Source organism: Chionomys nivalis, chromosome 9, assembly GCF_950005125.1.
Source record: "Chionomys nivalis chromosome 9, mChiNiv1.1, whole genome shotgun sequence".
Taxonomy (NCBI): Eukaryota; Metazoa; Chordata; class Mammalia; order Rodentia; family Cricetidae; genus Chionomys; species Chionomys nivalis.
Genome location: NC_080094.1, coordinates 44,717,198 through 44,859,015, shown reverse-complemented (window position 1 = coordinate 44,859,015; position 141,818 = coordinate 44,717,198). Strand labels below are relative to the sequence as shown.

The 141,818-nt window shown below is 45.2% G+C and overlaps 6 protein-coding genes, 5 non-coding genes and 1 pseudogene across 12 annotated transcripts in view; 9 read left to right on the top strand and 3 right to left on the bottom strand.

Annotated features, from left to right (window-relative positions):
* The window catches only part of Tgm6 (transglutaminase 6), a 14,815-nt gene extending 7,121 nt beyond the window's left edge, over positions 1–7,694 (top strand). Inside the window, exons 7-10 of the mRNA XM_057781525.1 lie at positions 359–700; positions 4,863–5,017; positions 5,264–5,397; positions 6,560–7,694. Coding sequence (XP_057637508.1) covers positions 359–700; positions 4,863–5,017; positions 5,264–5,397; positions 6,560–6,713 — 785 coding nt within the window. The 3' untranslated portion in view covers positions 6,714–7,694. The remainder of the gene's footprint in view (positions 1–358; positions 701–4,862; positions 5,018–5,263; positions 5,398–6,559) is intronic.
* Positions 7,695–21,842: 14,148 nt separating this feature from the next.
* Snrpb (small nuclear ribonucleoprotein polypeptides B and B1) lies at positions 21,843–29,931 on the bottom strand. The gene is made up of 7 exons (XM_057781924.1): positions 29,791–29,931; positions 27,930–28,081; positions 26,118–26,229; positions 24,009–24,161; positions 23,224–23,362; positions 22,799–22,924; positions 21,843–22,145 (listed from the first exon to the last, which is right to left on the bottom strand). The coding sequence occupies exons 1-7, from the start codon at positions 29,791–29,793 to the stop codon at positions 22,135–22,137; spliced, it is 696 nt and encodes a 231-aa protein (XP_057637907.1). The 5' UTR covers positions 29,794–29,931; the 3' UTR covers positions 21,843–22,134.
* A 13,822-nt stretch (positions 29,932–43,753) lies between these two features.
* On the top strand, positions 43,754–96,848 carry Tmc2 (transmembrane channel like 2). Its single transcript, XM_057781771.1, has 19 exons — positions 43,754–43,787; positions 51,301–51,607; positions 58,195–58,347; positions 59,996–60,086; positions 63,516–63,597; positions 63,932–64,038; positions 66,487–66,585; positions 68,522–68,664; positions 71,026–71,173; positions 74,108–74,296; positions 75,532–75,711; positions 77,119–77,268; positions 78,877–79,005; positions 83,597–83,664; positions 84,579–84,818; positions 90,217–90,342; positions 94,446–94,524; positions 95,400–95,517; positions 96,643–96,848. The coding sequence occupies exons 1-19, from the start codon at positions 43,754–43,756 to the stop codon at positions 96,846–96,848; spliced, it is 2,649 nt and encodes an 882-aa protein (XP_057637754.1).
* A 10,611-nt stretch (positions 96,849–107,459) lies between these two features.
* On the top strand, positions 107,460–112,079 carry LOC130880979 (golgin subfamily B member 1-like). The gene is given in 7 exon segments (XM_057780166.1): positions 107,460–107,555; positions 107,753–108,386; positions 108,389–108,685; positions 108,688–108,723; positions 108,726–110,130; positions 110,910–111,058; positions 111,061–112,079. Coding segments are annotated over 7 exon segments (3,636 nt in total).
* A 2,198-nt stretch (positions 112,080–114,277) lies between these two features.
* On the bottom strand, positions 114,278–115,966 carry LOC130880978 (U3 small nucleolar RNA-associated protein 18 homolog; annotated as a pseudogene).
* Positions 115,967–126,355: 10,389 nt separating this feature from the next.
* Nop56 (NOP56 ribonucleoprotein) lies at positions 126,356–131,204 on the top strand. Its single transcript, XM_057780958.1, has 12 exons — positions 126,356–126,410; positions 126,573–126,662; positions 126,976–127,090; positions 127,444–127,605; positions 127,795–127,993; positions 128,329–128,516; positions 128,600–128,751; positions 128,924–129,024; positions 129,369–129,517; positions 129,735–129,856; positions 130,034–130,168; positions 130,776–131,204. Exons 1-12 carry the CDS (start codon positions 126,408–126,410, stop codon positions 131,124–131,126), a joined length of 1,767 nt encoding a protein of 588 aa, XP_057636941.1. The 5' UTR covers positions 126,356–126,407; the 3' UTR covers positions 131,127–131,204.
* Positions 127,261–127,330, top strand: LOC130882131 (small nucleolar RNA SNORD110). The gene has a single exon (XR_009057771.1). It is a non-coding gene; the product is annotated as a small nucleolar RNA SNORD110 (small nucleolar RNA).
* Positions 128,123–128,255, top strand: LOC130882176 (small nucleolar RNA SNORA51). The gene has a single exon (XR_009057805.1). It is a non-coding gene; the product is annotated as a small nucleolar RNA SNORA51 (small nucleolar RNA).
* Positions 129,087–129,172, top strand: LOC130882185 (small nucleolar RNA SNORD86). The gene has a single exon (XR_009057813.1). It is a non-coding gene; the product is annotated as a small nucleolar RNA SNORD86 (small nucleolar RNA).
* Positions 129,584–129,653, top strand: LOC130882172 (small nucleolar RNA SNORD56). Its single transcript, XR_009057801.1, has one exon. It is a non-coding gene; the product is annotated as a small nucleolar RNA SNORD56 (small nucleolar RNA).
* On the top strand, positions 129,899–129,968 carry LOC130882171 (small nucleolar RNA SNORD57). The gene has a single exon (XR_009057800.1). It is a non-coding gene; the product is annotated as a small nucleolar RNA SNORD57 (small nucleolar RNA).
* Positions 131,205–131,213: 9 nt separating the features above from the next.
* Idh3b (isocitrate dehydrogenase (NAD(+)) 3 non-catalytic subunit beta) lies at positions 131,214–136,090 on the bottom strand. Of its 2 annotated transcripts, none has more exons than XM_057780960.1 (12): positions 136,015–136,090; positions 135,801–135,881; positions 135,579–135,677; positions 135,348–135,468; positions 133,689–133,749; positions 133,484–133,616; positions 133,240–133,373; positions 133,048–133,150; positions 132,817–132,963; positions 132,323–132,417; positions 132,150–132,210; positions 131,214–131,332 (listed from the first exon to the last, which is right to left on the bottom strand). In XM_057780960.1, exons 1-12 carry the CDS (start codon positions 136,048–136,050, stop codon positions 131,258–131,260), a joined length of 1,146 nt encoding a protein of 381 aa, XP_057636943.1. In that variant the 5' UTR covers positions 136,051–136,090; the 3' UTR covers positions 131,214–131,257. The 2 variants fall into 2 exon arrangements, with proteins under 2 accessions (XP_057636943.1, XP_057636942.1); XM_057780959.1 differs by lacking the exon at positions 131,214–131,332 and adding an exon at positions 131,339–131,628.
* Positions 136,091–141,818: the final 5,728 nt, after the last annotated feature.

Here is a 141,818-nt window from a genome sequence, read left to right as displayed (position 1 = left end):
GGAATTCAGAATGTGGAGTCTTGGGATGTTTTTTGGCCCAAGAAGAAGTCAGCCAAAAATGATGGCAATAATGAGTTTCTTTTCCCTCAGTTGTCAGAGATGCTGAAAACCTGCATTTTTATGTGAAATTTCCTGACCTAATGTGTTAGCAACTGTTGTAGAGGATATTAAAAGAGAGAAGCGAACACCGGCATTTGGCAAAGGGCTCCCTATGATTCTCGGGCTTCCAGTTTGAGCCCTCCAAGAGCCACGGGAATACAAAGTGGTGACAAGCAGTTGGTTTGCCCAGAGCAGCAGAGTCTGGACCTGGGTTGAGGGAGTACATACTGCCTGTGTCTGATGTAAGGATGCCCTGCAGGATCCCGGAAGGAGAGGCAGGTGTACAGCAAAGCTATGAAGAAACTGCTCAGCGTGGAACCCTGGGGGAGGAGGAGGCGGATCCGCAGGGCCGGTTTGCGTGCTGTCTGGCGCGATGACCTCCTGGAACCGGCCACCAAACCCAGCATCACTGGCAAGTTCAAAGTGCTGGAACCACCAGTGCTTGGCCAGGATCTGAAGCTAGCTCTGTGCTTGACCAGCCTCACCGCCAGAGCCCAGCGGGTCCGAGTCAATCTGAGTGGCGCCACCATCCTCTATACCCGCAAGCCAGTGGCAGAGATCCTGCGTGAATCTCACACAGTGAAGCTGGGGCCACAAGAAGGTAAGATCAGGTGGCCTCGTGGGATCTGGTCAATAGCCTTCTTTTCCAGGTTGACTGGGGATGAGCAGCAGGGAGATTCCCAGATTGACATTCATCCCCAGGAAGGATAGCTCTAAGCTGTGATGTCAGTGCCCGTCCGTCCCCACCCCCCCGTACACCCCCCCCCCCCCCCGTCTACAGATAAGAAAATTGCAGGAAAGGGAAGAAATCATGACCCTGTGGTTCACTTTACTAGAATGGCAATTCAAGTCCACAGTCATCTGGTGGCAAAATGGCCTTGAGGGTGAGATGACTTATCACCTAGTCATCACAAGCAATGTGATTATTTACAGACCAAATTAGCACATGCTGGGAGCATGTCACCAGATACAGGACATGCTCTGTGTCACTCTCCTGAAGTCCACAGACATCCCAGATACCAGCAATGGCTCCATCCTTCAGAGAAGGAGACCCACGCCCAGAGTTCAAATTCACACCTGGTGCATGTGGAGGCAGGACCCAAACGCAGCAACCAGGCTTAGAGGAACTCCTTACCCAGGGTGGAGAGGGGCTAGGGTTCCACACCCAGAGCACTGCAGCGCCCAGCACCTTGTCACTCCGTCGTTTATCTCCAGGCTGCACAGTGATGGCTCATCCCATGTGGGGCATGTGCCCAAAATCCATCCTTGGCACTTCACTGTGAAATAGCCTGTAGAAATTTTTTTTTAATAATTTTAACTGGCCTTGTTGTTTTTCTGTTAATCAGTCAGGGATGCTTTTCATGAGCCTTGAACACGTCACGCTTCATGTGTGAATTCCCAGATGGACCCTAGCTGTTTGTTCTTCCTTCCTTTTCCTAATTTGTCTCTCTCCTCGGTCTGTCTCCACCTCACTCTTCACACTCTTTCTGTCTCCCTAGCTGTGTGTCACTGTTCTCTCTGTCTCTGTCTGTCTCCCATTTCTGTCTTTCCCTAATTCTCTAAACACATGTGTGCATTGTGTGTGTCTGTGTGTGGCATCTGTCTGTCTCTGTCACTTCTCCCACACTGTCTGAATTCTAAGGATACAGCTGGACCAAGTTTAACCACCATCATCCCTTTGGACCAGTTCCTTGCACAGACACCTTGAGGACTTAGGCAGAGAAACGCACGGAGGAGGCACTGCGCGATTTTAGCTCTTTGTCATTTTCCTGTCACAAACTCTAAATCACAGAGTGACACTTTGTAATAGAATAAATTAACATCTTCTGGCTCGTAGCATTTTTTCATGTTCAAAATAATGCATATTCATTACAGAACTCAAAAAGCAAAAGAGAAAACTCGCCTCTTATCTCACCACCTACCTACAAACTGTTGACAGGTTTTCCTTCTAAATGCGCACTGCCTGTTTGCCTTTTGAAAAGCAGAGCCCTAATTAAATATTGCCATGCTGCGTGCCCTTCATACACAGCATATTACAGATCGTTTTAAAAGCTCCTCTTAGGTATCCTTTTACTTGGTTTAAATTTTTAAATAAATTTTTCCCCCCAAAGACCAGCTTAAGATTTGGTGGATTCTCAATACTGATTTTTTTTCTTTTTTGCTTTAGCTTTTATTGATTTCTATTCTAATTAGTGCTATTCCCTTTATCTTTCTTTTGTGTTGTGCCTTTTGTATGATTCCTTCCTTCTTTTCTTTTTCTGGCTGGTGGTTGCTGTTATGCTGTTGAAGGAGTATGTAGTTTTATGCTTTGAAGGCTCTTCACTAAGTACCATCCCTGCCCCCTCCCCATTTTTATTTTATTTTGAGACAGTCTCACCAGTTTTCCCAGGCTAACCTCGACTCACCCTGTAGGCTCAGCAGGCTTTGAATTTGTGATCCTTCTACTTCAGCCTCCCAAGTAGCTATGATTATATGCTACCAGGCCCAGCTCTTCTCTGGTATATGATGGCTTTAATTTTTTCTTTTTCCTGTGGACACCTAGATTAATAATTTTAAACCTGCCATTATATATATAATTATTTATATATATTTATATATATATAATAAAAATTTCCTTCTAAGCTCTATTTATGACATTCCTCACAAAGTATTTTTATTTTCATTTTGTTCAAAATATTTAAACTTTTGTCTTGACATTTCTGCTTTGGCTCATATGCTTTTATAAGTGTATTGATCTAGGCACAGCGGAACATCTAATCCTAGTGGTCAGAGAATTAAGCGGGCAGAGCCAGAGTTCAAGGCCAGCCTGAGTTAAGTAGCAGGTCTATCTTTTTATTTAAAACATTATATCCTTTTATCGCCAGCATTTTTGATTTTCCAGTTCTCTTTGTTATTGTTTTCTGTTAGATTCCCCGTGGTCTGAGGGCACACCCTGCATTAGTTCTGTATTTTACAGTTATTGATATGTTATTTGTGGCACAGAATATACTGTCTTGGTGAATGTTTCATGTAAGCTTGAGAAGAAAGTGTGTCTGCTGTGTTGGGTAGATAGTCGGTCATTGTCTATCTCTCCTGTCTGACGGAGGTGCTGTGGAGAATCACTGCCTGGGGGGAAGGGGCTCGGAGTTCTTAATGGAGAATGAGATCCATGACTCGGGATCTGCACTTTACGAGGGGCCACCTTTCTCAGGGCTCTGAACTGGTGCCAACGCTCTGCCCAAGCGTTTAACTGGTAGCGTACTCTGGTTTTCCAAGATGGAACTCGGGAATTTGCATTCCAATGAGTTTCCCAGGACCACTCTTGGAGAACCATGGTCTATGACCATGAAGGAAGTAAAGGATAAATATAAAGTATTTTTATGAATATACTATAGTGGTATATTATTTGTATTTTAATAAATAAATCTTGCCTGAAGACCAGGCAAAGCTAAAGCCACTAGAGGTCGGGTAATGGTGACACACACCTTTAATCCCAGGATTTGGGAGACAGAGTCAAATGGATCTCTGTGAGTTCAAGGCTACCCTGGGCTACACAAGATCAATGCAGAAACAAATCCACAGGTGGCGGTGGCCTACTCCTTTAACTCCAGTACAAGGGAGTCATGCCTTTAATCCCAGCACGAGAGGGAAGGCCCTTTAAGGCAGCCAGCTGGAATTCCCAATCAAGAGAGTCAGGACAGAGTAATGTCCCCTCTGATGAGGTGTCTAACACATAGCAACAGCTAGAGCTATACCACTGCCAATTCTGGTGTTCACAACACCCAACAGAAACTAAAGGGGAAGTTGAGGCTGACAGCTGGAAGTCCCAGTTGAGTTTTCTTTCCACGGTTGAGTGCACTGTGGCTGAGCTTGTAGAGCCTCTTCCCACTCCAGGCTCCTTCAGAATGTGTGATAAACACTGGTAATGTCTGCTGGAAGTGGTTTATTTGCCTTCCAGCTCTTCTCAAGGACAGACTGTCTTACTCTGGGGATATTTTGCTGTTCTCTCCCCTCCCTGTCACAGATCGGGGTAGGGCACTCTATACCCAGACCTTGGAGGACACTTTGAAACAAACCTGTTTGTGTCTGAAATGGGGACAGGGACAACCACATTTCTAGAGCCAGCTTCTCAGTGAGCTGAACAACACATGACAATTTGCCAATATGATGTGTGGGCCAAGCAAAAGAGGACTCCTTGCATATGTGTGTGGTTACACACATAAGATGTATTCGAACAGAACCAAGACCTAGCTATGGCTTTAGGGAGCTACATAAGAAGACAGTGCCTAGGTGTTGTGTGTGTAGTTGGTCAGAGAGAGAGAGACACAGAAGATCTGGACCATGGGAATTCAAGTATGAGTGTAGGCAAGGAATAGCAGTGAAGCCTGCCCACAGTTGGTGGAGCTGACTGAAGCCAACCCTTCATGGCCAAGCCATATTTGGAGGCATTACAAGGAAGTTGCCCCCATAAGCTTGGAAGTTGAAGGCCATTGTTTGTTCTCGCTCCTCTGGACCTGAAATATCATAAATACTCAGTAAGCAGTAAACAAATTTCAGGTGCTGCGGGCAGATGGTGCAGCAGACATTTCCAGCTTGCGTAATTATGAGGAGTTTGTGCAGATGTCTGGGCTCCTTGGAGAAACAGCCTGGTGTCCTGGTACTCACTGGCCTAGGTTTGAACCCAGTTGTATGTGGATTCTTCGGTGTACTTGCTGTGTGACTTTGGGTCGGGAAATACCCTCTTTGAGCCTTGGGTTTAGCTTCCTGTGTGCTCCGCCTTTCAGAGAAGAAGATCCCAGTCACAATATCTTACTCTCAGTACAAAGAAGATCTGACGGAGGACAAGAAGATCCTGTTGGCTGCCATGTGTCTTGTCAGTAAAGGGGAGAAGCTCCTGGTGGAGAAGGACATTACTCTGGAGGACTTCATCACCATCAAGGTGACGCCTGTCCACATCTACCACCCTGTCTCTGACAGGGCTGAGGCAGGGTATCCAAAACTGGGGTCTGAGCCTCGGGCCCCAGCTCCATCTCTCAAGAGTAGGGAAGCCTGTGCTAATCTCACAGGCATGTGGGGACAGAGGTGGGTGACTAGTGCCACACTCTTTGGCCCAGTCAGAACCGTGGGCTTCAAGGAAGTGGGGATGCAGAGGATGCTGGGTGACTCATGGATGCTGCCTCTCCAGGTGCTGGGCCCAGCAGTGGTAGGAGTGGCGGTCGCTGTGGAGGTGATGGTGATCAACCCCCTCTCGGAGAGCGTAAAGGACTGTACTCTGATGGTAGAGGGCAGTGGCCTTCTCCAAGGGCAGCTCAGTATCGAGTAAGTGCTGTACTGTTGATTGACAAGGACAGGGCCAAGAAGAAGGTACTGAGAAGGCAGCAGGAGAGACTCTGTGCTTCGGGGACACACCTACTGCCCGTAACATCAGCCTTTATCCATTTAATCATTACTTCGCTTGCCTAGCAGGTCCTTCTGGACAGTTCACCCATATCGCTCATTTTCATTCAATTTCCCACTTATTTAACAAGCACTTGCCATCTAATCTTTCGTATTTATGTATAAGCGTGTTGTGCTACCCGCATGCCTGTGTGCCATGTGTGACCCTGATCCCCACTGAGTCCACAAGAAGGCATTAGGATCCCATGGATCTGGAGTTACACTTGGCTATGAGCCACCATGAGGGTGCTGGGAATCAAACCCAGGTCCTCTAGAGAGCAGCCAGTGTTCTTCGCCTCTGAGCCACCTCCCTTGGCCTCATTGTCCGTCTTTAATTCATTCATTATCCACTCTTTCATTCATAGTTCGCGCATCAGTTATTCAGCGGCTCAGCTCAGTTTGGACCGGTTCGCTCACCTAGCCCTCCATTGTTTAATTTGCTCTCTCATTTGCCCACCTTCATTCATGCGTTCATTGACTCTCTGTGCATTTAGTCCTTGGCCATGCTAGTCTGTGCTCTGAGCCACATGGATGTTATTGGGGATATTAAAATGGCTCTTGGATGAGAAGAGTGTGAGGGATGAATTCTCACACTCTAGGGGACCAGAGGCAGTCCTTGAGAGAAGGTGGGGTGGGGTTAGGGAGAAGCTTTGGTACCACTGGCATCTGGGCTGGTCCCTAAATGATAAGGATAACATGAGGCATTTTCCGGCGTAGAGAAGGAAGATGGGGTTCCCAGGCAGAGGCCTCTGATGCAAAGGGAAGGGCTCTTTAGGGAGATAATCTGGTTCTGGGTTCCTGGTGTGTTAGGAAAGAAAAGGGGCAGTAAGGTGGAAGAAATTCTAGATCCAGAGCCAAGGAGGGAAGCGTAAGGCATGCTCACGGCCAGAACCGGCAAGGGAGGGGACTAACATGGCCAAAGTGGAGAAATGTGAACCATAGATGAGGGTAAAGCTGTTGACCCCGAGGGTCGAGACAAGCCAGGCGAGCTAGACTCAAGGAGAGAGGATTAACTATCTGCCTTTTTCCCTGCTCTTGCCTCCAGGGTGCCCAGCTTGCAGCCTCAAGAGAGGGCCTTGATCCAGTTCAACATTACCCCCTCCAAGAGTGGCCCAAGGCAGCTGCAGGTGGACCTTGTCAGCCCGCAGTTCCCAGACATCAAGGGCTTTGTGGTCATCCACGTGGCTACAGCCAAGTGAGGGACCATGAGTGACTTTGGGAGGATTCTGTCCCTTTGCTTGTTTCCCCCATATAAGATGCAGGAGTCCTAGGTTAGCTTCTGTCTTTGCCCTACTTCGCAAGTTTAGGCAAGATCCTCCCCAGTGCATTGAGGTGCTGGACTCAGTAATCCTTCCCCTTCAGGACAAGTGGGTGATGTGAGCGCCGAGGGATCCTCCAACTTTCTACTGGGAGAATGGCATGTCCCAGCCTCCTGAGAGCCCTGGCCTCGATAGTTCTGCCAGTTCATCCTAGGCAACTGCTCCTTGCTTTTCTTTCATTTTTTTCAAATGTCCTGGACACATTTGGGCCCAAGAATTCTCTAGGCCAAAACACTGCCATGATAGAGGAACCCTCCTGAAAGCATAAAGCAAAGTAGAAGCAGAACTGAGAACCACGCCACTCACCCAACTGTTACCCCAAACTCATGGTCTTAATAAAAAGCATTGGACCTTCAGCAACAGATTTTCCCCTCAGTGGAGACACTGGCCCTGGATTTGAGGGGCTAAAGCTGCCTGGGAGCAGTTGAAGAAGGCAAAGGCGCTCTCCCCTAAACTCGGCAGCACGGATATGCTCTGGGTCTGGCCATCCTGGAGTTCACAGGATCACCCTGGATCAATCAGTCACCCTTTCTTGGAACCAGGATGGCTCCCAATTGTGCAGACCCTACACTTGGAATCGAAGCGGGACCTGGATACCCGGGGTAAGAACCAGAGTCACCATGGGGCCACGAAGAATATGACACTGGATATGAAATTTAGCACTGAAATTTCCTGGACAGCCCAAGAAATTAAAATCAAGCTACATTTGAAGAACTTTGGAGAACGCAGCAGGTGCATCAGCAATGTGGTGCCTCCTGGGTACAAATGAAGATGAGGGAGCTGGAGAGATGGCTCAGCGGTTAAGAGCACTTTCTGCTCTAGTTCTAGAGGGTCTGAGTGTGGTTCCCAGGCACCATGTCAGACAGCTCACAACTTCCTGTAGCTCCGGCTCCAGAAGAGACACTTCTGGTCTCTGTGGGCAACTACATTTATGTACATACACCCTCCCCCCAAACGCCTGCAACTGCAATAAAATAAAACCTTTTTTAAAGTACAGATGAGAATAATTTGTGTTGAGAGTCAAGCAAATACACACTATTTGCTAGATGATTCCTGAGGTGCCCCCACACAAGTACTGACAAGTCTATAAAATGTGAGATGTGGTGGCCAGATAAATAGATGTGTCAGAGGCTTGAAGCAGGAGGATTGCCATGAGTTCAAGGCCAACCTGGGCTACATAATGAGTTCAGGCCAGCCTGAGCCACAGTATGTTGGCAACAAGGAACCTGGGATCAGCACTGACAGAGGTCGAGGGAGCAGAAGTAAACAGGGGGAGCGGCCTTTCCCTGCTGAAGGCCCTGTGGCAGCCAGGAGGGTGGGGGCTTGCACAATTCTGCAACTAAATTCAGGGGGACAGTGTTTGTGTTTGGGGGACAAGGATAGCCTGCCAGGCAGCTCTTTCCCATGGTGTGTCCCGGCTGACCCGAGACAGGACTTTAATAGAACCAAACTGACCTCACGCGATGTTCTCGCCCTGACTGGCAACGCTGAGGCTTTATGTGTGATTCTGATTTTCTGTTTCTTTTAAGTCATTCCAGCTTTCAGGAAAGACCACCTGTTTTCTAGAAAGTTCTGAACACCGAGAAGTGAGGGATCTGGTCTTCTACAGTCAAGTCCATCCCTTCCCAAGGGTTTGTAAGGCAGTGTAAGGCCCAGCATAAGTTTTTCAGACTTTGCAAACCAGGAGGCCTCTGTTGTAACTGCTCAACTTTGATTCTACAGCACTGAAGTTAGCACAGATGGCGCACAACCAGATATGTGGCATGATAAACATTATCTAAAACAGGCTGAGGGCCAAGTCCACCCTGGGTTGGAGTTGTCCAACCATTCCGCAGAACAGCAGGCTAACTCAAATGCTAGCATCCAGCTCAAACCAGGGCTAAGGCAAGCTTTGAAAATCTCCAGAGTGAAAGGAGATAAACTCTCAGCTTGGGACAGCGATTCTAGATTGAGTAGTGATTCAGATCCGGGGCTGGATCATTAACTCCGACACTAAACCAGATCCGAATCCTTGTCCTCAAATCAAGACCTAGCTAGTACCAAACAGAATCCATGCTAACACTGCCCCTGGACCAACTCCACAGCAACTCTGAGGCCAGACTATAGTTCCCACCTGACACAAGGATCTAAATCTAACCTCTTTATTGACTCCTGACCCTAGACCAATCCCTAGCCTCGGTAAGACCTGGCTCTAGGCCTTGGCTTTAGCTGTTCTCTCCAAAGCTGGGCTTCTAAAATGGGATCCAAATCTGCTGTCCCAGTGATGAGCGCAAATGACTGTCTGCCTGGGCCAGGTCTCTAAGCATCACCCTTCTTTCTCTTCAAGGATATGGGGCAGAAATACTGATGTCTGATGTGCCCCCACCCCACCCACCCCAGTCCTCACTGAAAGAAGCCATATCCAGTGTGGTCCCCCACAGTGTCTTAGTCGGGATTTCTACTGCTGTAATAAACACCATGACCAAAGCATCATGGCGACGAAAGGATTTATTTCAGCTTACAGTTCTACATCACAGTCCGTCGCTAAGGGAAGTCAAGGCTGAAACTGAAGGAGAACATGGAGGGCTGTGCTTTCTTGTTCTCCATGGCTTGCTCAGCCCAAGACCACTGACCCAAAAGTGGAACTGTCCACAGTGAGCTGGGCTCTTCCACATCTGCCATTATCATGAAAATGCCCCACAGACTTCTCACAGAACAATCTGATGGAGGCAACTCCTCAAGAGTCTCTCTCTTCCAGGTAATGGCGCATGACTTTTAATTCCAGCACTCTGGAGGCAGAGGCAGCCTGGTCTACAAACTCTGTGAGTTTGAGGCCAGCCTGGTCTAGATAGAGAGTTCCAGGGCAGTGAGAGCTGTTACACAGAGAAACCCTATCTTGAAAAATAAAAAAAAAAAAAAAACAAAACCTCTCTTCCAAGGTTTGTTTAGGTTTGTATCAAGTTGACAAAAATCACCGGCTCACAGAACATCTGATCAGAACTTCTGATGCTTGTCCCCCAAAGAGAGAGAGATCGACAATGCCAGCTCAGGACAGAGAGTCACCTGCTGCTACTACTGGGGATGCTTCTCTCCACAGCAGGAGTCATAGCAGAGCAGTGGAAAGGGGCTCCTGGATCCTCCAACAAATCATCCTCAAGTTCAAGGTTGGGCTTCCCGGGAAGCCCCTTGAAGGTGGAGTTCAGAGTACAGCTATTGACTGAGTAGAACCTGGGTTCCAGCACCCACGGTCAGGCTTGGGAGAGCTGGTATGAGCAGAGGGAGGAGTTGAGCCATGGTGGAGGCCCAGGGACAGCCTTGGGCAATGTGTCCCCCTCTGCTCACCTCAGTAGCTCCAGAGCTACAATGGCCTGTCAGAGTGTCCAGGCTGACGCTCAGGGCTGTGCTTCTCTGATGGAAGCCATCGCTGATTTGCCTAGGAACACAATGCTCTACAGCTGGGATGTCGCTACATGGACAATAACTCTACCGGCAGTGCTCTCTACCAGTGAGCAGTTACCACCACCGAAGGGGGGTTGGGCTGTGTCCGGTCCCCACATGAATGCTACCTAAGTCCAAGGACAAGACTGTGTCAGATGTCCCTCACACACTCTCTAGTCAGTGAAGACGGGTGTCCACTGGGACATTTTCCAGCATGACACACAGAGGGAGAAGCAAAAGTCAACACATAAGTGGATTATTGAATACATCAACTAATTGAATTCAGTGTTGAGTGCCAAAAAGAAAACAGAAGTGACAACCCCTCCCTAAAAGTGATGGCCCTATTTTTAGAGAGAAAGACTCTCTGAGAAGAAGGGGTTTTAATGACAATAAAAATAGTGCTCAAACTAGTGTTTATGTTGGGAGCGGCTTCAGGATCCTTACAAATGCTCATCTTTCCTTCACAGCAGCTCCGTAAGAAGGCTCTCTCATGTCCCCTCGTTGCAACTGAGAAAAAACACAGGGTCACTCGCACACAATCACACAGCACCTGTGATGGCTTACATTATGTATTAAGTTTAAATGACTGTGCTTAAGAGAGCTATAAAACAAAAATGCCGCTAACCTGTGAGCCCCACTTGCCCAAGGACAGAGAACTGGAATGCTGGGGGCTGCTGTTCATGTGGGATAACAAGCCAGGATTTTTGCATCTGTAAACAAGTCTGGTTGCCCCAAAGGCACAGGATGTGTGCTTGATCGTACATAGGCAGGGAGTACGTCAGGATGTGTGCTTGTCTCTGCACAAAGTCAGGAAATACGTAGTCTTGTGGTTTTGCCTTTATAAGCTCCTGACTTAATGTCATTGGGCACCATATTCTGTGCATGAGCATGAGACTCAGGTATGGACCCGGCCAATTCTCATAGTCCTAGCCAGTATTTAATAAAACCTGAGGGAAAAAAAATCTTAATTGTCAGACTGGTGAATCTCTGAGCAATCCCAGACTCTTAACACACCTAAGTGGTGGTCTGTGGTATCTGAAGTTTGTTTCATGTGAAGAGCCAGCTGTACAAAGATCAAAGAAACCCTGTTCCAGTCAGAGGAAAGTTTAGGGTTTGCCTTAGCTTTCTGTTACCATAACAAAATACCAGAGCTAAGCAATATATGAATATGGAAATGTTTGGGAGCTGGACAGATAGCCCAGTGGTTAAGCACTGGCTAGGTTCAATTCCCAGCAACCACACAGTGGCTCAAAAATATCTGTAACTCCAGTTCCAGGGGATCAGTGCCCTCTTCTGGCCTCCACAGGGAAGAGGCACACACATGGTAAACAGGCATATGTGCGGTCAAGACACCCATACACATAAAGAAAATAAATAAGGAATGGAAATGCACACCTTGGCTCATGTGTTTGGAGATTCATTTTGTGGTTATTTGGCCTTGCTGCTCTTGGGTCCATGTTGAGGCAGTGCATCATGGGAAAGAGCCCATGGTGAAGCAAAATTCCTTATCCATGGTAACCAAGAAATGAAAAGGGCTAAGAGGAGAGACCAGGGTCTCCCTTATGTGACCAGATTTCCAGCAAGGCCTCTTAAAAGCTCCAGTATCCACTGAGGTACCACAGCAGGGACCACACGGGCCCATGGGACACCTATCAAAAGCATAGCAGGGTTCCCTGATAGCAAGGACATCTTTTCCAAAGTGACTCTTGGCTTCCATCTCAACAGCCTCTTCCTCTTCAAAGCACTAAGCCTTCTGTAGTATCCCCCAGCACAGGTCAAGCTGAGTACCCTGCCCCAGACAGCCATGTCCTGGAACTTTGCCCTTAGAGATTAGGACAGAGGAAATATGCAAAGGTGTTTCTGGTGATGGCAGAACCCTCAGTAATGACCTGGCTAGTTGACTTCTACCACGACTCATTTGCTGTGTTCAGGTACCAACTGCTGTGTAACGAACCAGCCCACAATTTAAAGCTTAAGATAATGACAAATTGCTCATACGTCTGCAGTCTGGATGGAGTTTGGAGGGGAGAGTTGCTCTCGGCAACCAGGAGCAGGTCAGACTCCCCGGATTGAACACCTGGGCTGAACACACACCCACAATCCCTCCCCCTGTCCTGGGCTTCCTCACCACATGGCATCTGGCTGCCCAAAGGCGCTCTTTCAAGAAGATACCCTCTTATTCATTCAGCCCCAAGAATCCCTCAGACTTAAAGCACTTCCGGATAAGGCTGGTTTCTTAACTCCTGCTTACTAGGACAAGGCCAAGGGGCACAGCCCAGTCTGCAATGTCCCTTTGCACTCTCTCCTCCCTCGGGAGTTGTCAGGAAGGTGCCTGTGGGATTGGCTGCTGTCTGTGAGCTGTCCGAGCCTTGAGATGCTAACCTGGGACTCAAACCTTTTCATTTAATGTAGGCCTTTCATTGCACAGGCCTGAGCTAGTCCAACGACAGTGGGACTGGGATGCATTTCTGTTTACATTCTCGGGTGCCCAGTGTGGTTGAAACCAAGGGGAACCTGGGCATTATCATACCGCTCTCCTGCTTTGTACCGCAGTCCCTAGGGCAGTAAAGTAAGAAAACACATCAGCTTCCCAAAGTTGGAGTTCAACAAAAATCAGAGTGGAGATCTAGAAAGAGGAAAGATGGAAACTATCTGGTCATAGGGGACTTCGATGTGCTCCAACATGGGCCTAGGATCTAGGGAGCCTGCCCAGCCATTGCACATAAGCCCAGAACTTGGCAGGACTGGGCACTGCACACAAGCCCAGGGCTGGGCACTGCCTAGGAAAGACTGGGAGTCCTAAGCAATCACCCCACCTCTAGATGACTTTGCAGGTGTGCACAAACAGGAAGTAGAGGACAATGAGGAGTGGCAAACTTCCTGCCAAAGAATGAAGGTGTGCCCCAGCACAGAGAACCTTGGTAGAGCCTAGGAGTCTCCCATTTAAGGCACTTACCAGCTAGTACACCAAGGTTCCAGTTTCTACACACAGCTCTACAGAATTAGGTCAAGAAAGTCACTAACAAACAACAAAAACCCAAAGCAATACCCACTGGGGAGACAGGGAGCTTGCTTCCAGATTCACCATGCTATATTAGCTAAGGTTCTGGGGCAGAGATGAGGTTACATACAAGAAACAACACGATCCGGCACAGGTCCAAAACAACAACCTCTGAAACAGGCTGTCCCTGGGGAAGCCCGGACAATGAGCCTACAAAAATCAGCTGTTTGAAATGTTCCAAGAGCTACAAGATGACAGAGGGACAGCGCAGTCAGTGAAGCACTGTGCAAGCAGGAGGACTGGGAAGCAGAAGCCTGTAATGTGAGCTCTAGGCCTGCGGTTCCCTGAAAGCTCAGGGCCAGTCTAGACAACCCGGTGATCCCCAGGCTCAGTGAGAGACCCTGGCTCAAAAACAAGGCAGAGAATCAACCTTTGGCTTTCATACACACACATATATGCATACACCATACACACACTGGAGAAATATATAAAAAGCTAAAAGATGATGAAAATAGCATCTTAAGCTAAAGACTATCACCAAGGAGTAGATGTTCTATATAAGAATTAAACAGAAATTCTGGAGTTGAAGCGTACTAACATAATGCAAACTTTGCTCCAGGGCCTCAACAATAGATCTGGGTTGCAGAGGAGAGATCCAGATTCTCTACATTTTTGTTTCCTGGCGAACACCTTCTAAAGTTATGTCTTTGGGGGTGGGATTAATTCTCAGGTCCAGCCAAGACCCTAGAAAAAGTCCCAACTTTACATATAGAGCCCATCAACTGTGATTCTGTTTATTTAACCCAGAGAAATGGTGTTCATACAAAAACCTGTGTGTAGATGCTTGCAGCAGCTTTGTTCATCATAATCCCAAAGTGGAACACATCTGTCCTTCAACTGGCACTTAAACATCTTGTAATATACCCATGTTGTGGAATACTACTCAGTCTTGAAAAGAGAAGAACTGTTGACATCAATAACACCTGGAAGAATGTCTCAGAATTATGTCAATTTTTGTTTTAAAAGTCAACCGTGGGGCTCGGGATGTCACTCCGTTGGTAGAGTTCTCACCTAGTATACACAAATCCCTAAGCTTACTCTCTAGCCCTGCATAAACTCGGTATGGTGATCCTAGCATTTGGAAAATGAGAAATTCAAGATTATTCTTGACTAAATAGTAAATTCAAGGCCACCTTGGGTATTTGAGATCCTGCCTAAAAAAAAAAAAATTCTAGCCGGGCGGTGGTGGCGCACTCCTTTAATCCCAGCACTCGGGAGGCAGAGGCAGGTGGATCTCTGTGAGTTCGAGGCCAGCCTGGTCTAGAAGAGCTAGTTCCGGGACAGGAACCAAAAAGCTACGGAGAAACCCTGTCTCGAAAATCAAAAAAAAAAATTCTAAAAGGTCACATCCTTTGTGATTCCACTTAAAAGTCTTAAACTGAGAAAATGATAGGAAAGAAGAACAGATTTCTAGTTGCCCAAAGTCTAGGATATAGCGAAAAGAGTGTGAGAATGGGTATAAGGAATCACACACAAGTCTCCTGGGATGGACCACCCTGCCATGATCACATCAAGGCTAACACCCTAGCTACAATATTGCCCTACAGCTTTCCAAGATGTTAGCACTGGGCCAACATTCCTGAAGGATACGAGGGACTTAGCTGAACTGGTTTTTCAGTTGCATACAAATCTAGTCATTTTAAAATAATAGACTTAATTTTAAAAAGTAATTGGGATTTATTTTACAGCCTAGAATGATGTATCCTTAAGAATGTCCCATGTGAGCTGGGCAGTGGTGGCGCACACTTTTAATCCCAGCACTCAGAAGGCAGAGACAGGCAGATCTCTGTGAGTTCAAGTCTAGCCTGGTCTACAGAGCGAGTTCCAGAACAGCCAAGAATGTGTCACAGAAAAACCCTGTCTCAAAAAAAAAAAATCTATTTCTGTTTTTCCTTCAATAATCACCCAGAATATGCTTCCCATCATCACCAACTCCACCCCAACCCATGCTGTCACCTTGCTGGGGATTCTGCAGCGCCTGCCCCATCCCTCCTCCAGGAAACTTCCCCTCTTTAGGTCCCGTTTCACCCAGAGTGAAAGCAAGTGTCCTTTGGGATTCCCTGACTCCTCTGAATTCAGCTTCGATTATATTTTAACTCTTGTGGAATTGGGCGTCTATATCAGTCAGGTCTCCTCGGAAGGCAGAAGCTCTGTAAAGATGTTAGTAAGAAACAGAGCATCAAAGAGCAGAAGCACAGGTGTCTAGAGCAGATACCACTTCAATGGCTGAGACAGAGTGTCCGAGGAAAGGCATAATCCCCTGTCCACCTCTAACAGGCCTGAGAGCCAGGCCTTGCTGGGTAGGGAGGCTGTGGAGCAATGGAGAAGCTCCTGTGACATCTTAGCAGAACTTGCAGTAAATCTGCAGGGGAAAGCCTTGCTGAGGAACTGCCCACAGGCCCTGTGGTACCACCACCCAAGAATGCCAGCGAGGGTGCTAAGTACCAGTGCCTACTGTGCATTACAAAAGCCATCTTCCTGCAGAATCTTGGTGCCAGAGAAATACCCCACCTGGGCTGCAAGAGAAAAGAAAGGCCTCCTGATTGCTTACCCAGATTTCTAATTTCCAGGATTCCCTTAGTTTGTGTTTTCTTTATTGCCTCCACAAGGATGACCCCAGCTAAGAATCTAAGCAATAGAGGAGAAAGTTCCTAAAATGACCTCACCTTGTACTCAGATTGATCTCATCATCATAGAACCTTCATCCAGTAACTGATGGAAGCAGATGCAGAGATCCACAGCTAAGCACTGGGCTGAACTCCTGGAGTCCAGTCATAGAGAGAGAGGAGCAATATTATGGGCAAAGGGGCCAAGACCATGATGGGGAAACCCACAGAAACAGCTGACCTGAGCTAGCAAGACTGACAGCTGAGGAGCCTGCCTGCATAATGCCAAATTAGGCCCTCTGAATGTGGGTGACAGTTGTGTGACCTGGGCAGTTTGTGGGGCCACTGACAGTATTTATCCCTAGTGCACGAACTGAGTCTTTGGAGCCCATTCCATATGGAGGGATACCGTGCTCAGCCTAGATACAGCGGGGAGGGCCTTAGTACTGCCTCAAGTGACAGATTTTGTTGACTCCTCATGGGAGGCCTCACCCTCTCTGCGGAGAGGATGGGAGGTGGGGTGTAGGGAAAGTGAGGGGAGTGGGAGGAAGAGAGGGAGAGGCAACTGGAATTGGTAAGTAAAAAAGGTTGTTTTTAAAATAAAAAATTCATGTTTTCAAAGAGAGAGAGAGAGAGAGAGAGAGAGAGAAAGCCTTGTTTGACAATGTCTCTCCAGCACCCTCTACTGACAAACCTGAAAATCTGCCCCTGACCACAAAAACAAACCAAGGTGTATGATGGAGATGGAGCTGCCTTGACAGAAAACCTTCCTGATGTTCTCTGGAAAACCAAGCAAGACCAGCCAGCGCCTTCTGCACTAACACTCTATAGAAGGCTCTCTCAGCTCACCTCATACCCGCATGAACTGTCCCCTTGCTTTGCTTCCTACAGACTTCTGGTTCCAGTCACTAAGGAAACAGAACCACATTCCAGACAGTCCATCTCCCCCACCAGAAATTCTCACCGCTCGGCATCATTCCTTTACATAGCCCTTCAGTTTCTACCTTCCCCTCTAAGATGCAAGCTCCTCAGGCACAGGCAATCAGATTTTACTTACTCTTCAGAGCTTAAGAGAAAAGAATGGTGTCTAGCACTCACAGTAGGTGCACAATGAAAATGATGGATAAATGAATTATGTTAGGATCATATAGCAAGAGGACAAATACCAGCCAGCCATCCAACAGCTCCCACACTTCCAATGCCTCTTTAGACTGCCTCCAAGAGCTCTTGGTTTTCTGCTCTTCTATCCTTTCAGGGTTTATTCACACTCTGAACTTTAGTCAAGAATGTGCAGAACTGGGGAGGCTGGAGCTGGAAGATCATGAGTTTAAGGCCAGCCTCAGCTACATAGCAAAGCAACCAATGAAAACAGGTACAGGACACTGAATTTTGTCACAAGCTAGGACTCAGATAAAAAAGAAAGCGTCGCCGGGTAGTGGTGGTGCACGCCTTTAATCCCAGCACTCGGGAGGCAGAGGCAGGCGGATCTCTGTGAGTTCGAGGCCAGCCTGGTCTACAAAAGCTAGTTCCAGGACAGGAACCAAAAGCTACGGAGAAACCCTGTCTCGAAAAATAAAAAAAAAAGAAAGAAAAAAAGAAAGAAAGAAAGAAAGAAAGAAAGAAAGAAAGAAAGAAAGAAAGCATCCCAGCCCCCACCTGTGCCGTCTATGTGACCCCGTGTGGGTCAAGCTGAGCTACAACAGTTAATTCTTACACTTTGTGAATGGAATTACATTGTTCAGATGTTTTGAGTTTGGGCTTTGACGTCCTCTACTTGCCAACCTGTATAGAAGAGTCAAGCTGCCATGCATTGCTGCAGACCCACTGTGCATCTCCTTGGGTGTGAGATGCTCCACTGTATAAAATACAAGCTGTCTAATTTACTACTGGTATGTATTTAGGTAATGTCCAATCTGTGAGTACAGCTTTGTATATAGACAGCTTTGTGTATATTTTTATACATGGCTTTTTGTGAATGTCAGCATTTCTACTGGGTGCATGTTTTAGTATTGAAAATGCTAAATCATAGGAATCAACTTTACTAAAAAAAAAAAAAATCCCCACCTAAGACTGACTCGTGTTCTGTCAGTTCATGCTCTCGGGTCCACTTTAAGTGAAGCACCCAGCAATGTTCACAGCCCTTAAAAAGGAATTCTGGCAATGGGTGTGTTTTTCATGACACCTAACTAAACACTGGTTTACCAGACAGAAAGAGACAAAAATACAACAAGCACAAGAAAACCAAACTCTGTAGCAAGTCCACAGCTACAGACTCACTCCTGAAAAAAAGAAAAGAATGCTGTAAGGGAAGGAGGGAGGGAGACGAGGGAAAGAGAAATGGAGACAGCGAAGACACAAACCCCAGTCCTCGTACCAGGTACAAGAGCCCACACATGCTGTCCCAATCCTCACCGCAGAGCAATGCTGCCTCCTGGTGGATGTGGAACTTGCAAAGATCATCGTTTTAAATATGTCTGATTTTCAAAGCGAGGTGATAAACATATTTATCAGGCTCCCCATGATATTCAGTGTAGACTTTCCCTTCCGTTCTTGTTCCTCTCAAAGCAGGTTCTCCCCATAAGCAACTCTACCGGCCAGTTCCTTAGATGCAGTGACTAGTAATATAGGCATCTGGACCCCAACATTTGCCTTCTTTCTAACTTTTGCCTTTAAATCATAAATATAGCGCCTAAAAACTGGAAAATCAAAAGAAAAGTATTTCCCCACAATCTAATTCATTACTGTCTGATTTGTGGTCATTAAAAAAAATCAGAGATATGATTGTCAATGTGGGAGGAATGACCAAATGAGTGTGCCTATTCGCAATCATTATGAAGTCACATGTCAGCATGGTGATTGTCCCCACAATCCTTTCCTCAACACAATAGATGAAATTAACTTCACACTGTGAAATAAGAATACATATATAAATGGCAAACCATCTTTTGATTGTCAGAGTAGATTGTTTTTTCTTGGTAATCACCAATTCTAAGGCACACCTAGTAAACTGTCAAGTGTGTCTAATGTGAAACAGGGCAAATAAACTCAAACTTTCAAGATAATTAACTTTAATCAACTTTCTTGATAATTAAAATGTTTACCTCCTTTAACTCAGAAATCCCAATTAGCTAAATATAGAATATTTATGCAAAATACAGCCATCATATTGTTAATGAAAAAATAAGTTAACTGTCCAATCACAGAGAAGGATCAATAGTGGTTTATGTTTTTAAGATTTGAGGATGTTTTTGATAGCACAAGTCTGTAATCCCAGCTATGCAAGAAGTGCAAAAGAGATTAAATTTAAGGCCTATCTGGATTTGAGTAAGTTCAAAGACAAAGCGGGCAACTTAGACATTATCTCAAAATAAAGAGGACTGAAGATTGGCTTCAGCAGAACAATTGCCCAGTATGGTCAGGGTCCTTAAAGAGTCAATCCCCAGGACAACAAAAAAAAAAAAAATTCTTTATGGGCTGTTAAAATGGTTCAACAGGTAAAAGTGCTTGCATGGTGACTCTTTGTTCTCTTTTGTTCTCTGGGACCCACAAGGAGTGAAATGACTTCAAGTTGTCCTCTGACACCTTAGTCCATACACCTTAATATATACACACTAAATTTAGTAATAATTGGAGAGGCTGGGCTAGAGATGGCACAGTGGTTAACAGTTCTGGCTGCTCTTGAAGAGTTGGGCTCCATCTCTAGTATCCATGTGGTGACTTACCACAGGATCTGGCAACTTCTGGCCGGAGGACACTGAACAGACAAGAGTGTACTTAGGTGCACGCAGCCAAAATACTCAATATGTATCTTTAAAAATGGGAAAACTTATTTTTGAGTTTATAATAAGACAAACAACAAAAAGAAGCAACCAACGCACAAACAAAAGGCGAACATTAACCACTAGGACTCATTGTCTTCCAAGTCATCCTACTGCGTTAAGCTGCTTCCTTCGATGCTGGCTTCACAATTCTGATGTTGCTTGTGCTTTCAGTGCCAAATCTAAAGCCCATCACCATAGATTCAGTGAACGGTTTGTATTTCCTTCTAATTAGTCTATAGTTACTTTTCTAGATTGAGTGAGGTAGAGGTCTGTGGTTGTCTCAGCATTACGTGTTCTAGGTTCTCTTTAATGACTGTCAACCTTACGTCCCTCAAAGGCTTCTCAATTCCACTCTCTACTCACAGGTTTGTACCTAGATGCCATTAATGAACTATTATAGCTTTGTCAGCTAACTATACCTTAAACATCCTACTTTCAAGATTTGGGCTATTCAGAACAGCACACAAAATTAACATGTTTCTTCTGCCTATACCACTAGAATTTTTAAGAGTACTGAAATTCAATGAGCTGGTGCAACTAATGTATTATCAAGCTCCAACTCGTAAACAGGTCTTTCCTCTTTCACTTTCAGAGTGGAACCGTAGACCTCTTTGATTCTTTTTCTTTGCTATCTGTGATTCCATGTGGAATCAACTAAACCAAAGCAGCTGAGTATACCTAAGAGGGAATTTTTTTTCTTAATTAAATCATTTGAAGCAGAAGACCCACTTTTAATCTGGATCTTTTGAGGTGGAAAGATCCATATTTAATCTAAGCCCCACCTGCTGGCAGCATATATATATATATATAGTCTACTCTGCTTGCTCTTGCTGGCAAGTCCATTCCTTCAGAGCCTACTTCTCCAGGACTTCGGCAAACACTAAAGAACTACGACATCCAGCCTTGTGGACTGAACTTCTGGATTCCTGATCTTCCAATGGTAGATAATCATTGTTGGACTACTTGGCCTGCAGGCTGTAAGATGTTCTAATACACACATTCTGTTCTAGAGAACTCTAATACACTATTTCCAAGTACAATTAATTTCCTTTTCAGACTGACCTCTACCCTACAACTTTGCTTTATTCATTCACTACTAACTGGCCTCATGAATTGTTTGCAACTTCTTGAACACATGAAGTGTGTTCACGTGCAGATAATTTACTTCACTAACTCTACATTTTCTTCACAACTGCCCTAGCTTACGCTTCCAGCACCAAATGGAAGGAGTAAGAGAATAAGCAGGAACTTATGTTGTTGCCTGTACAGCTACCCCACAACCTTCTGACAGCACTAGCAATCCAATCCTGCTTTGCAGACACTGGGCAAATATTTATTCCATCACTAAGCGACAGACCACTGCCCCACCAGGCCCTAGCTGAGGGAGTTTTGTTTAGAATTTCCTTTTGTTCCCAGTTCGATCATGAAAAGGATTTAATCAAATGTTCTGTGTTTTTGAGATAACCCTGACCTTCACCTCTGCTATTGTTTTGATTTCCTGGAGCTGCCATGGCCTGCAAAAAACCCCAACACTTCCACGGCTCACCACTAGCCTTGCTGTGCTAAGTACCAGAGTGCTGCTCATTACCTTATCATCCAAAGCGGGTAGAAGAAATCATGACAAGTCCATTTAAAAGTCAGGTGACAGTTTGTGTATGTGTGACCCAAGACAATGTTCTAACAGTACCCCATCCCACAAGGTTCTCTCCTTTAGTGTTTGCTTCATAAAGACCTGCCTAGCCCAGGGTGTAACACTCAACAGCATATATTTCCTCAAACTCATCTTTAAACCTGATGAACAAAAAGCCTCATTGTAGGTCAGTTTTGTAAAATACTATCAGAAAGCAGCTAAGAGTAGAGTTAATTTTTCTTTTTTGTTTTGTTTTTCGAGACAGGGTTTCTCTGTGGCTTTGGAGCCTGTCCTGGAACTAGCTCTGTAAACCAGGCTGGTCTCGGAATCACAGAGACCCGCCTGCCTCTGCCTCCCGAGTGCTGGGAATAAAGGCATGCGCCACCATCGCCCGGCTAGAGTTAATTTTTCTAAGGTAACCATTAGGCACTCAACAAATCAAAGACTTTTCTAAAGACAAACAGATATATCGAGTGCATGTATAACAGTCTCTTAAGAGTTTATTATAAACCAGCTTCAAAGGTCACAGTGGGAAAAAAAGGACTATGTACAGCCTTTTGGGAAACAGGCAAGGAGCTGAGGAGGACCAAGATGAGCCTAGAGCCTTGGAGGGCATATTCCCCAGGGAGGGGGGCCCTGAAAGGGAAACCAGACGATCCAGGGAGACTCCATGAACAGCATACAAACAAACAGGTGTGTGGTAACTCGGCTCCGGGGAATAGGACCCACACCTCAGTGGAACTACTGCCACAATGCTGTGCGAGGATCAAAGCAGACCTGAATGAAGCAAGAGAAAGTTCAGTCACAACCTCATCTGTACCAAGCCCCAGCTCCCCATACTCTGCAAGTGACAACACGGGTGGGTTAACTAGGTTATGCCCAGAAAAAACACAAATGCAAAATCAAAGAGAAATAAGATGGTCATGAAATTTGAACATTGTTCATCTTAAGATCTACCATGACTTCATAGAAAGAACACAGGGCTGGTAGTCAGGATGCTCTCTGGGCTTTTGTTTGTTTTGACAAAGAGACTCACTATGTAGACCTGGCTGTCCTCAAACTCAGAAATCCACCTGCCTCTGGAATGCTGGGATTAAAGGCATGAGCCACCATACCCAGCAAAAGAGAGACTCTCTAATTAAATAGTCAAGGGCATCGGACAGTCTCTATTGTGATCTCAGAGACTCTCATCTTGCATCCAGGGCTGATGGACTGGACACGGAACATACCTCTGTCCCACTCAGGAGACAAGGCCAACCTGCTAATGCTTACTCCCTCCTCTCTACTTTCTGGACACAGCTGTCCTCCAAGAGCTCACTTCCCTAAATCTGAGGTCCAAAACCAGATCTGGTCTAAAGCCAATCTTCAGTTTCCAACCCAGTAAACTCTAGGAAAGGAAGGAAGCCAAAGCCACTATTGTAGGCACTTACCTCGCATCCCTGGAGGAGGAGGCCGCATCCCAGGAGGAGGCATGCCCATTGGAGTTCCTCGGCCAGGAGGGATCCCCATTGGGGGACCCATAGGAGGCCTCATGCCAGGAGGAGGGCCCATCATACCTGAAGAAAAAAAGCCCAAGAGACTTCTTAAAAGCTGGAAGGAAGCATATGAAGCTGTTTATCAAGTCAGCCCAATCCATCCTTGCAGCCTCTAAAGCAAAGGGGCCCTTGAGCCAGAGTGGGGCTCCTAATTGCCCTCGTCCAGCTAGTTTCCAACTCAGTCAGCCAGGCTGGATCTCAGAGTAATCCTGCTTAACTACGCAAACTCATCATCAGTTTCAGTCAAGGATCTATGTCATCACGAATCCAGCTAAGGCATTTGTGATCGATTAGTACTGGTCTCCTGTGAAGATACTCACCTGGAGGAGGCGCCCCTCGGCCCATAGGTGGAGGAGGACCCCCACGACCAGGTGGGTATTGAGTTGGGGCTCCTGCAATACTGGCTGTGGCTGCAGCTGCAGCAGCAGCAACAGTGCCTCTTCCTTGTGGAGTCATCACCTAAAATAACAAAGAGGAATTAAACAAAACACTAACTCAAGTACACTGAGCCTGAAGTCTCCTAATGCTACAGCTCATGCCACCAGACTTTCCATGTAAAAGTCAGCTATCAGGAAGCCCAAATGCCCGATTTCTAGCCTCTTAGCCTGACATTAAATATTCCCAATCCACCTGGGAAAAAGCACTTGTACTTTTAGTTAATACTGGTGACATGTTTGCTCAGACTTGGTGGGGGAGGGGGCGCTGGCTTGATCCTGCCTCAACAAGGTGAGATAGTACAGACTTAGTTGACTTCCCAGGGGAGACATTCCCAAGAGAGGGAGTAGAGTGGGGGAAAAGGGAAGAAGTGGGAGGAGAGGAGGGGGAACTGGGATTGACATGTAAAAGTAAGTAAATAAATAAAATATTTTTGAAAAAGATCTTATCCAAAAAAAGACTGGTGACATGGAAAGAGAAATTATACGTAATGTTACTAAACATTTTGCTCAATTCAGTTGGCTGGAATATCTTTTGTCCACCTCTTCACACAAACACTGTTAGTCTGACAATCTGGACTCATCATGAGATTGGTCACTCATGTCAAGCTATGGATTCTGCCCTATCCTTTTAGCTACCAGAAACCAGTAGTCCTCTTCCAGTGCCTCACCTGCTGTGATGGTCCTCCAACCCCACGGACTGGCCCAGCAAGTCCTGCAGGAGCCTGGGGCATGGGAACACCAGCCGGGATTCCTCTGCCAGCAGCTCTGCCAATACCTGGTCCCCCCGCAGCTCCAGCAAGTGGCACTCTGGCAATACCAGTCTAAAAGGAAAAAAAAAATACTGTTGTAGAATATTATTTTAACTAGGCAAAGATGTGTTGCATTTGTTTATGCTGTAGAATATTACTTTAACTGTGTAAAGGTGTGTCACTTTTTTATGCTGTATTTGACAATGTAGGGATGCATGTTTAATTATGTAGAGATGTGTTACATCTGTTTCACCTTGCTTAGCTAATGTATGTGATAGGTCTAACAGTGAGCTGAAAAACCAATAGCTAAGCAGAAAAAGGATAGGTAGGGCAAACAGGCAAAGAGATAATAGAACTCTAGGCTCAAGAGGAGGAGAAAGATGGGGGATATGCGCAGGGCCAGAAGCCAGGGAGCCATTGCAATAGGGACAGCAAGAAAGAAAAGGTTAAAAAGCCCCAAGGCAAAATATAGATGAAAAGAAATGGATTAAGTTAAAAGGCTAAGTAAAACTAGTAAGTCTGTGTCATGATTTGGGAGCTGGTTGGTGGCCCCAAAGGGTTTGGTACAAAAAAGATGGTTAAAGGCTTGGTGGCCTAAAAAATTCTAAGTACACCTTGGAACAGCACTAAGAGCCTCTCAGATTTATAAGGCACCTAATCAGCACTAATTATATACACTAACATAGATACACACACACACACACACACACACACACACACACACACACCATTCTTCCATGAAAGACTAAGAACTCCCCTATCACCCCTTAAAGAGACTATAACTTAAGTCTAAAGAAGCATGTCCCTCAATACCTACACACATTCCTATGAAAATAAAATAGCACTTGACCTTTCAACAGAAACAAGATCCGCTGCCTCTCTGACTCTCCCTTGCTAAGTGACAGTGGCCAAATAATACCTCTGATACATATTCACAAACAAGAAAGCCTGTAGAGTCCAAAATAAGGAAAGGAATGAGATAAACTACTCTCTACTCACTACAGCAACTATCTCTAAGTCATTAGCAGGACTTAAATCAAGAGGGTGACTGAAAGATGTTTACAAACTGGAAAGGCAGAACAAGCTTTTACATGAGTCACAAAGAAGCATGTGTGTGGATAAAAATAAACAAGGAGAGCTGAAGAGGCAGCTTAGAGGCAGAATGATTGCCCAACATACATGACATCCTGGGTACAAACCAGGCTCTGCAAAAATTAAAACAGACACATATATACAAATACAAGTTAAGCACATTCTCCTGATTCACAAAATCTTGAAATAAAGAGAAAACAAATTCAGTTAGGTTCTTTTAGACAGCTCTATTTATAAACATACATTGGTGTTTGCAGAACCAAGATCATCTGGGATCAAATGGCTGGTTTGCCATTTACTAGTTGTGACATCTTAGGCAAGCTACTAAACTTAGTTTATTTCATCCCTAAGGTGGAAATAATTTTTCAAGAGCAAACTAAAATTCTTATAATGACTAAATAAAACACTGGCAAAACCAAAAAAAACAAAAAACAAAACACTGATGTCCTTGATGAACAGATTAACAACAAATACTATTATTCTGTAACCACCAAAACCTTCATAAATTCTAAGATTTGGAGCTGTTTTTGTTTTCTTGAGACAGGGTCTTACTATGTACCCCTAGCTAGCTCTGAACTCAGATCCATTTGCCTCTGCTGGGATTAAAGGTGTGTGCCATCAAACCCAGCAGAAGCTACTATTTATCTTAAATTATTATCTTTTTGAGATTAGTTTCTCCCTCCCCTTTCCTCCATCCAAACCCTCCATCTTTTTTCACTGTTACTGCATAAATCTATGGAGCTGTTAATTCTAGTGACTAAATGGCCTCAGGTAGCTCCCCTGCTGATTAGAGTTTCCCTGAGGAGAAAGTTAAAGTCACAAATTCTAGCTCCCTCTACTCATTTACTACCTGTAAAGGAGTCCACAGCCAGAGTACCTAACAGAGCCTGGCTCCCATGAGGACCTTCCTTCCAGAGGTATTCAGGAGGGACTTACATCTTTGGGAGGAGGTCCTTCTACTGTCATGGAGACCAGGTTCTCCCCTCGAAGCAACACCAGACCGAGAACTCGCTTCTCTTCCCTTTCTGCTTGTTTGGCATTCTTTGGCCTAAAATTGAATTTTTAAAAGAAAAAGTATTAGAAGGTAGGAAACATTTAGGTTTACCTATCTAGGAACCACCGAGGTTTGCTTTATATTACACCACCTTGACAAACAGTATATAAAAACTTTTTTAACAGGTCCTCTAGACAGAATCCCAGGCTAAATGACCTCATATGGAAAGATGGTGGGCTGCTTTCTACTAAATCAAGAAGATGCACAGACAAGGAGACAGGACAAGCAGCAAGAATGCCCAGTCCTGGAGAAGATGCAAACGCCTTTCCTGGTTTTCTTTGATATTACCTTGTTCCCCGCCTTCAGCTTAAGATTTCGTAGACAAGAGGCAGGCTAAGCAATCCCTTAACAGTGAATCCTACCCACTCTACATCCATGTAGTGGCGTACCAGCAACAATTCAACCTCAAGACTACAATCCACCCTTCACCCTACGTGAGCACTCAAGGGATGGAAGGGCAAGAGAAATTTAGCATACAAAGGATCCCCCCTTCTAGCTCATATTGTCTTACTTGTTAAATAAGCCTGTATTTTTACAAGAGTCACATAGAAATTTCACATGAGTAACCTCAAACAAGAACCCACCCCAAACAGCACAACTGGAAAAGATGAAAGAAATAAAATGTAAACTAGAAAAAGGAACTGCAAGATGAGAACAGGGAGCCAAAGCCATAGTCTTTAAAATAAAGAAATAATGTCCTGAATTTAAAAAAACAAACTTAGGTTTTCTTTCTTCCATTTTAGCTCATACTGTCTTAGATGTTAAATAAGCTTATATTAGCTTTTTATAATTAAAAAAGCAGGTATTTAAATTTTCTCTCATTAATTTTATTTGAAAAAAATATTTCCCAACAGTTTTTAAATCTGAAAATCAGTTTCATTTTTAAAGTGGGAATTCCACACTGATCTGCTGGCCCCACTCTAACACGCACCCAGCACCCAGGCGTCTCTGCATTTTTATTCTATACTTGACCTTGAGCCACAAAAGAAAACAATCTCAAAAAAAAAAAAAAAAAAAAACTTAAGGGAATTCGGTCAGAACACGTAAGTGCTGCATGTCAGGAGTGCACATATGACCAAAGTCACACCACTTGTTGAGCCTCAGGATGTCTTCAATATACAAAGCAGGACTGAAACAGACCACACTGTTCAACGGTCCTGAAAGGAATTAGCTAATCAACTTACAGAATTGCAGCAAATGAGAAAATTTTTTTTTTTTTTTTTTTTTTTTAGAAAATGCCAACAAAAATGACTGGCCCCAAACCCACATGGGGAGCAGAGCACTTACCCTGAAGAGGGTCAGAAGCTTCTTAAAGCAGTTTCAGACCAGGCTGCAATAGGAGAGCCCTTTAGGCTACAGCTTTACAAATAGGTAATGAGGCCAGAAAATCAAGTTCTCCCCCCTCACACCTGTGGGGAGAACATGAGAGCCCTTTACCCCAGTACCCAGGGGCATGCAAAATCAGAGAAATAAAAGCCTAGCACCCTCCTCACCAAGTTCCACTCTGCTAGAATCAGAGAGCAAGGTTTTCTGGGTTAAGGAAGAGATTCCTTAGCAGCCAATGTCCCCACTAAAGTGTCTCCCTTCACAAGCAGGTAGGCAAACCTAGCTGAATGGCCATCCCACACCTGGCCCGCCACCCATCCATCCACCCCCAGTTCCTTCGCCCTCCCAACAGCCAGCCCTCTCCTTACTTGATCTTCCTGAATTCATCACAGTCACAGAGGATCAAGTTCATATGCTTGTCAAAAGCCTTGAAGGTCCCGATGAAGATCCGGCCATCTTGCAGGATGCATCTCATCCTGTAGTCAATGTGCTGCAGCATCTTGCTGCTCTTACCCACCGTCTGCAAGAAGGAAGCAGGGATCAGTGAGGCTCAGTTCTTCTGGACTCGCACACTTCTTGCCCTCCCCCAAATCTTCCACCACAGCCTATTTTTCTGGGTGCAACTTTCTCAACAATGTTTCAGCTAGTCCAAACAAGGTCTGTTTCTGGGAATCTTATCACCCAGCTTTCAACCTTGACTTCTGTCCTTAAAATAGGCAACCAGCCTCCGATTTTAACTGACTTTGTCTATTTGTATCTGTCTCAGCAAAGTGTAGTGTCCACAAACTAATCAAATCCATCCAGACTAGACATTAAGCCATCAACCACTGTGTATGCTCAGTGCTACGAACATCTAAATCCAGCTAAACTAAGAACTGGAATTCAGCAGGCACTAAAACTCCCATAAGTCTAACTGGTATTGACACTTCTGCCTACTCAAGTGCCCTTCTTCTCTGTACCACCAACTGCAATTGCTGTTCGCCCCTGTGAGCATCACCCAGCCCTAACATGAAAACCCAGATAATATGTTTTCTGCTTAAGCAATCATCTCAAAGAGCTGCTCACGAGGATCAGCGTACATCGGTCCATTTTCCAGGTAATAGCTAATATTTTATTAAGTACTCTCCGTATAACCAGGCCCTTGAAAGGGATTGTATTAATCCTCAAAACTGGGCTCACTTTTTACTGATAAAATAGACGACCCAAGTGGAAGGCTAAAGTAAGGACTTGTCTCAGTCAACTCTCAAAACGATTGCCTATCTTCGCTACCTTGGATTTCTTCAGCTTCGCAACCAGAGTAATCTTTCTGGAGGTATTCGAGATTATTTGTTACGTTTGCTCTGCAGCCAAAACCGGCCTCAAAACTCAGGCGCCTCTGCCTACTCAGGCACAGAAATTACAAACTGACATTTCAAGCAGCGGCCACTTTCCCCGGCTGACCTTTCTAAGCCCAACTTAAGTTCATTACGCCAGTGAAAACATCTTTCAGCGACGTCCTGCCACCAACAGGATAAGGAAGGTGCAAAGACCTGATTCCTGACCGTGTCTGGCCAGCGACCTCTTCGCTCTCACGGTTCTCCGCAGTTCTAAGCCTCCCTCCCACCGGGCGGCCGGGCGCTCCTAACCAACCACTCGGGAGTCCTGCTGGGGACCCACGAACTGGAGAAGGCGTCCCTGCCCCTCCCCCTGCCGTTCCTTTAGCCGAAAGCCGAACTACCGCCGAGAATTCCATTAGGCCTGCCCAGAGCCAGAAACCCACCGAAGACAGAACTTATTTCGGGGCGCCGTCCCAGCGCCTGGCACACCCCCACATAAAAACACGCCGAGTAGGGTCGCGCTCCGCGGGCAAACACCCTCCCGCCCCGTCCGCCACTAGACTCCACTTCCCGGCGGAGACGTCCGCTACTCCTCCGTCTGGTCCGGAGTCCGCTAGTCGACCGGAGGCTCGCGTCTGCTCCAGAAGCCCGGGCACTCATGGGCCCCGCACAAGTTCCCAGCTACCGAGGCCGCGGGACGGTAACCACCGCGCGGTCGTCCCGTGGCCCCCGGCGCGGCCTTCCCTTCCACCCGGGCCCGGCCGCGTCGCCACAGCCCAGGCCTTTGGCGCCCGGAGAGAGCGGCTTCGGCCCCGACTTTCCCCGCCACGGGCGGCTCCAACCCACAGACGCCGTCAGCCACGGCCCCACTCCGCAGCCCCGAGCGCCCTGCGGCCAGCCCGTGCCTTCTCACCATGGTGGCGGCTCCGATGGCTCAGATTCCCGCCGGATTCGCTTCCACAGAGGCCTAGTGGGCAGCCAGCAGCAATATTCCCGCCGCCGCTAACGGAAATGCAGCCTGCAAAATGTCTCGGCTTGTGAAGCTACTTCCGGTCCGGCCTCCGCTCGGTAGTTCCGGCCTCTGGGAGGAGATTAGGGCGTGGAAAGGAGGTGTCCGCGTGCGGCTTGTAAAGGGTTTTGTTTTTGTTTTGATTTTTGGTGTTGTTTTCCTTCGTTTTGCTTTTACTGAGTTCCTCCTCTCGTTTTGTTTTGGACAGGGTCTCACACGTCTCCCAAGCTGGTCTTGAACTTCCGATCCTTCTACCTGTAGTGTCCTTAGTGCAGGTGCAGGCGTGCACCGTCGGTGTTTGGTCGCAAACATCAAACTGACCGCCCTTGAAAGCCTTGGATCCTCATTGGATGTACACCTTCCCAGTTTAGTCTCCACTAGGGTGGCTTGCTTCTCAAGCCGCTGCCCAGAAACGCCCCTTCTACCCGGGTTCTTACCCAGCCCTCTCCTGAACTCACTCCAGGAAGCCACTGTTCTTGCTTTTCTCTTAGGGCTTGGAATGTTCTTCCTCTGCATCTTTGCGTTTGCTTTTGTCTCATCAGAAGTGCTAGAATATGTTCATGTCACACCCTTACCTTCATGGTTTAGACTGCAAGAACACTAGTCTGGTGAGGACTTCCCTGACCATCCTTTCTTACGTTAAAAAAATAATAATAATAAAATAAACTGCAACCTTCCCGGGCACCTCACGCCTACATTTTTGCTTGCTTTTTATCTTTAATATTGATTACTATCTGACATGCTAAACTTTAGTTCCCTTAAGTCACAGTACCAAAACTATATATGCTATATTTTTTCTACGTATGTCTTAATGGTAAACCTTTACTCTTTCACTTAAAGAAGGCATATTTTGGTACCCGTGATTGCCAGCTTCGTTAATCAAGTGCTTTAGGACTAAGCAACAAGGACTTCTGGAACACGAGCACTGTGATGCAGGTCGGCTCACCTGATGATCCCTATGACTACTGAGTGGGTAGCATACACAGTGTGGACACCTACACAAGGGGACGATTTGTGGTTAAGGCAAAAACATGGTATTTCCTCATGCTACTCAGAATGGTGCACGACTTAGAGCATTAATTGCTTATTTCTGGAATTTTCATTTAATATTTTCAGACTGATAGACCAAAGATAACTGAAACTGAGCTAAGAGATGATTACTGTATATATATATATATTTAAGTTATTGTATTACCCCATTAGAATGTAATAAACAGTATAGCATTTTTTACTTAGATCACCGCTTAGCATAAGGGGCTCAATAAATGTTTGTTGAATGAATCAATCTCATTCAATTCCAGGACTTTTAATTATTGCCTACATGCCCAAGACTTTCTAATTTATTCCTCTAACCTTGTTTTTGTTTTTTTGTTTCTCTCTAACTTTTGGTCTTTTATATAAAACCACTTGCTTAATTGCTGCCCAGCAGATATACTAAATTTAACTGAATTCTTGGCCTTATTACTTACTCTTTTTCCAAACCACTTCTCCATTTCAAAAGTTTTGTTAAGAAAACAAGGACTGGTGGTAGGAATATATCATGTTTGGTAAAGTACTTGGGTAGCACACATGAAGCTCCGGGTTCAGTCTCCAACACCACATAAATGGGACATGGTAACATACAATATAATCCTAGCACTCAGACAGTGAGGAGGGTACACATAGAGCTGGAAACCAGCCTGGGTCAAACAGGCACCCGTCTCAAAGCAAGACAAACAAAGCAAAACACACACACACACACACCTCAAAAATCAAGTAAGCCTCTACTAGTAACTGCTTACTAGGCTTAAAGTTCAGCCCTCTACTTTACCCTAGCTTATAAAAAGAATAACAATGTCTCCTTTTAAGTGGTGTTAAAATTCCCAAAGAAGTAGAAAGTGGGGAAAGGATATGAACCGTGGCTACTAGAATGAGCATCTGCTGAGCCAGTGGTGTTATCGCTAGGAAGCAGGGTGGCTTAGGAGCTGGACTGTGGTCTGCATGAGTGTGTACCAGAGTGTAACCTGTCATAACCAGGCTTCGCAGACCTTGCCAGTCCTTAGATGTGCCCAACACTCAAATCAAAGATGCCTTACCCTTTCAAGAATGCTAGTAGATGACACTCTAGAAATTAGGGGGCTTTGTTTAGCTTGTTTCTTTGTTAAGAATTCGAGATTCTCATGTTTCAACCTGTCTGGAACTTCTCTTTAATTAAAGAGCAATTCATATTTAGCTGTTCTTTCAATTTCTGTATCTAAATTCACGAGCAAGACACGGGTCTATATACAGAACGAGAATATGGAGTTAATCACTTGTATACTTCATGCATATCTGAAGGACAAATAAACGGATAATAGGACCCTTAGTAATGAATGGTAGTGATTAACAACGAGAGTCTCTCGGCTTGCTAAGAGTCATTTACCAACTCTTCTAGAAAGAAATTAATTTTTAAAAACTATGAAGAGACAGAAGGCTGGGGGGTCAGTGGGCACTGTGAGATGCGGAGAAGGCTGGGGGGTCAGTGGGCACTATTGGGTGGGAGCAAGAAGTTCTGATAGGAGCCAATGAGATGGTTCAGTAGGTAAAGGCACTTATATCAAACCTGACAGCCTATGTTAAATCCCTACTACCAGAACCCACATAGCGGAAGAAGAGAACTCCAGTCCAAGGGATTTGACACTCTCCTCAGGCTTCTGTGGGCACCAAGCATACATGTTTTTCACAAACATACATGCAGGCAAAATACCCATACATAAAGAATAAACTGAAATTTTAAAAAAATTAGAGATAATACTAATGGTCATAAACTTATTCTTGGGGAGGTCTGGGGAGATGGCTCAGAGGTTAAGAGCATTGCCTGCTCTTCCAAAGGTCCTGAGTTCAGTTCCCAGCAAACACATGGTGGCTCACAACCATCTGTAATGGGGTCTGGTGCCCTCTTCTGACCTGCAGGCATGCACACAGACAGAATATTGTATACATAATAAATAAATAAATATTAAAAAAATTAAAAAGAAGCTATTAAAGGAAAAAAAGGCTAAAAAAATAAAAAATAAACTCATTCTCAGATGCAAAGTACTTCATACATGAAATGACAAAATATTATTGTCTAGTCAAATTATTTATTATATATAAATTTACATATTATATAGACACATATAACACACACGAATATATATATATATATATATATATATATATATTCCAAGATTTTAAAGAAGATTATCAAAATGGTGCGGATGATATTTTATTTTGTTTTGCCCATTTGACATCGATGAAAAATATTAGAAATGTCAAAAGAATTTCAGTTTAAAGAAACTAAGCTAAGGCTGGAGAGATGGCTCAGAGGTTAAGAGCACTGGCCGCTCTTTCAGAGGTGCTGAGTTCAATTCCCGGCAACCACACGGTGGCTCACAACCATCTGTAATGAGATCTGGTGCCCTCTTCTGGTGTGCAAGGACACATGCAGGAAGAACACTAAAGAAATCTACAAACGGAAGGAAGGAAGGAAGGAAGGAAGGAAGGAAGGAAGGACAGACGGATGGAAGGAAGAGGGAAAAGTAAGAAAGAAACTAAGCTAGTCTCAGGGAAAAGGATACTTTCCTGCTGTCATTCTGGCTCATCAGGACATTGCATTTGGGAGTGCCACAGGAATATGGTCCTCCCCTGGAATCTTACCTGCAAAGTAGGTGACCACTGGAAGTAGGGTGTCCCTCTCTCCTTTGTGAGGGAAGGCCAACCTCCCTCCCAGGAACCCAGGATCAGGTCAAGTTTCAAAAAGGACAAATACCCTGACTGTCCCTGGACTATGAGAAGCTCAATAAGAAATGAGTCCCCTCCCTTGAGGACTGCTGAGGCCCCTCCTCTTGAGGACTGCTGAGACCAAAACACCCCAGCAGTAAGTAGTGTCCTAACCAGGCCTGCTGGAGTGAAATTTATGATATTGCAATATAAATGTTTGTTCACCAGACTCAGCAGCCACTGGATCCATCCCCAAAGAACATGCCTCTAGCAGGCAGCTCAAGGGGGCAGCGCAGGGTTACCATCAATGTCGAATCTTGGCCTGCCGTAAAGCCTCCAGTCTTCTTGAGAAAAGTATAATCCTGACCAATGGGCAAGCTGACCCCTGTTTGAAAAGAACAACACTGGTGTACTTAAGAAGTAACCCTAGCACAGACTTTGCTGTGTAAATCTCCCGTCTGCCCAAGTGGCCAAACTTGCCGTCTCCGGTACGGTTAAGTTGTTCAGTGTGTAACCTGGGGCCAGGTCCTGAAGAGGAGAGTGAAGGCCGACAGCATATGTGGAATGCACAAGCCTAAGGTGTACATAAGTTGGTAAATCTTCTAGTCAAGGCTGGCTTCTCTTTTAGCACTATAGCCTGAGCAGGACAAACACTGTGAAAGAGCTTTTCCTTCACTGGTCTCTGTGCAGAGTCATTCTGCGCTGTGAAGGCATATTATTTCTATACCATTACAAGCCTGTCTTTCTTCAATTCCCATATGGCAGCTCACAACCATCTGCAACTCTAGCGCTGGGGCATATGATGCCCTCTTCTGGCCTCTAAAGGCACTGCAAGTGCATGGGTACAGCTTTACAGACAGGCAAACTCCTATACACAAGAAGTAAAAATAAGTAACAAACAAACATGGTCCATAGTTGTCACCTGGACATGAGTTTCATTGTGAGTTTTGTAAACTTTGCCTCTTGGTTTGCTTGGCTTTTATCAGGTGACATGTCTCCTAGTTTGGGAACTCTGTATGATCCCCAGGTTCAGATTCTTGATGTGTGTTTAACGTTCTAAGAGCCTGAAAATGGCAGCGACTACCCTACAAGTCTGTACCAGGATTCTTGTTCCCCACCTTCAGGGCTAATCGAGAAAGACTAAGAGATCAACACTACTACAACAAGCCTCAGAACCTGTTCACCTTCACACCCCAAAATATGTGAGTGCGTGCTGCTTTCACACAGGTTTTCCTGGTCTCTCTCTCCCTCTGACGCACCACAATGCACCCAGCGATGAGCTCTGGTGTGGGTTAGCAGATGCAAAGCAACAACCTCACGATAGCAGCGGATCGTGTTGTCCGGGGACAGCGTCACCTGCGTGCAACCGGATCCCTCCGCTGTGCTGCTTTACAAGGTTCCGTGAGTGGATGTTTAGTAAGCAGACACCCACGGCTAATTATATATATATACACTTTTAATTGGAGAGATAAACTAACAAGACAACGCAAGAAGCTTCAGTTGATAAAGGGTTTTGTGACACCTGAAACATTCAGCTGATGCCACACTGTTATTGTGGTTGCTCTTCTTGGGCATTCAGCTTCCTCGGACCACACAATGAAAGGAGCTATTGTAGAACTCATCATCCTTAGCTCTGGTAGCACACCAAAGAGGAGACCCCTCCAGCAAGATTACTTACCGTGGCAATGTTTATTTCCATCAAGTTGGATTTGCAGTCAGCATAAGTGAAATATTAATTAGCTAAAGCTTTGTGTTAAGGGGTGGGGAGGACAAAGGAAGCTTCTGGAAGGATGAAAGGTATGTCTTCGTGGTAGCTCATTTTGGTTTGCTCTTCTCGAGTGGGATTATTTTTTCTTACTTGCAACTGTGTGAACTCAAGAACTTACAATTAATTCATGCTGAAATCACCAAAAATTAAATAGCAAAACTCGATGAGGTGTAACTAACGATTCTGGCCAGAGAAAGAGAGACTTTAAAGGGAGACACGTGTATTCTCAGACCAATGAAACAATGCTCTTTAGAGAATGAATTCTTCCCCAGGAATCTCATGCTTGAAGGGGGGGGAAGCTAAAACCAAGTGCCAGCCAGAGGAGGACCTTACCTCCTCTCCATCAGGAGACTGACACAATTCCAACCCACTCCTCAGACCACTACATAGGATAGAACAAAGTTGAAACAACAAGGGGTCAGTGGTGAGCCGGACTACACCTGGATCAGAACCGCTTGGCTCTGGACACCTCTAGCCCTCTGTTTATACCTAAACGTTATGTTAGTGCTCCAAATATAGATTCGGGGGCTCACTGGATCCCTTTTTTGTCCCTCTTCCCAACGTGACCACACTGGATAGGTATGTCTCCGGTTCTCAGTAATAGCGTCTCTATAACTGGTGTACTGGGCATGAATAACCACGCTTAGCTTACTGGGATTGCCAGAGCCTGTGATCTTCGACCCTAAAATTCCCAACAGTAATTTTGGAATGTTGGGCTGGAGAGATTTCTCCCTAGATCACAGCACTGGCTATGTGAGCAAGGGACCTGAGTTCAAATCCTCCCCACCCATATAAAAGTCAATGAGGACAGAGGTAGGGGGATCTCTTACTGGCTGCCAGCCTAGTCCAGGTTCAGCTAGAGGGCCTGTCTCAGAAGGATAAGGTAGAGAGAGAGCAGGGCACCATGCACAGATGTTCACAAGCTTGTTTATACACCCCACACACTAACTGCATGCACACATGCACACACATCCCTCCCTAAACACACACACAACTGTTTTGGATCATCAAACCACAAAAAGACATTTGCACTCTGGATTACTTTCAGCAAGTCAGTCCTGAATGGACCAGATGGAGAAAGAAGATGGAACTAACCCACACAACTTCCAAGGTCATTTAAACATTTTTTTCTCTCCATTTCAGCCTTCATCTCTTTTCGGTGATGCAGAGAAATGGGTGCCTGAGCTGTATAGACCCTGAAGTCTGGTGCTTGGTAAGTCAGGGCACCTCAGGATTGTTCTTCCTTTTCCTTGTCCGTTTTGGCGTCTTTTGAGTTGTTTGGGTTCTATTAAGCCCTTTGGCCAACTGCCATTTTGTGACTAGCCTTGTCCAGGGTTCCTTTTTTGAACCATCTGGGTGACCACTATTTATGTGACAGGCTTGAGCAGTTGGAAAGCTCTTTGAGAAAATTTGGGGTTCTGATGAACTATTTGGGGTCTGTCAGTATTGGCAAGGAAGCTAGAATTGTGTTGGAAACTAGCTGTGAGGGGCGCCGAGAAACAAAGAGTTAAAGACACCTCTATTGTGGTTGTGTAACGATGAAGAATGTTACATTTATATTATCTTGCTGCATTTAAGGAGAATTACAGCTGACTAGTCTTTTTAAAATAATGTTTTCATTTAGTCTTTGAGAATTTCATATTTGAATAATACATTTTGGTTGCATTTATTCTTCACTCTCTCTTCCACCTTCAACTTCTCCAGGATTAACCCCCTACCTATTTATTTATTTATTTATTTATTGGTTTTTTTGAGACAGGGTTTCTCTGTAGCTTTGGAGCCTGTCCTGGAACTAGCGAAGAACCTACTGAGTCTGCTTGTGCTGTGCACATCCCCTAGAGCATCGCCAGCACACCTAGGGCCACACCTTAAAGAAAATTGACTTTCCCTCCCATAGTGGCTACCAACTGTCAATATCTTCTCAGCTGGGGATAGGGGCTAACAAACCCCTCACTCGCCCACGCTGGAAGGCTGACCAGCTCGATCTTGTGCAGGTCTTGTGGTGGTAACCACACGTGCTGTGAGCTCATGCATGCAAGAGTCCTGTCACGTCCAGGAGACACTATTTGATCATAGTCTTCCCCGAGTCCTAGCTCTTCTCATCTTTCTTGCCACCCCCTCCTTCACTGCGTTCCACAAACTTTGGTGCGGAGAGAATGTGACAGAGATGTGCTGTTTATGGCGGAGCATTCCACAAACCCTTTTCTTCACTGTGACCAGTTTGTATCTCTGTATTAATTGCCATCTACTACACAAAGAAGTTTCTCTAATGAAGACTGAGAACTGTATGTATAATGTGTGTATAACTTCATACTATGTTCATGTAGCAAAGCAATAGTGGCAAGTTCACTGCTGGGCTTATGAGCTCCCCAGAACCAAATTCTTGGGCAGATTTAGAGTATCTGGCATGAGTCTCTTTCTGTGGAGTGAGCCTTATAATCATAAAACAATTGATAACCCCCATAACATTAATGTCATCATTTTCCCCATGGCATACTTTGCCAGGTTGGTCAGCTATTATTGTAGCCCACAGGGTTCGTAGCTGGATAAGACTGTCAATGACGTTTCTTCCCCAGCAGTTTGGAGAGCATCTCCCAGCACCCTGAGGAATGGCCAGCAGGATGGAAGCTTCCAGATCAGTGCCTGCTTGACTTCTCCATGTCCTGTGGCCAAAATTATGTGATATATTCATCATCTTACCATCAGATTTTGATGGACAGCATAGAGCAAGAGACCCCTCTGACCAACATCATGGAGAGAGGTACCCCAAACCTGGCCCTAGGCTTTTTCTTTGGCAACCTATGGCATCTGGGAGGAGCATTTTCCCCTTGGCCATTTTTATTTCTTCTTCTTAAAGCTCTCTGTATAGTCCCATAGCCCATTTTTTAATTGGACCATGTTTTGTTTGTTTTGGCTTCGATGGTTAATTTTAAGTTCTTGCTAGATTTTAGACATTGAATAATCCTCTGTCAGATGTACAGCTGGCAAAAGATTTGTTTCTCATTTTGCAGGCTGCCTCTTTAGTAGATTAATGGTTTCCTTTGCAGTACAGAAGCGGGCCAACACAGCAAGCTCCAGGTCACCCAGGATTACATAGCGAGACGCTGCCCCAGAGACAGAAGGGGTGAGACCACATGTTAAAAGCCTTACAAAACAAAACAAAAACAGTTGAGATAGTATACGATGTTTCCTTTTCCTGCAAGGGAAAAAGTCTGTAAATGAATTTATTAAGTCAGGTGAGATTTTTCATAGGGAAACAGCGTGAAGCCATGAAAATCAATTCCTGGATGAACCAAGCCTCAACAATGAATGCTGTACAGTGGGAAAGGCTTCTCCTCACACACATCATCCCTGCTGTTGTGTACACTGGAGTCTGCTGAGAAGAGCCTCTCCTCAAACACAAGACCTTCAGGATCAAACTCAACTGAAAGAGAATCTGGAGCCTGGATGAGGAGTCACCAGGCGATACCTTACAACTGTCGTTTCTCCACACACCAGCGCTGAGAACCCTGCAAAGGCTGCTCACGTTTATCCTCTCTGAATGGTGCAGCTGGCGGAGCCCACATCAGCTAAGCTGGAGAACAGAAGGCTGTCTCGACAGCTCCCTTGCAGCAGTTTGCCTGAATCTCACTGTGGAAGGAAGGAAGCCTCTTCCAGGGGTGCTTCCAGATGCCAAACCAAGCCAGATCTGGATTAGGAGCTGGAGCCAGAACCAGTCAGAGCCAGGGCCTGAACTAGACTCTGATGGAGAACAGTCCTCAGAAAAGTGATCCAGGATAAGGTCAGTGGTCAAGAGAGCAAGGTGCTCCTGCAGAGGACCAGAGTTCAGTCCCCAATACCCACTTGTGGTGATTCCCAACCACCTCTAACATCAGCTACAGGAGATCTGATACCCTCTCCTGGCCTCTGTGAACATTGCAGTCTGTACACACACACAGAAGCAGAGAGAGAGAGAGAGAGAGAGAGAGAAAAACAAAACAGAAGACCACAGTTGCCTGTTGTTAAGCAAATTACTATACACAACACCCATCAAAACTCTGTCATAACTCACGGGGAGAAAAAAAACATTTCATGAGAAAAGCCGGCTAAAGGCAGTTATGATCACTAGGCCAGCTCTATCTCTAGAGGATAAGCAATTCTTCAGACTGAAGAGAGCAATTAACATATCAAAGAAACTCTGGAGGAAAAACATGATAATTGAACAGTTATTAAACATAACAATTAGGAAAATACCAACATTACAAAAATTTTATTTAAGGCGAGTGGGCTGGAGAGATCACTTGTGATTAAGAGCATATACTGTTCTGGCAGAGGGCCTGAGTTTGATTACCAGCACCCACGCTGGGCTGTTGCTAGCCACCTGTAATTCCAACTCCAGGGGAATCTGATGCCTCTGGCCTTCACAGTCACACACACACACACACACACACACACACACACTTCAAAAAAAACTGAATATGAATGGTCTCAGTTTCCCAACCAAAAGGAAGGAAGAGACTTAGACACACTAGACCTGGCTTGAGCTCTGAAACCTCAAAGCCCCTAGTAACACACTTCCTCCAACAATGCAACACCTACCCCAACAAGGCCACACCTCCTAATAGTGCCACTCTCTAGCGACCAAAGATTCAGATATGTGAGTCTATAGGAGGCATTCCTATTCAAAACACCACACTGATTAATGGAAAAATCTGGCATTACAATTCTAAACATATATGCACCAAACACAAGCACACCCAATTTCATGAAACATATACTGCTAGAAAAAAATGAACTTAACAGACATCTTCAGAACATTCCACCCAAACATCGCAAAATACACATTTTTCTCAGAAGTCCATAGAGCTTTCTCTAAAGCAGACACTATATTAGTTTTAACAAGTACAGGAAAATTAAAATAACTTTTGCCATTCCGAGTACAATAGAACCAAGCTAGAAATGAGCAGCTAGAGAAACTACAAAAATAAACAAACTCATGAAGATTAAACAACACACTACTGAATGAATAATGGATCAATCAATGGATTAATGAATAAATCAAGAAGAAAATTTAAATTTTCCTAGAACTGATAAAAATGGCCTGGGCATGGTGGTGCATGCCTTTAATTCTAGCTCTCGGGAGGTAGAGGTAGGTGGATCTCTATTTAAAGCCTCATCTACATATTGAGTTGTAGGCCACCAGCCAAGGCTACACAGCGAGACATCTTTAAACAAATAAATAAATAAAAGAAAATGAACACATAGAATACCAAAAATATGGGTCAAAATGAAAGCTATTCTAAGAGAGATGTTTATATCTATAAGCGCCTACATGAAAAACAAGATCAGATCTCAAACAAATAGTTTAATGATGTATTTTAGGACCTTGGATAAACAGAAACAAGCCTAACACAAAAGCAATAGATGTAAAAAAAAAAAAACACAATTAAGATCAAGGCAGAAATTAATAAGTTAGGAACAAAAAGACAATGAAATAAAAATCTGGTTCTTTAAAAAGATAAAGATTGATAAATCCCTGACCAAACTAAGAAAAAAAGAGATGACTTTCAAAAAATTAGAAAGAAAAGGGAGGAAATAGAGAGCAAATCCCAAGGACACATCTTAAAAACTTATTTCACTAAATGGGGAAAAAAATCTAGATGCATTTGATTTGCCGAAGTTAAACCAATATAAGGTAAATAAGGTAATAGAGCTATAAAAAAATAAGACTGATCCACAGGCTTTAATGCTACCACTTGGGAGGCAGAGGCAGGCAGATCTCTGTGAGTTCAAGACCAGCCTGGTCTGTATGGTATAAATGGACTCAAGGACCAACATCATATGATAAACTCAATAATATATAAAAGGCCTTTAACAAAAATCCAACATCCCGTAATAAAAGCTCTGAAGATACTGGCAATGTATGGCAATGAGGAAATATACCGCAGCATGATACAGACTGTATGTGACAAACCCATGGCCAACAAGTCTTTCTTTGGATTTCCAGCTCTTTTAAATTATGAAATCTTGACTTTAGCTTAGGATTGTTCCCAACTAGCTCTTAAAGCTTAAATTCACCCATTTATATTAATATACATCCTGTCATGTGGCTCGTTACCCCTGCCCTCAGTACCATACATCCGACTTCCTCTACTTCTGACTGGTGAATCTTCTGCTTCTCAGATTCTTCCCAGAGTTCCCATCTCTGCTCAGAAGTCTCACCTATCCTCTCCTGCCTAGACATCGGCCATTCAGTTTTTTATTAAACCAATCAGAAGGTGCCTTAGGCCGATGAGGGAATACACAGACACATCTTCATACAGTGTGATCAAATATCTCACAACACACATGCTAAATGGATAAAAACACAAAGCATTCCCACTAAGTCAAGAATAAGAGAAGGTTCCCACTCTTTTCACCTTTATCCACTATAGTGCTTAGCCAGCAATAAGAAAAGAGATGTAAATAAAAAGAGATAACAAATACAAAAGAAGTTGAAGTCAAAATATTCCCGTTTCCAGATGATACACTTCTATAAATATAAGATTCCAAATCCCCACAGAAAACTCATAGATCAGCAAAGTGGCAGTATAGGAAGTCTTTGTCTGTCCTGCCTGCCAGCTCCCAAATAATCGGATGGAGACTTCTTATTAAATATGAAGCTCAGCTGATAGATAGCTTAGGCTTTTTTTAAACTAGTTCTCATAATTTAAATTAACCCATTTCTATTAATTTATGTGCTGGTCACATGGCTCATGGCTTGTTAAGTCATCTCTTACATGTCACGCTTTCTCTGTGTCTAGCTGACATCTCCACGTTCTTTCCAGCATTCTCTCTCCCCCAAATCCTGCCTAGCTTTGGCCATTTAGCTTCTCATTAAACTAATCACATTAACATATCTTCACTATGTAAAGGAATATTCCACACATTTCACCCTTCTGTCTAAATAAAAAGGAAAGGTTTTAACTCTAACGTAATAAAACTATAAACAACAAGAATAATATCAAGTAAGAATTGCATTCACATTGTCCAGTCCATTTGGCAAATTCGGAGAAAATACTCTATTAACTATCCTCTCTTGATGAGTCCAGAGCTTTGTACCTAATTTACTTTCTATCAGGATCACAACTAAGGAAAACTCTATCTCTACTTATCTAGTCTTCAACTTCATCAAAGACCCCAGTAGGATATAATATTATCTGGGTAAACAGGAAGTGCAGAGCAAGTTAGCACAAATCAAAGACTGGAAATTATCCCTATGCAGCTGACTGAAACCAGCTCACACTTCTGGCGTGGGCAGAGAGGCACTCCAGAGTGTCTAAGGGTAGCCTGTGGCCCACGGTGATACCACTGGATAGAGATATAGAATGCTGAGGAGACAGGAAGTTGTATACAGGACTGCATGTAACAGAACATGTAGGAAAAAGCTTCCCTATGCCAATGACCCCAAAAGCCCACACTAAGGTAACAGAAAACCCGAGTTCTGCAGCACTGTTGAGCTGCTGAGCCTCCCTGGCCCAGTAGGATTCCTCCCTTGGAAATGTATGTTTTCCTAATATTGTTTCTGCTACAACTCTGTATCTCTGGCCAATTCCTTGCTAAGGGATTAGAAGAACCTGGAATCCCTCTAGCAATACGCTCTAAATTCCAATATCAGTTGATACCAACAAGAATCTTGGTACCATTCTGGTTCTGCAGCCTTGCTCTTACATGATAACAGTGGTTTTCAAAGCAGCCAAATGAATGTTCCCTAAAGGCAGGCAACACTAGAGAAAGCTGCTGAATGAATAAGCAGGCGACTTCAGTGGGGACAGTCACTGGTGTTGGCTCAGGTCCATAGCGTAGATTCCAGTACTCAGAAACACTTGCCTACCATGCACAAAGCTCTTGGATTGATGCTGAGCACTGCGGGGGGGGGGGGGGGGGGGCGGGCAGCAAAGAGATCCACTTGTCCACCTTGCATGATTTGCATTTTAAACAGAAGCCCAGACAATAACTTATGCCTTTGTCCCAATCAGGGACTTAAGACACTGGGAAAGAGCCATGCGATACAGCTCACACCTTCCCTGGCTGGATGCAAGCGGTATCGTTGTCAGGAGATGAGCCTGCAGGTCCTACCCCTCCAGGGCCCTCATGTATAAGTGATGCCTGAAACGTGAGGCCACGCTGCTCCTTGGCAGAGAAACCAGAGCAGAGGAATGTGTGGATGGATTGATGGGCTGAAAACTCATTGCTCCCTTCCCCATCTTTCTCCCCCACAAAAACTACCTCTACCTTCATCTCAGAGACGCTCCGACTGCTTCCAGTCCCAGGAAGAGAGGCCAGTGACCATGAGAGCACCCCAGGCTGGGGGGACATGAAGATGTGAGCCAGTGTGAGGACCTTGATATTCTGATGACTATGAGCCACCAGTTAAAGAGCCTGGAGGAGGAAGGTGAGTCCTCGTCTGGATACCAAGGGTCCTACCTACTAGGTCTCTTGGCACAGCGGGTATTGGGGAAGCCGTCTCAAGAGGCCTGGGAAGGGCCTTGCATTTGAGTTCAGGTCCTGCAACTTGAGCTGAGCAACCTCGGGGAGGCTACTTAGCCTCTTCCTACCCACCAGTGGCACAAGGGTCGTTGTCACTTTCTTGCAGGACTCCTAGAGGAGCTGAAAATGTCCTGTGCAGAGAGTTATGCAGAGCCCAGGTTAATGAACTTTCTGGAACTGGCCACCCATCTGTATGATCTTAGGAGCTTACCATTTACAGACGTCTCTCTGCAACAATTCTCATTCACCACGTCTGTCTTTCTGTCTGTTGTTCAGAGGGAGATAGGAGAGAGTTCTAAACTTAGGACTTTTCCGAGGTATTGGGGAAATGTTGGACTCGGAGCTTTTTGAATAAAGTAACTGGAGCCCCGTTCCAGTCCGCACCTCTCACGGTGAAACGAGCTGCTGCCAGGAGACTTTCCAGAGGGCGACCACTGCCTTCTCCTGGCCTTGGGCACATGGTGAAGTGAGAAAGTTCTCAGAGCAACTCTCCTGCATGGAGGATGAGGATGGAGGGGTGAGGCGGTGTGGAGGGTGCTGGGTGCTGGGTAGTGTGCCAGGCTCATGTTAGCCCTGCATTCAACCATCCCGCATTCTCTTTCCTCTCCCCATCCCCACCCCCACTCCCTCTTTCCTTGCTCAACAACAAGCATTGAGTCTTTCCTGGAGAGCAGCTGGTTTAACTGGGGAGGAGGCCTTATGCCAAGCAGAGATGGTCTTCTGCTCAGTCTCTGCTGCAACAGGGACACTCCCAGAGTTAGAGACACTCTGAGCTTTGCCTTGGTAAACTGTAAATAGTCATTCATAGGGACTTGCAGCACCTTGCAGGTGGTACAGCCCAGACCCACACCCAAAGGCCTCCTTCCCACCAAAGGGCACCCTCTCATCTCTGAGCAGTCTTTTGTATCTGGGACTCAAGCAGATCCCCCTGGGAATATGATTATAGCATTTCTGGGAGCCTGTGAGGAAGCCAGTCAGTCCCTAGGAGACAGGAGAAGCTGAAGAGGCCCTAGAAGCTACAAAGAGTGAGATTCTCCTCCATTGCCATGATTCCAACTTCTCCTATTAATTAACATACCCTAAACACAGAAGACTGTGCTAACGAATGCTAACGTCCTGCAGGCCACTGGCACTTCCTGGTTTCCTTATACATGTGATTGCTTCCCAAGTGACTGGATTACAGCCATGTGCCACCAGGCCCAGCTCCTTAGGAATATTTTGAAATACTTAATTTATATGATCATTTATTTTTGTGTTATAAGCCAATTCCATAATCTCCTTTAATCTTTCTTAATTTGAGTTTTTCATACACTATTATCTTGATCATTTCCCCTCCCCCAACTCCTCTCAGATACTCCATCTCCCTACACACCCAACTTGATGTTTTTTCTTTCTCAATCTTTCTCTTAAAAAAAAAAAACCTCACAAAATGAAAATCATAACAAGCAGAAGACCAATAAGACAGAAAATGCCAAAACAAAACAAAACGAAATGAAATAAATCCATATGCAAAAACAAAACTAAAAAACGTGGAGTTCATTTTTGCCAGCTACTCCTGAACATGGAGTGTGGTTGATACACTCACTGACACTCCACCAGAGAAAACTAATTTTCCCTTTCCCAGCAGGTTGCAAATAGCTTCTTAGTTAGGGGGTGAGACCTCATGTCCACTTCCCCTCTCAATACTGGGACCCTGTCCATCTTGACCCCTGGCAGCTCTTGTGTGTGCTGTCATTGTCTCTTTGAGTTCAAATGTGCCTAGAAGAACGTGTTGTGCTTAGAAGACACTGTTTCCTTGGAATTCTCCATCCCCCTGGCTCCTCTTCCTCATTGATCCCTTAGCCTTAAGAGGAGGGGTTTGATGAAGGCATTCCGTTTAGGACTGAGTACTCCAAAGCTCTCACTGTCTACACATTGTCCAGATGTTGGTCTCTGCATTGACCCCCATCTACCAAAAGAAGAATCTTCTCTGATGTGGGCTAAGTGACGCACTAATCTCTGGGTGTAGCAATGTCATTAGGAGTCATTTTATTGTTATATTACTTTATCAGAATAATAGCATTTAGTTTTTCCCTAAGCCATGACCTATCTAACCTCAGGTTCTTGGCCACTTTAGCAGTGTTAGGTATGTGTTCCATCTCATGGAATGGGCCTTAAATACAATTTTTAAAAGTTGTTAATTGTTTCCATAACACTCATGCCACTATTGCACCAACATATCTTGCAGGAAGGCTGCTGTTGTAGGTCACAGGGTTTGTATCTGGGGGAATTTGATGATAACCTTTCACCTCTGGTAGTGCAAAAGTTCCTTACGCTACCATGAACTCTATTCAGTAGGGTTGTGGCTTCCAGTTAGGCACCAGCTCCACTTCTCCGTGTCGAACGACGTAAGTAAGGGTTGTCTTCAGCAATAGGGCCTTACCGCCAGGTTGTGGGGAGCACCCAATAGCCTGTAATGTTTGGGAGGTCCCATGGTGTCCTTTTGGCCAATAGCTCAAAAGGCCTTTAGTGTTAGTTGCCCTCCCTTTATTTCCTCCCTAACCCCACCTCTCCCATGCATGCCTGGTGCTCACAGAGGCCAGAAACAGGCACCAGATTCCCTGGAACTGGAGTTACAGATGGTTGTGGGGAATTGAACCCAGTCCTCTGGAAGAGCAGCCAGTGACTTTAACCATTGAGCCATCTCTCTAACCCCAATATTATAATTTTCTTTTACAGAAATTTTAGACTTATAGAAAAACTTGGCATAAATTACTTTCCTTTAACTTGCATTAGTTCACTGCATGTTATGATCAATATTGATACATTCTTTTCAAAGTTCAGGATTAACACTAGGATTCATTCTTTCTGTTGTATCTTCTATAGCTTTGAAAATGCATAATGTCGAGGTGCCACATTGGACAGCCATCTGTCAAAGACCAGCTTCAACCAAAATAAAATAAAATAAATAAATAAAGCTCATACACTCTAGGGTAGGAACATGAGATTTAGAATTAAGCAAAAAGAACAAAGCTATAAGAGAAACAAGAGACAGAAACACAGAAGAGCATTGGGAGGGACATTTGGTGAATACCTCCTCGTTTATTTTCCACCTGCTTATACATTCCACCCCAAAAGGGGAGTGGGGGAGGCAACAGACTTCATTAATATGATATAAGGAATACACTTGAATTCTCTGACCTTTGGTCCAGGTGGATCGGATCCACCTCTATATCCAAAATACTAATTAACCACGCCCTTGGTCAGAATCTCTCGTTTGTAACCACGCTTATTGTCAACATCTTTGAGAGAACAAACATAAGCTCAAACTCTCTGACCTCCAGTCAAGGTGGAGGTGGAACAGGCTCACAACTGTGGGTCCCCACAGCACAGTGATTACAGCATCCTTATTAAAGTATGCTGTCACAATACGGTACAGAACTGCATGTTCCCAATGCCCTGTGGCCCACCTAGTCAATCCCCTCCTCCCACTCAGTCCTGGCATCCGCTGATGGTTTCATAGTCTCTGCAGTTCAGCTTCCTAGAGCATCGCGGAGCCACAATCGGACAGAATGAAGTTTTCACGGGGGCCAACTTTCACTTAGAAATGTGCCCTCGAGATCTCCCAACACCCTCTCCACATAGCTTGACAGTTCATCTCTTCTTCTCACTTAGTAGCGCCCCATCATTATGTCTCAATCTTGTAGTGAACTTGGGCCACTAGGTGTGTGGCCTTCACATACAGCAAATCTCTTTTACCCTTAAAGAGACAGACTGGAAGCGGATGGAGTCAGACATTTCTTTGACCTTGGGGCCCTTAGTTTCATTCTAACAAATGGCCCTGTTAAGGGCTACATGTGGTAAGAGCAGTGTCTTAGTTAGGGTTACTACGGCTGTGATGAGACACCGTGACCTGAAACAACTTGGGGGGACTTATTTGGCTTATCCTTCCGCACTGTAGTCCATCACTGGAGGAAGTCAGGACAGAAACTCAAGCAGGGCTGAAACCCAGAGGCAGGAACTGATGCAGAGGCCACGGAGGGGTGCTGCCTACTGGTTTGTTCCTTATGACATGTTTATCCCCACCAGGGCAGGGATGGCACCACCCACAATAGGCTAGGTCCACCATCGATCACTATTTAAGAAAATGGTGTACAGCTGGATCTTATGGAGTTATTTTCCTCGATTGAGGGTCCCTCCTTTCAGATGACTCTAGCGTGTATCAAGTTGACATAAAACTAGCCAGGACAGACAGCATAATGTTCTGAGCATGCTTCAAAATGTACTGGTTCCTCCTTCCCTAATGGAGGCTCGTCTTCAGTGTGAACTGCTGGGGTTCCTGGCGGAAAACCTCATGAAAATGTTGAGGTAACGAGGAAATGAGGAAAATGGAGAGGACATTGGGAGGGGACAGAGCCTCCTCCTCCTGAGATCAGGTTTTCCACTGCGTGCTGGTTAAACATCAAGAAACTACAACACAACTGGTAGGGTCAAAATTATCCACGGAGATAATAATGATCAGTTTCCAAAAGCCCTCCCAAGCAAGGATGTTTGAAACAGGAAAATAAGCAAAAGGTGTTTATTTAAGGTAAGAATATTTGTAACGTTAGATTTAAACATTAGCACCTCTCATCTTTAAACCCAAATAATACACATCCTAAGACCACTTTACAGTTTCATTTCCAAATGAGACCATGCTAAGAAAATCAGTAACCCAGCTTTTTGTTCTTGTTTACTGTCCGGCTGCCGAGATAAACACCGAACCATAACCGAAAGCAACTTGTAGAAGGAAAGATTCACTTGGCTTCCACTTCCAGGTCACAGTGTATCACTGAGGGAGGAACTCGGGGCAGGAACTGAAGCAGAAACCATGAGGAGTGCTGCTTGCTGGCTTGCTCTCTGCCTGGACTCTGGCTGGCTTGCTTTTATATAAGCCAGGACCATTTTCCTGAGGAATAGTTTCCCACAGTGGGCTGGGCTTTCCTGTGTCAGTAAATAATCAAGACTGTCCCCACGGATGTGGTAACAAGCCAATTTGATTGGGGAAATCCCTCAATTTAGGTTCCTACTTCCTAGGTGACTCTAGATTGTGTAGACTCTAGACTGAACTGGCAATAAAAACTAACTATATTTTACTTCCATTTAAATTTTTATTTGTTTTTTAAATTTTATGTGTATGAGCGTTTTGTCCGCGTGTAAGTCTGTGCACCACATGTGTGCAGTGCCTGCAGAAGCCAGAAAAGGGCACCAGACCCCCTGGAACTGGAGTGACAGACACTTAATGATCCTCTATGTGGGTACTGGGAATGGAACGCAGGTCCTCTAGAAGAGCAGCCAGTGCTCCTCACTGCTAAGTCATCTCCCCAGTCCTAGTTTTCACTTAAATTTTAAACTTTGCTTAATGTTTAAATCTTGTTGTAAATTATACCTTTTGAAGGTACAACTCAAAAAGCCGTGGGATCATAAATATAGACATTGAAAAGACACTTGAGTGCAGGTTTTCTCTCTCTCGAGAAGCTCATGTCTTGACTGCATTCCCAACCTCCTAAAATACAATTTTTCTTTTTGAGACAGTCTTTCTATATAGCCAAGCACTGATTTGCTTCCACTCTTTAAAAATTTTAAATTTATAGAAGCTGGAGAGATGACTCAGAGGTTAAGAGCACTGGCTGCTCTTCCAGAGGTCCTGAGTTCAATTCCCAGCAACCATATGATGGCCCACAGCCATCTATAATGAGATCCAGTGCCTTCTTATGGCATGTGCATATATAATAAATAAATAAACTTTAAGAAAAAATTTATATGCTTACTTACTTGTGTGTGTGTTTACTTGTGTGTCTCTGTGTGTGTGCATGTGTATTTGCTTGTGTGTCTGTACATATGAGTGCAAGTGTCTGTGGAAGCCTGAAGATGGTGTCTGATCCCCTGGAGCCAGAGTTATAGACAGTTAGTTGTTAGTCTCTTGACATGGGTACTGGGAGATGCACTTAGATCCCCTATAATAGCAGTATATGCTCTTAACCATCGACTTCTCTCTCCAGATATGCTCCTGCCCTTTTTGAGACAAGATTTTATGTACCCCAGACCAGTCTGGAATTCAGTGTGTATCTGAGGTTGACCTTGAACTTCTCACCCCTCTGTCTTTGCCTTCTAGGTGCTGAGACTACAGATGTGAATGTCCAGGCCCATTTTAATGGGCTGGGGAAGCAGTTCAGAGGTTGAGAGTACTGCTGTTCTTGCACAGTACCTGAATTTGGTTCCCAGCAACCATGTTGTTTGAATCACAAGAGCCTGTAACTCCAGCGCCAGGGGATCTTAACATCCTTTTCTGGCCTCTTGCTGGTATACACACCCACATGCATACACACAGAAAGACACACACAAAATAAAAGTAAAAGTAAATCCTTTAAAAAAAATTGTTCTATCATAAAATTGAGATCAAAGGACAAAGGCTTGCATGGAAGTTCTCCTATGCTCTAAAGAGCATCTGGGACTTACTTAATCGGTTGTGGCCGTGGTCATGGTTTCTCTTCACAGCAGTAGAAACCCTAACTAGGACAGGGGCCATTCTCATTCAAACTGCCACAGCATTGGAAGTTTGCACATGAATCTACCTTGATCCAAAGAACCACAAAACAGGAGGAAGGAAAACACCAATATAGATGGATATTCAAGGTTTAGGTAAGATCAGGGGGAAGCCAGCAGGTTAGAGAAAGACAGTAACTGTCTCAAACTAGAAGCTTCCATAATAGGTCATTGGGGTTGTGGGGTGTACAGGTTCATGGTTGAGATTTCTATAGCAAGACAGATTAACAAGAGACATGTGTACAAATCCACTTAAGTTTTATGAGACCCAAGAGCTTCAGAAACAAAGACCTAAAACTCTAGGGAGAATTGGACTTTTTTAAAACTTTATTTTATGTACATTGGCATGAAGGTATCAGATCTCCTGGAACTGGAGTTACAGACAGTTGTGAACTGCCCTGTGGGTACCGGGAATTGAACCCAGGTCCCCTGGAAGAGCAGCCTGTGCTCTTAACCACTGAGCCACGTCTCCAGCCCCCAAGAATTGTACTTTTATGAACTATGTTGAAGAATAATATAGCATGAGCTAATATTGGTCAGCCATGAGGAAGTTCTGTCTGCTTAGCTTCTCTTTTACTGATAGTGTAGTACAGGACCTCTCTCTATCAGAGTTGGTCTCCAGGGATATGAGGGAGGGTCAAGAGAATGATCATTTGTGATTTCTCAATTTTCTTCAGCATAAAGCTCTCAATATATCAAGGTGCTATATTTGAGGGCATCTTGTTCAGAGCTCAACAGAGCTCGTAGGCTCTAGGAAGCACGTTGGATTTTTGTTGCTCAACCCTTACAAGGGAGTGATGCTTTCTTGGGCTGAGGCTTGTAGTGCCACCACTGTACATTTTCTGCTTTTGCAGGTGACAAGTCAACAAGGAGACCCTCAAGGAAACAAGCTTCCACAGCTGCACGGCCCCAAGACAGGCACCAAGCCCAGTCTAGCCGGAAGGAGCCAACTAAGGGTAGCCCCAGGCCAGGGTCTTCCCGGAAGAGGCAGGTGGAACATGGAAACAAGGGGCTTAGGGGACAAAAACCTGTCAAGGTGGAGAGACCTTCCCAGGGGAGGAAGAAGGACCGGAGGACTTCCCTCAAGGATAGGAGAACACCTCCAAAGAAGGAAAGGGAGGCTCGGCAGAAGGAGACAGACAAGCAGCTGAGGAAAGCCAGGTGGGTTGTAGCTCACTCACACTGGGACAATCTCCCTCGACTCAGCTATCCTCTTCCATGCCCTGGCACGGGGTGGTTTTCACTTTTGGGGAGAAGTAGCTACTGCTCTTGCTCCTACTTTCCCAAGCCATCATATGTAGATGGGGCCCCAATACACTGTTTATTATAGTAGCTCGTATTGTAAGTGAAGCTGTGGGTGTGAGGAGGTGGCCCGGGGCCGAGTGGAGATAACGTCTCAAGGTTCCTGACTTTCAACTGGAGACTCACTATCACTCCAGCTGAAAACAATGAATGCCATTGGATTTGGAAGTCGTACAGGGATCATGCACACTCCTACCCCTTGTGTGTATGTACCCTTCTCACTTCTAGAAATATGACCGTCTAGAACTTCAAGAGTTCTGCCAGCTCTGGGGCTATGGGCATTTGGGTAATTGACCCGGAGTCCTTTGTTTCGCTAGTGTATGGGGCAGTATACAGGCAACTGATGGAATCTACAGGTCGTGTTCCTTCCATTTTGTGACTTTTGGTGACTTGTCTTTGTCACTCATTAGAAATAGTCTATGACTTACTCGCTTCTGGGGATATTTGAAGAATCCCTTATGACGCTGATGGGGGAGACTTTTGAAGTAGGCATGGAAATCAGGGTAATGCCCAACACTTGATGTTCCTTCTGGGTTCCAGCAAGCTTTCTTTGCCCATATTGCTGACAGAGTTAGTTAGGGCCAAAACCCAGACCCTGACATGTTCAATAAGAGATAAGAAGAGAAAAGGGGTTTATAAAATTTAACCACTTTGGGAAGAGGAACAAAGAGGTCCGGTAGCCACTATCCCTTCCACCCCAAGTCTATCTGGAGGCCCTGACATGAAGTTTAAGGACAGGGGGTAAGTATAACTAGGCAGTCCTGGTTAAGGCTTGGTACTTTCCATCATTGGTTCAGGTTTGATAATCTCTCCTGTAAGGTGGTCTGATGAACTCTGAGAACGATGTGAAATCTTTTCCTGTTCCTTCCTCGGGCTGGCACCAGGATTCAGTCTTTTGCTTCTCCCAGAATGAGATTCCTTGAAAATTCTAATTCCTGGGGTCCATGGTTTCAATAATATCATAACCAAATGGAAAGGCACAAGTGTTTCTTTGGAATATCTTCATTCCAGCTCCAGGAGAGGTGGCTTAGTGGTTAAGAGCACATACTGCTTGCTCTTCCAGAGGGCCCAAGGTCAGTTGCCAGCACCTGTGTTGGACAGTTCACCAAAGCCTGTAACTCCAGTTCCAGGGATCCAGTGCTCCCTTCTGGCCTCCTGTGCATCATACTCAGATGCACACACTGCATACTGACAACACATTTGTCTGTGTTCAGGGGTTGTGCCTCTGCACAGGATTAACAGGTGTTGGTTCCCCAGTGCTGGGATTGTAATCACATGCCACCATGCTTCGAGTTTTCTTTTGGTTGGTTGGTTGTTGTGCCCGAGCATTGAACCCAGGTTCTTTCGCATTATAAGCACATGTCCTATCATTAAGCTACACCTCCAGCTGGCTTAAATGCATTGTTGATTGCCCTTGAGCATCTTAAATTTTACAAGAAACCCATACCCTAAATGACATGCGCAATAGAAGGACTTACAGACAAGAACTCAACAGTGCCATTTTTAGCTGGCTGCCATGACGGGGATGAAAATACTCAGCCCTGGTTCCCCAGATGCTGATTGCCCAGGAGGAAAGATGAGCCTCAATTAAGACAAGGCAGAGAGCAATGTGCACACAAGACAAGATTTGATAGTGTTGTACCGCTGGGGCCCTGGGGCATTGTGTTTCCTCGACAGAGAAGGTGAGCATTTCAGTAAGTATCTGGAGAACAGATAGAATTTACACAAACAATGACAACTCCCTCCAATGGAGAAAACATCATTCAAAGACCCAGTGACAACGATCACTGGGAATGTGTGAGGTATGACCTACCGTGCCTATGGCTAGGCTTTCTACATCCAAATTTCCAAGAGTTAAGAAGCTAAAATTCATAGAGATTTCTGTAATGTGATCTCCGAAACCTGAAGTAGTAGTAGTTCTGGTTAATCTTTTTATGAGCCTTATTAAGGTTTTCCAAACATAATGTCTTAGTTCATATTCTACTGCTACAAAGAGACACCATGACCAAGGAAACTCTTACAGAAGAGAGAGTTTAACTGGAAGCTTACAGCTTCAGAAGGTGAGTCCATGATCGTCACAGTGGGAAGCAGACAAGCATGGCTCTAGGGCAGTAGCTGAGAACTTTACATCCTGTTCCACAGACAGCAGAGAGAGGCAATGGGCCTGGCTTAAACTTTTGAAAAGTCAAAGCCCACCCCCAATGACACACCTCCTCCAGCCTCCTAATCCTTCTCAAATAGTTCCACTGACTGGGAACCAAGAATATATGAGCCTATGGAGGGTGTTCTCATTCCAATGGCCACACGAAATCTTTCTCCACACTCTTTTCGCCTGCCCTGTTAGCTATTGTGTTTTTATCACAGAGAATGTACTGAGCACACACAGTAATTTGGATCCTGTATTAGTGAACAGCCAGTATTACCAGGGCACGGGGAGGGGCATAGCATGGGCATTCTCTGCAGAAGTTCTCTGTGGCTGTGCTCGCCAGTGCAATAACCACTAGGCACCGAGCACTTGGAATGTGACCAGGGAGACCGAAGAAATGAGTTTCCTACTTGATTTAATGTATAATCTGAATTTGACATTCATGCAACTAAGTTAGTAAATTTATCTAACTTGGACCAACAAATAGAGTTTTGAAACTGACCTTAACTGACTTTGGAATCAAAATATTTTATAATGATATAAACATCAAAGAAAAATAACTGTATATCACTTGATTTGGAAGAATTCTGGAACTAGCTCTTGTAGGCTAGGCTGGCATCGAACTCACAGAGATCCACCTGCCCCCAAGTGCTGGGATTAAAGGCATGTGCCACCACTGCCCAGCTCAGAAGAAATTTTTTAAAGCTTGTCTAAAGCAGTTTGTGTACGAGTATCTACTTTTTCTTTTTTTTTTATAAATTGTTTTTTGGGTTTTTTTTTGGTTATTTATTTATTATGTATACAATATTCTGTCTGTGTGCATGTATGCAGGCCAGAAGAAGCACCAGACCTTTTTACAGATGGTTGTGAGCCACCATGTGGTTGCCGGGAATTGAACTCAGGACCTTTGGAAGAGCAGGCAATGCTCTTAACCACTGACCCATCTCTCCAGCCCACGTGTATCTACTTTTTCAATTACTATTCTACAAACTACAAATCCAGAGCAAACATTTAAGATGAAATTTGATATCTGAATTGACATGTACTGTAAATGAAGAGTGTAATGCTATTAGAGTGTGAAGACAGTACAAAAAGACTATTAATAGAATATTTGGGCAAGGCAGTGGTGGTGCACGGCTTTAATCCCAGCAGTAGGAAGGCAGAAACAGATGGATCTCTGTGAGTTCATGGCCAGCCTAATCTACAGAGTGAGCTCCAGGACAGGCTCCAAAGCTACAGAGAAACCCTGTCTCAAAAAACAAAAACAAACAAACAAAAACACCCCCTCCAAAAAACTTTAATTAAAACTTGCCAATTTTGTGAGCTTTTGGGCTGAGGTTTGCAGCCATAGGAAGTCTCTGGTGTGTCAGAGGGCTCCTCAGGCTCTTGTGTCAATTCATGTTCTTGCTGATTTATCTGTAACCCGGCTCTGAGTTGGAGTGAGATAAGTGTCCCCAACCTAGGACACACCTGCTCTGGGCCCTTCACTGAACAGGACTTCTCAGAGTTTCCCTGACCGGTGCCCAGGCTCATGAATAGCTATTCTGATCAAAGTTCAACGTCACATGACTGGTGCACTTAGATTTCATTGATCATTCTCAGTAGTATGTTACATTCAACAAAGGTTTCTACCAAACTGTTGATACAGGGAAAATCAAGGCCCCTCCTTGGGATTCTTAGTCTCATTATTAAAAGAATTAAAGAATAAACTCAAATGGAAACTCAAGGACAATGTTATTAAGGTTTAAAATAACCCCCAGAATGGGCCAGCTATACACCGCAGCTGCTACCCAGAGAATGGAGAGGAAGGGGAAAGCCATGCCACTGAAGATGGTCAGGGAGGCAGACACATGGACGAGGAGTCCCATGGTGTCGGGAGAGACTTCAGAGAAGGCATAAGGAAGTCCAAATGTTTGGTAAGTTCAAAGTGCTAGGAGAAACACAGTTGGAAAAGAGGAAGAAGAAAAGCAAACAAACAAACAAACAACAACAACAAAAAAAAAACCCAAGCAGACTAATAAGGTACATGACTCTAGCCAGGTAAGCTACTGCACTGGAGACCTGGAAGAGTGGATGAAAGGGGCAGGCTGTTGAATTGAAGGAATAATTAATTATTCTACTCATCTCCAGCATGGTGTATGGTAAGCCCACTTTCCTAAGGGTGGTCCCTAGGTCAAGAGATTGACCCTATCCAACTGGAATGTTAAGTTGGTCATAAATTCCATTCTCTTAACCAGAAGGAGTTGTTGTTTAATGAACTTTTATTGTAGTTATAACACTATGATTAAAAAAAACAACAACACAAGAAAGTAGGTGAATTTAAAAAGAAAATTAGAGAAACAAATACTCATTATGTGCATTTGAATACTTAGGAATCCAGGGAAAATCATTATTTAAGGACAAGTTACCCTTGTTGAAGCATAAAAATATTATTTCTTCCATTTAGTATAGGGATTAAGCTCTAAATTCTGAATGGTGCAATAATCTTATAACGCCAGCATGCACAGTGCTTGAGAACATCACTGCCCCTTAGAAGTGGGACTAATACCTGTGATCACATTTTACCGTTTTTAATGGGAACTTCTCAAATGAAAGATGTGCCACGTTGTTCATATTTATGAATGACTGAGGACAATAAGGGGTTTTCTTGGAATTTAAATTTGTAATGAAAGTATTTTAAATGAAGTTTTCAGATAAAAAAAATTGCTAGTGTGTGTCTTGGTTAGGGTTTCTATTTCTGTGAGGAAACACCATGACCAAAAATCAAACTGGGGAGAGAATGGTTTATTCTGCTTGCGCTTCCATAGCAATGTTCATCCTGAAGGAAGTCAGGACAGGAACTCAAACAGGGCCGGAATCTGGAGACAGGAGCTTATGCAGTAGCCATGGAGGGGTGCTGTTTTCTGGATTGCTCCTCATGACTTTGTCAGCTCCATCCTCTCAGACAACACTAGCTTGTGTCAAGCTGGCATTAAATTAGCCAGCACAGTGTGTTGGGGGTTAGTCAATGCCCCTGTGCATATTTGAAGTTCATGGGACAAGTTTGTGCCTTTATGTGGGTTCCAGAGATCAAACTCCATCAGGATTTCATGGCAAGTGTTTTGCCATGTAAGACATCTTGTCAGCCCTGAAATCCTTACAAGAAATAAAGAAGGAACAAATGAATAAATGAATGAGCAAAGAAAAATTTTAAACTATAAATGGCTTACCTGTCAGAGACCAACTTTGATAAAAAAAAATACCACTTCTAGGGATCAGAAAATAAGTGAAGAATACAATGATGCTAGTGCAAATAACAAAACAGAAACACAGCAGAGTATTGGGAGGGAGTTCTGCTGAATAATGAAATCTGCATTTAATTTTCAATTTCTTTTCTTTTTTTTTTTTTTTTTTTTTTGGTTGTTCGAGACAAGGTTTCTCTGTGGTTTTGGAGCCTGTCCTGGAACTAGCTCTTGTAGACCAGGCTGGTCTCGAACTCACAGAGATCCGCCTGCCTCTGCCTCCCAAGTGCTGGGATTAAAGGCATGCGCCACCACCACCCGGCCCTAATTTTCAATTTCTTAAAATACCCCTGACCCTAAAGATAGGAGCAAGATTTAAAAAAAAACTGCATTGACATGATTCAAGGAAATGAACAGACCAGTTGAAGGTTGCAGGCTACATTCATAGTTAAACATCTGTTGCTAGAACAAGACAAGTAGCGCTCATATCTTAGGCCAAAACATTTTGTAGGCAAACCACTCCCTAAGTGGAATCCATTGTTATTCCCCTAAGGGAGCTGGAACTTAGTTGGATCCTTAGACTTTTGTTTGGGGCTTATAAACAGATTTACTTCTCTATTCCTAAAATACAAGGTCTGGATATTATCCACATCTGTTGACAATAACTTTGAGAGAGCAGAACTCTGATCTAAATCTAGGTGGGCCTTTTGTTTGAGGTAGAAACAGACAATAACCTTGAAGAAATAGAAGTTCCAACTCTCTAACCTTCGGTCAATGTGGAAATAGGCTCACATTTTTGGGCCTCCACACTCACCTTTTGTTTCTATTGGACACCACTGTGCTAGAGAGTGTATGGATGGAGAACTCAGAGAAATCAAGTTTGAGAAGGCAACCTATGGCTACAGGATACAAGTCTGGCCTCCTCTAGCTGGCAGTGGGAGGAGCCACTGCCTGTTTCTGATAGGGACAAGCTCCATCAACTATGAATGTCAAAGATCTTGCTCATCTTTCCTATGAAATCCTCCCCTGTCCAGAGCCCTTCTAACTGTCACCTGAATTTGACATGGTTCTGCTCCTAGGTCTACTTCCTTAGCCTCCAGTGCTTCTACTGGAGAGTCCCTGTCTGAGGAGGAGCTGGCTCAGATCCTGGAGCAGGTGGAAGAAAAGAAGAAGCTCATCTCCACCATGAGGAACAAACCCTGGCCCATGGCAAAGAAGCTGAGGGAGCTCAGGTGAGAAGCATAGGGACATCATTAACAATGGGACAAGGTAGGAGGTGTCATTGGCATAAGAATGTCTGATGCCCAGGAGTTGAGGTTGTTACTTTAATCCCAGTCTCGTGGTTTGCGCTTTGCCAGAAGACTGGTCTTAGCAAATGACCTGAAAGAGGGGGCAAGAGGGAGTCTGAGAGTGTAGCATGATAGTAAATAGCTGACCTACCATGAAGATCAGTTCTAGAACCTCGGCTCCCAGGATCAATCTTCAGCAGATGGGGGATTGGTTATAGAAGCAATTACTTCAAAGAAGGTTTAGTTCGACTCACAGAGGCATCGGTATATCATAGCAGAAAAGGCGGAGGAGAATTCATGATGACAGGAGCAGTCTTAAATCAAAGAGGAAACAGAGAAAGCCAGCTGGAACCAGGGACTGGATACAACACTCAAAGCAGAAAACAGAGAAAGCAAGCTGGTACCGGGGATTGGATAGAACACTCAAAGCCTGCCCCTCCAGACCTACTTCCACCAACAAGCCTTCATCTCTCTCTCTCTCTCTCTCTTTTTTTTTTTGTTTTTTGATTTTCGAGACAGGGTTTCTCCGTAGCTTTTTGGTTCCTGTCCTGGAACTAGCTCTGTAGACCAAGCTGGCCTCAAACTCCCAGAGATCCGCCTGCCTCTGCCTCCCGAGTGCTGGGATTAAAGGCGTGCGCCACCACCCTTCATCTCTTAAAGACTCGACAATTTCCCATACCAGCACCAGTAGCTTGGGAATAAGCACTTAAAATGTGAACTTGAAGGGGTCATTTCAGATTCAAAGCACAATATTCCCACAATAGTTAAAACTCACTGGGGTGGTAGGATGTCTCTGCTGGCAAAAAAAAAAAAAAAAAAAAAAAAAAAAAGTGCTTGCCACACGACCCTGTCACCCTGGACTAGATCCCAGAACCTATAGCAGACGGTGAGAACTGACTCCCGGAAGTTGTCCTTTGATCCCCACACATGCACAGTGGCACACATATGCCCATGTACACACAGACAGACACACACACACACACATTTAAAAAATAAAATCAAAGAGTTATTCTGCTTTTAGTCTGATTTCTATTCTCTAACCAATCTACTTTTCCATGGTCCTAGCCAGATGACCAAAATAACCACCACCCCATTTTTATTTAATTTAATCTATTTATTTATTTATTTATTTATTTATTATTTTTGGTTTTGTTGAGACAGGGCCTCTATGTAGCTCTGGCTGTCCTGTGACTCTCTATGTAGGCCTTGCTGGCCCCAAACTCAGAGAGAGCTGTCTGCCTCTGTCTCAAGTGCTGGGAGTAAAGGCGAGCACCACCACGCCCTATGAACTCCCTGTTTTAGAGCTGTTAATCTTCCTAACATAACATAACAAACTGTCACAGTACAGTTTATTCACAGATGTAACACCAAGGGGCAAAGTCTTGGAGAGCAATGACAAAATCATGCCTATCAGTAGCGAATGCTTGCCTGGCATTGGTGGCTTGGGGGAAATTTGGTGGATAAAATGTACTGTTTCGTAAAATCGATGTGCTAACTCAGGTATAAACATGTGAGACTTTCAGCCTCGCGGTTTAGATTTCTGATTTAGTTCATGTCTCTCCTCACCTCCTGCATGTTCTTTCCTGACCAGGGAAGCCCAGGCGTTCGTGGAGAAGTATGAAGGAGCCTTGGGGAAAGGGCAGGGCAAACACCTGTATGCCTACAGGATGCTGATGGCTAAGGTAAGGGGGCTCCGCAGACAACAGCATGGGAGAGCCTGCTCAGCGTGAGCACAGAGGGACCACCACAAACACCTGCCAGCTTGGCCATCAGTGCCAGGTTCCTCTTAGAACTCTGAATGTGGGGTCCGGTGGATCATCCTGAGTCCTCCAGGGATGGAAGCCGGCTGCCCCTTGCCACGCATTCCACCCTTATCCGTGGAACATCATTGTGTATGTGTTTCCTCTACAGCAAATACACCCCCAGAATGAATGGTGTTAAGAACACTGGTATTTATTTTGTCTTGCAGTACTCAAATCAAGGCATCTTGACTTGGTGAAAACACAGCCAAGCTGTGGGATCATCAGGTTATGAGAATGACCAGTGATGTCCCCATAAGGGCTTGGCAGTGCTGCTTTATTGAGCTGGGTCAGAACCTGCTTCAAGTGGCTGGTGTTTTGTGTGGGTCTTATTGAGGCACCCTTTCTTCATTGTAGTTAATTACCTCTGATTTTAAAGCTATGGTTTCTCATTCATTTAGTTCCTACACGGAACCTGTCTGGGGCTTTTGTTATGAAGAACCATTTAACACCATGACAGCTCTAGCTTTCTCCTTTTAGCTTTGTTTGTTTAAAAAAAAAATCGCTTACACTTTGTGAGTGAACTGGGGGCCATTGGGGATGGGAACATGAGCGATTAAGGGGGGTAGAAGGGGAGAGACTGAAAGAGACTACTGGAAAGGGGGAGCTATTTCAGGGTCAGGTAAAAACCTGGCACAAGTGAATCTCCTAGGAGTTTGCAAGGATGACCCCAGCTAAGACTCCTAGTGATAGCCGATACAGAGCCTGAACTGGCCATCTCCAGCGACCAGATTGGTCCTTAGCTCAAATGTCATCAGAGAGGCTTCATCCAACAACTGAAGGAAACAGTTGCAGACCCACAGCTGAACTTTAGGCGGAGTTTGGGGAATCCGGCAGAAGGGAGGGAGGAAGGATTGTAAGGTCAAGGATACCACAAGAAAACTCACAGAATCAGTTAACCTGGGCTGATAGGGGCTCACAGAGACTGAACCAACAACCAGGAACCTGCATGGGACTGACCTAGGTACACAGCATGTATGTTCCAGTTGTGTAGCTTGGAGTTCTTGTGGAACACCTAACAGTGGGAACAAGGGCTGTCTCTGACTCTTTAACTGACTTTTGGGACCCTACTCCTCACACTGGGTCACCATGCATAACCTTAATACTTGGGGAGGTGCTTAGTCTGACTGCAACTTGATATGCCATGCTTTGTTGATACTCATGGGAGGCCTGCCCTTTCCTAAACAGAAACAGAGGAAGACTGGATTGGGGGGTGAGGACAGAGGGCCGTGGAGGCAGAGGAGCAGGAAGGAGAGGAGCAGGGAAACTGTAGCTGGGATGACAAATAAATAAATATTTTACATAAGAAAAGCTCTTCCCTTGCTTATGATTTCACATTCATTCTTAAAATCACTTTGCCAGATTCCAAAATAGGTCATTAAATTTTTTATTGAAACTGTATTTTAATTGATACATAAAAGCACAAAAAGCATTATGTATCAGTTAAATAATTAAATATTAACAGTGTAGCATAAATGGGATAATATTCCAAGCATATATATATATACATATACATACATACTATATGTCATGTAAGCTAAATAAATTAATTAACCAGGTTAAATAAATCCATCTTCTCTAACATATATCATTTCTTTATGGTGAAAACTTTCTAGTCTTTTCTAGTAGCCTTTTATGATAGACAGAACGCTGGCATCTGTCAATCAGCACTGCAGACGTCTGACCCAGGACCCACCGATTAACTTCCCTCTTCGTTCCACCCTGCCCATCCCCCCTCAGGGACCATCACTCTTAACACTCATGAGTTCATGAGTTCAGTTCTATTTTTGGAGCCTGTCCTGGAACTAGCTCTTGTAGACCAGGCTGGTCTCGAACTCACAGAGATCCACCTGCCTCTGCCTCCCGAGTGCTGGGATTAAAGGCGTGTGCCACCACCGCCCAGCATGAGTTCAGTTCTTAAAGTTACATGTGTGAGTGCAAATTATCTTAGATCCTTGGTGTGATTTGATCTACGTATTCTTTGTATCCAGAATACTGTTTCTCAAGGTTTTGCATCTTTCAGTATGATTTGTCATATAGATTTTTCCATGTTTTAAGTTTATTTCTATATAGCTTATATCCTAGTTGCTTTTGTAAATGGTATAATTTTCCATTTCTATAACAGTTAGTTATTAAGGTATGTGGGAAAGTATAGATTTGCGTATCAATTTTATATCTAGTTCGTGTGTGTGTGTGTGTGTGTGTGTGACTGTAACATATTCCGAGATAGCTCAGAAAGAGGGCCGAATATTTAGGCTCACACTTACAGTTTCCTAACCTATGAGTAACCTTGCTACTTTGGGTCTATGGATCACATGGCAAAGCAGCCCTGCACACCACGTGTCCAGAATACAGAGAGAGAGAGAAGGCCAGATGTGGAGATGATGTCTGGAACCCCAGCACTCAGGAGACTGAAGCAGAAGGACCTTGAGTTCCAGGAAGCCTGGGATCCATAACAAGATCCTGTCTCAATCAGGGGGTGAGGAAGAGACAGAAGCTGAATAAAACAACGGGAGGGGGAGAAGAGGACTAGGGTCTCCCTGTCCAGTTTGGGTGAACACCCAATGACCTAGAGACCTCCCACTAGGCTCCACGACCTAAGATTTCCACCATCCCTCTGTAGCGCTTCTCTGGGAACAAACCTTGCACACATGCGCTTTTGAGGGAACATTCAAGCTCCAAACTGGAGCACTCCAAGGGAAGGAGGAATTCTTTTCTAACTCTCTTCTGCCCCACAAAGTCAGTGATTTCACCAGGAAAAGGATGAGCAGAGCTGGGCCAAGACCTCTCCATACAGTTCAGCAACTCTTCCAGTGAACCGGGGCTCTTGACTCCCTATGAATGTGAGTCGTGAGCTTTCTTTTTCCTTGATTCTTTGTTTTAATATCAAGAGAGTTGTATCAGAGGGCCAAGAAAATGTACGCAGAATTTTAAAATTCATATCAAAATGTCCGGATTTGAATTGTCTTCCACACTACAGACTTGCGCTGTGCTGTAGCTCTGGCTCTGCAAATGTTTCTGTCCCCACACCCCCACTGCCTCTGCCCTGCTTCTCCAAGCACCCTCCCCTACTGCTGCCAGGCTTCCTGCCCTTAACACCCAAGCCCCATTCCCTTCTCTCTGCCCCTTACTTCAACATTTCAACACACACACATACAAACACACACACACGCACATGCACACACATGCACACAAACACACATACACAAAACCACTACCCAGTTTCCTCAGCATCCCCCATGACTCAACTTTGCCCCGTGGTGTTTAAGGTCAACATGTTGGTGACTGAAGGTTTTATCTGTTTCGTTTCAGAAATGGATCAAGTTTAAAAGGGACTTTGACAATTTCAAGACTCAGTGTATTCCCTGGGAAATGAAGATCAAGGACATTGAAAGTCAGTATTTTAGCATCACTGTTTTTAATTGGTTTCCTCAGAGAAGTCTCCCAAGGCTTAGATTCTGAGTATACTTGGCCTTCTGGTTAGATTATTTCATAGATTCTGCTGCATCAGGGAAAAAGTGGGCATTGGATGAGTGTAGGAACCAGATTCAAATCCAGATTCCTCACTTTCTGATGTGAGAGCTCGAGTAGCTCAATTACCCACAGAGTTTCAGGTTATCTCGCTGGAACAAGAAAATTGAGCTCCGGGTGTTTATTTGACACTCTGGTGTGAAAACCACTTTTGCAGGCACGTTGACACATTTCTCTGTGCCATCTTTCTGCCCCAGGTCACTTTGGGTCTTCGGTGGCATCATACTTCATCTTTCTCCGATGGATGTATGGAGTTAACCTCGTCCTTTTTGGCTTAATATTTGGTCTAGTCATCATCCCAGAGGTAAGGACAGAATTTCCTGTGCCTTCAGATCGTGTTGAGGCTTTACTACGGCCAGCAACTTCGGTTACACTTTCCAAATGCTCTTGTTCTATTTAGCTATAATCTCTCATTCTTTTTAAATTTTTTCTTTTGAGATAAGGTATTGTAATAAAGCCCAGACTGTCCTCAAACTCACAATCCCTCTGCCTCATTCCTCCTGACACCTGAATTATAAGCATGCTCCACAATGCACAGCTCCGTCTGAATTCAGTATTTATGTCAGTTGCCTTGGTTGTTCAGTACAAAGCATGGAACTAACATGCTGATAACACGTTTCTGCCTTTCATCTGTACTTAAAAGGAGTAAAAAAATTAAGATCTCATTTAATTTTTTTTTTACCCTGAGAAAGAAAAAGAGAGAAACAGTCAAAACTAAACAAAAGGAAGAGAATTACAAGGAAAAATAAGGAAGCAGTTAGGAGATGAGCTCTCTGTTGAAGTGGAACAGGGCACAATTCTGGAGATTTACAAGGTCCTGTTGCTTGTTTGTAGCGTGTCAGGGGGCATGTGTATTATATGAGCACATGTGTGTACAAGCGTGTGTGTCTGTGCACATGTACAGGGGCCAGAGAAAAACATAAGATTTCCTGATCTATATCACTTTGCCATGGGTAAGACAGAGTCTGTCAACTGGACACAGTGGTGCACGCCTTTAATCCCGGTGCTTGGGAAGGCAGAGGCAGGAGGATCTCTATGAGTTCAAAGCCAGTCTGGTGTACAAAACAAGGCCCAGGTCAGTCAGGGCTACAGAGTGAGAACCTGACTAAACAAGCAAGCAGGGGAACAGAGACAGGTTCTCTCGCTGAACCTGGGGTTAGGTAGGTGGCCAGCAGACCTAGTGATTCTCCTGTCTGCTCTCCCTCTTCATACCTCCCACCCACCCCCACAGCACTGACATCATAGCACCTGCAGCTATACTCAACGTTTTGCATGGGTGCTGGGGACTCTAACATAGGTCCTCATGCTTGCACAGCGAGGACTCTTACCTACTGAGCCATCTCCCTAGCCCCAATTTTGTGGGGTTCTTAAAAGCTATATAATAGTTGGATACAAAGTAGTTAAGTTTTATTATGATGACTGGCTGTACCTATGTATTATGTATGCTGCTTTATGTGTAATATATTTCCCAATAACAGTATAAATTGAAATCTGATGAATAGAAACAGAAGACCTTGGGTGACACATGTCTGCAGTTCCAGTACTGGGAGGTAAAGGCAGGAGGGTCATTGCAAGTTCTAGGCCATCCAGGACTACAAATCCAGACCCAGAGAGGGCTGCTGGGGAGGGGGGGAGGGAGGAACAGATCTGAAATCAGAAACCTATAAATTAACAAGAAAAGTAATTTTATGGGGGCTGGAGAGATGGCTCAGTGGTTAAGAGCATTGCCTGCTCTTCCAAAGGTCCTGAGTTCAATTCCCGGCAACCACATGGTGGCTCACAACCATCTGTAATGATGTCTGGCGCCCTCTTCTGGCCTGCATACATACACACAGACAGAATATTGTATAATAAATAAATAAATATTTTTTTAAAAAAAAACAGTAATTTTATGTAGTGAAATATCAAAACCGATGCTGCAGAAACTAAGAGTAGCATCTTATGTCTTTACCTTTAGGATCTGCCAACATTTTTTGGAATTTTTACTGTTGCCAATAGATCAAAAAATTGAATATTTTGTATTTTTTAATAAAAATACAATTTGTCTATAAGTAATATCATCACAGAGGCCCCTAAATCCCTGTATTCAACCAAAAAGTGCTCAACTTTAAATAAGACTCTACGGAGCTGGTTATAGTCACTGAATAGACAAACATTGCCAACAAATCTCTACACAGTTACTATCTGATTTATAATACACTCAAAAATGTTGACACAAGAACTATAAATCTGTAACATAACTAGTAAAAATTGGTAGACTGGGAGATTTCCAAGATGGGCACTGTAAAGTTTAATGGAGAAAATAAGACGATAAGCAGAAAGACAGTATGGAAGAAAAAAAAATGAATCTCCTCTTTTTCAAAAGCCAACCTGGCTTCTGGAAGGAGGGCTCAGCTGTTGAACATCTACTGCCCCTGCAGAGGACTGGAGTTGGGTCACCTCAAGGTGCCTCATAACCACCTGCTGCTCCAGCTCCAGAGAATGCGGCGACCTCTTCTGGCCTCCTCAGGTGCCCCCTATACTCACACAGACACACACAGACACACACACACACACACACACACACAAATAAAAAATAATTTTTTAAAAGTCAATCCATCCTAAAACAATCTGTAAGTTTCAGTCGGTTCTTATCTTTGTCATAAGGGTGTGAGGGAAGGTCATCCGACAGAAGAAATTGGGATTTGTTAAAGCGTTTGGGGTTAGCTTCGCGCTTTGTCCGCTTACTCTCTGCCATCTGTCCCCATGTGAGGTGCTGATGGGCATGCCCTACGGAAGCATTCCCAGAAAGACGGTGCCTCGAGCTGAGGAAGAAAAAGCCATGGACTTCTCCGTCCTCTGGGATTTTGAGGTACAAACCTTGATATCAATGCGCTTCCATTTTGTGACGATAGAGCCGGTGTCCGTCCCTCTCAGTCAAGTATCAGTCCCCTCAGAAATGGAGGGGCGATCGAAGCGATTTCCCCGAGGTACCCAGCCAGACTGCCCCCGGGGACCCTAGGGAAACATCTTAGCAGTAAGTAGATAGAGCGAATGTTGCATTTAGCTGTTGAAAAGCGATGCTTTCTTCAGAGAGGACTCTTGTAGCAAACCAACGGTTTCCCACCCCTCCTGTCTGTGCTGTGCCACGGCTGCCCTCAGGACGCCCTGCCTTGTGTCTGTGTCCTCGGTATCGTCATCCATTTTCTCTGCTGCCAAAGTGAACTTCATAAAAAACCGGAGCATGTCCCTGTCGTACTTTGGCTGCCCTTGTTTCCCATTCCCAGTGGCATTAAAGCCAATGTCCGTCATCGAGTTTACAAAAGAGGAGTGTGCGGCTGACAGTCTAAGTCCTCCCAAGTGAGCGCCCCATATTCTGAAGTCAGTGGTCTCTGAGCACACAGCAGGCTGCAGTGCCTCACTGTCCCGCTAGTGGGCGCCCCCTGGAATCTTCCTTCTTCCTGTATCCATCCTCACCCTCCGCGCCTCTGCTCTGCAACTTCAAAGGGTTCCCAAGGTCTAGCAACTGTGCTGCTTACAACAAGCTATGGGGCTGGCATCCTCCATTCTCAGAGTCACACTTGAGTCTCCTCAGAAATGAGGAACAAGTGGGAGTAATTTCCCAAGGTGCCCAGCAATGTGGCATCTGCACACACACACACACACACACACACACCACACACCACACACAAAATTAAAACAAAACGAAATGTTTAAAATGTTGAAAAATAACAGAAAACAAAAAATTTAGGTTGCACAGCTGTCTTAAGGTCATTTTGAAATGTTACAAAATTCCACAAACTTCTGTGTATTTCTGGCACATTAAGAACCCAGCCACAGTCGAGCAGCGGTGGGGGCACCAAAAAACAAAGCAAAACAAAACAAACCAAAAAGAGCCTGGCTGCAGATTTCTGGTAGCCCCCCAGAAGAAGGGAGGAAGGATTGTAGGCTCCAGAGTGGTTGTTGCCGGAACACAACTGAGCAGGTCTCATAGTGGCTCCCAGAGACTGAAGCAGCAGCCACGCCTGCACAGGTCTGCACTAGGTCGTCTGCACATGTGTTTTGAATGTTTACCTTTGGGGTTTTGTGGGACTCCTAACAGTGAGAGTGGGGGTGTCTCTGACTCTTTTGTCTGCTCTTGGGACCTTTTTCCTCCTACTGGGTTGCCTCTTCCAGCCTTGATATGAGGGTTTGTGCCTAGTTTTACCAAATCTTGTCAATCCTGCTTTTTGTTTTCTCAAGGGAAACAGAGGATCTAGGGGAGAGGGCAGGATGTATTGTATGAGAAAAGGATAAGTTTCTTTAATAAAAAAAGAACCAGGCAGTGGTGGCGCACACCTTTAATCCTAGCACTCGGGAGGCAGAGGCAGGCAAATCTCTGTGAGTTCAAGACCAGCCTGGTCTATAAAGTGAGTTCCAGAACAACCAGGACTATTACACAGAGAAACCCTGTCTTGAACGGCACCCTCTCTCACACCCCCCCCCCAAAAGAACTTGGCTATAGAATGCAATAGCTTGGAGTTTTGCATTCTTGAGCTTATGTCCTGGGCACACATGCTCACACAGAGACATGCGCTCTCCTCTCCTGCCTGAATCTCCATGCATTCTGCGCAGTGGAAGAATGAAGAAAGAACAGACAAGGACTGTGGATGGCCTCTGGAGACACTGTGAACTGAATATGTAGGATTCTTCCTCTCTGTAGACTTGCGTTAAAACTCCGAGACAGAAACCCCTGATAGAATGGAAGTGTGCGATCGCTCTCGCCTCTGAGATTACAAACCCAGAGACTTTGGATGTCTTTCCTACAGGGCTACATCAAATATTCTGCTCTCTTCTATGGCTACTACAACAATCAGAGGACCATCGGGTGGCTGAGGTACAGGCTGCCCATGGCATACTTTATGGTGGGGGTCAGCGTGTTTGGCTACAGCTTAATGATTGTCATTAGATCGTAAGTATGAGTGTCTTGTTTGTAGGGCTTTTTAAAAAAGATTTATTTATTATATGTACAGTATTCTGCCTGTATGTATGAATGCCTGCAGGCCAGAAAATGGCACCAGATCTCATTATAGATGGTTGTGAGCCACCATGTGGTTGCCAGGAATTGAACTCAGGACCTCTAGAAGAGCAATCAATGCTCTTAACCTCTGAGCCATCTCTTCAGCCCTTGTTTGTGGGTTGCGATCTTTCTTCATTCAAACAACGCTCCTCTGATTCCTTTACGTGTATTTACTTTCTTGGGAATACTTTGAGAGGCAGCAAACAGGCAGCTCTACAAGCTTAGCAGTTCCTGCTGATCCTGTTAAGAATAGTAACTGACAATGGCAGCTTAAGGGCCAGAGGCTTGTGTGAGTTCTCCATCATGGCAGAGGAGTTCTGGTGACAAGAGCCTGAGGCATCTGGTCACAGGTAGGAAGCAAAGCAATGATCGCTAGTCCCTTGCGCTTTAGCGTTCTCCTTTTTATATGGTCCAGAAGCCTAGTCTATGGAACAGTGTCCGACGGTTGGGTCCTCCCAACTGTTACCCTAATCTAGAAAACCCTTCACTATCGTGTCCACAGACTTGTCTCCTAGGCGATTCTAGATCTAATATAATCAGTGTTCATGATCCTACCAAGCAAATGCAGATTATGAAATATAAGTGATAAGCCAGATAACATGTGAAACTCTGGGTATGAGCTTTATAGAATGAAACTCCTTTAAACAAGGCAGAGAAGAGTCAGTTATGCTGAAAGTTTGAAGTGTAAAATGTGAGTGGAAAAAGCACACATGCAAAGACCCGAAGGCAGTGAACAATTCTAGAACTCCCATCTAGATGAACCATCCAACTACCCAAACTAGCAAAGGGCCACTGTAGTGAGAGGGAGCGTAGAGTCTTAGAAGATGGAAGTTTTCTGCCTGCTTCTTCTCTCCAGGGCTCCTTGGAAGGAAAAGTAAAGAAAAATGTGAATCCTGTCACTTATAAAGAAACAAATAATACACCTATACTAAAAAAATTTGTGTGGCTGTGGTTAGCCATGGCATCCTCTCTGGTCCCAGCTCTCTCTACCTCTGTGGTCAAGACTGGCCTTTATACATTGATGCTTTTTTTTTTTTTTTTTGCATGTATATAAGTGTCTTCCTCAATCACTTTCCATCTTATTTTTTGAGACAGGAGCTCTCACTGAACCTGAAATTTACCAGTTCAGCCAGGCTGTCTGGTCAGTGAGCTCTGGGGATCCACCTGTGTCCACCTCCCTGACCCTGGAGACTGGAGATGCAGACAGGTGTCATCATAACTGGCTCTTCCAAACTTGGGTCCTCTTGCCTGTACCAAGCACTTTAAACAACGGATCCATCTCCCCCGGCTTTATCTGTTCCTCTTAATTCGTATTCTTAGTCCAGTTCATGACTGTGGAATGTTTCTGTGATGAACCAGAATTACCTAGGCCCAGTGAGAGAGCAAGTCCAAACAATCAACAGCAAGACAGAGTTAGGGAGGAGCAGATAACCCCCATATTTTGTGATGGGATCCACGACTGGAATTCTGTGATTCCCACAGGGCTGAGCGCCAGGGAGTACAGAGGTCGGGGAGATGGAAACAGGTGGCCAACAAGGAAGGTCTGGGTGCTTTCATGCAAACTTGCTAAAGGAAATATTACCCAGATCCTCTAACCAGCATCCTCAAGAGTTACTGAGTTTTTAAAAACACTTATTATTTTATGTATGAGAACTTTTGACTACATGTCTATATGTGTACCACATGTGTACGTTGTGCCCAGGGAAGTCATTAGAGGGCATCAAATCCCCTGGACCTGTAGTTACAGACGGTTGTGAGCTGCCAGGTAGGTGCTGGGAATAGATAGAACCTGGATCCTCTGCAAGAGCAACAAGTGCTCCTAACAGTGAAGACATCCCAGCCCAAGTTACTGAGCTTTATATCAGGAAAATGCATACCTCTAACCAAAAAAAATTAGATGACTTAGAAAGGCGTGTTTCTGTTTGAGAATGGAGTTCCTAAGTTCTCTTACCATATACACAACTGAGTCAAACCTCCAGAAACCAAAAGCAAGGCAGAAAATACAGTGAGGTGTCTTAGATCTCGCAGACTCACTTTGCAGCACACACCATTGGTGCTTGCAGGGAACTGGGGATTTGGAAAGAGCAGTTCTCAACTGTAAACGGAATTGTCCTAGCTAATGTCCTCCCTGGCTTGTCCCCCCCGTCGCGGGTCGTCTTCTCCTTGTGCCCAAGACTGACTTAGGCCAGGGATCCCTATGGCTGATGTAGCAGAAAAGAGGCAGGTGTGACATCAGTGACATGTGTCCTCCAGGATGGCCAGCAACACCCAAGGCAGCACCAGTGAGGGGGAGAGCGACAACTTCACATTCAGCTTCAAGATGTTCACCAGCTGGGACTACCTCATCGGGAACTCAGAGACAGCCGACAACAAATACGTCTCCATCACCACCAGCTTCAAGGTAGTGACCCTGGGGCTTTCCCTCCTTCCTGAGGAAGTTCTGGGTCCCCCTGGCCACTGGGAAGCTTTCCTCAGCTGGGTGAGCAGAAATCAGCTGTGAGAGGAGCTGTATCAGTACACATCTTCTGAAAAGACACTCACGGCAGGGTCATGCTAAGACTCTTTCTTTCTTTCTTTCTTTCTTTCTTTTTCTTTCTTTCCTTCCTTCCTTCTTTCCTTCCTTCCTTCTTTCTTTCTTTCCTTCCTTCTTTCTTTTTTTCTTTTTGTTTTTCGAGACAGGCTCCAAAAACTACAGAGAAACCCTGTGATCCTCCTGACTCAGCTTTCTGAGTGCTAGAATTGGAAAATTATCCCACTATACCTGCCTTCGATTCCAAGCTCTTGATAGTTGAGTATTCCTCCTGTCTGCTTTGGCAGGCTGCCTTCCCCAGGCCTGCACTTGCTTGTACAACAGTTGTGCTTAGCTCCCTTTCATTTTCCCTTTCTCACTGCCAGCAAAGAATTTGAGTTTACTACCCACTAAATGAGTTTATTGGGCCTGAGTCCTGTTCACCCGGCAGGGTGTGGATGGGGAGCCGAATCAATTCTGTCCTCATCTCTCAGCAAGCAGGCTGTGGCCATCTGCAACCACAGGCGGGGAAGGCTGGAACAGTTATGACTCTTCCTCTAGACCAGACCAAGGGTCATGCCCTACCTATGAAGCTCTTAAAACGATCAGTAAGACAGCATTGTTTACTGAAAGCAGAGGCAATACACATACGTAACTGTGGGGGAGTCTCTGCCATCACCAAGCTAGCAGAGTAAAGTTTACATGAAGCAAGAAGGATGGCTCAGTGGCCAGCGTTGGATCAGACTTCGAGAGTCTGACCCCAGTAGTTTATTTTAAGCATATATAGCAGAGAATGATTTGAAGAAAATTTTCCTGGTGATAAATAACTCAATCCCATATACAAAGTACAGCTTAAAACAGGACTACATTGAAAGTCTTTGTAAGGCACATGTGAAAGCTTCCAAGATGGGTTCTGTAGACTGACTTTATGTGACATCTTAAGGGTCTAGAGAAGGGCTAGTGGGGTCTTGGTTGTACAGATAACTCAAAGGTCACCAGGCTATTAACCACCTCCATTCCCAGTGTCTGGTCAGAAAAGAGGTTATACATGTTCCCCTTGAAGAGACAACCCTTTGTATTTAACATTCCTGGCTTCCCTAATGCTTATCTGTGAACACAAGGACCTCTGTGCCTCCTACACATAACGGGATAGATGTGAGGATTCTGCAAGCTAACATAACTAACTGCCTGATGAGTTAGCTAAACCTCAGAGAAATCAGTAACTGGGGATTAGCAGAGAGGTCTCGTCCCAAGTACTCGGTCCAGGAAACCATGTCTTCTACCCTAGTCTACCCCTTACTGTACAGGTCTTCATAGTTACTAATGCAGGACACAAACAGCGAACAAAAATCAATTGTATTTTATACTAACAAAAAACAATTAAACTGATTTAAAAATTCTATTTATAATAAAACCCCACACATAAATGTCTACTAATAAAGTCTTCCTACCAAAAAAAAAAAAATGAGACACCAAACAATCAAACAAAACCAGCACTCAGCATTAAGAAACCCCAAGAACAGGGACTGGCAAAATACAGCTTGGAGACTAAATCCAGATACTTTTATAAATAAACCTTTATTGATACAAAACCATGCACAGTTGCTTACATATTATCTGTGGTTATTTTCATGCAGTAATGGCAGTGGTGAGTAGTGAAACAGAAACATGGACTTCAGGTAATAATGTCTACTATGTAAATTTTATAGGATATTTAACAGCTCCTGTATTTGAGAGCTCAAGATTAAAATTTTAATCTGAGGGGCTGGAGAGATGGTTCAGCAGATAAGAAGAGTGGCTGCTCTTGCAGAGGACCTGGGTTTCATTCACTTAACATACACGGTGGCTCACAACTGTCTATGACTCCAGTACCTAGGGATCTGAACCCTTTTCTGGCCTCCACAGGCGCCAGGCACACATGTGGTACACAGACATACATGCAGGCAAAATGAGCATTCACATAAAAATAACAGAATAACAAAAAACTTAAAAGAATTAATTTTTAAATTTGAATTTATTTGGTCTATTGATATAAAACAACCCTAAATAGCTCATTGATAACCCCGGTGGGCCTTTAGACATGCAACATGAGTGACAGTATTAACTGTTTTATTGATCCACTGTTAGATTAAGAAATAGTTCATATATTTTATTACCATTGGTTAATAAAGAAGCTGCTTAGGCCTATGGCAGGGCAGAATATAAGTAGGCAAGAAAACTAAACTGAATGCAGGGGGAAAGAAGGCAGAGCCAGGCAGGCTCCATGTAGCTGCCAAAGGAGAAAGACACCACAAGCCTTGTGGTAAAATATAAAATAATAGAAATGGGTTAATTTAAGATATACGAGCCAGCTAGGAATATGCCTAAGCCATTGGTCAAACAGTGTTGTAATTAAAAAAAAAAAAATTTATGAGGGCCGGGAGTGGTGGCTCACACCTTTAATCCCAGCACTGAAGGCAGAGCCAGGTGGATCTGAGTTTGAAGCCAGTCCAGTCTACAAAGAGTTCCACAACAGCCAGAGATACAAAGATAAACACTGTCTTAAAGAAAGGAAAAAAGAATGAAAGAAAATTCATGAAAAATATCTAGTGCCATGTCCAGCACACAGAAAATCTCATCTTTCATTATTACAAAATAACCAAACCCAAGATAACAATAACAGTAAAATTATACTTTTATAGAAAATATCTATAACTCTCTACAGGGTATTACATCACCTCTTCTGTATCATTTACTGAAATGCAGAAAAGTATTCTCAGGGATTCCCAACCATAGTAACTGGGTTCCTGGCCTGACGCTATTCATATCTCATTTTCACATGCTAAGGAATCGATAGTGGATGAACAAGAAAACAACAAAGAGGAAAATATCCACCTGACAAGATTTCTCCGTGTCCTGGCCAACTTTCTCGTTCTCTGCTGTCTGTGTGGAAGTGGGTACCTCATTTACTTTGTGGTGAAGCGGTCGCAGGAATTCTCCAAAATGAAGAACGCCAGCTGGTACGAAAGGAACGAGGTGAGATGGGCCATTCCAGTAAAGCCGGGATTGAGGGCAAGTGTTGGGATCTCTCCGCTGTCAGCATAAGTCTGACGACTCAGCAGAGTCCCAGAAAGTCTGAGTCCCAGGCCTTGCTTTAAAAGGCAAAATTAAGCCAGGTGCGGCAGCACATTCCTTTAATCCCAGCACTCAGGAGGCAGAGACACGAGGATCTCTGAAAGTCCGAGGACAACCTAGTCTACATATTGAGTTCCAGGACTACCAGGCTACATGGTAAGACCCTGTCTCAAAACAAGTAACTATTACAGGGTAGAGAGCTGACTCGGTGATTGACAGCAGTCTTGAAGAAGACCCACGTTTATGTCTCAGCACCACATGGAGACTCACAGGCATCTGTACCTCCAGTTCCAGGGGATCCAGCACCTTCTTCTGGCCTCTACAGGCACAAGGCATCATGGATACACATACATACATGCAGGCAAAACACTCAAATGTATAAAAAATAAATAAATAAAGTAATTACATTTTTAAAAAAAGATTTTTATTTATTATGTATATAGGTTTCTGCCTTCATGTATCCTGCAGTACAGAAGAGGACACCAGATCTTATTACAGATGGTTGTGAACCACCATGTGGTTGCTGGGAATTGAACTCAGGACTTCTGGAAGAGCAGCCAGTGCTCTATTCTATTCCTCTGAGCCATCTCTCCAGCCACCAAGTAATTACTTTTTTTTTTTGGTTTTTTTTTTTTGTTTTTTTTTTTGGTTTTTTTCGAGACAGGGTTTCTCTGTAGCTTTGAAGCCTGTCCTGGAACTAGCTCTTGTAGACCAGGCTGGCCTCGAACTCAGAGATCCGCCTGCCTCTGCCTCCCGAGTGCTGGGATTAAAGGCATGCGCCACCACCGCCCGGCTAAGTAATTACTTTTTAAAGGCTGATGATGCTCTAATTTTATTTTCCTTGTTCCTGTTGCTGGAAGACTGCTTTGTTTCTCGTTCAGTAACCTAACTCAAATATACCATGGAGTTTGTTTTTCTGGGCGAGAGTCTCAGCTAGATAGTGTATACATTCTGATTTTTTTATTTTAGGCAATTATATTTTTGTTTTATATTTAGAGTTATTGAATTATGATTTTAAAAATTTGTCTTATATCCTTTTTTGAGTCTGGCTATCTAAAACTCATTTTTCTAAAACTTTTAACCTCTTTATTCATTTATCATTTACTTCAAAGTTCCCATCCTCTCGATGTTTCCAGGTGGAGATCGTGATGTCTCTGCTGGGGATGTTCTGTCCCCCTCTCTTTGAAACCATCGCCGCCCTGGAGAATTACCACCCGCGCACCGGGCTGAAGTGGCAGCTTGGCCGCATCTTTGCTCTTTTCCTGGGAAACCTCTACACGTTTCTACTGGCCCTTATGGATGACGTCCACCTTAAGGTGAAGCCCACCGTGCCACAGTGCCTGCTGTCCCCGTATCCCCTTTTATAATAGAATAACTTCACCGAGCATCATTTCTATTAATTAAATAAATGTTGGCTGTTTAGGAAGAAATAGTAAAAGGAGATATCTCTAGAACCCATAATGCAAAGGCCTCAGCTGCAAACAATTGCTCCAGTTCTTTCCTGCTTTTTTCCTAGGTTGTCTGTTTCCTCATCATGTCTGTATCATTCAGAACTCTTAATATTTTATATGCAGGTTTTCCCATGTTGCTTCACGGCTGTCATAGCTAGTCCATACCCAAGTAATTGTCCACTGATGCGGTATGTCATGTTTGACCAAACTGCTCGTCAGTGCTTGTCAGGCATGTTTAGTCCTTGGGTACAGCAGGGAATGAGACACAGTCCTGTCCCAAATAGCTTCATGCTCAGGGTCGGGAGGCAGACTCATTCAATACAGTATGCCGGGAAATATGTTTCAGTGGGAACAAGTCCAAGGAAGTGTGTCAGAGCACAGGAGGACCTCAAATCCTCAGCTTGGGGAGTCTCAGCAGATACTGGAGGAAGCATAGGAACAGTTGCTGCCAACAGGAAACCGTAGGATGACTAGAGGAGAGAGAGAAAGGAAAGGAACGGAGACAGTGGAGGGACCGATGAGTCTCCTCGCTCATCTACCTCATTACTCTTCTGCAGGAACTTTTCCCTGAGATAATAGGAACTTTTTAGGAGGTTCTAACAATGCGAGTGCCTGGCACTGGTCCACAGTCCTTCTACCCTCTCTGGCTTCCCTCCTTCCCTGAGAAAGTGTTCCCACCCTTCTGGGTCTCACATTTTACTCTGGGGTACAGTTACCACTTGCCTTTCTCCGAGACTAGTTGACTATTTCCAGGTGTCACGGCCTTGAAGAAGTCCTCTGTGCTCCCTGTTCTCTGATGTGGGTGCTCCGCGGTCCCCAAAGAAAATGTTCACAACTCAAACCACTTTGTTTCCCAGTTGGTCATCTCTATTACACACTAGACCATGAACTATCTGAGAGAAAACTCTCTTGGCCACTCACATGTCACTACTCACTTGTATGTACAGACTAGACCCTGAATAAACTCTTTTCAAGACAAATGAGTAGACAGATGGGTGAGAGGATTGGTGGATGCTAACAGGGAGAAATGGATGGATGGATGGGTGGAAGGACTGATGGACACTAGTTAGGGAGAAAACTTTGTGGAAAAGATCCAGGGGTTTCACCTTCTCTTGGTGGACTGAAAGTCTGAGAAGTTCATTTCTTAAAAGATAGTCCAGTGTGAAGGGAGAAACCAAATGGCAGGCTTGGAGCTAGTTTTACTTGTTCCCATGGAAACAGCTGAACTACACATGGCTCCTTCCAACTTCCTGTCACCATGTTCTCTTCCAGCTTTCTAATGAGGAGAAAATCAAGAACATCACTCATTGGACCCTGTTTAACTATTACAACTCCTCAGGTGGGAATGAGAGTGTGCCCCGGCCACCACCACACCCTGCAGATGTGCCCAGGGGTTCCTGCTGGGAGACAGCCGTGGGCATTGTGAGTAGCTACGCTCTATGAAAAGGTGACCCTTGTTCTCAGTTCTTTGGTGTGACTTCTTTGATCTTTCCATTTTGAAAACAGCTCTGAACACTCAAATGTCCATTAAGTAGGCATTGTTTTTAATGTTTATTTTTTATTTACTTCTTTTACATCCCACTCACAGTTTTCCCTCCCTCCTTTCCTCCCAGTCCCTTCCCTCTCCCACTCCCCTCTACTCATAGATTGTTGCCTAGCCCAATTGTCATCAGAGGGGCTTCATCCGGCAACTGATAGAAACAGATGCAGAGCCATAGCCGAACATTAGGTGGAGCAAGGAACCCTGCAGAAGAGAAGAGGAAAGGACTGTAGGCACCAGAGGGGTCAGTCAAGCAGGCATTTCTCAATCATCTTGGAAGGTCCAAGATGAATAGAGCAGACCCTGTACATCCTGGAACTTCATATATATCTGCTGTCTTTAAAGTTGGGATTACATTGTTGTGTGACCAGACTTTTCCTGGGGAGATGCAGCACACACATCCACTCACCCCAGATACGGAGCTCAGGACAGACCAAAGTGCAGACACCTCCAAATCCAACCAATGAGTTTTATGTTACTTGCAGGAAATGCTAGAGAAGTTACTTACAGCAACAGAAGTAAAGGCAGCTGCAGCACTGAAGCCCACCCCAGCGTGGGTGAGAGCTCACTAAAGCTGGGGACCTGAGCACACTGCACAGCCTGCAGGCAGTTCTCCAGACACTTCAGCGGATCTAAACCCCCTCTGCACAGCAGCTGAGCTTGGGGTCCTTTTTTGCAGCTTAGCTTATCTGAATGCTTTCTTTGCAGCTCCACTCCCTTGAGAGTGACTCCCAGCAGACTTTATTATTTATTTATTAGTTACTTCTGGGAGAGAGGAGCCTAGTCCATCTGGTCAGTTTCAGGGTCTTCCTGAAGTCATTTGGAGTTGTTTATCTTCCTGTTTAAGGAACTTCCCTGCCGGATGGAATATTTCAATCTTGGAAGAAAACTGCTAGATAACAGAGATCTGGCAGATCCAGTTAAAAACAAATCATTCATATATATATATATATATATATATATATATATATGAATCATTCATATATATATCCTGTGTAAGTAGAAAAAGCTCTGTTCTTTTGATTCTGCTATGTGATGCTGTGGTTTCTCTTCTCTATATTCCAAGAAAAAAAATTGATTAGTAAGAAGCTGTCGCAAGTAATTGATGGTCACATTAGTCCTAGTGGGGTCAATCAGGATACCAGAGCAGATGGGGAAAGCAAAGGGTGAGCCCTCAGTTCTAGAAGATCTGAGGTACAGAGCACTGGTCATTACTAATAACCCAGGCAATTTGCATACATGACAGATAGGCACCCCAATAACTCAGCAAGCATCATATTCCTGACTCCTAAAGGCGCAGATATTATTCCGAAGTTATTGAAATAATGGGTGATTTATAGAGTTGAGGCTTCTCCCAAGGCTGGGGTCCTTTCTCTGTTCCGCCGCTCTGCCAGGAAGAAGCAGGCCACACGGACAGATGCAGGCGAGTAGGGGAGATGTGGACAAGCTCTCGTCTAAGCACCCCTTCTTTTTCCTTGTTCCTCCCGCAGGAGTTTATGAGGCTGACTGTGTCTGACATGCTGGTGACATACCTCACCATCTTGGTGGGGGATTTCCTTCGTGCGTGTTTTGTCCGCTTCATGAATCACTGCTGGTGCTGGGACCTGGAGGCTGGCTTTGTAAGCTGTTTTCTCGTATATTCCGCAGTAAGCTCGGTCGCCACACTCTCTGGCGTTCGTATTCAGGTGCACTCTCGTCCCTTCCGTGTCTGTGTTCCGTGAAGCAGTGTGGCTCGTCACGTTTACTGAGAGTCCTCTGCATTCACAGAAGCAGCACAACCTTCTCCCAGCGTGACCTTCATCTAGAAAACGGAGGCATAAGGGCCAAGGAAGTGGCTCAGTGGTTGAGAGCACTGGCTGCTCTTCCAGAGGACCTGGGTTCCACTCATAGCACCCGCTTGGCAGTTCACAACTCTCTGTAATTCCAGTTCCAGGAGATCAGACACCCTCTTCTGGCCTCCATGGACATCAGGCGCTTGTGTGGTACACAGATATACATGCAGGCAAAACACAATACATGTAAAATACCAAAATAAAAAGAGTTTTTTAAATTTTTTTAAGTGGAAGCATTCAGTTTGGGGAAAGGGGGAACCACATTCTTCAGTCCTGAACAGGTGACTGGTATAAATGCGTATAAATGACCTCCCATGAGGAAGGCTGGAACCTTAGGACGGATAAACATTTTAGAAACCCCAAAATAACCAAGAACCTGATGTCCCTTTCCCTATCTTCTGATTATGCTTTGAGAAGCTTCTTCGACTCTTAACACCTCCCCATGAGATACCTTCTTCCTCCATCTGCCTGGTAAAATGCTTGTCCCAAGCATACGCCATTTCCTCACCACGTGACTTTCTATGAATTGTCAGGACCCCAGGCTCATTCACTGGCCCAGTGTGTGTCTCTCCCACAACACCTCATTCTTCTGTTCATCAGTTGGGTTTGGAAAGGAAGTCTCCTTACCCAAGTTTCTGCCAAAAGACAACCTGTGTAGCCCTTAACCCGACCTGCGGTAGAGCCTGACACTAAGGGCCACGGGTTTCTGGCATACGTTTTAAATAAGCCTATTCAATCCCTCAAAAAAAAAAAAAAAATGATGATGACATCTTCGGTTAGGAGGGCACAGTGTTGCTCTCTTCAGAGTAACTTCTAAATTCTCTAAGATTGTGAAGTTATAATAAAATCTGCTGAAAATAAGTATATGGAACATAAAGGAAAACTGCTTAGAGAGAAAAAAGGGATGAGACTGACCACTCTCTTGAAGTCTATTAGGAAGCCAGGCTTGGCAGATGGAGATCTAGCTCGGTGGGTAAGAGTGCCTGCTGCACAAGCACAAGGACCTGGGTTCAGATTCCAGCAGCCATGTAGAAACCACACAGGGGCCATGTACACACCTGTAATCCCAACGCTGGGTTGTTGGAGCTTGCTAGCTACCAGCCTAGGTTAAGGCTTGGCAAAAGCCACTGTCTCAAAGGAATGAAGCAGAAAGTGATAAATATGCACACACACAGGTGAAAATATGCACACACGCATACACATGCAAACATCACACTCACATACACACACATACGAAGAAAGCAAGAGGATCAGGAGCATGGAGCCAGCCTGGGTTATATAGTGAGACTCTATTCCAGAAAGGAACATGATGGCGCTGTAATAACTAAATGGGAACTGATATAAACAGGCTTGCCCGCAGAGCAGAGGACAAAGCCCTGAGGCTGGTATAAGCCAGGGGAAAACTGCTTAATGAAGAAGCTGTTTCAAATCAGTAAGGAAGAGAAGCATAATATAAAAATGAGCTGTAGGGGCTGGAGAGATGGCTCACTGGCTAAGAGTACAGGCCGTTCTTCCAGAGGACCCAGGTTCAGTTCCCAGAACCCACATGGCAGATCACAACTATCTGAACCTCCAGTCCTAGGGGATCCAGCACCCACTTCTGGCCTCTGAGGGAACCAGGCACACATGTGGTGCACAGACAAACACACAGGCAATATAAAATAAAATTTAAAATGCTTTACCTTGTCTACAGAGTGAGTTCCAGGACAGCGAAAAACCAAAAGAAAATAACTGGTTTTAAAACTGAGCTGTGGGGCTGGAGAGATGGCTCAGCAGTTAAAGGCTACACTCACAACCAAAATATAAAACTGAGCTGTGGGTGGGGAGATGGCTCAGCAGTTAAAGGCTACGCTCACAACCAAAATATAAAACTGAGCTGTGGGTGGGGAGAGGACCGAATCCCTCACTCCCTTCACCTACATAAATTAACTGTATGTGAATCAAAGTTTTTAGGGGAGTAGGTTTAGGGTTTTGTCTGTTTCACTTTTTTTTTTTTTTAACGTTCTTCAAGACAGGGTTTCTCCCTAGCTTTGGAGCCTGTCCTGGAACTAGCTATTGAAGACCAGGCTGGCCTCGAACTCACAGACATCTGCCTGCTTCTGCCTCCCGAGTGCTGGGATTAAAGGTGAGCACCACCACTGCCTGACTGTCTGTTTCACTTTGAGATGAGTCTTTCTATATGTCTCTGGCTGGTCTGGTACTCATGATGTAGCCCAAGATATCCCAAACTTACAGCAATTCTCCTGCCTCAGCCTCCATAGTACTGGGATTACAGGCAGGTGCTACAAGAGCTAGCTTGAATACAGAAACATACATCAAATTTTTCTTTTAAAAGGCACATATACATTCATAATCCTGGGAGTGAGATTTTTTTTAAAACAGGACACAAAAACAAGAAGATAAGGTTTTTCTTTCTAATATCTTTCTAATATGGGGTTTGTTTTTTAATATTATTGATTGAATATATGTATTATATATATATATATATATATATATATATATATATATATCCCACATGCTTGCAATTCCCCCAGAAGCCAGAGGGTGTTAGATGCCCCCGGAACTGAGTTACAGGCTCCTGTGAGCCCCTAAAGCAGATGCTGGGAACTGCACACGGTCCTCTGCTCTTCTAGTTGTGCCATCTCTCCAGGCCTGTTTTTGTAATATCAGTTTTAAATGTTAAGTTCTTAAAATCCACCCCTCACGCCTCTAAATCAAGCGTCTTTGCTGCTTTGCTCGCGCTTCGTTGCCCACCCTCCCCTCCTGTCCTCTCGCTGTTTCCTCACTTCAGGACAAACTGGCAGCAGACCTGAGTACACCATGAAGACTCAGCTCTCGCGAGCTCTGTGTCCTTCCAGAATCCTGTCGAGAACCAAAGCTATGAAAGAGTCAGCTTCAAACCTGAACTCCCGTCAGACTGTGGGAGATGAGAGGAAGGGCAGGGAACGAGTCTGCTGTGCTTGTTTGAAAGCCAGCTTCTCATTTCGAGTCTCAATTCATTCTTCACATCTCGTTCATTTCATTTGCTTTCTCCCTTGATTATAATTTTAAGGTAAATTTCTGATTAAAACATTGATTAAATGTTTTCTTAAGAACTAAAGTCCTCTCCAAAACAAAGAATCAGCCGGGCGATGGTGGTGCACGCCTTTAATCCCAGCATTTGGGAGGCAGAGGCAGGCAGATCTCTGTGAGTTTGAGGCCAGCCTGGGCTGCCAAGTTAGTTCTAGGACAAGGTTCCAAAGCTACACAGAGAAACCAGTTTTTTTTTAAGAGTTTTACTTATTTATTAAGTGTACAGTGCTCTGCCTACATGTATACCTGCAGGCCAGAAGAGGGCACAGATGGTTGTGAGCCACTATGTGGTTGCTGGGAATTGAACTCAGGACCTCTGGGAGAGCAGCCAGTGCTCTTAATCACGGAGCCATCTCTCCAGCCCCAAAGAAACCCTATCTTGAAAGAAATTAAAAACCAAAAAAACCCAAAGGGTCAGGCTACCACCTGAAGAGGTAGGTACAATTACAATTTGCCATTGTTGTTGAAAAGCTTCAGTTTTAATAACTTCATAAATTTGGGGACTGAGGAGATGCTTAGCAGTTAAGCGCACTGTTGCTCTTGTGCAGGACCTGGGTACAGTTTCCAGCACTCACACAGCAGCTAACATGTCTGTAACATTAGTTCTAGGAGATCTGAGGCCCTCTGCTGACTTCCAGAGGCACTACATATATGTGGAGCACAGACATGGGTGCAAACAAAACACCCATACACAAAAGATAAAAATTAATTAATTAAAAACTTCAAAGCTTTTCTTTGAAAGCTGAAGACAAGGATGGGGAGATAGTCCAGTTGGTAGAATCCTTGCCTAGCATGCCAGCAGCCCTGGGTTCAATCCCCAGCGCCACATAAATTAAGTATGATAGCTCACATTTGTAATCCCAGTACTTGGGAGGTATAGGCAAGAGAATCAGAAGTTCTAGCTATGTAACAAGTAAGAGCACAGGCTGGACTACGTGAACCCTATCTCAAAATAAACTCATACACACACAGAGAGAGACACACACATACACATACATAATACATAATACATGTCAAAAGAAACAGTCTTTTAAATCTATTAAAGAAACAATCCTACTACTGGGTATGATGTTTTAATCTCAGAGTTTGAGAAGTTAAGGCATAAGGATCATCATAAATTTGAGGTCAGCCTGAGCTATACAGTGAGACTATCAAAAATCAACAAAACAACAAAAAACAGAATCCTGAACCCAAGGCAGACATTTTGGGGTGAGCTGTCTTGACTTAGACAGGATCTAACTGGAATCACCTAACATTTGGTCGCCCATTCCTCCCTCACTCACTCTTCCCCTTCCTCTGCCTCCAGCCCTCATATGCCGAGTTTGATATTAGTGGAAACGTGCTGGGTTTGATCTTCAACCAAGGAATGATCTGGTGAGTTGTCTCTTTCCTCTGAGGAGCATATAATCTGGGAAGTCAAAAAAAACTAGAACCTCCAACTTTGTCTCTCAATGAGCTTGGGCGAGGGGGGGAGGGGTTCAGCAAATCACCTCAGCTCTCTCAGCTCGGTTTCTGATAAGAACTAGAGAGTAGAGCAGCGTGAGAAGCAGAACAGGGTAAGTTAATGAGTGAGCTAGAGAGAGCAGACATGGGGAGAGAGGAGGGGAGGAGAGGAAAGAGAGAAAGATAGAACAAAGCAAAGAGGTGAGGAAGGAGGAGAAGAAAGGGGAAAGGAAGAAATGAGAAAGATAGGGCAGAGAGAAGAGGGAAGTAGGGAACAAAGGAAGAGAGAGAGGGAGGGAGAGAGGGAGGAAAAGAAGGAAAGGAAAGGAAAGGAAAGGAAAGGAAAGGAAAGGAAAGGAAAGGAAAGGAAAGGAAAGGAAAGGAGGGAAGGAGGGAAGGAAGGAAGGAAGGAAGGAAGGAAGGAAGGAAGGAAGGAAGGAAGGAAGGAAGGAAGGAAGGAAGGAAGGAGCGAGCTTCCTCCTCTGGAGGCTCCATGGTAGGTAGCAGCCTAAGACTTTGAAAATGCAAAGGACTGTCTCCAAGCCCCTGTCTGCCAGCTGGCTGCTCACGGAGGCCAGAGACTGTGATCTGCTGAAACCTACTAGGCAAGCAGTGGTAAAATCCTGGTCAATAGTGCTCGGAGATATCTCCCTCTCTCTAGGGAACTGAATGGCTGCGGCCTGATGACAAATATCCTAGGTAAACCAGAAGCCTCTGCTCTGGGAGTCTTCAGGAAGGTGCCTTGACTGCATGTCCCTAATCCACCCACCACATTACCTTCTGTTAGCCTCCCCTCGCCTGCCCTACCACCAGGTCGACCGGATATCCTGTCTGTGACCTTTCAGGATGGGCTCCTTCTATGCTCCAGGACTGGTCGGCATCAATGTCCTGCGCCTGTTGACCTCCATGTACTTCCAGTGCTGGGCGGTGATGAGCAGCAACGTGCCCCACGAGCGTGTGTTTAAGGCCTCGCGATCCAACAACTTCTACATGGGCCTATTGCTGCTGGTGCTCTTCCTCAGCCTGCTACCCGTGGCCTACACCGTCATGTCCCTCCCACCCTCGTTTGACTGTGGCCCCTTCAGGTAAACTCTTTATTGCTGGAGAGAGTTTTCCTCCTGAGGCAGTCTGCCCACGGGTCCTGGCTCGGGATTCCAGCTCCAATTTCATACCAGCCTGTAAGTGGCTATGGAACTTTGGGCAAGCCATCGGAACTGTCCGGCAAGTTTTCTGTAAAGGTGGAGATGCCCTGCTGGTAGCAAGCGGCTACTTGCGGCTACTTGGTGCTTGAAATGAAGAACTGAGAAACATAGTTTCTTATTTTTTTATTACTTTTATTTTCTTATACATTTTTTATTTATATTTATTGAGCTCTCCTTTTTTCTCTGCTCCTTTCCCTGCCTCTCCTCTCCCCTCTTCAGTCCTCCCCCAAGGTCCCCATGCTCCCAATTTACTCAGGAGATCTTGTTATTTTTCTACTTTTTACTTCCATGTAGATTAGATCTATGTAAGTCTCTCTTAGTGTCCACATTGTTGTCTAAGTTCTCTGGGATTGTGGTTTGTAGGCTGGCTTTCTTTGCTTTATGTTTAAAAACCACCTATGAGTGAGCACATGTGATAATTGTCTTTCTGTGTCTGGGTTACCTCACTCAAAATAATGTTTTCTAGCTCCATCCATTTTCCTGCAAAATTCAAGATGTCGTTATTATTTTTCTGCTGTGTAGTACTCCATTGTGTAAATGTACCACATTTTCCTTATCCATTCTTCGATCAAGGGGAATTTAGGTTGTTTCCAGGTTCTGGCTATAACAAGCAAAGCTGCTATGAACATAGTTGAGCACACATCCTTGTGGCACGATTGAGCCTCCTTTGGATATATACCCAAAAGTGGTATTACTGGATCTTGAGGAAGGTTGTTCCCTAATTTTCTGAGAAATTGCCACACTGACATCCAAAGGGTTTGTACCAGCTTGCATTCCCACCAGCAATGCAGAAATGTTCCCTTTTCCCCCCAACCTCTCCAGCATAAGCTGTCATCAGTGTTTTTGATCATGGTCATTCTTACAAGTGTAAGATAGAATCTCAGAGTTGTTTTCATTTGCACGTTTCTCATTTTTTTCAATGCAATTGATTTTGATTTTAATAACCACAAGTGGGTGACTTCTATATTAGATGTTACAAGCATAACCTTTTCACAGTAGATAGTCTGCCACCTGTGGTTATCGTAGCCCAGGATGGGTGGCCAGGGAGCTGAGACTTCAGACATCTGCTGCAGGTCTAGATTAATATGTGGCAGCCAGGATTCCGAGGCATGCTGCTCACCTCTATAGAGTAGCAACATGGTGCATTCACGGCTGTCTCTGTTTCTTCACTCATGAATTCACTCATCTTTGAGAGACGAGAAAAAACAATCCTAGCACACATGGAGTCTGAGAAAGAACAGCAGTGTCTGTTGCGGGGGAGAAGAGCTGCCCACAAATCCCCAAGCAATTTGTGTTTGAAGCTCAGGTCTTTGTGTTTTTCTTTTTCTTTTCTTTTTAAGCTTGTAAGGGAGACGGAATGAGTTTGATTCAGTCTTCCTTCTGTAGCACGACTAATAAAATCCCTGAGACAGATATTGGAGTTCATGCTGAAAGATCTAGAGAAGCAAAGCAGCCCTTACTTCTATGAAATCTTCAGACTGTCTCATCCTGCCTTGTATTCCTCTCTAGTGCTGGGATTAAAGGTGTGTACCTCTACTAACTGGCCTCTATGGCTAACTAGTGTAGCTGCTGGGATTAAAGGTGTGTGTCCAACTGGCCTATATACTGACTAGTGTGGCTAACTTTGCACTCTGATCTTCAGGCAAACTTTGTTAGATCATAAACAAAATATTACTATATCCTCCTCTCTCTGAATTTGTTGCCATTGCAACAGCAGCCTTTGCGATTGGCTAGAAGAAGGGAGACAAAAGAGGAAGAAAGGTACCAAGGACCCCCGATAATCCCCAAATGACCATGCACTTGCCAGTGCAGACATAGGTAGTGATGTGGCGGTAACCAAGGTATTCTGAAAGCTTAGACTGGGAGGGTCACTGAACGGAGTACTTATTTATGCTTATAGCGCCACCTTCAGGCAGGAGGCTCTGGTTATGCTAAGCCCTGGTTAACTGAGTCTGTCTGCAAGGTGCCTGATCATGTATATTTTAAACTTTCCAAGTTACTACGGTTTGAGTATGATTCGTTGCCTCTGAAATTAATGTTGGAATCCGGTTGCCAGTATGTCAGTTTGAGGAAGCCTAGACTTTAGAAGGTGGTTAATCAAATGCTAGCAGTGCCATTCTCTCAGGAAACATCGTGGTCGTGAGCGCGTTCCCACTCACGGAACTGGATGAGTTGATTAAGAGGAATTTGTTGTAAAGTCTCTTCTTCACGCATCTGCTCACACCTTAATTTCTACCATGAATGACAGCAGCCACAGGGGTTAAGGAGCAAGTGGGAGACTCCATCAAAGGAGAATAGAAGGCAGGCGATGGTGAAAGCAGAGAAAGTTTTGGGAAATCCGAGATGCTGGCTTTACATATGAAAGAAGGGGACTTGAGCTAAGGGACACAAGGCACACCCTCCTCTGTGGCCTCCCTCAGGGGTGTGGTCCTGACAATAGCTTAGGGTTAACCCAGTGAAACCATTTCAAACTTCTGGCCTCCAGGGCTATAACCCCGTCCATGCATATTATGCTAATCCATGTGTACTAATCCATGTGTACTAATCCATGTGTACTAATCCATGTGTACTAATTGTCATAGCAGCTACCACACTCACACTTCAAAGACAAAATAATGAACACTCAACTTTGACTTAAGAGCATACCATTTGAAGTTCTCTCTCTCTTTTTTTTTGTACTATTTTTACATAATAAGTATGTACGGATAATAAAAAAATAAATGTCATGACATGGTGATATGCATGGCACCTGAAATGTCATAACTGAAATGTTTCAGATTGATTTTTTTTGAGACAGAGCCTCTTTGCATAGCTCAGGCTAGGTTTGTACAATCCTCCTGCCTCAGCTCCCTAGATGCTGGGACTACTGGCACGCAACACAACAGTGCCAATCAATGAAAAATCCACACATAGACTCTGATGCAACTGCTTGGCTCTGCTGTTATAGGATAATATATACCAATATATCATATGTGATATAATGCCATTCTAGCTTAGCCATATACACTCTACCAATAAATGAGCACGGTTGTGTTCCAGCAGAAGTTTATAGACGTTGAAATGTAAAAAAAAAAAAATCATACTTCAGTTTTTATATGTCACAAGATATCATACCTGATTTTTTCCAACCACTTAAAAAACATAAAAAGAAAAAAAAGAAAGAAAGAAAACTATTTTAGCTTGAGGGTGACAAGCTGATCTGTCCCTGCGGCATTATATGTCAGTCTGATCTTTGCACAGAGAAAACTAAGCTGCTGGCTACAGCACTGTATGACACACAGCTGCTGACTTCACGGAGCCCTCTGACTGTGTAAGCACTGTGCCTTGTTGCCTATAGAAAGGAGGGGGACTCGGAGCACAGAAATTTTCAGGAGCTTCTCCAGAGATGAAGGCTCAACCCATGCAGTAGAAAGCCCCGTGGTCCCGAGAGCACCCTGTCTCCACTCTTCTAATGCAGTCTTCCTCACCACGGGGCTGTGGACAGACACCCGAAATATATGTTTAAAAAACAGAATTTCAAAACTGCGCTTTAATTAATTTTTATAATTATCTTAGTAGTTACATTTGATGGTACAACTCTAGTGGAAAGAACCAGGACATGAACGCAGTCATAAAGAGAAAGGGGAGACACCTCGGCTATTAAAGTCCTTGCTGCATAAGCCAGGTTCCCAGAACCCACGTAAAGGCCGGGTATGTGTGGCTTCCCCCCTGGAATCCCAGCCTCTGACGGCAAATCCAGAAGATTCTCTGAGAAAGCTGGCTAGATAGACTAGTCATATTGGCTAGCTCTGGGTTTGGAAGACCATGTCTCCAATAAGGTAGAAAAACAATTGAGAAAGACTCCTGACATCAACCCCAGACCTCCATATGCACGGGCACACACATACACAGGAAAAGTAGGTAGATGAAGGGTTGGAGAGATGGCTCAGAGGTTAAGAGCACTGGCTGCTCTTCCAGAGGTCCTGAGTTCAATTCCCAGCAACTACATGGTGGCTCACAACCATCTGTAATGAGATCTGGTGCCCTTTTCTGGTGTGTGTATATATAATAAACAAAAAGAAATCTCTAAAACAATAAGATGATAGATAGATATATGGATGGATGGACAAACAGAGCCGGGCAGTGGTGATGCATGCCTTTAATCCCAGCACTTAGGAGGCAGAGTCAGGTGGATCTCTGTGAGTCTAAGGCCAGCCCACAGAGCAAGTTCCAGGGGCAGGCTCCAAAGCTACAGAGAAATCCTGACTCCAAAAACAAAAACAAAAAGGTAGATAAATACAAAGATATCTAGATACATACATACATACTTACACAGATAGGATAGACGATAGATAGAATAAAGAATTTAGCCGGGCGGCGGTGGCACACACCTTTAATCCCAGCACTCAGGAAGCAGAGGCAGGTGAATCTCTGTGAGTTTGAGACCAGCCTGGTCTACAAGAGCTAGTTCCAGGACAGGCTCCAAAGCTACAGAGAAACCCTGTCTCAATGTCCCTCCCCCCCCAAAAAAAAAGAAAAAAGAATTTGAACCAGAATCTTCAAATTCCTAAATCTACTTCATAGCACCAAAATTACCATTCAAGAGCCACCACTATCCATTTGTCTCTGGCAAGCAATTTTGGTGTCAGTGTTTACAATATTCTACAGAATTAAAAGGAAAAGAACCTATTATTGTAAATGGTGCAGAAGCCCACCTTGGGACAATCCAGCTTCCTGGTTGGAAGGTTAACTGCAGGTGTGCTCTAGAGGCACTGTGAGGTTTCCACACTAATCTTAGGAGGGCTGCCTCCAGGTCAAGGAGCCCTGAGGACTCCATGTTTGTCTTATAATTAAATCATGGACCATTTCTCCTGTCACAGAGATGTGTGTGTAAGGGTCCAGCTGCCTGGGACTGAGGTAGAAGCATCCTCCAGCCTAGGAGCTCAGGAATAGACCGGGAGCATGACAAGAGCCTGACCCCTAAAAGGAAAGAAGAATGTGTGAGAAAATCCACTTTTTTCTGGCTGAAGAGGTGTCAAACACAGATGAGCGGTGTAGTTTGAGAGTTTGTGTGTTCCTGAGGGCAGGAAGCTAGTGAGTGCTATACAGCCAGCCCCAGCTGTCTGTCCTAAGCAGAACGGCAGCTCCTCGTGGGATCTTCTTTCTTAGTCCGTTTGGAGCAGAGCTCTGGTTCTCTCAGAAAAGCAGTGAGCGGCAGCTTTGGAGCTGTGAGGTCATGGACATGACTGTGTGTGCCACAGGATCTTTGCAAATGCCACAACGTGTCATCTCCTCTTTCTAGTGGGAAAAACAGAATGTACGACGTCCTCCACGAGACCATCGAGAATGATTTTCCTAAGTTCCTGGGCAAGATCTTTGCCTTCCTTGCCAATCCGGGCCTGATCATCCCAGCCATCCTGCTGATGTTGTAAGTTACCCAGGGCCCAGGCTCTGCCTCGTGGGAACGCCTCCTAGCAGCTGAGGCTTTCTGGACAGGGTTCCCCATTTCACTCTCTTAGTTTGGATTCCCCAGAAGTAGACCCTAAGACAGGGTCAAATGTAAGTCATTTATCAGGGAGTGGGGGTGGTGGAGGACATGGTTACCTCTGGTATGGATGAGTTTGCTATGAGTCTTTCCGGGAAACAATGCACCTCAGAGCTACTTGTCTAGGAGTAACGAGTTCAGGGCACTTGAAACCAGGCTGGTTGGCTGGAACTAGCGAAGAGCTCTAGGGTCTGAACTTCTCAGAAAGCAGGGAGTATGTTACACTTGGATATGAAGTGTCTCCTCAGGACCACTATTGAAGCCTTGGTCCCCAGCTGCTGGCGCCATCTTTGGAAAGTTCCAGAAACTTTAGTGGGGGGCTGTCTGAAAGAAGTTGGTCATTGCGTGTATTAGTTACGACTGCTGGGTCACTGTGGCCACCATATCACATGTTCCATGGCACTGTTCCTGGGGAAATGTGAGCAAACATTTACCCTCTAAGAACAGCACCAAAGTCCGACAATGTGGACCAGCGAGTTGATTAGGATCATGTATGGGAGTACGGCTGCAAGGCTACTAACAGAAGCAGAAATGGTTCAAAGACAGCTGCATCACCAAAACCCACCCCAGAGTGGATGGCAACTCAGGGAAGCTCGACAGCTGGTGCTCACTGCACAGCCTGCAGGCAGCTCAACAGGTCAGAGGGGCTCTGCTAGGCGATTCTGCTCAGCTCTGCCTCTCTGAAGCAGCCAGACTGTCTGCGGGTCTCCTGGCAGTTCTTATTGCTTACAAGCGTAGGGAGGGGAGGCCTGGTTCATCAGGTCAGTTCAGGGACTTCCTATGCTGTTTTGGGTATCTCACTGTGTAGCATTGATTGACCTGGAACTTTCTAGGTAGACCAGATGACCTTGAATGCAATGAATTCACCTGCCTCTGGCTCCTGAGTGCTGGACTAAAGACATGCACCACTGTCCACCATCCTAAAGCTTTGTGGAGTTGTTTTTCTGGGTTTTAGCAGCTCGTCAGAAGAACTGACAGTTTCATCTCACTTTCAAACACCCCCAGTCTTGAGTTGCTTCCCTGCAGGATGAACAGAGGAAATTCTATTCACAATACTCAGCAAAACAACCTGAGGGAGAGAAGGTTCACTTTGCTTCTCCTTCCAGAGGCTCAGGAGAACGGTTCTTGTCTTGACTGGCTAGGAAACTGGGAGAGGAAATTTTGGTGCTTGGCTTTCTCTGTTCCCTCCCTACTAAACCCAGGCACCCCAGCTATGGGATGGCACTGCCTACATTCAGATGGCTCTTGCATCCTCGGCTGAACCTTTCTGAAGCCACCCTAGCTCACACCCAGAGGTGTGCCTTACCATGTCCTAGGTGATTCTACACCAAGTCAGGCTCACACTGGGCACGTGTCCTGGGGGCCTGTATCTTGTCTGCACCCCTGAATGTTTCCCACCCACCATAACAAAGCCATCTTACACCCTCTTTGTCAAGGAGGGCTGATAACTCTGAAACCACCACCACCAGAATCGTTCCTCCTTTAAATCGTTTCTCTCGAGTACTTCATACAGTAAGGACACAGCAACTGCCATAGAAGGCAGCTCAGCCTGACCCTGGGCTGTATTAGTTTACTGTTTGCTGCTGTGATGAGCACCATGACCAAAACCACCTGAAAAAGGAAAAGGTTTGTTTGGTTCACGTGACCCTGTGTCCATCACGGAAGGAAGTCAGGACAGGGACTCAAGCAGGAGCACACATGGGAAGCAGAGATGGATACTGCTTACTGCTTGAAACTCAGGACCTCCTGCCCAAGGGTGGCACCACATAAGTCTTCAGTCGAGAAAACATCCCACAGCATGCGCAAGGGCCACTCCGGCAGAGGCAGTTTCTCAGGTGAGGTTTCCTCTTCCCAGTGACTCAGTTTAAGTTAATAAATACCAACCAGCAGATAGACTGAGTTCTCTTCCCCCAACTCCTCCCAGTTCTTCCCCCACCTCCCCTCCCATTCTGACTCTCATTAGAAAACAAACAAGCATATGAGGAATAATAATAAAATAAATAAAAACAAAAATAAACAAGTAATAATAGAACTAAACAGAAAAAAAAGATCCAAAGAAAAAGCACAAGAAACAGATACAGAGCCAGGTGGTGGTGGCGGCGCACACCTTTAATCCCAGCACTTGAGATGATTTTATTTAGATCAGCTTCATATACGTATATATTTTAGGAAGCATCTACTGTATTGTTTCCGTCTGGCCCCTCAAACGTCTTTAGTTTTAGATGTCCCTCCCTATATTTCCCTCTTGTCCCCCCTCTTCCCTCCCCGTCCCTGTCTGATCCTCCCATCCCAGTCCCTACCTTATCCAACTATAACTATGTATTCTATTCCCCCTTCCTAGGGAGATCCATCCCTTCTTTGCCCAATGAAGCATTTATCTAAGTTATTCTTTTATCAATAAAAACTCAGGAGTCAGACATTGGGGTAAAACCTGATAGAGCCACAGAGTGATGAAAAAAATGATCAGCTGACCCTGCCTCTCCACATTCCCAGATCTAAAAGGCCTGAGACTCTTTCTAAGCCTCTCCCTATTCCTTCCTGTGCCTCTCTATCCTATTTGAGTCCTCCAAAAACTCTATGGTTTATTCTGGCCAGCTAAATTCAAGGTTAAACTTTATTGGCAGTCTCAGAGTGACAGTGCAAACAAATGTCTTGCTACCACCCACTTCCTCACTCTGTACATCTCCTCTGTGGCTATACAAAGTGTAGCTTGCTTATTGATGACCTAACAGCTGATATCCACATATAAGTGAATACACACCACATTTGTCTTTGTGGTGATGGGTCACCTCACTCAGGATGATTTACCTACAGATTTCACGATTTCGTTTTTTTAATGGCTGTGTAAATGTGTCCCACATTTTCTTTATCCATTAACCTGCTAACAGACATCTAGGTTGTTTCTAATTTCTGACTATTGTGACTAGAACAGCAATGAACATGGCTGAGCAGGTGTCTCTGTGGTAGGATGGAGCATCCTTTGGGTGTATGCCCAGGAGTGGTATAGCTGGAACCCGAAGTAGATTGAGTCCCCTGTGGCACAACCACACTGTTTCCATGGTGGCTGTATGAGTTAGCATTCCCATCAGCAATGGATAAATGCTCCCCTTACTCCACACCCAGCATATCAGAGCAAGCACGTTTAGAATTTGATTTGGTAGCCAAAGAAGAGAAAGAAAAATTATACTTATGAATTAGATCTCAAAAAGTCCTAAGGTTTATCAGTTAAGATCTGTAACAACAGTGAGGGCTGTATAAGTACATCGTCTCATTGTGGGCATAATCATTCCTCCCGTTTCCTCAGTATGCCTCTAGATAAATCAGATTTCCTCATTCTACGTTGGTCTCCCATCCAAACCACTGGTAGACCCAGTTAGATTAACTTCTAGGGAAACTGACAATAAATTGTGATGCTTTAATCTTTGGAGCAGATTTGAATGTCTTGTCCGTACTCGGGGCCAGAAGTAGAACTCGGATTCCATTCTTTTGACCAGGGGGGTATAGCTTTCAGTTAATGGACCGAAGCTGATCTTGAAGGAGGTGTTCATCCTCAGAGGCCTCCAGGCTGGTTAGCGCCTGTCTAGCTACCCAGCACGACTTCATCAAGTTTCCCTCAACACCAGTGAGATGAGGATAACTATGACACAGACCTGCTACTGGGCAGCTACCCAGGAAAAAGCACTCGCAGCTTCCTCTGCAGACAAGAAACCCTGCTACGCCCTACCTCTTTGGAATCAGGGTGATTCCTTCTACCAACCTTTACTGAACACTCTGAGAACTAGACATATGCAGGTCATGCCTACACTCAATAAAATGGAGAGGGTGTCCAGAACCCTCCCCATGCTGAGCAGACAACCTAGGATGACAGAGCCAGCTCTGTCCTGCTAGAGGAAAAGCTCGGGTAATCCCGGGACCTAGGAAAAGCACTGAGCTCTTGCCATTCTAATATCACAGGAAAATAGGAGGTATGCTTTTTTCTCTTTTAGTCTGGCCATCTACTACCTGAACTCGGTTTCAAAAAGTCTCTCCAGAGCGAATGCCCAGCTGCGAAAGAAAATCCAAGCGGTGAGTCTCTCGGGAGCAACATCCTTAGCGGTGTTGTTGTTTCTTGTGGATTTGCTCTGTGATCTCAGGTGTGTTCTCTCAATGAACGTTTCTGATGTGGTAAATCCAAAATCCTGCCCTACAGGGAGCAGTCCTGTAGGGTTCAATAGCGAGCATGTGCAGTAGGAACATCTGAGAGGCTGACAGTGCAGCTTAGTGTAGAGAAAGTGCTTAGCAGTCACAAGCCTCTGTAGTCAGTCTCTAGCACTCACACATTTGCACACACACATACACATGCCCACATGCACACACACATATACACACACACACATCAAACCAAAAGCAAAAGACAAACAAAACAAAACCCTAGTCATCTTAATAGTGTAAATACTAAAAGGAATGGCCAGACAACACATTGCTGATCCACAGCCCAAGATGTCTCCTCAGTCTCCTTAAAACACGGGCAGCTTCTCTCAGCAGCCCAGAGATGAGATGCCCTGACCGTTCTCTCTAGCAAGATAGACTCTCTTTCTCTCTCTTTCTCTGGCAAATTCTAATAACCTCTGAGTCCTGCCGTCCTCACTTCCTGTCATGCTTCTGGAACTAACATGGATCTCTCCGCCCAATCCCCACCCAGACTTCCTTCTGTTAGCTTCACCGGCTCCTGGCCAGATACAGGAGAACACTGAGATAAAGGCTAGATATTCCGTCAAATGCTGTGTGACCCCCAAACTGCACACTGCACTCTCCAGCTAGCCGTGGAACCAACAAGAGGCAGGTGAAGGTAACCAGCAAGATCTACAGACACAGTCCTAGCTCACGGCTCACAATCCAGGGCTCTAAGCGTAGGACAGCCGTGCCCCTTGCTGGCATAAATAATTCATTTCCTTCTGCAGCTCCGTGAAGTTGAGAAGAACCATAAATCCATGAAAGGAAGAGCCATAATCACCAATTCTGAGGACACACTTAAGAACAGCTCCAAAAGTACCACCCAGCTACAGCTCACTGAGGAAGGTAAGTTCTTTCCAAGTTCCGTGGAAGTTGTGCAGCACATCTGATGTGGAACGGGTCTGTTGTGGGGTTAAGATGGGGTCACTGATGATATTTAGCAATACGAAGCGCCTACCTCATGGGCTGGCAATGACGAAAGCAGCGCATGTGAAGTGCTTAGCGGAGCCCCTGGCGTACAGAATAAACTGACAAGTACCTGCTAGAAGGGGTCCCTTGTAGTTTCTCCAGCAGAGACGTGCTGGAGCTGGAGAAGTAGCTCAGAGGGTAAGAGCACTAGCTGCTCTTCCAAGGGATCAGGTTCTAGTCCCAGCACCCACATGGCAGCTCACAGTCCAGGGCTGTCTGTCTTCTAGTGTCCTTGGGCACTGCATGCACATATCACATAGATATACTTGAAGGGAAAACACTCATATACAATAAATAATAATAATAATAATAATCTTTTAAGAGACATACTGGAAGAGGCTTCTGTCACTACTGTACCTGTTTTTATTGTGGAAAACCTAGGATAAAAGCTCTACCCTTAGCCGGGTGGTGGTGGCACACGCCTTTAATCCTAGCACTCAGGAGGCAGAGGCAGGCGGATCTCTGTGAGTTCGAGACCAGCCTGGGTCTACAAGAGCTAGTTCCAGGACAGGCTCCAAAAAACCACATAGAAATCCTGTCTCGAAAAACCAAAAAAAAGCTCTACCCTTGAGGCTGGAGAGATGGCTCAGCGGTTAAGAGTGCTTGCTGTTCTTCAGAGACCACAAGTTCCCCCAGCACACACAATCCATAGCTTCCAACCCCCGTGACTCCAGCCCCAGGGATCCAATGACTCCTCCTGTCCCCCAGCACAAATCCATAAAAATAAAGACACACAAATAAATATAAATAAAATCTTTAAATAAATCTACAAAACAACCAAGCGAGCAAAATCGCTAGCCTAAGACCAGAGTTCAAAGCATAGTTTCCCAGCCGGTGGCCAAATCTCTTCCTATTGGAGAACAAATCAGACCCCAGGGCAATCTGACAGTTCTCACGGCAGCAAAGGGGGCTAGCATCTACAGGTACAGCGGGGCAGCTCCCGACACTCCAACTGAAAAAAAAAAACAAATCTACATCTTCATTCTTATCTTTGTTTTCCAGAGCCTGCATCTTATTCTCCCAGCCAAATCCAGACCGTGGACAAGAAAGTGCAGAGCCCTGGCAGCTCCAGCACTGACGGCAGGGCCTCACGGCACCACGTTGGAGCTCTGCCACCGAGAGGCAGACCAGATTCTGGCCAACCCCAGTCTCAGGCTTACACATGCAGGTCAGCTTCTGGAAGGAGTACCCGGAGGCCTCACAACTGAGGGCTGGCATCTGTGGGTCTCCCAGTCCTGGGCTTGATCCACAGGCTCTCTCACACACATGCATGTTCCCATATCACACATGTAACAAGAACTTTGATCTCTGCGTTTCAGAACTTGTTACTATTCAAAGGGAAGGGCAATGGCTTCCCATGATTTGGGGTATGGGAGGAGCTGAAACCTTGCTCAAACTGGCCTTCCTTCCCAGTGTCTTGTTCAGGCAACCCTGGACCCTACACACTAGTGCTTTCCCTTGGCTCCAGACTTGGGAGGTGGAGATGAGGCCATGACTTCCTGTGTAGACGTTTTTCATGATGTACGAACTCAGTTTCTGCGGCTCCTCTGGGCAGAACGATGGTGTGGAAGAGCCTACATTTCAAACACCAGCCCTATCTAAAGGAGGCTGGGTGATTCAAATAGCAGCTCCAAGCAAAGGAAAAGAGGCAGATGCACTAGAGCCCTCTTGACAGGAAGGTCGGTGATACCCAGTACCCAGCCTGAGGGAAGCTGATGCCAGTTAAGCACAGAAACTACCCTGGAGCCTCCAGCGGTCAGACAAAGGGACACAGGCAACACAGCTGTTGTGATCCAACTGAAGAAAACTTGAGGATTTCTTAGGACAGGAAAGTCTTTTTCATGAACCAAAATCTAAAAGGAACTGGATAACCTGTTTCCTGTCTAAAAGTCGTTGAAGGTGGTGGTTCTTATGTCTACTAGCAGGCATAAGTCAGGGAAGCCAGGCCAGGAAGGCTTTGCTAGAAGCCAAGACTTAGCAAGGTAGACATCTTAGCTGGGGGTTCTCTAGAAACCCCAAGTGTTCTACAGACAGTACTCAGTGTTCCCAGACCCAAGGGAGCACCTCACCCCATGTCTCTGAGTATTCTGAAGGGAACCCCTTCTCTCAACCAGTTACTTTTGTTGTCGCTATCACCCAAGTCCCCCAGGATCCTCGAGGCACCCCACAAATTGTGCATCAGGCAAAGCCCTGGTAGCGAGAAGACTTCCTAAGTGAGACAGTTTGCAAACAGAACTTCACTCGTGAGCTACATGGCGTGAGAGTGCAGACGTGCGAGCAGGAGAGACCGGGCAGTTACTTCACCTCAGCCCATCCTAACAAGATGATGATCTCCATGGAAACGCAGTGAGCCTCCAGATCTGGCACCACCTGCAAGTCACACACTGCTTTCTGGGGACAAACATTCTAGGTGTAAGCTTGCCTTACGCAGGAACTCGGGCAACCTGTCCCCTGCCAGCCAGCAAAGCCCACAGCAGCTTCCGTGCCTCCAGCACCATCGTGCCTGCATAGTGCCAACTCAGAAAGGAGAACAAGGGGGAGGCGCCTCCTGAGCCATCAGCCTCTTACTGTTGTGCCTCTGACAGTTAACAATACACATAAACACCTACTACAGACCAAATTAATCACCTGTTTAGAGGATGCATAATTCTATGGTAGTGACTATGTTTGCTGTCTATTGCTATATACAAGTGACCTCCTAAACTGATGCCTTAAAATGGGTTGGGCATAGTGGCACATACCTGTAATTCTGGGCACTCGAAGGCAAAAGCAAGAGGTTTGTATTCAGCTCAAGGCCAGTCTCGTTAACACAGTGAATTTCAGGACAGCCAAGGTTATATAGTGAGACCTTGTCTCAAAGATCCAAAAAGAAAGTAAATAAATAAAGCACATTAGATATTTATTATGATTGAATAGTGTCATGGCCAAGAATTTGGGGGTGGGCTGGGGAGATAGCTTAATCAGAAGAGTGTTTACAGTGGAAGTATGAGGACCTAAGAACCCCAGAACCCATGGAAAAGTCAGGAGAAGCAGCCTGCATCTATAACCCAGTGCTTCTGGGCAAGGGTAATGGAGACAGACAGATCCTAGATTCTTGTTGACTAGTCGGTCTAGCTCAATCAGTGAGCTCCAGGCTCAGGGATGCTGTCTCACTAAATAAGTAGAGTGATAGAAGAAAGCTCTGGGTATGGATCTTTACATGTGCACACATGACAGTTCACAGAGAGAGAGAGAGACAGAGAGAGAGAGGTGAGACAGAGAGAGAGAGGAGAGAGAGAGACAGACAGAGAGAGACAGACAGAGAGAGAGAGAGAAACTCCTGAGTTAGGATACCCAGGTTATTGGGTTGATGGAGGAACATCTACATACTTGTATACTTGTGCACCCATGCGTACATGTGCGCGCGCGCACATACAAACACACACACACACACACACACACAGGAGAATCTGAGAATGACTTAAAAGGTCATACAGACAGCTATGGGCAGCAGTTTAATTCCTCCTGGGTATTGACAGGAGACCATGTTGATTCTCCCTGTCAACCGCTCCCTAAAGCAGTGTCAAAGTCAAATAAAACTACGGGGTCAAATCTCCAGTAAGGGAAATTCTGTTAGTAAGCAAAGGACAGGATTACAATCTGGAATACAGACAGCACGCACAGGCCAGAGGGGATGGTGTTACGTCTGGAGAAGGAAGAACGGTCCGGTGTTTATTAGGACAGAGAGCTACTCAGGATATCTTGAAAGAAAGTCCTGTGGCATTGTGGGTATTTTCAGGAGCTGGAAGTTCAAATTGGCAGTATTTAATGTATAAACCCAGTCTTTTTTTTTTAAGGCTTTGTTTTGTTTCTTTGTTTAAGATAGGGTTTCTCTGAGTAGCCCTAACTGTCCTAGAACTCATTTTGTAGACCAGACTGGCCTTGAACTCAGAGATCCGCCTGCCTCTACCTCCTAAGTGCTGGGATTTAAGGTGTGTACCACCAGCAGCTGGCTTTAATATTTACTTTTATTTTATCTGTCTAGGTGTTTTGTCTGCATGTTTGTCTATGCACCATATGCATGCCTTGTGCCCACAAAGTCCATAGGAGAGCATCAGATCCCCTGGAGCTGGAGTTACAGTTGTTAGCTGCCAGGAAGATGCTGGCATTTAAACCCAGGTCCTCTGGAAGAGCAGCCAGTGCTCTAAGCACGGAGAGGTCTCTCCATCCTCATTGTTTAATAGATGCTCTCAGCTACTTGAGTGAGCTGAGGAATGGGGTGGAGGAAGAACAGTGGTCGGCGAGAGAAAGCGTCACTGTGACGTGGGCTTCCAGACAGGACATTACTGTTGAAGACAAACTGAAGTTGCTGTCTGCTCTGTTTTCTTAGGTTTGACTTTCCAGCATCTTCCATCTTAACACTTCGCATTCTGTGAAGGCATTAGAGTCTGCGGAGGCAGGCTGACAATACGGCTGTGGGTAGGGTTCACCCACCCAGGTTGTGTTAACCACAGCATGGGGCTAAGTGCATTCATCCTGCCAGGCGGCTGATGGACCTGGCCAACGTGTAGAGCTTCGCAGATGTAGTTCAGAAGGAACTGGAGAGTGTGCCCCACTCCACTACCAACTCTGAACCAAAGATGTCAGGGTGGTGACTGCTCCTTACGTGACTGTACCACTCATCTGGCCAGCCAGCAGCTGCAGTGAGATCACCCCATCCAGTTCCTCAGCTCCGCCCTCTCACACCTGAAGTCGCACCTAGGAGCATCCACACTTGGCCTACGGTAGCAGCCTCCTGAGTTACCTGCTGCCAGCACCTTCCAGAGCCCAGACAGAACATCTTAGCCACCAGCAGGCTAAGCCAGACAGGTGTAGCAGGAATCTTTGGTACCCAGGGAGGGGCCTGACTCTGGGTGCCACCTGAGCTAGGATTGGGACGCAGCAAGTTCTAAATTTCCAAGCACAAGGATCACCTCCATTTTTGTCTTTAGGGTCCCCTATTACTCACTACACAGACTAGGGACGAGGACGTTCAGGAAAACCTGTCATGGTGGCTTCAACAAGTGAAGCTTCTTTGCACATAGCCTGAATTCTGGAACAGCTAATTAGCATCATGTTGCTCCAACAGCCTAGCCAAGGAAGGCCTTGCTCTCTGTAATCACTTTGCCTTTCTCCTGTTGCTTCTTTACCTTGTGATCAGAAGACAACTGCTGTATCTCCAGGAATCTGTGTTTAAGGAAGAAATGAGGGGCTTGGGGAGAATAAGAGCCAAGTCTGCTGGATCTGCCAATTTAAATCAGAAAGGAAAACCACTTTCAGAAGGCTGGACAGATCCTCTGGCATTTCGTGTCCTAGGCTAACTATAATGGTGGCTCTTAGCTTCAAATAAAGTAAAGATGGCGGGGAAATGGAATGGCTAAGCACATACCATAGTCTAGCCCCCAGAACAGAACTATCTTCTGAAATACAATAGGAATCCGTACTGGCTGTCATCTTGACATGAGCTACAGTCATCAGGAAAGAGAGAGCCTCTATTGAGGGTCACCTCCATCAGATGGGCCTGTGGGGCATTTCATTGATTAGTGGTTAATATGGGCGGGCCCAGGAGTGTGGGCAGTGTCACCTCTGGACAGGTGGTCCTGGGTGAATAAGAAAACAGTCTGAGCAAGCCATGGCAATCAAGCCAGTAAGCAGCACCCGCCATGATCTCTACTGCAGTTCCTGCCCTGACTTCCTTAATAATGGATTGTGGGGGCAAAATATAAGGCAAATGAACCCTTTCCTCCCCAAGTAGATGTCTCATGTAATAGGAAGCAAAGTGAAACCGGATCCCACAGCCAGGAGCGAGGAGAAACTGTGCATGTGTTCAGCTTTGTATCAAGTGAGTTCCAGACTGAACCTCGCAGGAGCTGGGGCTCTCTCCTTTGGGCTAGGCTCATCTGAGCATTCTGCTTGCCTTACCTGACTCACTTGTGGGTGTCAGTCAGCTGGGACTAAAGCCGGGGCTACTTGGGCTAGGATAACTTAATTCATGCAGCAACTGACAAGTGTAGGCTGGAGGGAGTCAGTAGCCTCTGTGGCCTTTCTAGCAGGTTAACTCAGGCTTATTCTTTTCTTTTTATTTATTTATTTGTTTTTTCAAGACAGGGTTTCTCTAAGTAACAGTCCTAGCTGTCCTGGAACTTGCTCTGTAGACCAGGCTGGCCTCTGCCTCTCCAGCACCAGGATTAAAGGTGTGAGCCGTCACAGCCCTCAGGTTTATTAGTTCTGCAGCTCTGAGAAGTGACAAGGCATCTTGAACCCTGGGGCCAGGACAATGTGATTCTGTTGCATTCTTTACCCAGATCCAAGGGGTAGGAACAGACCAAAGCTCCCAACAGTAGCAACACCAAAGAATTGGGGGCCATTGTTAACCCATCATAAATGGCTTTGGTGGGCTAATGAAAGTATTTGTCTCTTACACAAATACACACTTACACACCGGCCCTCACCTTGCTCAGTCTGAGCCCCTAAGACACTGTTCAGGTCCTCAGGGCCTAGGAGAGAGGTGATAATGTTAGAGACCCTCTAAATAATGGTGTTGTTGGTTGTTTTAGTCTTAGCTCTTTTGCTCTTTGGTCTTTTGGGGGCCTGCCACCCAGCTCCCAAATAAATCACACAGAGATACTTATTCTTTCTTATTAATGCCCCACCTTAACTTGGCTTGTTTCTTGCCAGCTTTTCTTAAATTGAATTATCTTGACTACCTTTTGCCCTGGGCTTTTTCCTTTTCTTACTTCTGTGTATCTTACTTTTTACTCTTATTCCATGGCTGGCTGGGCGGCTGCCCATGGTGCCCTCCTTTCCTTGTTCTCTCATTTTTCCTCCTTCCCCTCCTCCAGATTTCTCCTTCTCTTTATTCTCTCTGCCTGCCAGCCCTGCCTATCCTTGCTCCTTCCTCGCTATTGGCCATTCAGCTCTTTATTAGGACCATCGGGTGTTTTAGATAGGCAAAGAATCACAGCTTCACAGAGTTAAACAAACACAGCATACTGCCGGGTGGTGGTGGAGCACATCTTTAATCCCAGCACTTGGAAGGCAGAGGTGGGCGGATCTCTGTGGGTTCGAGGTCAGCCTGGTCTATGAAGCAAGTTCCAGGACAGTCAGAGCTGTTATACAGAGAGACCCTGTCTTGAAAATCCTAAATAGATAGATGATAGATAGATAGATAGATGAAAGTATATAATTTGAGTTGGTTTATTTATTGTTCTTTTTTGAATTTTGATTTACTCTCTGAAGTATTCATAGAAGTATACAATGTATTTAGTCCTAGCCTCCCCACTGCCTCCTCCACCTCTGTCTGACCTCCCCAATATCTGTTTCTCCTTAAGCCCCCCCCTTTTTAAAAAATAATCCACTGTATCCAATTAGTGCTGTCCTTATGTGCTTGACTTTGGGTTATCTATTGGTGTGTGAGGAATCTGCCAATGGCCACCCCTCAAAGAGAAGTGAGTTTTCCTCCTGTGTCAGTCATCAACTACCAGTAGGTCCTTGGGCGGGGTGGGCCCTTAAGAGCCCCTCCCTACTCCATCCTGAAAATTTTAACTGATCTTGTCAGGTCCTGCACAGGGTCTGTGACAATCATGTCCTGTTTAGAGGGCAGCATTCATCCCCATCCCCTGGCTTTGACATTCTTTCTTCCCCTTTTCCCCCTTATTCCCCGAACCTTGGGGGGGGGGGCAGAATGGCCCAGATAGCCCATCTACAGCTGAGGGCTCATAGTCACTGTAAGATCTTGCAAACAGTTAGGAGTCTCTACGTTAACTGCCTACTATGGTATGCACAATGCATTTTTTAAAGCCTGGGTCTCACTATGTAGCTCTGGTTAGCCTTGACTTCACTAGACCGGTGTGGGGCAATATTGTACAGGCCACATATTTCTGCATTATATCAGGAGCCAGCCTCTCAAGTCACCATAACAACAGAGATGCTTAAAGAATCTACAAATGGCTGCCTCAGGAGCTCAGGATATGCTGCTCCTTTATTTGTAATTATGTAGATTGCCTGAGAAGAGGAGTCAGTTCCAAGCTAGTGATAGAGCTGGGGATATGACTTTAGTCCTGCTACCCCAAAACAGAATGCTAATGAAGTTCCCCCTTAGTTTACCTTGGGGGATAAAAGGTGTTTGGATAATAAATGCAGGTGATCTTCAGGATTTGAATGAACCTTGGGACTCCCTTCTGATATTGCTGTGTGAACAGTGTCTCAATTATTCCCGCGCCTCCACACCGATCCAGAGAGGGAAAAATAGTTTGTTGGGACATTGGACCCCAAGAGACCAAGTTGGCTTAAACTCACAGAGTTCTGCCTGCTTCTGCCTCCCAATACTGGGACTAGAGACATGCCACCGTGCTTAGCTACATTGCCTTTTAGAAGTGATGATAGAAAATAAGTTCAGTTACTGGGTTTTTTTATTTGTTTTCTTTTTCTTTTCTTTTTTTTTTTTTTTTTTTGAGTATGAGAGTGCATCTATATGACCATGTGGAGGACTGTGTGTAAAACCTCCAGAAAAGGGTGTCAGAAAAGAGTTCAAGTTACATGGGCTGTGAGACACCAGACAGTGGTACCCGGAACCCGATTGGGTCCTCTGCAAGAGCAAGTGCTCTTAACGACTCAGCTGTCTCCAACCTCTTACACTGTTTTCAACAAAATGGCCTTTAGTTGGCCACTTCTTTTTCTAATCCATAATATTATATGATTCATTAGTACAGATTATACTTGTGGTATATATGGCATACATATATATGTGATATACTTACAAGCAACTTATATATTTGGCAAATATTTGAATAAGTTTTAAGTTGAAGATACATCTGGAAATACATCTGGATGACAAACAAGGCCATAGGAAAGTTTGGGGATGTCTGTATTTGGCCCAGAAGAAGATGAAGGAGGCTTTGAGAAAATAACTGTCAAGGGGAAAGGGAACTGAGTAAGAGTAACTCAGAAGAGTGAGACCGTCTTTTCAAAACTTTTTATTCTTTCATTCCTACATTATGCAATGCATTGTGATCAGGAACACCCTCACCTTTTATCCCCCTCCCCGGCCCCCTAAAAACTCTCCTGCAACCCCCTGGTGTCTTTAAAAATCAAACAAGGAAACCACTAAGTTCAATTAGGGTTGCCTGTATGTGCATGGGTGAGAGACTGTGTTTACCAAATCACGGACAACTTACTAGTAGTGACATCCCTGAAAAATATTGACTCCCTTTCCCAACAGGCATTCACTGCAAGCTGCTATTTAGCTAGGAATGAGACCTCACGTGCTCCTCCATCCATCCTGGAATATTGACAAGCTTGAGTGATATTATGCAAGTTACCATAGCTGTGGGTTAATTCATGCATGCAACAGCCATGTCATGTCCAGAAAGCAGCTTTTCAAGGCACTTCTTCACATCCAGTTTTTAAGTTCTTCCCGCCTCCTCTTCTGTGATGTTCTCTAAGCCATGGTGGTTGGGAGTGAGACTGATGTCCTTTTCAAGGCTGAGCACTTGGTGGTTTGTTATTCTCAGTCCTTTGACTAGTTACGAATTTCTGCATTCACCTTTGCTCATGGCAAAAAGAAACAACAGTGGGTATGCTCATATTTAGGCAATGTGGAAACATGTCCATTCAGCAAAACAATAGACGTCCCTTCCTAGTGTACATACCTTCCCAGCTAAGGACTTTTGGACAAGATTTACAATACCAGACATGAATTCCCTTTTGTAGAGCATGTCTGATATCCAACCATATAGGGGTTGGTAACTCCCAAAACATTCATTCCAAGTTGCAACCGTGAGCACCTTATGCGGCAGGCCAGTATTGTTGCACGCAGAGTCCACTGTAGGCTGAGACCAATGGTAACTTTTCTCTCCCAGTAGCTGAAGGCAGACTTTAGCCACTTTCCAGGTCAAACCCAGTTTGATTTCTCTGTCCTGTGATGAAAGTGTGTATGTTCTACGATACAGTTTCACCATCCAGTTCTGGTGGACAACCAAACACAAGTGCAGTAGCTTGGATTTTCTGGGTTTCTGGGCCCTCCTTGGCTAATAACTCACAGTGCTATCTCAGACCTAGCACTGGGGTTTACCCATGGGTATGGGAACAGCATAGTCCACCACACAAAGTATCTCTGTTCAAACTCCACTTTAGAAAACCAATATATTTAAAAGTCAGCTTGCAAAGTAGTGGTTTCTATCAGGCTTCCCATGCATCTTAGTGTAGTTAGCTGTCTCCTGACCCCTTCCTAACATCTCCATGCCCATACCCCTTTCCACAGTTTTTCTGCCTTTGTTATTTCTCCTCCAGACAATCTCTACCCCTGCACTTTAATCCCCTCCCTCCTCAGCCTTCCTTCTCCGATATTACATGTGTGCTGCAGGATAGGACTTTTTTCCACTCAATTTTCCTCATTATACTTGGAATAAGGGAAATGGTCATTCTTTTTAAAAATAAAGATTCTCATTGTGTATGATGTGTGCATATGACTTCCATAGCACATGTGAAGGTCAGAGGACAACTTTTGTTTCTTTCCTTTTATCTTCATATAGATTCCAGAAAGAGCCTTTCCTAGGAAACCGTATCATGGACCCAAAATGATCACTCTCGGAGAGACACCAGAGTGATATAAACCTCTTTGGTTTCAGAATAATATTGAAATGCCTTTGCATAAACTGACACACCATATTATATAGGCAACATGTTCCTTGCCTATCAGTTCATATAACCTTTGTCAAATATCTCAGTCAATCCACACATGGTGCTGAAACCCCACTGGTCTTCACTCCCATTTGGTGCCAATTCCTAATCATTTGCTTTGAGGGGAGACAATGGAGACACAGCCTGACTCACTCAGCAGACTGGCCTGGAATTCTATTCATAAACCAAACAGGTTTCAAACTCAGAGATCTGCCTGCCTGTCTCCCACGTGTTGGGATTAAAGTCAAGTGCCACACAGCTGGATAATTCCTAAATTACCGTTTGCCATCCCAGTCAATCTCTCAGAGTCAGGGTGCTGCAGCTGGGTTGCGTTTTAAACCATTCCCATCCTTCAATGATTTGAAGGAGCTCAGCTCAGCTCCACCCCCTCCACATGTCCCCATTCCACTCCCTGTGTATTCACTGCAGTTCTCTGGGAATGACCAGTCTGGACCCACGCAAGAGATCATTTTATAACTTCTGTAAGGAGAATCTTAAAACTGAAAGATCTAAGGCTAAATGTAGGTATGTATGCAAAGAGATAAAAGTCACCTCTTATCCTGGCTCTGTCCCTCCCCCAAAACACCTTGTATAAACCAGTGTTTTGAAGTTTATTATATTGCATTTAAATTAAAGATAATCACACATAATATTGCTTCAAGGGACATTTAGTGCCCCCTGTATACTATTCTGGGACCTGGAGATACAACTGAGATCAAAAGAGACAAAAACCCCAGGATTTCTTATAATAAACTGTATAAGGCAATAAGATAGTTATGTTAGGTGGCTATATATATATATGTATATATATCTTTAAATAAGCAGCTGAGAGATGCCTTTCTGAGCCTATTTGAGCCTCGAGATTGTGTGATCATTAGGATGAGATTTCAAATACAGTGAGCTAGCCGAGTGCTTAGTGTATGATGAGATTCCATAAGTTCATGGCAATTCAATGATGCTTTATAAATTAGCAAATGAAATTCTTTTTGCATTAAAGTGGAAATTAGAAGGAAATATGGTAGGTATTCAAGGCAAATGAGAAAGTCAAAAGAACTAAGAATGCCAACCCCATTGCTTAAGGAAATATTTTCCCTCTTCAGTTGGATAAAAGTTCGACAGAGATGGAGGAATTTGTCCTAACGACGCAGCAACTTCAAGAAAAGGAAAAACTCATTAGCATTTTGAGGACTCAGCTCATCCAGACACAAGCTGCACAGGTAGGATGATGGCGCCTCCATTAGGATAAAATCCGTGGGGTCCAGAATGGTGCAGGTGGCAAGGCAACCCCAGCAGTCACTTGAAAAGCTTGGTAGATGAAAGTATGGTAGCTAGGATATTAAAGTCAAGCCTAGGAGGGTGTGGCAGAAGAAGCTAGAAGTATGGTAAGGATTCATATCTTAGTAGGAAACACCAGAACCCCTCAAAAATTAGTTCTACAAGTGAGCTGACCCAAAAATCAGAAGTATTTTTGTTACAAGAGCAGATACATAAACAGGGTTTAGAAATCCAGAATTTGAAGGCAGCCTCCCATGAAGCCGAGGCCCACGTGGAAAGCCTGCAGCAGGAATTGGAAAGCAGCCAGCTCAAACTTGCTGGCCTGGAACATCTGAAAGCATGACAGCCTGAACTAGATGAACTGCAAAAACACATGCAGCAGAAGGAAGAAGAGGTCAGCTACCTGTCTGGACAGCTTAGTGAGAGAGAACAGACCCTAACCAAAGTCCAGGCAGAGATGATGGAGCAGGAGCATTTGATCAGGGCCCTGCACACACAGCTGGAAATGCAGGCTAAGGAGCATGAGGAGAGGCTAAAGCAGTTCCAACTGGAACTTTGTGAGCTGAAACAGAAGTCAGAAGAGGGTGAGGAAGAAGCTAAAGCAAAGCAGCTGATAAAGAAGAAACTGCAGGCGGCTCTCATCTCCCGAAAGAATCTGCAAGAGGAGTTGTCTTCAGCTAGAGATGTTGTGGCACACCTGACCAAGTCTCTCGCAGATGTGGAAAGCCAGGTTTCTGTTCAAAATAAAGAGAACGATGAATTCAAAGGAAAGTTAGCCTTCTTCAGGGAGAAAGAGACAAAGTCATTGTAAAAATAGACAAGTCTTTACTTGAAAACCAGAGCCTCCTCTTGTTAAAGCCTGAAACTAGCTCTGGAGGGGAAGAAAAGAAAAACCCGATGAAGGAACTTGAATCTCTGAGATGCTCTAACATTGCAGAGAGCACCGAGTGGCAAGAGAAGCACAGGGAGCTGCAGAAGGAGTATGAAGTTCTTCTGCAGTCCTACGAGAACGCGAGCAACGAAGTAGAGAGGATCCAGCACGTGGTGGCAGGTGTGAGGCAAGAGAAGCAAGAATGCACGGGAAGTTACGAAGCACAGAGACAGACAAAAGGGAGAAAAGCAGCCGCAGGATGCGAAACAGGAAATGGAAGAAAGAAAAGAAAAGATGAAGAAGTTTGCTACATCAAAAGAACAGAAAATCCTGGAGCTGGAGGAAGAGAACAACCGGCTTAGAGCAGAGGCTCAACCTCTAGGAGGAGCCAAGGCAAGCATGGATGCTCTTCTTTCTTCGAATTCCCGCCTGAAGGAGGAACTAGAAAGGGTAAAATTAGAGTATAAAACCCTTTCTAAGGAGTTTGAGGCTTTAATGGCAGAGAAAAACCTTCTGAGAGAAGATCTGAAGCTTCAAGGGGAAGAGAGTGCACTGAAACAAACTAGCCTAGAGGCCACTGAGAAATTCCATCAACAAAAGGATGTCATCACTGAAGAAGAAACACAAGCTCTGGCGGGCAAATCGCAAGAGCAAGATACTCAGAGTGTGAGCGTTAAACGTGAAGATTCGGACTGTCTTCTTTCAGCAAACAGCGCCAAGCCTGGCACTAGTGAGACTTTGGGCTTCCACAATGACATCAGTGGCCACCTCCAGCAGCTTTGCCAACTCAAGGGAAGAATCGCTGAGTTAGAGATGGAGAAACAGAGTGACAGGGAGTCAGAAATGCGGAAGGAGTATTTAGAGAAGATTCAAGGTGCCCAGAAAGGACCTGGCAATCAAAGCCATGCAAAGGAGCTCCAGGAGCTGCTGAAAGAAAAACAGCTCGAGGTGAAGCAGCTGCAGAGGGACTGCATTAGGTACCAGGAGAGGATCAGCACTCTGGAGAAGACGGTTAAGGCCTTAGAGTTTGTTCGGACTGAATCCCAAAAGGATCTGGACGTGACCAAAGGAAATCTGACACAAGCAGTTGAACATCGTGAAAAGGCCCAAGAGGAACTATCTAGCTTCAAGGTACTGCTAGATGACACGCAAAGCGAAGCCGCGAGAGTGCTAGCAGACAATCTCCGTCTGAAAAAGGAACTTCAGTCAAACAAAGAAGCCGTCAAAAGCCAGATGAAACAGAAAGATGAAGATCTGGCACGAAGACCGGAGCAAGCGGAAGAAAAACACCTAGACGAGAAGAAGAACACGCAAGAGAAACTGGATGCTTTGCAGGGAGAAAAGGCCCACATGGAAGACACGCTTGCAGAGATCCATGTCACCCTGTCCCAGAAAGACAAAGCAATGAAACAGCTGCAGGAGAGCCTGGCCAGCACTGTGGCTCAGCTTGCAGCCTTCACTAAGAGCATGTCATCCCTCCAGGATGACCGTGACAGGGTGATCGAGGAGGCCAAGAAATGGGAGCAGAAGTTTGGTGATGCCATTCAAACCAAAGAAGAAGAGATCAGACTAAAGGAGGAGAATTGCATGGTTCTAAAGGATCGGCTGCAGCAAATGACCACCCGTGCAGAAGAATGAAGATAGGTATCGCCAAATGCCAAATGAGCATAAGCCTTTTTTCCCTCCAGAGATAATTGTGAAGGCAAAGTCTTTAAGCTGTTTTGATTTAATTAGAATTACAGAAGCAATTTATGTTTTAAATTCCCTTAGAATGTATATCTTCTTTCCGGTCTGACATTTTTATCAATTTTGTGACTTGTTATAATTTGTATTAGCATAAAATTATTAATATAAAACCACTGATATGTTCCCCCCCCCATATCTCTGTTGAGATGACCTAAGTTTCTCTTCATTTTTATATCTGGATTCTTAACAACCTGCCTGCTGTCGAGATTTCCAGCAGCTTACTCCCAAAGGACTGCTTTGCCGTCCTACGTGGCCTTGCCCTCTCCACCACAGCTGGCATCAGCTCCGCCCTGTATGCCAGGTAGAAATACCATCCTCACACAGGAACTGACAGCGCCCCGCCCTCAGGACTCCTCCCCTTTTGTTTCCTCACTGCTGCCTTTGCCAGGCTTGCAGCTGTAGAGAAGCCAGCCATTGACTTGTCTGGAGCAAGGCAGAACAAAACAGTGGGGCGGGGGCTGAGTTCCTTCTCAGTGTCTCAAACTGATCGCAGCTTCATGATTCAAATCTCTGCCATGTAGCTGGATGCTGTCTTTCTGTGTGGGGGATCGTGGATGCAGAGAACTAAGATCTCTATTAAAACCTTCAATAATGAATGTTGACTGATTTGTAGATCAATTAGCTGTATGTCATATACTTAGCTCTCTCCTCCTCTTTCTCCCTCCTTCTCTCCCCCAACCCCTTCTCATAGACTTGAACATGACAACAAAATCTGGGAGTCCAAGGCCCAGACAGAGCTCCAACATCAACAGGAAGTTTGTGATACCCTGCAGGGGGAAAACAAAGAGCTTATGTCCCAATTAGAAGAGACTCGGCAACTGCATCACAATTTATGAATGAATTAGCTAAACTGGGGTCAGAACTTAAGAGTCTCAAAGACCAGTCAACTGACTTAAATGAATCGTTGGAAAAATGTAAAAACAATAAGGAAAATTTGGAAGAAATTATAAAACAGCAAGAAGCTGATATCCAGAACTGTAAATTCAATTATGAACAACTCAAGACAGACCTAAGGACCTCCAGTGAGCTGACTGGTCAGTTGCAGGACGAAATCAGTGTGAAGGAGCAGAAGGTTATAAGCCTGCTTTCTGGCAAGGAGGAGGCGATCCAGGCAGCTGTTGCTGAACTGCACCAGCAACACAATAGAGAAATCAAAAAACTAGAAAATCTCTTGTCCCAGAAGGAAGAGGAGAATGTCGCCTTAGAAGAGGAAAACAAGAAGGCTGTTGAGAAAACCAATCAGCTCATGGAAACACTGGAAAACATCAAGAAGGAGAACCTCAAGCAGACGGCTCAGCTGGATTCCTTTGTTAAGTCCATGTCCTCGCTCCAGGATGACCGAGACCGCATCATAAGTGACCACCAGCAGCTGGAAGATCGACATCTCTCTATAATCTTAGAAAAAGACCAACTCATCCAAGAAGCTGCTGCTGAGAATAATAAACTGAAGGGAGAAATTCGAGGACTGAGAAATCATATGGATGATCTCAATTCCAAGAATGCCAAGCTGGATGCCGACCTCATCCAGTACAGGCAAGACCTGAACGAAGTGATATCCATAAAGAACTGTCAGCAAAAGCAACTCCTTGAGGCTCAGCTACAGCAAACTAAGGAGCTGGAAAATAAATATGGAAAACTAGAAGAGAAGCTGAAGGGGTCGGAAGAAGCTAGGCAAAGCCTACAACGGTCCTCAGATGCCCTCCAAGGGGAGAAACGAGGCTTGTCTACACAGATTGAGAGCTTGAGGAGACAAGTGGCAGCCTTGCAGGAAGAAGGAACCCTAGGCGCCTTTCACCTGACCACCACTGAGAGCTTGAAAACAGCCAGCCATGTCTTCACTCCAGAATGAAAGAGATTGATTAGTGTGTATTTCAGATCTGTGTTTGAGAAGTTTTGAGCCATTCTTAAAATAGATTTTTATTCCCATAGAAAAGGATGACTGTTCCTCTTTGTAGTATCTGTGTGTAAAAATCACCATCATTACTGCACATCCCCCATATGTTTCTGGTTTTAAGAGAAACAGACATGCTGTCGCTGTCATCAAACTTGGCTTTCCTACACAGTGGAAGGCTCCAATTTGCACACACATGGTGTCTGAAGAGCTTCCATCACAGCCGCTCCACTGTTGTTTTTTCTAGGGGCCACCAAATGTAGATATTCCAGGAGCGCCCCAGGAAATAAATGGAAAGAGAAAAAGAGATCCAGAGGCCACAGGGGAGCCACAGCCAAGGTATAGGAGCATGATTCACCCTCCATCATACACTGTGTGCGAAGAAATTGGGTGGTAGACAAGAGAGGGTGATGGGTGAATGTGATGAAAATATATTATCTACATTATGAAAACTAATGAAACCTATTGTTGTTTATGGCCAGTGAATGCTATTTTAACGAAATTGGGTTGAATCTTGGTGGAGTAGAGTTCACCATATGCTCTTAGTGTGTCCTAGTATCTGACTAGCGTCACTGAGCCAGTAAAGATTGAATGCGACAGTACCTGACAGATGTTGTGCAGGACGTGAACAATGCTTGTAACACAAGTGCACACATGCAGCACTACAAATGCTGGAGTTACAGCTGCTCCTGCAGGCTCGCATCGCCCCATAGGTATTTCCCGCTTTAATTGTTCTGTAGCTGGACTTCTATGTTAGTTTAGTTTTCCCGTTTGGGAAAATGCTTCCAGCCTTGTGACAACGTATTCGAGATCGTGTCCTACATCCAGTGATGCCCTTTGCCTGCCTTTCACCCTCCAGATTGTCTGAAGTCCAGCAGCAGCTCTGCAGCACTAACCAAGAAGTGAGTGAGTTAAATAAGATGCTGAAAGAAGAGCAAGAGCAAAGACTGGCCATTGAGAATGCACTCTCCTTTGGTTTCAAAGCTATTCCTGCATGTCACACTCCACTCAAGGGACGAACGGGGGATATCGAGAAATGAGTTTTCTCGGTTTCATCTCTGAAGTCCTATGGTTTCTCCAAAGAACTGCATTGCCATATGATGTGTTATAATGTCTGCTCTGGTACTCTAATTCTGACATCGGATTAGAATTCCAGGTTAGCTAGAAGATTTCCCCTTTCTACATTTTCTCTACTTTAAAACAGCTTTAACAGAACAAATGAAATGTCCCGAGTCTAGTGTCCCTTTGGAAGGGGCCTTAGAAGCTTTCTGATCTCCTGCAGGAACGCTCTGTTCTTCTGCAGAAACTCTCTGTTCTCCTGCAGAAACTCTCTGTTCTCCTGCAGGAACGCTCTGTTCTCCTGCAGAAACACTCTGTTCTCCTACAGAAACCCTCTGTTCTCCTGCAGGAACCCTCTGTTCTCCTGCAGGAACGCTCTGTTCTCCTGAAGAAACTCTCTGTTCTGCTGCAGGAACTCTCTGTTCTCCTGCAGAAACTCTGTTCTCCTGAAGAAACTCTCTGTTCTGCTGCAGGAACTCTCTGTTCTCCTGCAGAAACACTCTGTTCTCCTGAAGAAACTCTCTGTTCTGCTGCAGGAACTCTCTGTTCTCCTGCAGAAACTCTGTTCTCCTGCAGGAACTCTCTGTTCTCCTGCAGAAATGCTCTCTTCAGTGCAAGACTAGAGAAACGGATCTGGTACCCTTTCTGGGTTCATTATCTCTAAGCCAATCAGGCCACAATTCCACAGCCCACCAAGGTCAGAAGAGCCTGGGTCAGATTCAGTAACAAAGTTTTAGGATTATCTTGGGACTTATTTGCAGAGTCTTTGTCACTGAGGGCCCCAGGCTGCCAGAGGAGTGCTCCTGGGGAATTATTTGTAAAGCAGCCAGTAAAGGCCCCCAAACTCTCAGTGGGCCTTGCCTCAGAAAGGGTCTATTTCATTGGCCCAAACAAGTCACCTGAGCATGTCTGACTTGAGGATAGAAGGGAAGGGCCACAGACCTTTTTTTTCCTTTCAAATAAAATTTATATATTAAGACATTGTTGCTAATTTTAAGCATGGATCCCAGAAGTCATTATCCATATATCATCACACACTGGGAAGTTTCTGGGAAGATGGACTGAGGTGGGTTCAACTGGATTTCAGAAAAACATCTTTAGAAATCTGAATAATGGTGCAACCTATACAGCAGGGCCTTGCCTCGCTCTTCCCAAGGCAAAGGAGCCACCTCTGGGAGAAAAACCCATGGTTTGAACATGAGAAAGAGCACTCCTTTTAAAAACCGGAAAGTTAGGAAATGCTGTACAGGAAGGAAGATGAACCAATCTGACAGCTTCTTTCATTTTTCTTGAAGATTTCTGTAGTGGGATTGAAGGTCAAGGAAGTGACGCCAGTGACCAGGTTCATTATGGCCTTTATTGGCTTTGGGTTGGTTTGTTGGAGGCAAGAATCTTGACTGTCTATGTTTTCCACTCCACTCTTAGAGCCACAAGCCACATACAGCCCATTCTTTGATGCAGCAATGATAATTCATATAAACTGCCTTCATCAAGGAATCTGTTAACGCACTTCCCCGAATTCACATCCCACACAAACTTCTCCATTCCCAGAAGGAGTATATGTCCTCTTACTATCAGAAGAGAATGTGGATGCTGCAGTTCTTCTATTAATCTTCCTGCTACCAATCAATTCTTTAGTCTTCATTGACAGCAAATGAGAAAACCCAGCAATGCCGCTTCTGAGCAGGAAGGATCCATCTGGAGAGACTTCAAATCACTTCACAATTTCTCTTTCAAACCTCTCACTTGATGTACAGGAACTAACTTTCCAGCTCGCATATCATCGACATAAAGAACCTTGCTGTGTACAATTGTGGCTAAAAGCTCTTCTCCATTAGTACTGAAACAAGCCTTAAAGATTGGGAACTTTCCCAAACAGATGCTCTGGATTTTCTGGTTTGCTTTGTCATCTCCCTGAAACAGTGAGATAGCATTATCTACCCCCCCCCCAAGAGCATCACCACCTGTGCGCCAGGATGGATGGCAATGATGAGATCCGAGCAGTGGGAGGCCGTTCAGCACTGGCAGGACGGCAGTTCTTCATCTTCAGAATTCCTCTAGGAAGAGAAGTGGATGAGGATATGAATTTCCCAGCCCTTTGCAACAAATCTTCATCCTCTCCACTTTCATCATCTGCAGATTTTCTCTGCTTGTGCCCAATCAGGAACTCCTCCCTTGGCATGCTGGAATGCCTCTTTAAGTCTCTTTTGAAGCTTTTCTTTTGAGAGTTTACTTTCGCTGGCATTTTTCATTATATCTTTCCGAAACCAATTGTTCATCGTGTCAACTATTTCCTCATCTTCATCATCTTCATCCACCCAAACTGGCTTCTTCTGAGGAGAAAGATTATCTTGTGCTTCATCTTCCACTTCAGAGTCATCCGAGCTTCCTTGTCGTTGACCCCGCGAGCTCCACAGCCTCAGCAGCAGCAGCAGCAGCACAACCTCGTTGTCCTTGACGTCGCTGAAGACTAGCTAAGCTGTTCCAGACGCCGCTTGGCGGCCAGCTCGTCGTCCTGTAGCACCAGGCGGTTCGGCTTCCAAAGCCGGATCCTCCTCCTCTGCCAACATGGGGACCGCACTAATGGCCGCCCTCTGCTGGCAGGCTGCGGTGCCCGTTGGGAGGAACCGGCGGCTTTTGGGGGGCGTGCCGCCGCTCCCGGGCCTGGCTTGCCACCCTGGCATCTTACTGGCTCTCCGCTCTGGTTTTGTCCGGCCCCAGCGTTCTAGCGGTATCCCCAGGTCTGAGGAGAACTCCAGACGTTGACGAGGAGCGCCACTGCGCATGTCAGGGCTACAGTTCTCAACAGCATGGAGTACGTCAGAGTTCACAGCTCCTGCTTCTTGGAGAAATTCATGTGGAGTCAGACTTCTATCAGTGAGCTCAGGCTCCACAGTTTCCCAACAAGCTAGGGAACTTTCTCTATATTTTTTTTTCAATTTTTTTTTCCATTCAAAAATTTACACTTCCTCCCATTCCCCTCCCACTCCCCCACTCTCCCTCCTCCGTCCTGCTCCCTCCTTAAGAGAGGGCAGGGTACCCTGCCCTGTGGGAAGTCCAAGGCCCTTCTCCCGCCCCACCCCCACCCCACACACATCCAGGCTTAGGAAGCTTTGCATCCAAATAGATTAGGGTCGCAAAAAGCCAGTATGTACGTGCAGTAGAAACAAGTCCCAGTGCCTTTATCAATGGCTTCTCAGTCAGCCCCCATTGTCACCCACATTCAGAGAGACCAGTTTGATCGCATGCTCATTCAGTCCCGGTCCAGCTGGATTTGATGAGCTCTCATTAGAACAGGCACATTGTCTCAGTAGGTGGACCAACTGTTCACAGTCCAGACTTCCTTGCCCATCTTCTCCCTCCTTCTGCTCTTCAACTGGACCTTGGGAGCTCAGTCCGTTGCTCTGATGAGGGTCTCTATCTCTATCTCCATCCGTTGCCGGACGAAGATTCTATGGTGATATTCGAGATAATCATCAGTGTGATAGTGGGGCAAGGACAGTTCAGGCACCCTCTGCTCTACTGCCCAAGGACCTAGCTGGGGACATCCCCGTGGACACCTGGGATCCCCTCTAGAGCCAAGTCTCTAGCCAACCCTAAAATGGCTCCCTTAATGTAGATATCTTCTTCACTGCTCCTATATCCACCCTTCCTCCTTCTCCACTCTCCCACTCCCCCAAGCTCTCTCCAGTCTTTCCTTTCTCCCTTCTCTCTCCTCCTCTTCCCTTCCCCCAGCCCTACTCCCACCCCTACCTCCACCCCCATGATCCCAACCCCCCCCCCCCGCAATCTTGTTTGCTTCCAATTTCCAGGAGGATCTATATATGTTTTTCTTTGGGTTCACCTTGTTATTTGGCTTCTCTAGGCTTGCGAACTATAGGCTTAATGTCCTTTGTTTATAGCTAGAGTCCACTAATGAGTGAGTACATACCATATTCATCTTTTTGGGTCTGGGTTATCTCACTCAGGATAGTGTTTTCTATTTCCATCCATTTGCATTCAAAATGTTATTATTTTTTATCACTGAGTAGTACTCTAATGTATATATATTCCACACTTTCTTTATCCATTCTTCCCTTGAGGGGCATCTAGGTTGTTTCCAGGTTCTGGCTATTACAAATAATGCTGCTATGAACATAGTTGAACAAATGCTTTTGTAGTATGATTGGGCATCTCTTGGGTATATTCCCAAGAGTGGTATTGCTGGATCCTGAGGTAGATTGAGTCCCTATTTCCTGAGAAACCGCCATACTGATTTCCAAAGTGTTTGCACAAGTTTGCATTCCCACCAGCAATGGATGAGTGTTCCCGTTACTCCACATCCTCTCCAGCATAGGTTATCACTGGTGTTTTTGATTTTAGCCATTCTGACCCTCCTTTCTCAGGAGTTATCCTTTTGACATCAGTTCTGTGTGAGCCTCATTGTAAGTGCTATAGGGAATGAAGAGGTGTTTTTAAGGCTTGCCCTTCAAGATTCACATACAGATCAATCTCCCAGTAAGCCTCTCTTGATTGCTCCAGTCCACATCAAATGTTGTTTTTGCTTTCCTCCCTCAGACCAGACCTTTACAACAGTGTTGTAGCCCAGGCTACACCTGAGTGCTGGGATCACAGATGTTTGCTACCACACACCCCCCCCCCCGGCTTGTTCTCAATTCTCTTACTATCTTAGATGTAACTGTCCTACATAGGACACAGAGTGGTCCTACAGCATTCCTGAACGTGTCTTAACTGTTAGGGATGTGGCTCGGCGATCATTGGTCATTTTTATAACTATACCACGACCTGAAAAAACTTTTCAAAATACTAGACACAGAAACACTTCACCCTTTTAAGCTTAAGGAACTGACTCAAACTCAGAAGGGCTGTGAGGACAGTGTAGCAGGAAACGACAGAAGACCTGAAAACAGAACTGAAGGCGCTGCTCAGTTTCTTGCCCTGAAGCAGCAGCTGGTGGGGGTGCTGGGTATGGATTTGAAGAGTGAGAGCCAGGAGCTCAAACAAACAGTGGTAAAGGTGGGTACTCAGAGCTCTGGGAGACTTGGGGAGCACAGGGAAGTGTGGAAGAGAAATCCACATAGCACCACTTAGTTCTTGTTGAGGGAAGACCTTGTTAATTGGTGCTGAACTTTTGGTGGCCCTCGGGTCTGTGTGCAGTGAATGACAATGAGCATGGGAAGACAGGAACAAGGAAATGGCCTGCACTCAGGGACGTGATTGGTCAGTCATCTAGGACCGCGGGCCCAGCAACTATGCCCTGGCTTCTATTGAGGAGCTACACATCCCACTCTAAGGGATGGCTGGCCCTGGGCACTAAGCTAAAGGAGTCCCACAGAAGATGAAGACTGTTGTACAATCTCTCAGGGACACAAAATGCACATGGGACATGTAAGGGAACAGGAATTAACCCACGTGAACACTGGTGCTGACCCGAGTGCTTTGAGGGGCCAAATGCAGACGTGATTATTCAGCTGGGGTAACTCTCTGTGTTTGTGGGAATCCCAGGGTGTTGGAGACAGGCAGCTATGCTAAGCTCTTTATTATTTAACCTTGGGGAACAAAATCACAGTAATCAGGGAGTTGTCAAAATATTTAAATCAATATTTGTGAAGTGCTTAGTCTAGTATCTGGCTAAGAGGTACATACTCTGTGTTGTGTGTCTGGCTGTGGTCCCACAGGGCTGTCATATTACTGAGGTGTCTCTGAACTATTGTTGTCATAAGTCAACACAGTCCTCAGGCACTGAATGTGTCTGGCATTCACTGTCCTTCACGGGGTTATTCTCCAGCCTTCTGCTTCAAGTTAGCAACATTATTGATGAGTCTTCAACAGTACAAGCATATTAAGTTATTCTGACCTTAAAAAGGAGTGTGTGAGATTGACGGGAGAGATGGGCTGGAGCCCAGGGGTGGGGAAAATAGGACAGAAGATGAGACCATAGGACCTCACTGCTTCCTTACTGCCCATGAATACAGGTGACTTCTCCTTCCCACCTAACCTAACTACACCTAACTAGTGTGGGTCTTTCAGCCAACTGTCCCGACAGCTCTTCCGTGAGTGTGTCTTAGAGTGAATGTAGGGCAATATCCCATGGCTAGGTGAAAACAATTTTAATGTAGCCAAACAGATTACAGACAGGAAGGACCCTGAACTCATTTATGTCCTGATAACTAGAATGGAAACCATGGGAAAATCTGAGGGAAATGCCACCCCAATCCTGCAGGTGTTGTCAAATACTTCAAGCTGTGGACGCAGTGAATGGTCCTGGCGCACTGACAGAGGTTGCTCAGTGTTGCCTACATCTACACTGACTTCCCTCCAGATGTGGGTGGACTCAGACCACTCTGGTTTACCTTAAATAACTCCCACTCCCTTCTCTTCTAACTGAGAATTCTCCCTAGAACTTCTCTCTGCTTTGCTTCAGCTCTCGTTTTCTTCTAAGAATGGTGAGAAACATTCAATTGCTTGTGTAGTTGGCGTCAGTATTCTTATCATCCTTTCTCTCTGTTCCTCTCTCCGTCCTAATTATTCTCATTGTCTGTTGCCCTCAGACATGGAAGTCTGTGGTGGGGCATGACGCTCAACCACACTAGTACCAGGCGAGCACTTATCCTCCACAAACTTATACTACCCAAACATCTCAACCTGCTAATATACAGTGCCCCTCGTGCTCAGCCTGGAATGGCTCCAAGCCAACCTGGTGCTTACCAACCCAGACCAGGTTTTACACCATCTCCTGCAGGTACCATGACCCCTCTTTCCAGTGGGCCTAACCCTTCTGCACATAACCGTCCTCCTTTTGGTTAGGGCTATACCCAAGCTGGACCTGGTTATCGATAAGGAGGTTCAGTTACACTATTGATGACTAATTGCCTCCCTAAAGACTACACTACTATTTTGTTTCAATTTGTACTGTATTGAAGTTCAAAAATTTAAAAAGCAAAGCAATTTTTATGATATCATTGTTGCTGTTAATTGAAAATATAATCTGATGGAATACAAACACAAAAAGACCAAAATGAACATGTTTCTTCCCCTGCTTAAGATTGTGGCAGCTTTCTAGTTATTTTGGAACACTATTGCATGTAAAGTGATTGGCTTTCTAGTTCCCAGAGGATATTAAAAAGCTAGGTTAAGGTTTAGCCACCGCACTTGGCTGTTTACTATTTAACATGATGTATTAAAAGTAGAGCCCTTTGAGAAGACGACTAGACATTATGTATAAATGTAACATTGATAGGCTAATAAAGGTGATCGAATCTGCTGGTGGGAATGCAAGCTGGTACAACCCCTTTAGATGTCAGTGTGGCGATTTCTCAGAAAATTAGGAAACAACCTTCCTCAAGACCCAGTAATACCACATTTGGGTATATATCCAAAGGATGCTCAATCGTGCTACAAGAATATGTGTTCAACTATGTTCATAGCAGCTTTGTTTGTCATAGCCAGAACCTGGAAAGAACCTAAATTCCTCTTGACCAAAGAATGGATAAGAAAAATGTAGTACATTTACACAATGGAGTACTACTCAGCAGAAAAAAATGACAGCTTGAATTTTGCAAGAAAATGGATGGAGCTAGAAAACATTATTTTGAGTGAGGTAACCCAGACCCAGAAAGACAATTATCACATGTACTCACTCATAGGTGATTCTTAAACATAAAGCAAAGAAAGCCAGCCTACAAACCGCAATTCCAGAGAACTTAGACAACAATGTGGACACTAAGAGAGACTTACAGAGATCTAATCCATATGGGAAGTAGAAAGTAAATTGGGAGCATGGGGACCTTGGAGGAGGATTGAAGGGGGCAGGAGAGAGGCAGGGAGGGGAGCAGAGAAAAATGTAGAGCTCAACAAATACCAATAAAATAATATATATATATGTTTGTATATGTCTATATAAATAATGTTTAAGTTTTCCACATGAATTTTCTTGCAGTAATCTTTGAAGTTTCCAGGAAGAAGATGGGGCCCCACAACAACTCCACCTGGTTGATATGACATCATGATGCTGATAGTGCTACTATAAGACCTGTTTTGGGTACCAGCTGCTCAAGATGGTTCCTACTTGGTTAGCTGAAATGGTGCACATTTTTACAACGTTCTGGCCAGAACTCCAAATAGGAACCTCAGAAAAACACTATCAAATACTCAGAGAATATTTGCAGTTTACCAGACAGTAATCTTGGAACTTAACCATCATTTTACTTTCACAGGATCCCATAGAAAGAATATCACCCCCATGACAGCTGGAAGTAATTCTAGAAGACGATGTCCCATCTCCCAACAAAGTTTGTTCTCAGTGATAGGGACATCATTTAGGGGTTGGTTACAATTGGTATAGGGTTGGGGAATTTTTTTTATTTTTTTAAAGAAATAAAAACTGAAATGCAGTCTTCAAAGGGGAAATCACCTAACATAACCTGGGCTTTTCTGAGTGCCGAGCAGTACTGTTAGAGATAACCATCTGCATTGGTATGCCACCTAATGGCTCCTTCAATACAATATTCCTTTGAAAAATGTAAAGAAAGTCCCAAAGTCATAGTTGGAATAAATGTATCATACAGAACATGGAAGGGTCCAGAGAGATATCTCAGGAAAGTGCTTACTATATAAGCATGAGGATCTTAATTCCAATCGCTGGTATCCACATAGAAGGCTGAGAAAGATGGTACATTGTATAATTTTAGTGCTGGGGAGGCAGAGGCAGGAAGATGCATGGAGCTGCAAGGCACAGCCAGACCAGCCAAATCTATGAGCTCCAGGTTTCCTGACAGACACTGTCAAAAACTAAGGTGGAGAGCCAGGTATGATGGCACATGCCTTTAATCCCCACACTCAGAGGGCAGAGGCAGGCAGATTTCTGTGAGTTGAGGCCAGCTTGGTCTACATAGTGAGTTCCAGGACAGCCAGGAGTATGTAGAGAGACCCTGTTCCAAGAAAACCCAAATAAATAAATAAATAAATAGGGTAGACTGGTGTGGTGGCACGTGCCTTTAATCACAGCACTCAGGAGTCAGAGGTAGGTAGATTTCTAAATTCTAGGCCAGCCTGATCTACAAAGCAAGTTCCAAGACTGCCAGGGACACACACACACACACAAGCCTTGTCTTGAAAAATAAATAAATAAATAAATAAATAAATAAATAAATAAAGTTGAAAAAATTAAATTTATGCCCTGGTAATGCTGAAGCATGCGTGAGCAGCCGTATATGGTGGTTCTGCTAAACTTGTCCATACTGGGTTTCATAGTCTAAGCTGATTAGGACTACTGACCAGGTCTCTTCCTCAAAAGGGCACCAGATCTCATTACAGATAGTTGTGAATCACCAAGTGGTTGCTGGGAATTGAACTCAGGACCTTTGGAAGAGCAGGCAGTGCTCTTAACCACTGAGTCATCTCTCCAGCCCTCATAAACAAACAAGCAAACAAATAAGGTAGGGGACAAGGCACAATGTGGGGCCAGCTCTCAGGAGACAGAGGCAGGTCCATCTCTCTTTAAGTTTGAGGCCAGCCTGGTCAACATATTGCATTCCAGGCCAGCCAGGGCTACATAGTGAGACTCTCTCAAATAGATGACAGACAGATAGGTCGATAGGCATATAGGTAATAAATCAGATGGGGAACCATAAAAGAAGCCATTAAATATCAATGTCTGGCCTCTACATGTGTGTATATCTTTACACACATGCACACATGTGAAAACACGCACATTCATCCACTACACACATACATACACACAATGTAGAATTTTAAAAATTGAGATACCTCTATCATTGAACCATGTCTAGGAATTGGGCCATATAAGGCCAACTTCCAAAATTGTGTTATGAAGTTCAACAAATTGATGCATGTAAGACTACAACATGCCAGGTACCCAGCAATAACACAGCAGCAGGTCTGCATGAGATCAGTCATCTGGCCTAGGAGGTGAACACCAGAGCATCAAGTGAATGAAACATTTGTCTCATGGTCATCTGAGATTGTAAGACTGATACTGGCAAGGCCCACTGGGCTAAATGATCTTCCTATAAGGTTGCCCTTATTCCCCGAGTTATATGAAGAGCTGTAAAGAATTTGGGGGCTTCTTTCCACACTTGAGGAAAAGGTCCAGAACTGCTAGAAGCCTTTGTAAATGAGATGTGATTTTTCTCACTGACCAGACGTGTGAAGTCACACCACATTGTGGGACTTCCCTGCGGTTTCCTTCCCTGGAATCCTCACAGTTGCAGTTTAAAATGTTCCTTTGCCACAGACTGTCACCAGTGTTGACCGAAAGTAAAACTTCGGGCTAATGAAGACGACACAGTTAGTGTCTGATCCACACAAAAGTGGGGAGGCCTAGGTGCCTACGGCTAAAAGCCTCAAAGCGGAAACCTACCCTGAAAGCCCATAGCCCCACTCAGAAATGCTGCTCACTTAGGACATCGTCTCAGCAGAAACTCCCCAGTAAATTCTTTTCGGAAAAACAACGGCCTGAATAAGAATTTTTTTGTTAAATATCTATAAATTCTTCAGCGAACCCTCTCAAGAGGTGAAGCCTGATTCCCTTCCCTTTGACTGCGAATTGAACCTAATGGATGTAAAACACCTCTGGTCCCAAGCATTTTGGATAGAACATAGTTAACCTAAAGCTTCAAAGTGAAGGAGATGCGCTTGGTAGTAAGTTCTGTAGTAAGGAGACTGGTTCTCAAGCGCAGGCCTCAGAAGGGAACAGACACCCTACAGCACAGAACCAGGCCTGAAGGAGGCCCAGAGCTCAGAGGCGCTATGCATCTGGCTGCCACCAGCACATCTAAGAGGACAGACTGGCTGCAGAGGCCACGTTACAGTAGAGCTAATGGCCCAAGACACAACATTCAAACCTAACTGAGCACAAAGACCTGATATATCACTGTCTGTCTGCAGCACTAAGTTGTGAAAAATGCCATTTTTTTTAAAGAGCCAAGTAAGAGAAATTATTTTTTTTAATAGAATGGATTCTTTTTTTTTTGTTTTTTTTTTTTTGTTGTTGTTTTTGTTTTTCGAGACAGGGTTTCTCTGTGGCTTTGGAGCCTGTCCTAGAACTAGCTCTGTAGACCAGGCTGGTCTCGAACTCACAGAGATCCGCCTGCCTCTGCCTCCCGAGTGCTGGGATTAAAGGCGTGCGCCACCATCGCCCGGCAATAGAATGGATTCTTAACATGGCTGTTTATAAAGCAGAAAGGATGCAGATACTAACAATTACAAATTTACCATCTGAATGGATTTTCCAGTCCCTATCACTTAATCAGTGAAAGTAAATATTCATCTCCTGCCATTGGAAGCTGAATGGTATTTCACCACGTGAAACTTAATTATATTCATTTAGAGACTATGTGTTTACACATGTAAGTGAATGACTGAAGTAACTTTTAAAAACGAGTTTAGGAGGATGTGTAAAAATTGTGTTAGGAAAGTCTCTCATAAAATGTTATGTTATTTATTAGAAAGACGGCTCAGTGACGGACCTAGCATCCTTGAGGCCCTGAGTTCAATCACCAAACCACAAAAAGTGAAAAAAAAAAAAACTATTATGAACAACTTACACATTTTGTTAAAGCACTCAGTTTTTTTTTTTTTTTTTTTTTTTTTTTGGTTTTTCGAGACAGGGTTTCTCTGTGGTTTTGGAGCCTGTTCTGGAACTAGCTCTTGTAGACCAGGCTGGTCTCGAACTCAGAGATCCGCGTGCCTCTGCCTCCCAAGTGCTGGGATTAAAGGCGTGGGCCACCACCGCCCGGCAGCACTCAGTATTTTAACAAAATAAACCGGTGTGGTGGTGCACACCTTTAATCCCATAATTGGGAGGAAGAGGCAGGGGGACCTTTGTGAGTTCCAGGCCAAACTGGTCTATAAAGTGAGTTCTAGAACAGTCAGGGCTGTTACACAGAGAAAACCCTGCCTCGAAAAACCAAAATAAATAAATTAATTAAATTAAAAAAATAAAACAAAACAGACCTTTCTTACAAATGTGCCTTATAGTCATGAGACTTTTCATAATCCCTCAAGGACTTGTAGTAGAGCTCAGTTGGTGAGTGAGTACATTCAGGGCCTGCATTGAATTCAGTAACAGATGGCATAGGACTGGGAGATAGCCCAGAGGATCAGAAGTTCAAAGATCATTCTCTGCTACAGAGCCAATTGTTAAGTCAGTTCTAGAAAGAAGAGAGATAAGGAGGGAAGGAGGTACAGAGAAACCCTGTCAATAAAAAAAAAAAAAAAAAGAAAAAAGAAAAAGAGGGAAGAAGGAAGGGAGAAGAAAGAAGGGGGACAGAAAGGAAAGAGGGAGAGAGACAGGAAGAAAAAAAAGAGTGATGGGAGGTGTGAGGAAGAGGGAGGGGACCGAAAGAGAAGAAGAAAATAGTAAGCAGGAAGGAGAAATTCCCTTAGCATTCTTGTTTTTAATTCATTGAGGCACAGGCTATTTAATAAATAACTATGGGACTTATAATTCTAACATTATTTAAAGTGATTTTTTTAATCTAAAGAAAAAGTAATTTTAAATTAGCCGCTTCGGTGTGCCTAAAAGCAGCCCTGGAGAACAGCAATGCTGTTCCTTGGAAGAATTTCGGGCCTACCCGGCGATGAGCAGCACGTGGCGCCGAGCAGCGCTGGGTTCTATGAAGCAGGGCAGGGAACAGACCTAGGAAGGAGTAAACCGCCCTTCCTGTCTACGCTACTGCTCGCACCATCACTTTTTGAGCAATAAAATTTAAGAGGAAGAGGCAGACGGAGAGGAGCCGCCATTTCTGCAGCGTCTGTGACGGAAGCCCAGGCGACAGGCGAGGACACGTGAGTGTCTGTCACCAGAGGCCGCAGGCCAGCGGGAAGTCTGCGACGCTCGTCAGGGAGCCGCTCCTCCGCTCATCGAGTTCCGCCGCTCGGGCCACGGGGGGACAAAAAGCACGAGAGATGGAAAAGGGCAGCCTCCAGAGCACTCTATGGCCTCAGGGCGCCCTGCGTCCCTGGTCACCGCGCCGGCTCGCTCGCGCAGCCGCAGAGGCTCGGCTGGACCGGCCCGCTCGCGCCCGCTCCAGTCCAGCCCGCCCGACGGGCGATACCACCCCCCGCGGACCCCTCCGGAGGCACGAAAATGGTTCCGTCCCCAGCCTCTGATTGGCCAGGCGGGAGAAGGCGTGGCCTCCGCAGTCTGGTTCCGCGCGCCAGAGCGCGCAAGCCGCATTGCGAGCTGGGCACGGAGCAGGCGCCATGGTGAGGAGTGGTTGTGCGTTTTTAGCGACGTGAAGGCCTGGGTGCGGGTCTGGGTGTGCTGCTTTCGGGTTCGGGTCGGAGTCTGGGCCGATACCTGCTCCGGGAGCGGCCCGGCGGACCCGGAGATTTGACTGATGACCCGCGCGCCGGCTCTCGTTTCAGGTTCTGCTGCACGTGCTGTTCGAGCATGCGGTCGGCTACGCGCTGTTGGCTCTGAAGGAAGTGGAGGAAATCAGCCTGCTGCAGCCGCAGGTGGGTGGGATCGGTGGGCTCACGGTGCTGCATTGCAGCCCCTAAGGCCGCCGAACCCCATCATGCACCGCGTGTTCCCACGTGGCCGACCTCACCGGCGCGGCGGGGGGGGGCGGGGGGGTGAAAGCCTTGGAACGAGATCTTTAATTAATGCGCATCCACGTAATCTCAGAGATTGGAGATAAACTTCTCAAAGTAGAATCGGGATGTGGGGCTTAGCACCAGTGTTTCAGTTACTATTACAGCTGGTGTTCCTGGTTTGCTGCGCTGTAGAGGCCAAATGAAAAGAACCCATTCATCCTTCTCTCCACAGGTGGAGGAGTGTGTACTTAACCTTGGCAAATTCCACAATGTCGTCCGGCTGGTGGCCTTTTGTCCGTTTTCTTCATCCCAGGTTGCCTTGGAGAATGCCAATGCCGTGTCTGAAGGTGAGTTTCGAGTCCCTGAGCGCCATGTGGTACCTGACGGTGTTCTTCGATGATTTTGTTCAAAGCGTGATGTGTGCTAAGCATTGAAACCTACAAAATAACACCTTAGAAAAATCTGACTTTACGGAGTTGGATGCTTCCCAGTCGGGCTGCTGTGGTAAAGCCAGGCTTTGCAATGATGACTTGAGAATCTGTCAATCCACTGAGTGTGTTCGCTGATGTCTCCATGTTTCTGAGCAATGCCTGGAGGGGTGGGTGGGTGTTCCTGCATGATCCGATGTGGAGGCCAGGTCCTCTTTTACAGGTAAAGTGTTCTTCAGCGTGTTAGTGGGAGCTGTGTTCTTTGTCCCAAGGTGTTGTTCATGAGGACCTCCGCCTGCTTCTGGAGACATACCTGCCATCTAAAAAGAAGAAAGTACTACTGGGGGTTGGAGACCCCAAGATTGGTGCCGCAATACAGGAAGAATTGGGATATAACTGCCAGACTGGGGGTGTGATAGCTGAGGTCCTTCGAGGTGAGATAACCCTACTTACTGTTTAAGATTTTTATATGTAGGAGTGTTTGCATGTATTATGCCTGCCCTGTGGGTGCAATACCCATAGAGGCCAGTAGAGGGGACTAGAGATGGATGGTTATCAACTGTAAGTGGCCACGTGGATTCTAGAAGAGACTTTTCTTAAGCACAGCCTTACCTTCCTTTCAGGAGTTCGTCTGCACTTCCATAATCTGGTAAAGGGTCTGACAGACCTGTCTGCTTGTAAAGCCCAGCTAGGGCTGGGCCACAGCTATTCTCGTGCCAAAGTTAAATTTAATGTGAACCGGGTGGACAACATGATCATCCAGTCCATAAGTCTTCTGGACCAACTGGATAAAGATATCAATACCTTCTCGATGCGTGTCAGGTAAGATGCAGTGCAGAGGCTACCAAACCCTGGGCTCTTCTTTGACCTGAAGTTTAGCTATTACAAACTTAACCAGGTCAAGCAGGGCTGATAATTCCTGTGGGTAGAAAGAATAATGGACTGAAGCCAGGCCTCCTTGTGCTTACCACAGGCTGTGTTCTTACACTGGCTGTATAGAAAGAGGAGGCATAATAAAGCCACCCCGTGTACACCTCAGCCCAGGCCACTGTGCCTGGTCTGTATTGTGAATGGGGAGACATGGATTTGAGGGAGTCTGGGATCTGATTTATTTGAGGTTTGGCAAACTGGGTCAGGGAATGATTGTTCCTCTGCAGGGAGTGGTATGGGTACCATTTTCCAGAGCTGGTGAAGATCATCAATGACAATGCCACATACTGTCGCCTGGCTCAGTTCATTGGGAACCGCAGGGAGCTGAATGAGGAAAAGCTGGAGAAACTGGAAGAGTTGACGATGGATGGGGCCAAGGCTAAGGCCATTTTGGATGCCTCTCGGTCCTCCATGGGTCAGTGCAGAGCCCGGCCACCTGCGTAAGGTACGAGACTCCTTGAGTATCTGGTCCCCCTGTTCACACTAGGTGTTTCCTAGGCATGGACATATCTGCTATCGACTTGATAAACATCGAGAGCTTCTCCAGTCGTGTGGTGTCTTTGTCAGAATATCGCCAGAGCCTACACACTTACCTTCGCTCCAAGATGAGCCAAGTAGCCCCCAGCCTGTCAGCCTTAATTGGGGAAGCGGTGCGTCATGGGGAACACAAATGGGGGAATAAAAGTGTTAACATTCTGTACCGCTATACTTCTGGCTACCATGTTGTCCCTAGTTGTTGCATGGTGGGGAGGAGAATAGGGTGTGAGACCACAGGTCAGTTCCCCCTTGCTCACCTTGCTTCTTCCTTGGATCTTTCTCCAGGTAGGTGCACGTCTCATTGCTCATGCTGGCAGCCTCACCAACCTGGCCAAGTACCCAGCATCCACAGTACAGATCCTTGGGGCTGAAAAGGCCCTGTTCAGGTACCAGTGAGGGCGCCTGCCCATGTCAGGTGCTGCTTCTGGTGCCCACTGCTTTGTTTGGGGATTACAATGATGGCTGACCAGGACTCCCTGACCTATACAGGCCTCTGCTATGGGGGTGATGGCCAGTCCTGGTGTCTGAGTGATTCCCAGGGCCCAGCAAAAAGGGACCAAGTTTCCAGGTCAGCGACATTGGATGCCTTCCCTCTCTGCCTTTGGGAACTGGGTTGGCATGTGTCGAGGTAGAAAGTCCAGCCAAGCCTGGTGTGAGTGTGGGGAGAGGGGAACTTGGACAGTTGGGCCAGGTCTTCTGACCCTAAACTGTTGACCCACTATTCTCACAGAGCCCTGAAGACAAGAGGTAATACACCAAAATATGGACTCATTTTCCATTCTACCTTCATTGGTCGAGCAGCTGCAAAGAACAAAGGCCGCATCTCCCGATATCTAGCGAACAAATGCAGTATTGCATCAAGAATTGACTGCTTCTCTGGTATGGGTGAAGAGGTTGACATTTGAGGGAAGGGGTTGCAGGAGGCAGGGAGTGAGAACCCAGCTTCTACAATGATGGTAATATTTTTCGTCAACAGATGTCACCTAGTGAGTGTTGACACTTTGGGTCTGAGAGAAGCTGAGGGTAGAGGGACTGGTGGTTACTTTGTTATTTCAAGGGTATAATGGGCTTTGTTTATGCATACATACTCATCTAGAGGTACCCACAAGTGTGTTTGGGGAGAAACTCCGAGAACAAGTTGAGGAGCGATTGTCTTTCTATGAGACTGGAGAGATTCCACGGAAGAACCTGGATGTCATGAAAGAAGCCATGGTTCAGGTCAGTATGTGCTTTGGGAATAGCTGAGTGCTGTGATTTTGTTGGAGATGATGAACTGTCTTGGCCTGATTAAGAAATGGAGGCAAGAAAACTGATTTAATGAGCCTGATCCAGCAGGGCTAGAAGGGCTGTGGCAGCCAGGGGTCTTTCGGGTTTCAGTGCTTTCCTTTTTGCCAGGCAGAGGAAGCGGCTGCTGAAATTGCCAGGAAACTGGAAAAACAGGAGAAGAAACGCTTGAAGAAGGAAAAGAAGCGACTGGCTGCGCTGGCCCAGGCATCTTCAGAAAACAGTAGCACTCCAGAGGAGTGTGAGGTCAGTCCTCTGGTTAGGTCCTTGGTTGTAGGACTTTCAACAGTAGAACAAAGGGCATCAAAGCATGGTCTGGAGCTTGCGTTTTTTGGACTAAAACTACCTCTTGATTCTGTAGGGAGGAGATAGGTGCTGAGAGAACTTGACCAAGAGCCCAGAATGCACATGGCCCATTCCATGGGCAAGTGTGCTCTGTCCTCAGCTGCCCCCAGGAGCCCTCAACAGGGGGTAGTGTGAATTCCTGCTCTCCCTGTTCTGTGTCTGTAAATTGATAGTGTCTCATGATGGGGGGGTGGAGGTAGGAGGTCACCAGTGTGACAGTCTAGAATTGTCCCCCAGGGTTTTCAACCTGAGCTATTAGTATTTCCTTTTCAGTGTCCCCTGGGAGCTCTGCATGTCTATTATGACCAGCATACAGGGGTTTTTCTCTAGGTTTAAGAGGGTCAAGAAAATCCACTAAATTTTTCTCTACCTGGGAGTAGCTTTGAGACTGGATTGCCAAAGTGCCCATGCAACTAAGTCATCAGGAGACTAGGTTTCTGCCTGAATTCTATCTAAGGGGAACTGCAGCTGTTAACATAGAAGCAACATGTTGTCTTATTCCCTTCAGGAGACACATGAAAAACCTAAGAAGAAGAAAAAGTTAAAACCCCAGGAGACTCCACAGGAAAATGGAATGGAAGATCCACCTGTCTCTTTGCCTAAAAGTAAGAAAAAGAAAGCTTTTCCCAAGGAGGAGTTGGCCAGTGACCCTGAAGAGGTGGCCACTAGCAGCTTAAGTCCTCCCAAGAGGAAGAAATCCTCACCGAAGGAGGAAATGGCCAGTGAACCAGAAGAGGCAGCAAGCCCCATTGTCCCCAAGAAGAAAAGGAAATTTTCTGAGGAACCTGAAGCTGCTGCTAGCTCTACAAAAACCACAAAGAAAAAGAAAAAGTCCCAGAAGGCATCCCAAGAGGATTAAAATGGACATGCTTGGTGGGAGGGGCACACCTTGAAGGGGACAGTTCCTACCCATGATTAACCCCAATAAAAACACAAAAATAGCTTGTATGTTTATATTTATTGAATTCTTTACATGTGCATGTGTAAGATTTATGACAGGGCAGCAATGACAGCTTCAGTGAAGTCATGACATGTGGCATAACCACCCATGTCTGAGGTTCGAACCTGTAGGAAAAAGCTGTCATCACCCTGTGTTTTGGACCCAGTCCCAACACCCACCCTGTACTGGTACCCTTAATGCCAGCGCCCAGGACAGCCTAGCCTCAGAAAAGCAATTATGGTCTACTGTCTATAGATGTTCTCTTCCCTGGTCCATTGTACTGAAGGGATGTGTAGGTAGTATGGTCCTTTTGAAGTTGGAGGGAGTGAGGGCTCTAGCCCCCATGGGGGTGCAGATGGCCGATGACAGACTTGATGAAGTCGGTTGTGGTGCTGTAGCCGCCCATGTCCCGAGTCCGAACCTACAGCCACCACCAGCAATAGCCGTGGGGAAGAAAAGAGAGCCCATGAAGAAGATGGGGCAATATGACATGGAGGCCAAGAAAAAAGAATGTAGCAAGAATGGAAGGTGAAGAGGTGAGGAACAAGGACCTGCTCACTTCTGAGCAGACGGGCAGTACAGGAGGATGAACAGGAACAGGCACTGGGATGGGGAGATGTGGATCAAAGGATGAGATTACCTTGCAGGAACAGGAAAAGAGACCAGGTGGGAAGAAAGACAGGCAGGATCTCCTGCCTGCCTGCTACCTCCACCCCTAGACAAAGCTGCAAGGTCTGCATTCAGATGGCCCAAGAAAGGCTCAATGGATGGTGCAGGAAAAGGAACAGCAGATGGAACTAAGGTAAAGAAGACCAAGAGGATGAAACAGCCAGAGAAGGGAGGTGAATAACCCTGAGGTCACAGCAGGTATTGTGGGGACCTGGAAGGAAAGTGTCCCTCTCAAGTGCCCCAGCAGTGCCCTTGTGACCTTTCTGAACTTACCTTGCCAACTTTGATCACCTTCTTTACAGCATCTGCAATCATGTTGGAGTGATACTCAAGGCTGTCAACACAGGAGAATCTCAGAATCCAACCAGAGCACCCCACCCAGATTTTCCCACTGTGCTTCCCCTTCCAACACTCACTCCACCCCACTTCAGCTTCCCGTAACTTACTTGAGATGCCGCAGCATGTTGGAAGCGGACAGCAGCATGGCAGTGGGATTGGCTATATTCCTGCCCACTGCCTGGGCAAAGGGGTGCCGAGCACCCTATGGAAAAAACAACCCAGAATCACTGGAAGGAGACAGGCACATGCAAAGGAGAAGGTCTGCAAAAGGCATTATAGCACAGGAGGAGGGCAGGCCAAGGTGACTGAGGTGCAGGGAGTGGGAGAGGAAGTAGCACTGGGAAGGAAGACAGGAACACAGCACACCTACCCAAGGTCAGAGAAGGCTGGGTACAGATAACTAGATAACTAACAGGAAATAATTTCTTTTTTTTTTTCCTTAGGTTGGGTTTTGGGGACAGGGTCTCACTATGTAGCTCTGGCTATCCTGGAACTATATAGGCCAGGCCGGTCTTGAACTCAAATATTCACCTGCCTCCCAAGTGCTGGGATTAAAGACATATGCCACCACTATGCCCAGGGGAAAAATAATCATGCTCACCGTCTCAAAAACTGCATACTCTGCACTGTAGCTCTCACCAGGGACCACACCAGCTCCCCCAACAAGGCCAGCAGCCAGATTGTCAATAATGTTTCCGTAAAGATTAGGCATCACAAGTACATCAAACTGGTAAGGATTCTGCACCAGCTAGGGGTAAGATTATGAAAATGAAGAAGAGTTCCAACAAAAAAAGAGAGATTTCCACTCCCTGCTCTCCCTCTGCGAACTCACCTGCATGCAGCAATTGTCTATGATCATTGTCTCAAATTTGATTTTGGGGTATAGTTCAGCAACTTCCTCACAGCACTGCAAGAACAACCCATCCCCAAGTTTCCTGTTCATGGACCAAAGAGACAAAAATCAGTCGAGAGAGCTAAAGGGATACCTCTCTAGGAACCCAGGCACACAAAAACCCTGTCTCACATGATGTTGGCCTTGTGGACAGCTGTGACCTTGCTCCGCCCTTTCTTGGTGGCATAGTCAAATGCAAACTTTGCAATCCTCTGAGACTTGGTTCGAGTGACAATCTTCAGACACTCGATGACACCCTTTGCGCTCTAGGCAAGAGAAGTGACTGATGACAAATCCTTGGAAAGGCGGCAAAGAGGCCTCTACCTCTTGCCTGCCTCTCTCTGTGCCCCCACACCCCCCAGTTTCTGGGCCTTACCTCATGTTCCAGAGAGCTATATTCCCCTTCTGTCTGCTCTCGAATGATTACCAGGTCTAGATTGTTATGCCGAGTCATGTACCCAGGAAGTGACTTCACATGGACTACATTGGCAAACAAGTCCAACTTACGCCTGAGGGTAGACAGCCATCAGTTCTGTGCTGGTGCCCAGCACCCCTCTGACCAAGCCTACCCATCCACCTACCTCAGCTGCATATCATAGGAAGCTAATTCGCCCTTATACTCCATTGGGGTATAGATCTTCCCTGTGGAAACAAAGTGTGGGGAAGTAGGGTTAGACAGAGGTCAAGCAGAAACCGGGGTCTAATCTCCCACTGATGTCATATAACCTAGACTCCCAGCTCCCACTCACAAATCCCTCATCCTTTATCGCCCTTGGCAAGAGGTAAAGAACAGATAATGTAGCTAAAATGCAAAGCAATAAATGTAATGCTTTAGTTGTATCTATGTTAGAATTTCTTTCTTTTTTTTTTCTTTTGGTTTTCTGAGACAGGGTTTCTCTGTAGCTTTAGAGCCTGTCTTGGAACTAGCTCTTGTAAACCAGGCTGGACTTGAACTCACAGAGATCCGCCTGCCTCTGCCTCCCGAGTGCAGGATTAAAGGTGCGCACCATAAAATGACCTAAGAGCTATTTGTTTTTAATCAAAGAACCTGGGTTTAATAACAAACTGAAAAGCAGCCCTAGGGGATCAATGGCTTTCCTTATGTTCCTGGGTCTACTGACTTTCTGTTTTCTCAGCTACTACTTACTGAAAATCGACTGCAATCAAAACCACACCAAGTCCTGCCCTCGACAAGCAAACAATGCATTGGGGAAGACAAGGAATGGGATTAACAATAAACAGAGGCACGCAGAGGAGGAATCCTGTCTGATAATATTAGGGAATGTTGTAAAGCTGGCACTTTTAATCAGTTCCTCGGTTAACTGAGTACAGTGGGCTGAGCAGTGATCCCCAAAATGACAGGCCCATGCCCTTATGCCAAGAAACCATAAACAGAATTTACTGGAGTGGGGTGGGGAGCTGTAAATGTGATCTTACTTGGAAAAACACTTTTTTTCAGATAGAATTAGGAATCTTGAGATAAAATTGCCCTGGATAAGGGTGGGCCCTAAATCCAGTGGTAAATCAAAAAGAAGAGATAAAGGTGATCGTAAAAAGTGAATGTCTATAAACCAAAGAACACCAGGAAAAGGACTCTCGTTCTAGGCCTTCAGAGGGATGGTAGCCTCAGAACTGAGAGTACAATTAGATTATTTTCAGCCACCCACAAAACTGTAGCACCCAATGGCAACCATAGAAAATGAGCATGAGCGAGTGAGGATTCTGATAGGTGACATCAGAGAGGGACCAGTGTCAGGAGAGGGAAGAGCACAAGTCAGGTGACAACTTGCACAGCTGATGGTGAGCAAAACACAGAACAAGCTGTGGAAAGGAAAACAGGAAAGTCAGGGGCCGGAGTATAAAGAACCGACTTTCCTCTGCCAAAGCTGGCCCTGGCAGTCAGGCTGTCCAAGAAAACAGATTTGGAAAACGGCCTATAGGGGAAAACCAAGAAACCAAAAGGATCCAATAAGGGGAATAAAACAGCATAGCAGAAGAAATGGAATGGTTAGAATGGGCATTGCCGACACGGCTAACACGGTCTGACCACGGAGACAACAGACTCAGCAGGCACCAAACCCATGCAGCTTCGCTGACCTCCTAAGCTTCCCACTAAGAAACAAATTCCCAAGTATCAGTAGAGGGCAGTCTGGGAAGCCGACATATACATGCCGCAGAGAGAGAGACTTAGGAACACTTGCTCATTTGACTTTAAATAACAGAGTGAGTGGCATACAAACCGATGATAGCAACTTTGTTCTCCTTCATGGAACTCAGCAGCTGCTCCAGCTTCTCCTCGGAAGCCATATTCTGCACCTCGCTAAGGTGATGTTCCTTGAATTCCACGGGCACAGCAGCGGCCTTCGGGGATCAATCCAAGCACAGGACTGAGTCAGAAATGAACTTTCCATCTCAAACCACCCATTCCTGCAGGCAGCTCGACCACCCATGCCCTGTCACAGGCTACTCACCTTGAACACCTCCTTGACAGCGTGCATGAGCTCTGGCCCCACGCCGTCTCCAGGCAACATGGTCACAGGAAAGGCACCCTCAACCCTCACATCTTCTGCCTGTGAGTGGGGCCAGCGGAGATGGAGCAGGGGCGGAAGCAGGAGTCAGAGAAAGAGAGATGGGGAGGGGAAACCCAGGGGAGCGCCAAGGATGGACGAGAGCAAAACCGGGCTCGAGCGTACCTGGCTCTGTGAAGCGGCGTGAGCCGTAGCCGATGTTCGGAGACCTCTCCAAGCGCCGGGATTCCGAGCGGCGACCACCGCCTGCGACAGACACAAGGTCAGGTTTGAGACACCCAGACCCCTTACACCGCGCTGACCTTGTCTTCTTTTGGAAACTCCGGACAAACCCTCTGCTCTCCCACCCACCCTCTGCCCAACACGTCCCCGGCCTCACTCGGGTCAGCCAGCGGACATTGCTCAGCGCTGCCATCTTCTGCGGAAGGAGTCGCGCAGGAAGTGACGCAGGAAGCGATCGCGACCATGGGAGCTGGACTTCCTGTCGGCCCTGGAGAGCTTGGCCGTTCTTTCTCTATTACCAATCGGGAGGGTATACCGATTCAGTTACCTCTGGCCTTCTGTTTAGTAATGTAGAATCATGGGACACACAGCCTGTTTATTTGTTTGATTGCTTTGTTTTCAGTTGTCAGGTTTAATTTTTTGAAACTTCAATACTATTAATATTAAATATTAAGGAACATGTGGCTATTTGTACAACGAGGACGTGAGTTTAACATTAAGTTGAGAATTCTAGGGAGTCTGTGAATGTTTCTGTTATGCTATGGGAGATGTGTTTGTTTTCTCCTTTTATCCTGTTACCGGGTATTTATCAGTTCTCTGGGGGATTTGTTTTGTTTTTACTATAGGGTCTTATTCTTTGCTCTAAACAGTTGTTCACAGACTTGAACTTCATCACAAATATATTTTCACGACACATTTCATGTGTGGTGTATATCTTAAAATATCATTTATTCTTAGCTGGCCATGGTGACACACACCTTTAATCCTAGCACTCAGAAGGCAGAGGCAGTGGAGCTCTGTGAGTTCAAGGCCAGCCTCGTCTACAAAGCGAGTTCCAGGACAGCCAGGGCTGTTACACTGTCTGGAAAAACAAAATGAGTGTGTGTGATTCATACCTACTTTGACATTATTGACCCAATGTTAGATTATAGATAGTTAGTCAATGAATTGAAAAGCAATAAAAATGCAACTGTATTGCAAATTAGCTTCCTGTTTATTAGAGTGGAGGTCAAAGAACAGAGGCCCACTGAGAAAACTGGTACTCTCCTGCCCTGGGTAGTTTTCAAGGGTTGAGCTCAAGCCAGAAGGCTTGGTAGCAGGCACCTTTTCCCAGTGAGCTATCTCATCAGCTCCAAGTTAGTTTTCTTATTATCACACCAACATGGTGAGTTTTCTTTGTAATCTGAATTACTTTATCCGTTTAAAAGACCTCTAAGAGCCGGGCGGTGGTGGCACACGCCTTTAATCCCAGCATTCGGGAGGCAGAGGCAGGCGGATCTCTGTGAGTTCAAGACCAGCCTGGTCTACAAGAGCTAGTTCCAGGACAGGCTCCAAAACCACAGAGAAACCCTGTCTCAAAAAACAAAAAACAAAAAACAAAAAAAAAAAAAAAAGACCTCTAAGACATGATCCATGAGTTTCAATGTTCTTCCAAAGAAGCCCTGGGTACACAAAGGGTTCAAAATGTCTTCTCTGTTAGGACCTGTTTCGTCTTTTCCCCTCTACAACCATGCACAATCAAAGAGTGAAATAATGATGGTGATTCCTTGAAGATGGAGTTTGGGAGGACTTTGGAGGGAGTACAGTGCCTGTGATTGTGGGATCCGCTGGATTTTACAGAAGCGAGTCTACTCCATCCAGAGTAAAGCGGGTTATAAGCAAAAGTGGGATGGAAAGGGGTCGTTCCAGTGACTGGCTGGAGGGTGTTCTCAGGACACGTATCAACCCAAAGAAAAGGGCAGAAGGATTTCTGCAAGAGGCAGCCTTAGCTGGAGTCTCCCAGTGTGGCTCCCTGGAGAGCTCTGAAGTGGGAATGTCTCAAGAGTCTTCTGATATGAGGCAAGGCTTCCTAGCCTGCTTTGCGCCAGCGTAACATAGACCAAGGACAGCTGTCGGAGAAGGAGGGGGTGGTCAGCAGTTAATGGTGAGGGACTGGGTAGCCACTCTGGCCAGGAGGATCTCAGCAGGCAGCTGCAGTGCTCGGCAGGTAGGAATGTGCGCCGTGGCTGGAAATCAGGAGAGCAGACTCATGAGGAGGTGAGGCACACAGAGTGGGTAATGAGGAGCAAGGTTGCTGCAAGTTCTAAGACAGACTTAGGAACAATACTATTGAGCCTGGCGACTATGGAAGTTACTTTTACTTAGTTATAAGAGGCATCACCAAGAAAGCAAACATTTGGGTTCATTTAAAAGTGCCATCTTCAGGAGGATCTCTGAGTTTGGGGCCATCCTGGTCTACATAGTGAGTTCCAGGACAGCCTGGGCTACATAGACCCTTTCTTGAAAAAAAAAAAAAACATTTTTTTTTCAGGCAAGGTTTCTCTGTGTAGCCAGGCGGTGGTGGCGCACGCCTTTAATCCCAGCACTCGGGAGGCAGAGGCAGGTGGATCTTTATGAGTTTGAGGCCAACCTGGTCTACAAGAGCTAGTTCCAGGACAGGCTCCAAAGCTACAGAGAAACCCTGTCTCGAAAACAAACAACCCCCCCCCCAAAAAAAAAAAAACCCACAAGGTTTCTCTGTGTAACAGCTCTGGCTGTCCTGAAACTCACTTTGTCAACCAGCAGCTTGGCTATCCTTCATTCAGGGCTGGGCTAGTTTCAGCTTCCAGGATACATACTCACAACTAAACAAAAGAGAGTTTAAATCCCCACACATAAATTCAGTGATGTGTTAGGGATGTGGCTCAGTGGTAGAATATTTGTTAAGTATGCACAAAGTCTTGGGTCCAATTCCTAGAACTGAAAACAAAAACAAAAATACACACACAGTTCCATGATAGGTCATCCACAGCTGGAACAGCCCTCTGTCCTGTCACGTGATAGGTGATCCACAGCTGGAATGGCCCTTGACCCTGTCACATGATAGGTGATCCACAGCTGGAACAGCCCTCGACCCTGTCACATGATAGGTGATCCACAGCTGGAACAGCCCTCGACCCTGTCACATGATAGGTGATCCACAGCTGGAAGGGCTCTCTATCCTGTCAAAGACTCTTCATTTCACTGGACCACTTTTTTGACCTCCATTCCCAAGGTCATTCAAGATTCCAAAATTACAGCTGGGGTCGGGGGACAAACTGGGAAAGAAGAGCAGACACCTGCTGGCCCTCTAATAACACTCCCTGGAGCTGTGTGAGTGGTCTGTGCCCATCTCACACATACCCAGAAAGCCTTTCTTTCAAAATGTCTTTCCTACCCTATGATGACGGCATATGCTCAGCATCTTTTCTCATGCTGTTACGGTTTTGTGTTTACTGTAATTTATCTGAAATTTGGTTTCATAAAATATAAAGCATAATAACTTTATAATTTTTAAAAACTTCTTTTAATTTTATATACATTGGTGTTTTGTCTGCATGTATGTCTGTATGAGGGAGTATTCGACAGTTGTGAGCTGCCATGTGGATGCTGGGAATTGAACCTGGGTTCATCTGGAAATGCAGCCAGTGCTTTGAACCACAGAGCCATCTCTCTGTCCCCCAGTGATAACTTTGCTTCATCCCTCGATAATTTAGCTTATCCCCTCAGCATCACTTACATACATCTTTTTCTTCAGGCAGGAAATTCTACCTTAATCAAACATAGATGTCCATTGATTTAGACAAAATTACATTACAATGGACAGATTGTAAATTGAAAACACCATCAAGTGCTTTTTAAATAATTCATTCACCAAATACCATAAGCTAGCCAAACTTACTGATCTGTTCAGAACATACTAACTTACAGTTTATCATTAAACCCAGTGTCTAGTTTAGAATAAAATGTTGATTATCTCATATAACTTATTGAATGTTTCATTAAAAGTGAAATCAGAACAGGCATGTGTGTTTCGTTGAGACAGGATCCATTCTTGTAGCCCTGTGGCTGTCCTAAAACTTGCTATGTAGACCGGGGTGGCCTGAAACTCACAGAGATTTACCTGCCTCTTAGTTTCCCAAGTGCTGAGATTAAAGGTGTGTGCCACCATGCCTGGCTAACAGATGTATTAATTACTTCTATATTTTCTATGATAAGATATATGACAGGCAAACAGACTGCTTTTGGCTCCCAGGAGGTACAGTTCATCCCGGCAGGAGAACGGGCAGCAGGGGCAGGAAGCAGGGGTGACACACGCTGCTGCTCATCTCCCCCTTCCATTTTATTCAGCCTGGAACCCGGGCCCATGAAACGGCACCACGCACATTTAGTGCGGGTCTTCTCACCCCAGTTAATAGAGATAACTTCAAGAGCGTGTCCAGAGTCTCTTCAGTGATTTTAGATCCTGTTGACAAACAACATTAACCATCATAAGTCCCCTCCTTGTCAACTTGACACCTAAACATAGAACTTTTAAGCTGTAACCCTTCCCCCGCTTCTTTTCTCCATAGGCTCATGGCCATCTCATGGTGCAAAAGAAATTGAGTTCAGCTTCAAAGATTGTCATAGACTTTGATAGTCCCAACAGTATTTAAAAGTCCAAAGTCTTCTGAGACTCGAAGTAATCTCTTAACTGTGAGTTCCTACAAAACAAAAGGTAGTCACGTGCTTCCAATATACAGTGACACAGAGTTCCCATCACAGAGGGGAAAGTGTTTTTTACTTCGTTTCAATCCCTGTTCCCAAAGCACAGCCCAGAGATGACAAGACTCATCTGGACAAACTGCCCCAGTCATAGGGAGGACAGGTGCTGCAGGTCCAGCCAGCGGCCACTGAACTCAAATGTGAGTCTTCCATGCAGTGTAAACTTCAGTTTGATAGAGGAGCAAATGCCTTCGTGTCTACATTAAACTGTCATGTGCTGTTTGAGCTCACTGAGAAGCTAGCTCTGGAGATGGGGTATGACCCTTCCACATCAGACCCATGCATGTTTGTCTCCTTTCCTGAGTCATGTTGGCTCTTCAGTTCTGTGACAGGAAGAAACAAGAATAAAACAGCCAAAGTAAGGGTGTTGTGACCATTGTTTATCTTGTAATATAGAGTTCTGTCTGCTACTTAAACCAGAGGCAATTATGGTAGATGACTCTATGTAGTTAAAGACTGCTGTGTTTTCTATAATATTAACCCGGGAACTAACCAAGCTCTATAGTTTAATAGTCTGAACACAGGTAATAGTAATTTACTGTGTATGCAATTTGGATTCGGTTTTCTTTTAATTTTTTTCGGTTTTCTTTTATTAAATTGGTATTACATAGCACACTATCTATCTTCCAAGCTAGAGCTGACATGACATCAGCTAAGCTTGATTTTTTTTTTTTTTTTTTTTTTTTTTTTTTTGTTTTGTTTTTCGAGACAGGGTTTCTCTGTAGCTTTGGTGCCCGTCCTGGAACTAGCTCTTGTAGACCAGACTGGCCTCGAACTCACAGAGATCCACCTGCCTCTGCCTCCCGAGTGCTGGGATTAAAGGCGTGCGCCACCACCGCCCGGCCTAAGCTTGATTTTTTAAAGATTTATTTATTTATTTATTTATTTATTTATTTATTATGTATATAGTGTTCTGCCTGTATGTATGCCTGCCCACCAGAAGAGGGCACCAGATCTCATTACAGATGGTTGTGAGCCACCATGTGGTTGCTGGGAATTGGAACTCGGGGCCTCTGGAAAAGCAGCCAGTGCTGGGCCATCTCCCCAGCCTCGATTTGTTAAGATTTTTATGTCACAGAAGATGACGCTTGAATATTTTTTTCAGAATGAAAAAGAAAACTGAAAAAAAAAATTTTTTTTTTCGAGACAGGGTTTTTCTGTATAGCCTTGGCTGTCCTGGAACTCACTCTGTGGATCAGGCAGACCCTTGACCTCCAAGGTCAGCTAGGTCCCAAGAGACCTAGTTTTTCAGTTATTTTGCATACCAACCAGTTTCCCCTCCCTCCTTTTTGTTCCTCTCCCACATCTCCTATCTATTTCCCCGATCCACTCCTCCGTTCAGAAAAGGGCAGGCCTCCCATGGGAGTCAACAAAGCAGGTCACATCGTGGTGAGGCAG

Bases quoted from the DNA above. Each gene is read 5' to 3' on its own strand.
- Tmc2 (XM_057781771.1), top strand. From the start codon at position 43,754: ATGAGCCACCAGTTAAAGAGCCTGGAGGAGGAAG. The intron at 60,087-63,515 runs GTAAGGGGGCTC...GTTTCGTTTCAG, and splicing joins ACAGGATGCTGATGGCTAAG to AAATGGATCAAGTTTAAAAG. The intron at 63,598-63,931 runs GTCAGTATTTTA...TTTCTGCCCCAG, and splicing joins GAAGATCAAGGACATTGAAA to GTCACTTTGGGTCTTCGGTG.
- Nop56 (XM_057780958.1), top strand. The intron at 128,752-128,923 runs GTGCGTCATGGG...ATCTTTCTCCAG, and splicing joins CAGCCTTAATTGGGGAAGCG to GTAGGTGCACGTCTCATTGC. The intron at 129,025-129,368 runs GTACCAGTGAGG...CTATTCTCACAG, and splicing joins GCTGAAAAGGCCCTGTTCAG to AGCCCTGAAGACAAGAGGTA.
- Idh3b (XM_057780959.1), bottom strand. From the start codon at position 136,050: ATGGCAGCGCTGAGCAATGTCCGCTGGCTGACCCGA. The intron at 133,151-133,239 runs GTGAGACAGGGT...GTCCATGAACAG, and splicing joins GTCCACAAGGCCAACATCAT to GAAACTTGGGGATGGGTTGT. The intron at 132,964-133,047 runs GTGAGTTCGCAG...TCTTACCCCTAG, and splicing joins TAGACAATTGCTGCATGCAG to CTGGTGCAGAATCCTTACCA.
- Snrpb (XM_057781924.1), bottom strand. The intron at 26,230-27,929 runs GTAAGGAGAGGG...ATTCAATTTTAG, and splicing joins GATGAATTCAGGAAGATCAA to GCCAAAGAATGCCAAACAAG. The intron at 22,925-23,223 runs GTGAGTATCTTC...TTTTTTCTTCAG, and splicing joins CCGAGGGGCGCCTCCTCCAG to GTATGATGGGCCCTCCTCCT.